Source organism: Molossus molossus, unplaced genomic scaffold, assembly GCF_014108415.1.
Source record: "Molossus molossus isolate mMolMol1 unplaced genomic scaffold, mMolMol1.p scaffold_m16_p_3, whole genome shotgun sequence".
Classification (NCBI taxonomy): domain Eukaryota; kingdom Metazoa; phylum Chordata; class Mammalia; order Chiroptera; family Molossidae; genus Molossus; species Molossus molossus.
This window is the reverse complement of record NW_023425366.1, coordinates 82,849,523-82,993,701: the sequence shown is the minus strand read 5'-3', so window position 1 is coordinate 82,993,701 and position 144,179 is coordinate 82,849,523. Positions and strand designations below refer to the sequence as shown.

At 40.3% G+C, this 144,179-nt stretch overlaps 1 protein-coding gene across 4 annotated transcripts; it reads left to right on the top strand.

Annotated features, from left to right (window-relative positions):
- The first annotated feature begins 25,472 nt into the window (after window positions 1-25,472).
- On the top strand, window positions 25,473-74,987 carry TRIM36 (tripartite motif containing 36). Of its 4 annotated transcripts, XM_036279544.1 has the most exons (12): window positions 33,969-34,058; window positions 36,188-36,422; window positions 41,585-41,614; window positions 45,396-45,416; window positions 46,239-46,564; window positions 49,427-49,573; window positions 55,223-55,318; window positions 64,901-65,154; window positions 65,386-65,510; window positions 69,114-69,404; window positions 72,009-72,306; window positions 73,695-74,306. In XM_036279544.1, the coding sequence occupies exons 1-12, from the start codon at window positions 34,032-34,034 to the stop codon at window positions 74,047-74,049; spliced, it is 2,205 nt and encodes a 734-aa protein (XP_036135437.1). In that variant the 5' UTR covers window positions 33,969-34,031; the 3' UTR covers window positions 74,050-74,306. The 4 variants fall into 4 exon arrangements, with proteins under 4 accessions (XP_036135435.1, XP_036135438.1, XP_036135437.1 ...); XM_036279542.1 differs by lacking the exons at window positions 33,969-34,058; window positions 41,585-41,614; window positions 45,396-45,416 and adding an exon at window positions 25,473-25,804 and having other exon boundaries at window positions 73,695-74,987; XM_036279543.1 differs by lacking the exons at window positions 41,585-41,614; window positions 45,396-45,416 and having other exon boundaries at window positions 73,695-74,987.
- Window positions 74,988-144,179: the final 69,192 nt, after the last annotated feature.

Genomic DNA, 144,179 nt, shown 5'->3' with positions numbered 1-144,179 from the left:
ACACACTTACATATAATGGAAACCCAAAGACCAATTGACTCAGCAGAAATTCAAATTTCATTCAGTTGACAGCCTGGCATTTTTCCTATTCTAGATATCTAGTACCAGTCATTAGGAAAAATGGCCAATTTAATAATCTTTGTTATTTTCAAGAAAGGACTAAGGAATGACTTAATAAAATAATGAATAAACCCATAAAAATAAACAATTATATCTGGAAGGTCACAGAACAAGATTCTTATTTTTTAATTCCACCATTCCTTAGTTGCCACTGCGTAATAGAAGCTTTTAACTTGGAGCCTGATAGCATTGGGCTGCTGCATAAACCACCACAGGCTGAGATGAACTAAGTCCCTGCAGAGGTGAATTGGAGCTGAGATTCCCATCTCCAAATGCTTGAGGAGAGAAAGCTCTAGGCCATACCAGCGTCCAACATCAGCTGCTTTGGGCAACTGGGACTATTTGTTGCAACACTGCCGCTTCTTAGTAGAAAGCAAGAAAGCACAGACCTGGCTGGTTGTACGGGCTTTGCTTCCTCACTCTCTTCATATCATAGAATATATGCAAAATATTGTTTATAGGGTACCTGCAGGAGGCAGGATGTAAACCCAGCAGACAGCTTATGAGCAGAAAGCCCACTATCCTGGAGGCTCTATTGGCCCAGGTTCTACCCCACCCTTCCTCTCAAAGGGCTGAAGGTATATCTTAACACACAGGGAATCCATTCCAGGAATTGGAATTTGTAATCATTTGCTACCTAAGTGAGGCCTGCAAACCACTTTATTATAGAAGCAGCATCACTTAGAACTTGTTAGAAAAGCTGACACTCAGACCCATCAAATCAATACAAGCTCCCCACGTAATTCTTGTGACCATTTAAGTTTGAGAAGCGTTGTTCTACAGGTAATGTCTACCTTTGTATGCTTATAAGACCCTTGGAGGGCAAAGCTCTGCCTACCTTTCCAGCCTCAGCTTAGGTCATTCCTCTCTCCTAACCTAATCATAATGAAGTAGCTTTAATACCTGAAGACACTCTGCTCTCTCTAGTCTATCCTTTACACTGGCTGGCTGTCAGCCTAGAATGCCCTTTGCGTCAATTTAAAAGTCAAGATTCACATTATAGGCCTACCTCAAGAAACAAGAAAAACCTCCAACAATCTAACCTTCCACTTAAAGGAAAAGGAAAAAGAACAACAAACAAAAGCCAAAATGAGTAGAAGAAAGGAAATTATTAATAAAGATCAGAGCAGAAATAAGTTAGTCTTAAAAAAAATAATAATAATGAAGCCAAGAGCTGGTTCTTTGAAAAGATAAATAAGATTGACGAACCTTTTACTAGACGCATCAAGGAAAAAAAGAGCAATTCTTCACCCTGGCCAGTTTGGCTCAGCGCTTAGAGCGTTGGCCTACGGTCCAGAGAGATGTGGGTTCGCTTCCAGCTAAGGGCACATACCTCGGTTGTGGTTTGTCCCGGCCCTGGTTGGGTTGTGCAGGTGGCAACCACTCGATATGTCCCTTTCACGTCGATGCTTCTCCCTCCCTCCCACTCTACCTGAACAAAAAAATGGAAAAATGTCCTCAGGTGAGGATGAAAAAAAAAAAAGAGCAATTCTGGAGTCCATTCTGGGGGTAGGAGAGGTGAAAAAAGAGAGGACCCAAATATATAAAATCAGAAATGAAAGAGGAGAAGTAACAATTGACATCACAGAAATACAAATGGACAACGTGGGAGAAATTGATAAATTCCTAGAAACATACAATCTCCCAAAACTGAATCAAGAAGAAATAGAAAATATAAACAGACTGATTACAACTAATTAAATTGAAGCAGTAATAAAAAACAAAACAAAACAAAACTTCCAACAAACAAAAGTCCTGGACTGGATGGCTTCACGGGTAAATTTTACCAAACATTCAAAAACAAAAATTAACACCTATCTTTCTTAAACTATTCCCAAAAATTCAAGAGGAGAGGATATCTCCAAGCTCATTGTATGAGGCCAGCATTATCATAATTCAAAACCAGATAAAGACACTACAAATAAATAAAAGTAAGGCCAATATCCCTGGTGAACATAGATGCAAAAATCCTCAAATAAAATATTAGCAAACTGAATTCAGCAATACATTAAAAAGATCATACACCACCATCAAGTGGCATTTATTCCAGGGATGCAAGATTAGCATAATATCAGCAAATCAATTAATGTGATATACCACATATACAAAATGTAGGGTAAAAATAATATGATCATATCAATAGATGCAGAAAAAGCTTTTGACTAAATCCAGCATCCATTTATAATAAAAACTCTAAGCAAAGTGGCAATTGCGGGAACATATCTCAACATAATAAAGGCCATGTATGACAAACTCACAGCTAACATCATATTCAATGGGCAAAAACTAAAAGCATTTCCCTTGAGATCAAGAACAAGCCAGGGATGTCCACTTTTACCACTCTTATTCAACATAATATCGGCAGTCTTAGCCACAGCAATCAGACAAGAAGAAATAAAAGGCACTCAAATTGGAAATGAAGAAGTAAAACTGTCATTATTTGCAGATGACATGATGCTGTATATAGAGAACCCTAAGGACTCCACCAACAAACTACTGGAACTGATAAATAAACTCAGTAAAATAGCAGGAACAAAATAAATATCCAGAAGTCAGTTGCAGTTTTATATACAAATAACAAAATTAAAAAGGGAATCTAAGAAAATAGTCCCATTTACAACTGCATTTAAAAAAAGGACATTTGAAGTGACGTCTGCCATGTCTGATGTGATTCCATTGTACATATACATGTATGTATGTATATATACATGTATATATGTAATGTTAGTTGCAATATATTTGTTTACTTAATAAAATATGTAAACAGCTAAGAAAAATATTTAGGAATAAATCTAACCAAAGAAATAAAAGAACTGTACTCAGAAAATTATAAGAGATTGAAGAAAGAAGTTGAAGAAGATACAAGTGAATGGAAGCATATACCATGTTCACGGATAGGAAGAATTAACATTGTTAAAAGGTTCATACTACCCAAAGTAATCTATAGATTCAATGTAATTCCTATCATAATGCCAAGCAAGATATATTTCACAGAATTAGAGTAAATAATCCAAAAATGTATATGAAATGACAAAGACCCTGAAAAGCCACAGCAATTTTGAGAAAGAACAAAGTTGGAGGAATTACACTTCTTGATATCAAACTATGCTATAAGGCATAGTAATCAAAACAGTGTGGTACTGGCATAAAAACAGACATATAGATCAATGGAACAGAATAGAGAGCCCCGAAATAAACCCACGACTTTATGGTCAATTAATATTTGACAAAGGAGGCAATAACATGCAGTGGAGTAAACACAGTCTATTTAATAAATGGTGCTGGGAAAATCAGGCAGATACAGACAAAACAATAAAACTAGGCCATCTTCTAACACCATATACAAGAATAAATTCAAAATGGATTAAAGATTTAAACATAGGACTCTATACTATAAAAATTCTAAAAAGGCAGTAAAAAATCTCAGGCATCTCTTTTAGTAATATTTTTTTCGATATATCTCCTAGGGCAAGGGAAATGAACAAAATAAACAAATGGGACTACATTAAACTAAAAAGGTTTGCACAGCAAAGGAAATCATCAACAAAATAAAAAGAACACACCACTGAATGGGAGAACATATTTGCCAATGAACTATCTGAGAAGGGGTTAATATCCAAAATTTATAAAGAATTCACACAACTCAACACCAAAAATAAAACAATCATTCCAGTTAAAAAATGGGCAGAGGACCTAAGTAGACACTTCTCCAAAGAGGACATACAGATGGCCAACAAACAAATGAAAAGATGCTCTTAGTCACTAATCATCAGAGAAACCCAAATTAGACCATAGTGAGACATCACCTCACACCTGCCAGAATGGCTGTCATCAATAAATCAACGAACAACAAGTGTTGGCCAGGATGTGGAAAAAAAGGAACCCTCGTGCACTTTTGGTGAGAATGCAGATTGGTGCAACCACTGGGGAAAAGAGTAAGGAGGGTCCTCAAAACCTTGAAAATGGAACTGCCTTATGACGTAGTGATTCTATTTCTTGCTATGTATCTGAAGAAACCCAAAACACGAATTCAAAAGAATATATGCACCCCTAGTTCACTGCAGCATTATTTACAATAGCCAAGATATGGAAGCAACCCAAGTGCCCATCAATAGACACGTAGATAAAAAAGCATTGGTACATATATACCATGGAATTATATATACTAAAGCATAAAAAAGAACAAAATATTACCATTTTCGGCAGCATGAATGGACCTAGAGGATATAATGCTGAGTGAAATAAGTCAATCAGAAAAAGACAAATACCATATGATTTCACTTATATGTGGACTCTAAAGAACAATATAAACAAACAAAACATAAATGGACTCATAGATACAGAGAACAGACCAATAGTTGCCAGAGGGAAGGAGGGTGGGTGAAAAGGCGAAGGATGGAGTACAGGTGGGTAGTTACAAAACAGTCATGGTGATGTAAAGTACAGCACAGGAAATATAGTCAACAATGTATGGTGCCAGCTGGGTGCTGGAGATATCAGGGAGAACACTTTGTACAGTATATGATTGTCCAACCACTATGCTGTACACCTGAAACTAATACAAAATAATGAATGTAAACTGTAATTGAAAAAGTATTTTTTAAAGTTTAAATAAAAGTCAAGCTTCACCTGCCTAGCTGATTAGGCTGGGCAGGACATTGGCCCATCTTCCATCTGCTTGCTCCTTGGTTCTGACGATGTGTCTTTGTTATAGTAATGATCACGTTGGACAGTAACGGTCTGTTTCCTGTCTTTTCTCAAGCAGACATGAACCCTTGGTGTCGGCAGCTTTGGTGTACTCATCTCTGAATTTCTAGCAGGTACATAGCACAGGGTAGGTTGCTTATTGGATAAACCAACCAGGGAATCTTGCTGGCCTTTTCTGACAGAAAGCTATTTTCTCTAAAGACAATAGTGTAAATAACATTTATAAATCATTTCAAAATAATTCTGTTTGTGTATCTCTGATTTGTGGCCAGTTTTATAAAATGCAGGATAGTATCTAAACCCATTTCTTATGCCTCAGGCCAGATGTAAAATTATGATCTATTTTTTTAGGATTTAATATATTTTAACTGTAATAAAGTTATTGCAAGGAGAAATTAAATCATATAAAAATAAATTATAGATGAAAAACATCTTCCAATATGACTATTGTCTACTAAATCACTGTCCAGTGCTTATTTTTTAAATGTAAGACTAATATTGATTACTCACTGTCTTTTCCTTACAGATACTAAAAAAATTATTATTTCTAGCTGGTCCGCATCTGCTTTAAACATCGGATTCTTATGTTGTATTCTTTTCTTCCTTAGCTAAGCATTGTAAACTTACTTCCACACATATCTTCATCTGGGCTTCTCTGTACATCACTTTTCCATCCTCATCTGGATGCTAGGGCCATTTCGCTGTGTTCGGGGGAGACTCATACAAGAGAGATGTTATAAAAGACGAATTTCTCTCTTATAGCTGAACAATTATTGGTGTAATTTACCAAGGAATTGTAGCCTGTGAGAACACACCCAGTGCTGAATAAACCAAGCAGACAGAGTTTCTTTCCTCTTCTGAGTATAGGAAAGGAAGGATGTCAGCCTTCGTAGGATCTGACATGGGCATCTGTCTCGGAGAAGAGGAACGTCTAGGACATGAGAAGGGGAGGTGGTGGTGACAGAGAAAGAAGAGGACCCAACGGTTGACTGCTCGTCATCCCTCAGAAAACGTAAAAACAGGGCAAGTAATTTAAAAAAACAGAGAATAAAACTTAGGCAGCACAGACAACTTAGTTGGAACCCCTCCAGTTTAGGAAATCACTTCTCTAATGCAGAGACACTCTATTTAAAAGAAAGAAAATATTACATTTGCAGTGTGGGCTTCGTACAGTGCCTCAAACCCAAGGCTTAGAGGCCTAAAGAGTTACTGTGGCTCCTTAAATCTCTCCCAGGGATGAAAGGGGCCCCAGGGGTGTCTTCCAAGCCTGGTTCACAGCCTAAAGAAGAAATGCCAAAGCCTTACTATCAGAGGGTATAAGAAAATAGCATTAATCTCCATTGTCCTGACTAGCTAGTCAGTCACTAAAAACATAAACGGGACATTCGGGGCTGTCACACTCTTCGAGGAGCGCCAACATATTTCACAGTCCAGAAAATCGTGCACCTATCTCCTTTCTCATTCATACCTCAAAGACACAGGAGTAAGCCAAGCTACTTGGAGCGTGACTTTACTATTCGTGTATACCAAACCCGTTTTGTGTTCTCTCAGAACTGAGCCACTGAAGGGAAGGTTCGTGCCCTGCCCCAAACGGGCTCTAGTGCAGTCCCTCTGGCTGCACCACCAATGGGCCCTTCAGAACACACCTCGGGGCTGAGCATCTACAGAACCAAGAAACAAAATTTTTCCTAACTCAATTCACCTGCACTTTAGGCTGAGATTTTTATTCAACAGCTAAATAAATAGCCACCTCTTGTCTAAAGGTGCCTTTCCTCCCAGGTTCCTTAATACTCTTTACACATCTGCCATGGCACTTGGCTTCTTGTATTAAATTACCTGTTGGTATATCTGTCTCTCCTCAGCAGCAACAGATAGCTCTTGAGCAGGGAACTAAATCTTACTCAGTTTGAGCTCTGGTCAGTTTGGCTCAGCGGTTAGAGCATCGACCCACGGACCAATGAGTTGTGGGTTTGATTCCAGTCAAGGGCACTGTACCTCAGTTGCTGTTTGGTCCCTGGCCCCGGTCGGGGTCAAGTGGGAGGAAATCACATCGATGTTTTTCTCTCTCTCTCTCCTTCCCTCCCTCCCACTCTATCTGAAGATAAATGGAAAAATATCCTCAGGTAAGGATTTAAAAATAAGTACATAAATAAGTACATAAATACATAAATAAATAAATCTCACTCAGTTTCAGATTCAATTCTTTCAGTGCTTACAATACAAAGTAGGTTAACATTAGTTGAATTAAGTTTCCTGCCCAGCCTACAATGGTACTGTCACTGGAAGAGGGTTGGGACCGAGGCAGGTCTGCCCTGGTGCGGTCTGTAATGTGTGGGTTCTTGATTTCATAGCTTGAATCCAGGTGATTTTGAGAGTATGCTTGTTAAAGCTGGGACAGTGAAAAAAAGTAAGGGCTTAAAGTAGAAGACGCAAGATCACAGTACAGGAGTGAGCCCAGGCAGAGCTGCCTTGGCCCCATGGAAACATGAGGAAGAGTAGAGCCTAGGCAAGGCTGCCTGGGCCCTGTTAGAAAGAAAGTCACGGAGGCAGAAGAAGTGAGCCAGCTGGGCTGCATGGGCTCAGGAAACAAGTTACAGAGGCAAAAGGAGGGCCCTTGGAGACAGGTTCATGGAATTAGCCCTGGACAAGCTGCCACTTCCTATTGTTCCATTGGTTGCAAGTATCATGGAGACCATTAAAGCTTAGGAGAAAGAGAGTAAAGATACATGCCCGAGGAAGGAAGAAGGGGAGGGTGCAGGCATGCTCAAGAGATAGCATGCATTGGGTCCTTTTTCTTTTCTTTTCTTTTCTTTTTTTAATTTTTGGTATGTGTCCCTTGTGGAAACCAAACCTGGGACTCTCTGGTCTGCAGGCCAATGCTTCAATCACTGAGCCAAACTGGCCAGGGCGGGTCCTTTTTCTTAAGGGCTTTTACCTGTTTTTTAAATAGTCGTTAGATTTCTAGGCGTGTCCTTCAATATGTTGATTCATCAAAATGAGCATATAGAGGGGTCAGAGTCATTCTCTGATCATTTTCACCTTCAAAGAATGTCACAGAAGAGGGACTGAGACCAAGGTGAGCCTGTCCCTATAGGGGTCTGGAATGTGTAAACCATTTGCTCCTAAGTATCCTGGTTAGGAACGATAAGACCATGTGGATTTATTATCTGGCTGTAAAGGAATTTTCCTGGCGTCTTACTATCCTGCCTCAGTACTGGGAAAGGTAAACTGAGAGGGCTCCCCATCCAACTAAGTCCCCATTCTGGTGACTTTTAGCAAACCATTCCCTATGCCAGATCTCATTACTGTATAACACGGGAATCATAAAATGTGCCACCTGGATCAGTAGAAATAGGAACAAGCGATGTGTTCATGTCTGTAAGATGCCCAAAGCTCTTCAGAGGAGAGGGGAGACTGTTGGGTTCAGAGTCTCTATAAGTGAGAGGACAGTATATCAGACAGCCCAGTAGAATCTCACAAATATGACAGGACTTTACTACATTGCTATGTTTGTGTGTTTTAAAATACACTTTTTATTTTACAGAATAATTGCAAAGATAGGACAGAGAGTTCCCAAATACTCAGCATCCAGTTTCCTCTATCATTAACATCTTGCATTAGTGTGGTACCTTGCTACCATTAACTATTATTAATGCATTATTAACTGTATTCAGATTTCCCTAGATTTTACCTGGTGTCCTGTTTCTGTTCCAGGATCCCATCCAGGACACCACATCACATTCAGTCATCATGTCTCCTCTTGGCTGTGACAGGTTCTCAGACTTTCCTTGTCCTTGATGACTGACAGTTTTGAAGAGTACTGACCAGGTACTTTGCAGAATGTCTCTCAATTGGGATTTGTCTGATATTTTTCTCACCATTAGACTGGGATTATGGGTTTTGGGGAGGAAGATGGAAGTAAAGTACCTTTCTACTTTTTAAAAATCCCATATCAATTCCTCCCTATCTCCCCCACCCCTTAAGCTGTTACTATATAGATAGTGCCTGTTAGGATCAAGGGAATGGGGCTTTATTCTGGTATGGATTACAAGAAGTCATTCATACCTGAATGGATATCACCAGTGGGAATGGACTCCTCAGGGAGAATTTCCCAGGAGTCGCCTTAGAGCCACGGACTTGATAGTGAGTGAGCTGAGAAGAGGGACTAACCAAAGGCAGCAAGCCCCACATAGAAAACAGAACAGTCCTGGAAAATGACCTGGGAGAAGACACTGCCTGAGGAGTTGTCCAATCCTTTGTGAGTAATGAAAGACTGGAATGTGGAATAACAGGTGATAAAAATATGGCAGCAATCAAAGGCACCTGGTCAAAGAAACGCCCAGGTCCTGTCCAGTGCAATAAAGGCAGAAAGGGGAGAGTTTATGAATATGTCAGGTATCAGGTGGTGACTAAGACTGAAATGGAGCTAATCCGGGAAGTATCCTGAAGCTAAAATCCTAAAGCTCAGAAGGTTTCTAAATAAGCTGGCTACAAAACAAATGTTCTGGAAAAGATCAGAAAATCTCTCTCTTAAAAAAAAAAAGGCTTAGTTACCATCCACATGCACCTGCTGGCAGGTGGGGAAGGCAGATGCTTAGAGTTTCTCAGGAGCATGTCTGAGTTATACTTCCTCATGTCTTCTCCATACAATTTAAACTTGGATCATGTTCAGAGGGCAATTAACCAGGGCCAGGTATGCTCACTGTCTAGGGCCATGAAATGAAACCAAGCCAACTGGCCCTTACTGAAACAGTGAACTTGGACTCTGGCCACTCAGCCAGCCAGCTAATGACCTGCTAACACAAACAAGCTTTAACATTCACCTTTGTTTTAGAACTCTGGTAAGGATTAGAGGAACTCAGTTGTCTAAATGCACTCAGTAATCTGTAAAGTGCTTTTAATTGAGAAGTATTATCAATGTTTTGTTAAGCTCTTTACCCAGGTTTGTCTCTGAAGAATATGGCAAGAAAGGAATGCAATGATTTCTCCTCTTCATATACCCTTTTCTTTCATATTTATACTCCAGGTATTATTGTATTATAGATGGTGCAAGTGAATAATAATAACAGAGAAGATTGGTTGAGCCCTCAGTGTGCTGATTACAATTCTAAGCTCTTATAGGTATTAATTCATTTAAACCTTATAGCTCTGTGATTGTGCCCATTATTACAGATGAGTAAACTGAGATACAGAGAAGTTAAATGAATGGCTAATGGTCAAATAACTATAATATGGCTATATTAGTTGGGGCTAGGTTTTGTTGTATAGCAGATAACTCAACATCGTTTAAACAAATTAGAATTTCATTTTATCTTGAATAACAGAAGATTGGAGGTAGGTAGCCAAAGGCTAGAAGGGCAGTCTCACCGTTCTAAGATTCTCAGGCTCATCTTTCTTTCTTCTCTAGACATGTTAGCACGTGACTTCTGTCCTCAGGTTCTCCCTAGTAGTCCAAGTGGATTGGAATGCCAGGCATCAGAACTGTTTCAGAAGGAAGGAAAGGGCCGAAGGGCTTTCCCAGAAGCCACACCTAACAACTTCCACTACCATCTCATCAGTTACCCCTAGCTGCAGAGAAAGCTGGGAAATGTATTTTGTCTTTTTTTTTTTTTTTTAAATTGGGCACATTTCTGAAGGTTCTGTAAAAGAAAAAAGAGACAACAAATTTTAGACTCATGCATCATAGAATACCGTTTCTCAAAATGGAATTGTGGTTTTTGTTGTCAGGTGAAGATAAGGCTGCATTACTGTTTCTATTTTCCACTTATTTGAAAAAATACAAACAAGGTGGTATATACATTTTTTTTAAAAAGTCTGAACTTTACTTAGATTTCCACTTTTCCCTTATCCACAATTTAGTTATCATTGATGAGATTCTGTAACTTCATAATATTCAAATGATTATTTTATTTTATTTTTTAATTTTATTTTTGTTACAGATGTTTCTCCTTTTTTACCCCATTGACACCTTCCTTCCCATCCCTCCCGCCCTGTCCCCGACCTTGTTGTCCATGTCCATTGGTTGTGCACACATGCATATAAGTTCTGTGGTTTATCTCTTCCCACCCCCACCACCCCCTCTTCTGAGGGTTGTCAGTCTGTACCCTACTTCCGTGTTTCTGGGTCTACCCTTTTCCTCAGACTGTTATATTCATTATATTCCATATATAAGTGAGATCATGTGGTATTTGTCTTTTTCTGTTTGGCTTGTATCGCTTAGGATGATACTTTCCAGGTCCTTCCATGTCGTCTCAAAGGATAAGAGATCTTTCTTTCTTACAGCTGCATAGTACTCCATTGTGTATATGTACCACAGCTTTTTTATCCATTCATCTACCGATGGACACTTGGGCTGTTTCCAGATCTTAGCTATTGTAAATAGTGCTGCTATGAACATGGGGGTACGTAATGTCTTGCAGAAAAAAAAACCTCCAGATAAAAATTTCAGAAGAAAAGTATTTAGTCTAAAACCACTTCTTCCTTTTGAGGGCACTCAAATGATTATTTTAGACTCTTACAATGAAGGAAAAAAGGAAGAAGTGGTTTTAGACTAAATACTTTCTTCTGAAATTTTTATCTGGAGGTTTTTTTTTCTGCAAGACATTACTTTCAGATTTCCCTTTCAAAGAGCAAATGTCCAATAGAAAAGCTTTCATTTGTCTTTTAAGGAAAAAAAGGAAAAGAATATTTGAATTAGATATTTAGAGAATTTCTTAGTTGGGTTATACTGTACTTGATTATGTCTAAAACCTTTCCTTTGATCTCAATTTCTCCAGTTATAAAATATAGTCATTAATTCATTTATTTGTTCATTCACTAAATAATGTGGCCTTAAAAGGTGTTGAGTGCTTTATATATGATAGTCATTTCTGTCTCACTGTTAACAAAATAATTGGGTAATGTGTAAAGCATTTTTTAAAGTTTGTAACTCAGTGAGTACTATCATAGTTAAACAGAAAGTATTTCTTTTTGTACAGTTAAGTCAAATTTGGTATATTGAAAAAAGAAACGGAAAACTTTTGGAATCATGAGATACAAATATTTCAACAATGTATACATTACATATAGAAAAACATATTATAAATCTTTACATATAAGAATACTAAAAAATAAATATTAACACTTTTCCTTTTTAAGAGTAAACAATATGTTGTGAAATGCCTTTATGAAATACAATGCTCTTCCCTAGAGCTGATACAGCTCTAAAATAAATATATTTGCAGAAAATATTCTTCTCATTTATATTAATGTAGCCATATTGCTTCTCTAAGAAAATATTTATAAATATGGCTACTGTGTTCCAGAAATGTTCTAGGAAGAAAATCATTGTAGATGAATCCTCTACATTGGAAAATATTATAATAACATTTCTCCTGATAGAATTCAGAATTGTGCATGTCACAGTAAACAAAAGGATATGAGTTCTGCATCAGAGCCTAAGGCTACCACTGGGGTGTCACAGTTTATTTTTTTCAGTTTGTTATTAGTACTGATTGCCTTCTGACACTAGACAAGCCATTCAAACTATTGAATTCTTTACTTTTTTTTTTTTTTTTGCCAACGATGGCTGTGGGTGGAACCTCACAGCTCCTAGGAGTTTCGGTACACCAGATGGATGGAGACCTGTCTAAATGTCTGGGTATTGGGGAGAAGGGCCACAAAAGTCACTTCAGTCCTTAAAATAATAAAGTATTTACTTTAAATGACAAAAGATACAGAACCCCCCCCCCCATTTCAATTATGGATTTGTATAAGCAAATGAAATACAGCAGAGTCAATGGGGAGAAGGGAAGCAGCAAGAATTGCAAGACTGTGAAGGAGGATTCTGCGCCAAGATAGTAAATATGGCAGTTACAAAAAGCAGAAAATAGGTTAGCAAGTAAAACTCTCAACATGCTTTTCCCATTGTGCCCTTGATCTCATTTAGAAAAAGATGATTAAAAAATTTTAAACATACACCATAGCTTTATTGTTTGCCTTGGCTGGCTAGATTATAGTTTGGGGACAGGTGATAATATGCCTCCCTCTTAGCCAAAATTTGCTTGTCCTTCCTGCTCCTCAAAGTCAGTGTTATTTTTATAATATGATGCTTATAGAATCCCTTTCTTAGCATTTTTTTTTCTACTCTGCAAATTTCTTTCCAGATACTTATCTCTTCTATAATAGAACAACAGTGCTGGAGTCCTAGCAAATACTTAATAAATCAGTAGCCTTTGTTGGTGGTGTGAACATTCGTAATTCCAAATTAATGGAGATTCGAGCTGTGCTGTTTGTTGAGGAACACTGACACTATAAGAAAGAGATTTTTTAAAGTATGTGTTGGTGGCAAAATAGAACAATAGACGCACTTGATCATTTTCGCCAGAGCCCGTCATCTCTTTGTCTGATAATCACACAACAGTCGATCTTACACTAATTACTACTTTGTAACATGCCCTATTCTTTTCACTCACTGCCATGAAAAACCATCTGAATCTGAGATCCTGTAAATTGTCCTTCCTCCCCATATCTTCCCTCCCCCAACACTCACAACACAAACAACCTTCTAAAATAAATAAGGAACAACAGGCTCTTAGAGTCAGCCCATTTATCTTATTACCAGCACTAATAAGTAACTCCCTTTCTCTCTGGTTTATAACATCTCAAAGCAACAGTGCACTCAAGGTCCTTCAGATGGTGAAACACGTGGATGCTTAGCCATATGTCAGGAGGAATAATACAAAGTGGGCCTTTGCCCCAAGATGATGATTGAGTACTGAGGGAAGTTTCTTCAGCCTTGCAAAGAGCATATTTTTATGGCAGAAACACAACCAGGCTTGATAAGAGAAGCAGATCAAAGAAACTAAAAACAGAGTATGTGGTTAAATTATTTATAATGATGCTGCAGCTGTATTGATCAGAGGGAGTTTCTCTCTTAACCCTACCTTCTCCATACCTTAAGAAGTTGTCATCCCCCAAAGAATTATGCCCCAGTGTGAAAGGGTGTGGGGTGGGTTACTGGTCAGGATCTTAGTTAAGAAAAGACTGGTTACCCAATATAGTTCTACCATATCTAATGACAAGCAAACTGATGATCTCTTTGCATATCTCATTTCCTAGGCGAGAAATGGTATATCATTTCACAGTGTACCCTGCAGGAGAACAAGGTCTGCTCTCCTACCAGGATCATATTACTTCAGCATAAGAAAACCTAATACAAAATTGAAGCTTTCAACCACAGCATCATATTAGGAGGACATTTATATTTTAAGAATCTTGTTTATTGCTGAATCTGCACTGCTGGAACACCACCAGGCCCAGAGTAGGTGGTCAGTCATACTGAATAAATGAGTGAATGTTCTTGGTATATTGGGGCTCAGTGAATGGATTTGGGATTCAGGCACTGAAGGCCATGTGCTCGGCATTGTGTTAGGGGGCTGCTGACATCTATGCTTGTCTGAGTGGGCCATTCTAGCCTTCCTCTTGGGTAGAGTCTCCCTTGCTAGAGAAATAACGTGTCCTGGGAGAGTAAAGATGAATATAGGATATGTGTACACAGTTCCAACTTTGTCATTGTGAAACTGTAAGACAAGGACTGATGCTTTGTCCTTAAACAATCCCAAAACAGTTTGCCACCCTCTTTAGGCCAAAGATTGTGTGTGATAAGCTTCTGAAGAAAAGAAACTGTTAGAAGATACAAGGTCCTTTTCACCTCAAGAGAAAGGGGACTTAAAAACAAAACACCATTTAACGCTACTGAGGGCACCAGCACTTCACTTGGGAAAAATAAAATCCTATTCTGATGTGGAGGAGAAAAAAAATATTGGCAGCCTACCAAGCTGGTTCATTCCAAAAAGAAATTCTAAACATTTGTTTCAAATGGGTGTTGACAAGCCATCTAGGAAAGGTATGTCATGATATATTCCCATTACAGACACCATGTGCTACCTTTCTTTCTAACCGTTAACATTTCAGGGAATTCATTCAAAAAGCACATTATTAAAAAAGAAGAAGATGTTAGGTAGATGTGCCCAGTGTTTGGTAATATTTGAACAAATCAGAGAGTACTAGAAATAATCAGTTTCCAGCAAGAACCTAAAAATGGCCTCAGTCTTGGATTTGGGATTAAAAGCAAGGTGGAGCCCATGCAAAGGCTCCTGTCCCTCTCATCCCAAATTTCTAGAAATGACAGATCAGATGTTTTACGCTTTTTTTTTTTTTTTTTTTAATAGCAGGTACTAGAATATAGAAATAGGGTAGGCCAGAAATTATTGTAAGGAATCCTGAAATATGCAAAGCAGATGGAATAATATTAACAGAGAAAGCTACTACCTAAAAATGGGAATAACTTCAAATGTGCTGCTGACTCAGAAAGGGCAGATTCAGGGAACAGGAGGAGGCCAAAGCCATCAGGAAGTACTGAGATGGGGCAAATGTGGACATTAGAGCAAAAATGCTGATGAACATGTTAGCACATCAGATTCAGTAATGTATTAATAGAATTACATGTTATAACTGAACAGGATTTATGCCATACAGGTTCAAAATTGGAAAAAAGTTAATGTAATTCACTCTTTTACTAGATTTAAAATGAAAAACCATACAATCATGTAAATAGATGCCTCAAAAGATATTTGATAAAATTCAGAATGTATATTTAATTTTTAAAATCTTAAGAAAAAAATTTTTTTGTGTTAATATTTACCCTAGGATATTTTTCCATTGATTTTTAGTTAGAGTGGAAGGGAATGAGGGAGAGAAAGAGAGAGAGAGAGAGAGAGAGAGAGAGAGAGAGAGAGAGAGAGAAAAATCAATGTGAGAGATATATCAACTGGTTGCCTCCTGCATGGTCTCAACTGGGGCCGGTGTTTGAAACTGCAACCCAGGAATCAAACCTGCAACCCTTTGGTCTGCAGGCTGACACTCTAACCACTGAGCCAAACTGGCCAGGGCTAAAAAAAATCTTTTTAGCATACCAGGAATAGAAAGAACCTTCTTAACCCCAATAAAGAATATTATTAACCCAAAGTCTTTATTCTCCAACATCCTCAGCTACAAAGGTGAACTATTAGGATGGTTTCCATTATAGTCTGAAATAAGACAGGAATGACTATCACTTGTGCTATCCACTATTATATAGGATATTCTAACAAATAAACATAAGACAAGAATAAAATAATCTCTAAATATTGGCAAGGTAGGGAAAATGGCCTGTATATAGTCAGATAGTATATTTGTCCTTTTTAAAAATTTCAGGAGTATCAACTAACAAAATATTAGAAATAATAAGAGAATCCAATACGGTGACCAGAAATAAGATCAATGGACAAAAGCAATAGCATTCAAACTTACTAGCAATATCCATGTAAAGGATATTACTATAGAATAAATGTGTCTCATGTGTCACAATTCATGTATTTTTGAATACGTGACCCCTGTGACATGTATTGTGAATCCTACCCACAATGGTATTAGAAGGCGGGGTGGGACCTTTGAGGGTTCTTAGATCATGAGAGAGGGGCCCTGAAGAATGACATTAGTGCCCTGTGAGAGAGACCCCGGGGAGCTCTCTCACATCTTACGCTGTGTGAGGAAACAGTGAGAAGACACTGCCACTGGCTTGTGTCTAGGTGTAAACTTCCTTGTGTTTATCTTTCTATGGTTTGTTGAGTTCTTGGATCTGTAGATTAATGTTTTCCATCAGACTTGGGAAGTTTTAGCCATTATTTCTCCCAATATTTTTTTTACGTTCATCTGTTTCTCCTCTTTCTCAGCGTGTGCGCGCGCGCGCACACACACACACACAAATTTGTATTCTATATGAAATCCAAAATATGGATATAGCTAATTATTCAAGCATTTTTATTAGTGAAAATTAACTTGCTTCCATTTTTTACCATTATAAACAATGTTGCAATGAACATATTTATATATGCCTCTTGAAGGCATCTATATATGCTTTTCTGAACAGATACTGAGAAGCAAAATTGCTGAGTCATTTAATCTTTTAGACACTGTTACCAAGTTGCCCTCCTAAACAGCTATATCAATACTCAAAACTAAAAGTTCTTAAAGGTACACATGTCCTTAAACTCTTAAAATATTTATATTACCAATTTCTTTTAACTGCTGATAACCTGATGAATGAATGATGGGGTCTCATTGTTTTCATTTCTGTTTCCCTTGTTACTATTGTGGTTGTGCATCTTTTCATTTATTATTCCCCATTTACAAAATTTTGTTTATATCCCTTATTTAAAAACCTATTGTTTTTTTCTTATGATTTATAAGAGGTTCTTTACGTATTCTTAAATATCCTCACTTGAGGACATTTTTAAAATATTTTGTTCAGATAGAGTGGGAGAAAGAGAGAGAGAGAGGGAAACATCAACGTGAAAGGGACACATGGAGTGGTTGCCACCCACACGACCCAACCAGGGCCGGGGACAAACTGCAACCGAGGTACGTGCCCTTAGTGGGAACCAAACCCGGGTCTCTCTGGACCACAGACCGACGCTTTAACCGCTGAGCCAAACCGGCCAGGGCTTAAATATCCTTTATCTGTTGTATATGTTGCAAATGTTTTTACCCAGTCTCACTTCTTTTAACATCGCTAACTTTTGATGTACAGAGGTTTTCTCATCACCATTTGACTGATCTTTGCTTTCACCACTGATTTGAAATGTCACCTTTTTTATTTAGTCAGTAAATATGAATCATGAGGTTTTTTTTCTAGATTTTCTGTTTTATTGATCTATTTGTCTATTCTTATTCCAGTTTTTCTAATTATTATAGCTTCATTTGGGCATTCATGTGTATTTCTCTTCTAAATTAGTTTTATTTATTTATGTATTTATTTTTAATAGAATTTATTGGAGTGACATTGGTTTACACAACTATATAGGTTTCAAGTGTACAACTCAACAAAACATCATCTGCACACTACAGTGTGCACCCATCACCCCAAGCAAAATCTCTTTCTGTCTCCATTTTCCTCCCTTTTACCCACTTCCACCTACCCCTATGCCCTTTCCCTCTGGCTATCACCCCACTGTTGTCTGTGTCTATGTGATATATATATATATATATATTTTTTTTTTGCTTAATCCCTTCACCTTCTTTCATTCAATCCCGAAACCCCTCTTCTTGAATTAATTTTAGGATTAACTTGATAAGTTCCTGGAAAATACTTGAGAGTTTTATTGAGATTATTTTGTATTTACAGATTAATTAAAAGATTGAAGAAATTAATTGTTAACAGATTGTCTCACAAGATATACTAAAGGAAGTCTTCAGAATAAAAGGAAATTACTATAGATAATAAGAAAGGATGAGCACCAGAAATGATAAACTTGTGAATAAATAAATAATATATAGCCCTGGCGAGTTTGGCTAAGTGGTTAGAGCGTCAGCCATGGACCAATGAGTTGCGGGTTTGATTCTGTCAAGCGCACGTACCTCGGTTGCTGTTCGTTTGTCCCCAGGGTCATGTGGGAGGCAGCCATTCGATGTGTCCCTCTCACATTGATGTTTCTCCCCACCCCAACTCTATCTGAAGAAAAATGAAAAAATATAAAATATCCTTGGGTGAGGATTTAAAATAAATAAATAAATACATACATACATACATACATACATACATAACATACATTTTTCTCTTAATTTCTTTAAAAACATAATCTTTTGTTAGATAGTGTACAGCAATTATTATAACAATGTATTGTTGAGTTTATAACATATGCTGATGTAATGTGTATGACAGTGGAGGGAGGAGAACCGGAACCATATTGTAAAGTTTCTCTATTTTACCAGAATTAAGCAGTATTAATCTAAAGTAGATTGTGATCAGTTAAGATTTATATTTTAGAACCTAGAGTAACTATTAAAAAATAACAATTTTGTTAAAAGTCAACAGAAGAATGAAATAGGTATACTAATAAAGATTTAACACAAAAAAGACCATAAAGGAGGAACAGGAGAAGCACAAAGACATAAGACATGGAAAACCAGCTTTACCTAACTGATATTCGTGGAACACTCCACCCAACAGCAGAATGCATGTTCTTTTTAGGCACCTAGGGACTCTTACCCCAAATAGATAATATTCTAAGCCAGGGTCAGTCAGCAAACTACAACCCAAGGGCCAGCCACCTAATTTTTTAAATCCTCATTGAAGAATATGTTTCTCTTGATTTTAAAGAGAAAAGGAAAGAAGGGAAGGAGGAAGGGAGTGAGGGAAGGAAGGAAGGGAAGAGGGAGACAGAGAGAGAGAGAAAGAAAGAAACATGGATGTGAGAGAGAAATATCAATCAGTTACCTTCATATGCCCCCTGAGCAGGAATTGAACCCAACATCTTCTTGGTGTATGGAACAATGCTCCAACCAACTGAGCCACCCAGCTGGAGCTCAGCCACCTAGCTTTTAGAAAACCTTTTAACCATTTTTAACTGTGCAATTTAGTGGCATTACTTACACAATGTTCTACAATCATTACCTATACCCCCAAATTTGTCATCATCTCCAGTATAAATTCTGTACCCATTAAACAATAAGTTCCTCTTCCTAATTCCCTCCAGCCCCTCAAATCTACTTTCTGTCCCTATTTCTAGATTTTGCCTATTCTAGATTTTTCATATAAGTAAAGTTATACAATATTTATTCTTGTGTGTCTGGCTTATTTCACTTAACATAATGTTTTCAAGTTCCATCCATACTGGAGCATATATAAGAAGTTAATTCCATTTTATAGCCTAATAATATTCCATTGTATGTATATAGCACATTTTATTTATCCATAGATTTATTGATCAACATTTGGGTTGTTTCTGTTTTTTGGTTATTGTGAAAAAACACATCACTGAACACACATGTACAAGTATCTGCGTTCCTGTTTTCAATTATTTTGGGATATACCTAGAAATAGAATTGCTGAGTCATATGGTAATTTTATGTTTAAATTTGAAGGACCACTAACCTGTTTTCTACAGTGGCTGCACCATTTTACATTCCTACCAACCATGTACAAAGGTTCTACATATTTTTGTTTTTTTGTTTAGTTATAGTCATTCTAATAGGTGTGTGAAGTGGTATCAATTGTAGTTTTGATTTGCATTTACCTAATGACTAATGATGTTGAGCATCTTTTCATGTGCTGCCTATTTTTGTAAATAAATGTTTATTGAAACACAGTCTCACCCATTTGTTTATCTGTTGTTGATGATTGCCTTTATCCCATACTCAGCAGAGATGAGTATTCAAAGGCTCACTGGGTCCGAGTTTGTTCATTTCCATGTTAGAGCATAAAAAAACCTCAATATTATTTTTAAAACATTGAAATCAAAGGATGGTCTCTGTTCAAAACAGAATTAGTGTAGAAATCAACACAAAGAAATATAGAAAATCTGAAATATTTAGAAATTTGGAATAATTTAGAAATTAAACAACATATTTCTAACTAATCCATGTATCAAAGAAATTACAAGGGGAATTTTGAAGCTATTCCTAACTGAATGAAAACAAAAGGACAGCATATCAAAATTTATGGAATGTAGTTAACCTAATACTTAATGGTTCAAGATTGAATGCTTCTCCCCCAATGACTGGGAATAAGGCAAGTATATCCACTCCTGTCACTTTTATTTAATCTAACTGGAGCAATATGGCAAGAAAAATAAATTAAAAGCATACAGATTGAAAAGGAAAATTAGAGCTTTAATTATAAACACAGATAGTCCCTGATTTATGCTTTTTTGACTTTACGATGGTGAGAAAGCTTTAGTAGAAACTGAACTTTGAATTTTTGAATTTTGAGCTCTGGCTAGGCTAGCAATGTGTGGTATGATTCTCTCTCGCGATGACGGGCAGTGACAGCAAGCCACAGCTCCCAGTCAGCCGCCTGGTCATGAGGATAAACAATCCATACTAACGCATCAGTATTAAATGCATTTTTAAATTTTTTTTCTTTTATTGGTTTTTTAGAGAGAGAGGAAGGGAGAGGTAGAAAGAAATAGAAACATCGATGAGAGAGAACATCAACTGGCCGCCTCCTGCACGCCCCTCACCGAGGATCTGGCCCACAACCTGGGCATGTGCCCTGACCAGGAATCGAACCGGCAGCCTCTTGGTGGGTGCATGGGTCAACTACTGAGCCACACCGTCTGGGCATTAAATGCATTTTCAACTTAAGATATTTTCAACTTACAATGGGTTTATCAGGACATAACCCCATTGTATGTTGAGGTGTATCTGTAATATAAAGAATCTACAAATAAAATCTATTAGAATAAATGAACTTTGCAATAGTGCAAGATGCAGCTCATTATGCAGTTATTAGTTGTATTTCTATATACAAGCAATGAACAACCCAAAAATGAGATTGAGAAATACATTTTATTCACAATAATAAAAAAACAATACACTTAAGAGACATTTTTAAAAATCTCAACAAATGGAGAGATATTCCAATATTTTAAAACTGGATTTTGAGATGATTGTACAACTCCATAATTTAATAAAAATCACTAAACTTGCCCTGGCCAGTTTGGCTCAGCAGTTAGAGCGTCGGCCCACAGACCAAAGGGTGGAGGGTTTGATTCCTAGTCAAGGGCGTGTACCTGGATTGCAGGTTCGATCCCTGCTCCTGGTCAGTGTTGTGCAGGAGGCAACCAATTGATGTCTCTCTCTCACATCGATGTTTCTCTCTCCCTCCTTTCTACTCTATCTGAAAAAATCAATGGAAAACTATTCTCTGGTGAGGATTAAAAAAAATCACTAAACTGTACACTTACAATTGGTGGGTTTTATGGAATGTAAATTATACCTCAATAATTTTAAATGTTAAAAAACATTAGTATTTTATTTTTTTTGTTAATCCTTACCAAGGATATTTTCCATTGATTTTTTTTTTTTTTTTGAGAGAGTAGAAGGGACAGGGGAGGAGAAGAGAGAATGAGAGAAGAGAGAGAGAGAAATATCAATGTGAGAGAGACACATCTATTGGTTGCCTCCTGTGCCTGGACTGAGGCTGAGGATTGAACCTGCAACCTCGGTACATGCCCTTGACCAGAAATTGAACCCGAGACCTTCTAGTGTGAGGGCTGATGCTCTGACTATTGAGTCATGCTGGCCAGGGCTAAACAACTTTGGTGTTTTAAATGACCATTCTGGGTTCAGGTGCTAGGATATAATTTGTCTTAGAAAGCTACATGTGCCCTGCTGGTGTGGCTCAGTGGATTGAGCGTAGTCCCATGGACTGAGAGGTTCTGGTTTGATTCCTGGTCAGGGCACATGTCCAGGTTGCTGGCTCAATCCTCAGTAACCAATCAATGCTTCTATCTCTCTCTCCCTTCCTCTCTCTCTCAAAATATCAATTTTAAAAAAAAAAAAAAGCTACTTACGTTTGTACTTTTGAAATAAAAACTATTGCAGTAATATGAGGGTTTATTAAAATCAAGATCTTTTTAGATTATTCTAGTCTCTAACTCTTAAACTGCTAAACATTAATCATGATAGATTTCAACTTTTAAACCTTCACAAATGCAATTATAATCTGTGTCTACAGTTTAAAAAAACATAGAATGTGTATTTTGTTAATGTTATTTGTTGAAACTATTATGTGTTATGTTGATTACCATTAGATGGAGAAAATAGAGTGCTGTGCATGAAAATAAGTCAAAAGCTGTCGCTCAGGTCACAGTAATTTCAACAACTGGCATGGCAATAGAAAATTATACTGAAAAGTTTTTTTCCTTTACATGGAAGTTGGAAATTAGCAGATTTCCCACAGCATGTGACCCTTTAATATTACTAGTCTTCTCATTGTGAAAAAGTCATACATCACATAATCCCTCTGTTAAATATCTTTCTCCTAGTTGGGAAGTTCCTTGTGAAGCAGCATCTGTCATGTTAATTTCATGATTTTTGAGAAATATGAATTAATTTTTAAATCTTTGTTTCCTTTGGAGAATGAAGTTTGGCATTGCTCTGTATGATATTAATCTTATTTTGGCCAGGCTAGTGTGGCTCATTGGTTGAGCATCCACCCATGCACCAAGAGGTTTCTGGTTTGATTCCTGGTCAGGGCACATGCCCAAGATGTGGGCCCAGTCTCCAGTGGGGGGCATATAGGAGGTGGCCAATTGAAGTTCTCTCATCATCAATGTTTCTCTCTCTCCCTTTCCCTTTCTCTCTCTCTAAATAAATAAAGAAAAAATATTTTTAAAACCTAATTTTGTTCTTAGAAGTAAGAGAAATAAAAAAGCAATTTTTGTTTGATACCTGTTAACTGTCTGATTCTGTGTCTTTGAAATCTGTGCATAGAATTTCAGGGGAAATTTTAATGTTGTCTTCATTTTGTATGCTTGTCATCTTTGAAAGGTCTTTATTGTTCCACAATGTTCTTTGCACACTAACAACAATCAAGAGTGGCAAATGCCATGGACCCTATCCGGGTTCTAACTGCTGGACACCTATCTGGACTCGGGTGGTTCTACTCTCTCCCACTGCAGCAGCTGATTCTAAGGTCCATACCCACACCCCATCTTGGTCTCTGGTAGGAATCCAAGCAACTTATAAGGATATTTTCCTGGAGTATTTCCTAGTAGCAAGTGATCAGGTGGGTAGACCTTTTATAATACAACTTTTTCAGGGAAAAGAGTGGCAGGTAGTGTTGCCAGATGGCAAAGGAATCTAGAGGTCTTAGCATTAAGAGCAGAAAGGATTAGATACCATTTTATTCAAAACCAGTAATTTCATAGAAGATAAAAATAAAACTCAAGAAATTGAATGGGCCTACCCCAGGAGTAGTAGAAACTATCAGTTTCCTACCTGATATGTCTCTCCCTTTCCTTATAAGAAATCCTTGATTTTGTTTAGAGTAGCAATCAATGTTCCCAGAGTAAAATAATCACCTTCTAGCCTTCCTTGCAGCTAGGGATGGACACATGACCCATTTCTCACAGGGAGACATACATGAAGGTCACTCGATGGGCTTTGGGGGAAAGTTTTTAGGGGAAAACATTTGGCTTGTATGCCCCTTTGTCTCTACTTTCCTCCTTCCTGCTTGTAAAGCAGACATAAGACTAGTTGTTTAGCTCTAACACTGTGATTTTTATCATGTGCCAGAAGCCATTCTGGGCATGAAAAACCTTCACTTTTAGCGCAATCTGTCAAGCATTGCTAATATTAGGGAGAAATCCATTCATAGCTACAGACCTTATCTGAATTATTTTATTTTGCCTTATGAAAGCAAAGATCATGTGCAAGGTTCTACAAAACTTTAGGACAAGCAGCGTTGAAACAAAAAGCCTTATGATTGTGTCTAATCTGCTAATGAGTCCTCCAAAATAAACACCTAGCACATTAATTTTTGCTTGCTCTAACAGGCTATTAGGACCAACACATTGAAGAAGAGGAGCAAGGTTCTGATAGAACAGTCGAGGAGCATTCATTGGATACTTACTAAGAAGAGGTGTGCAGGAAAAAATAGTTGTATACTTTTGGACTTCTGGGCCAGAGAGAAGAAATTTAAAAATGACCAAAAGAAGAGGCAAACAAGAAAAACCCCTGTCTCATCAAGCCTGCAAACTTCTATGCTCCTACAAATTAGGTCATTTTCACACTGCACCCTACCACTGATGCTGAGCCCAGCACAAACTCTGCCAACCTGATTAATGAAAATGGTTCACTCTTGTAGTAAATCTTATATGTATGTCTAATCTAATTATTGCTGGCAGATTTTTTAAAATTTATTTATTTTTTTGGTACAAAACCTCAGACCTTGTCACTTTCCACCTTTTTAAGAAAGGTAAGACTGCCTAGAGTGGAGTAATAGACCAGTACTAACTTTGTTCAGCCAAGTTTTCTTTTCAAGAGAAGCAAAGATTGTCAGGTATGAATGAAGCAGAGAGAGGACTGAGAGGCCATTTCAGCTGCAGCCTCCTAGGGGAGCTGCTATATAAAAAAGAAGTGTAAAATGTGAGAAACATGCACTGAATATTTAACTCAATCAATGAAACGAATAACTGCAGAGTTAGTGGTAAGTAAAGGGGACAGTGTTTGTCTAGGAACCTTCCTTGCTGGCAGAAATGCTTTTTTTCTCTTCTCTCTCTCTTTTTTTTTTTAATTAAGAGAAGGTTGAGTATCAAGAGGATATAGAGATACAATCGACCTTATACACTTAGAGTGTTTAAAATACAATCCTTGTATTTGTTCTCATCTCAAAAGCGCTGGGTTTGGTCTTTGTTACCTATTGGATTTCAGGAAGGCTGACTTGAGATGCGGCGTTGCCATTTCCTGAGCCCTCACTTATTATTATTTTTTTCCGGCTCTGGCAGCCAGATCCTTTGTTGTGCTTCCTCTGCATTCATTCTTTCTGCCCTCGCACCTCCAGACAGTGTGATGGGGTTTCCCTGGTCCTCTCGCTGGGAGCTCCGGACGGCCACTTCCCGGGGCAGCGGATAAAGCACCGCTTTAACCGCCCCGTGGGTGTCAGGGCTGGGTACGCGCCGCGCCCCGAGCGGCCCCGCTTTTGTGTTGGTGTTTGTCACGCCGGCGGTCGGACCCGGGCGAGAGGCGCCGGCCGCGACCCCCAGGAGGCGGGGCCTCGGCGCGGGCTCCGCCTGGTGTGTATTTCACCGCCGCTGCTGCCGCCGCCGCCGCCCTCGTTTGTTCCGTTACATCGCCGGGCATCTACCGCTTCACCCAGAGCCCAGCACACCAGCCGGGGCTGCCCAGGAGCCTTCTATGGCCTTCTTCCCACCCAACCCCGCTTTTCGCTTGTTTTCCCGCTTTCTCATTTCCGCCCTTTAACAGCATACTGGCGAGGCGCTGGGCAGAACAGACCGAAAAGCAGAGAGAGGGAGAAAGAGAGAGAGAGAGAAAGAACAAATTCGATGCACCTGCCTCTGTCCGCCAGAGTTTGTGAAGGGTCGTAACCATGTCGGAGTCGGGGGACATAAGTGAATTTGGCTACATCATGGAATTGATAGCCAGAGGCAAGGTAAGTGCGGGGCACGCGGCGCGGCGGCGTGGGCCCCCACTTCGGGCGAGCTGTGGACGGCCGGCTCCATTCCAGGGCGGGGGCTGGGATCCCGGGTCCGCGCTCTCAGCCCCGGCGTCCCAGCAGCTGCAGAATGCAAAGTAGCCGCCTTTTCTTTCTTACTCGGCATCTCTGAAATGAGCCAGCGAGGACTTCCCGGCGTGTTTGGGGCCAGCTGGGCGGCGGGAGAGGCTCCCGGGACCTCGAGGGGCGAGCGCTCAGCGTGCGTAGGTGGGGAGGAGGGCCGGGCTTTGGCCGGGACGCACCCAGGGCTGCCCAGGCCTGCTGACTTCGAGTGGGTGACCTCGCCTGTCCAGGCAGGAAGCGCGAGGGAGGCTCCAAACAGGTGAACAGGTTGGGAGGGCGGGATCGACTTGAGCCTGAAGTCCGACCGTGTGGCTGGTAAACAGGGCAGTAGCCTTGACTGCCCCGCCTAGTCGTTTCCAGCCTTTCTTCCAAATCCTTAGTCACTGTCCCAGGCCGGCATCCTTTGTAGGTGACTTATTTTGGTGGGGATAGGGGAGATAAAAGAGCCGCATTTCAGCCCGCCACCTGTCCCGGAGCCGCTTTTAAATCCAGACTGGCGCTGTCGGTGGGGATTCACGACCACGCCCTCGGCCCGGCCGGGTGGCGCCGCGCTGGGGCAGAAAGCCTTTCCAGAAGCCTGGCCCCTGCGCGGGGTACGAGACATTGACCTGAGAGGCTCTTAAGTGGTTTGCAGAAGGGAGGTGTCAGGAAATGCAAAGGCCACCTGGTGCGCGGTCCACAGGGATTCGCAATCGAGAAACCGGGTTTGCGTTTGCCCTCTGCTCCTGGAGTTTTGAGAATAGATGATCGCACAGAGGAAAAAGGACTCCCTGCGCACGGTCATCATAAAGAAGAAAGATAATTATGCAAGACTGGTGTGAGCACCTGAAACTTCAGTCTCATACCTCACCCCAACTCTGCAGATATAGAATATAGAATGGTTTTAGCGTTAGGCCTGACAGTCCTGCAGCTGGTTTTCCAGACTAAAGCGTCCCAGGTGAACCATGCTGCTCCCTGAACTCTCCTGTTCTGCAAACACGGAATTCACTCTTCCGAGGTAGAATACTTACTAACATTTTGAAGGTGGGGCCACCCTTAGCAATTACAGCCCTATATCAGAAGTTCAAATGGAAGACCCTTGTTCCACTTTTCTTCCTACCCCGGGCTTCATCCTGCACCTCGAGGGGTCTCCCACTCATGCGTGGGAACACCCTGGCCAGCACACCCAAGTGCTTTGTTGCCCCCAATAGCCTCCCATTGACCATCCCCCAGGTACTACAGCCAGCTCCACCTTCTGCAGGGAAGAGAAGTCCAGAAGGAAGTGCTGGTTCTGAGCGAGGAGGAAGCGCAGCCAGAGGGTCAGAACTGGGTTCAGACATTCTTCAAAGTAAGTCAGAATTGTATTAGCTGCCTAATACTTACCTTCAGCAGGCAACACTTTAATTCTGAGAGAATAGTTCAGGAGTGGGACCCAGGGATCTTCATGTTAACACACCAGGTGATTATAAGGCAGACAGGTAAACGTCCCATAATGAGAAAGTAGGACAGAACCATTAGTGAGCCCTTACAACTTCTTATAATAAAGTCAGGTAAACGAAAACACATCTCTCAAAATTAGCAATGTGTTTAACACAATATACCCACTGTAATGAAAAAGCAAAAACAAAAGAACCTTCTGGTTTCATTTCTTGAACTTCTCTGCCTCACTTTCTGTCAGGCTTCATCAGTGGGCCTGCGGCAAACACAGAGCATGCTCAGCTGAATTCCAAAGTTAGAGAGGCCTGGTGTCCTTGTGCAATCTGTAAGTTTGGGAAGCAGGTTTTCACAGTAAGAACTTTGGACAGTTCTTCCCTCTGACATCATTTTTCGTGGTGGTGGTGGTGGGTGTGTGTGTCAGGAGTAGCCTTCTAACCATTTGGACTAAAGCTTTTTCCCTGCCCACTCCTCACTGCCCTCGCCCATCAACTCCATTTAAAACGCTCACTTTATGTATGATTGTACAGGATTTGAACACTGAATACCCACCTCTCTGAGTATTAGCCATAGCATAGTAGTTTTGAGATTTGCTTGCTTTATTTTCCTCTGAGGAGTTAGGTTCCACTTTGTAGTTCAGGTCTGTAATGTAAAGAATAATGTGAAACTGGTCTAATTAGACCAAATTGGCTGAGTTAATGGTGAGCAGAGGACAGTTATCCTCTGGCCCTTTTCCTCTCCCTTCCTTCCTTTCAAAGTTGAGACCAGTGGGTTGACCATTATTATAATTTCTTTCACTTTTCTCTGATGGCTTTAACATTTTACAAAATTAATATGTGCTCGTTCAAAAATATTCAACCTTTTCAGGAAGTTTTACAGAGCAAAAGGTTGAATTTCATTCCCACTTCCAATCCACTGCCTCCTCCTGTGGCAGCCATTTGCCGTGTGTCTATTTTAAATTAAATCAGCTTATTGTTTGTTCTTTGAATGTGGGAGGTGAGCCTTTCATCTTAGGGTAACCTAAAACCCATATGACAAACTTGATCAGCTTATTTTACTTCACTGTGATGATTACTTTAATATTTAAAGCACACAGTGATCTCTACTAGTGTGGTCTTTCTGCTCAGCAAACAATACACTCTATGTATAGTTAATGCCTGTGATAATTCTTAAGAGGTTTAAAAATCAATGTAAATGGAATTCCTTATATTTCACCATCAGAGAAATTTGTGTTTCTGGAAGCTCCTTTCTGTTTCTTTTTTAACTTGTCTCTTTGGTTTAAAAGAGAGCTTTCCAATCTGTGGTTAATATCTATTGGTCTGTAGAATGATTTGCCATACTAATTTTTAAAAATTTTTTTTTATCATGTTCATACACCTCTTCCCTTCACATTATTATACACTCTTCTGGAATCATATAATGAAGATTTGATGACAAAGAACATTGAAGAATTTAAATTTGGTATACCTTTTTTATTTAGTATTTTACATAGTTATATTTATGTTAAATAGCCAGAAAGTATTTCTTGTTTCTTGTAGTTCAATAGTTACTGTTTTAGACACTTCCATAGAGTACAATAAAAGAAGCTTTGGAATGTTACATTTAATTTTGATAGAGAAACAGGCAATGATTCCATTACTTGGTGAATTATTACTTTTAACTTTGAACATCTTTTAGGCACAAAAAAATTCAAGAACTTTTATAAGTTTAAATTTATTTTAAAACAAGAACATACTTATACACTGAAAGAATAAGGCTCAATAGATAGTTGCTGACACAACTGAAATCTAAACTGGGTGATAATTCTAAGGTTATGTTCACTGCAAAGTAGTCTTTATATATTGAGCTTGGGTAAAATGTGTGTGTTAGGGGGTTACGGAAGGCAAACAGAAGATTTAGACTGATGCAATATCATTTGAAAATAGCTGTTTCATAAATATTGTTATAATTGTCCTCTGGTGTTTTTACTACCTAGTTCAAAAGATAATTTGGGGGAAAAAACATCTCTTAAACTACTTTGTAAAAGAAAGTTTAAATGAGATTTTTTATGAAATTGTAAATTTCATGTTTTATACTTAACCTGTGGGCATTGCAGCAGGGATGCTGGAGTGAGATTCAGATTTGAATCTGGCTCTTTGGTATCTAATCATGTGACCTTGAGAGTACTACTTAATCTGTAGGTAGGAGGTAGGGAGGAGTTGTGGTTGCTACATATTCCCTCTGAAGGGAATGTACCTATTTCACAGGGTTATTGGGTTATGGGAAGGCTTAAGTGAATATTTTCTGCAAAGTTCTTGATACTCTTATTGGCACATAGTAGGCCCTTAATAAATCAAAGCTCTTGCATCTAGCTACTACAACAACAGGGTTGGGTCTTGAGACACATTATATCCAAACTGATCATTAGCGAGTGGAAATAGAGTTGCCAGATAAAATATCTGGGACATACAATACCTGGGACAAACTTATACTTCATATGTATCTGAAAATCAAATTTAACAGGGTTTCTATGCTATTTTTATTTGCTAAACCTGGCCACTCTAAATGTAGGAATAATAACATACTGTCAAAAGGGACCTGCTAACAACTTCTAAATACCAGTAGTGATCACCTCAAGGTGCCCAAGAGACCTCTTTGCTTACCAGTCTTGCAGCCTATATACGCCTGCCATTAATGGAAAAATGCCTGCCAGAGCAGCACTGTGTTCCTCTTATTAAATTTCAAATTGTTGGTCTGGTGCTACCATTTAGCAGATAAATGCCTACTGGATTTTCTCTTAAAGCAAACAAAAGCTTAGCCCTGACTGGGTAGGTCAGTTGGTTGGAGTGTCAATCTGATATGCTAAGGTTGTGGGTTTGATCCCCAGTCAGGGCGCACATAAGAGTAAACCAGTAAATGCATAAATAAGGGGAATAACAGGTTGATGTTTCTCTTAAAAAAAAAAATTAAAGCTAGTTGGTGGGTTTACCAACAACAACAACAAAGTAAAAAACAAACGAAAGCTTAAATGAATGGGAAGATAAGGCTTATAAAACATCAAACATTAGTGTACAAAATGAGAGTATAGAGTCATATTAAAGTAAGTGGTAAGACTCGAAGTGCTAAAGGAGTTCAGAGTAAGGAGAGCTAATCAGTGAAAACTAGACTAATGAGGAAGGAGGCTGTAGATCTGCAGCTTGAAAGATGAGCAGGATTTGGCTCAGCAACGGAAATCTGAACTTCCTGGCTCACTGGACTCCTTCCCCTGAGGTTGTTCCCATAGAAACATGTTATGACAGGTGAGCTTGGCATGTCAGAGGCTTGGGTTAATAACTGATAAATGCCATTTATTGTCCCTTCACCTATAACCTTCTGATACCCATCAGCATAGACAATGCATGTGCCAATCGCTGTGAAACCCTGTGATTTACTACATTGCCAGCTTCCTTATTTCCCCTAAGTCCAGTGGTGCCTCACAGCACTTACTGAAATATGCACCATGCTCATTAGGATTTCGCCAGTAATTTAATCTCTTGTAGGGTATTAAGAGTCAGTATGGAAAAAGACGGGGTCAGTTTACTGACTAGAGTATAACCTAAAGGGTGACAAGTTTATGTTTTAATGTCAGGTAACAAATATTTATTGAGCCTCTGTTTTTACCAAACCTGAATGGTGTGTGTGTGTGTGTGTGTGTGTGTGTTTGTGTGTGTGTGGTGTATGTGCGTGGGGTGGAGTGCAGTGGGGAGTGGGGTTTTTGGCAGGAGAACTAGGATAAAATTAATGACATCCTTTCTTGACCTTTTGGACTTCATGAAGTAGATAGATTCGAGACAAGAGCAATTAGCCACACCAACAAGTATAAGATATCATAGTGTAGGCAAGAGTGCTGAAGGTCTGTGGACTTGGTGGTGGTGGTGGTGGTGGAGAGGGGTGGTGTTAGGTGTGGAATAATAAGCTTCCTTGTGTTGAATTTTAACCCATATTTTAAAGAAACTATTAGAAAAGGAGGTGTCAGCATACTCCAAACTAAAGAGGGCTGGGTAGGCATCAAGTGATAGCATCTGTAATGCAAATTAGAGGAATAATGATTTTTTAAAAAAGAACAATACAGGTATTTCCTGTCATTCCCATTTAAAAGCCTACAAACGCTTCCCAACATCTACAGAAAAGAAGCATGGTATCCCAGGCCCTCCATACCAGAGTGGACTCATTTTGTGTTACAAGTTTTGCTGTCTGCCCCCCCACCTCAAACATTCAAATCTGTTTACATGCACTGATGAGAAAGGATTCTAAAATAGAGTGATTTAAAATCATTTTAACTGCTGTATAATATTCCATGTTATGGATGTACATTATGGAGAATAGAAATTTAGTTTCTATAAATAAGGTCCCAATTAAGATCAATGTACACGTTTTTGTACACACATGTAAGTCTTTCAGTGGGAAAATTCTTATAATTGCTTCAACAAGGTACAATTTTTTTATAGGACTTGCAAAATTTCCCTTCAAATAAGCCGTACCAATTTGCAGGGTCACAAAAAACAAGTTTGAAAGTGTCTAGTTCCCCACGTTCTTGTCATGTGTATTAACATAAGGTGGAAAATGACATCTCATTGAAGTTTGGTTTGCATAATGAAAGGGCTTTCAAATTTATTTTCAGCCAAATATTGTCTACACAAGTTTTATCTTTAGTTCATGTTAATGAAGACTTCTAATCTCTTTTACTCTGTTAACTTTTAGTTTTGGGCCAAAGTGCTATTTTAGTGTGCTGATGTGAGATTACAGCCAGAGGGGAATTATTTGACCCAAAGGCCAGTATTAAAAACAAAAACTGATTTATAATGCTTTTTAATGGTTGAGCTTTTAAAACTGTATATGGGAACATGGTTTAGTACATGTTATATGTAACTAAATTTTGCAGGCACTCTTATTTTCCTCCTGAACCTGTGGGAAGAACGCAGCCTCAACTCCAGCATGTGGGGCCACGCAACAGACCTTAATGCGGGTCAGAAAAGTCCAGTCATTACTTGGCAAGGCGTTCATCCCCTCCACACCTCATTTGTATATTGAGGGTTTCCATTAAAGACAATTGCTTTGGTCCCTTGCTGTTCTTAATTCTACACTGCTACACTGTTATTTAATTGCCGGGCTGGAGAAAAGGCTACCGCTGCTGACAGTGCTGTGGGAAGACAGCAGAACTTTCCACAGCGAGAGTTCTCCCAAATATGAAATCAAGTGGGAAGCATTTCAAAACCTAACGGGGATGCCGCGCTGCAGCTCTGTGGTCTTCACCTAGCTGTTCAGAGACCCTGTTTTCTCAGTCTATACATAAAGATGGAATTAGTCAGCCGGGAAGGCGGTGGCGTGATCTAATAATACGGCTTCCAACATTCCCAGATTAAATTGTTTTCCATTTGCCTTAAAAACAACACAGAGGAAACGCGCTTGAGCCTTGGCAGGTGAATTTTACAGTCCTAATCCCGGATATGAAGCCGCGTCTTAACCCTCGGCTGGCGCCCACCACGTGGGCACACGAGTGCCGAGCAACTCTGGACCAGCTGTCCCGATCTCCCCGCGCCCTCTGTCCCCGGGGGTGGGGTGGGGGGACCGCAGAGCAGCTGCGAGGGCGGAGGCAGGGCACCGACACTAGGCGGGGCGGGCGCTCCCTAGCTGCTGTCTCTTGAATTCAGTCCCTGTCCAGCACCCAGGAGAGGGACCCCTACTAAGTGGTCTGTCCTCGCTCCACTTGGCAAGAACGCGTGCGTGTGGAAAAGCAGAAGCAAAAAGCGGAATATGAGTAGTTGGTGACCAGCCAGGGGCTGAAGTTCACCCTAGGAATATGGCCGGAAGGGAAGGAGAGCGGGGCGGGGACAGGGATCCACTAGGGGAACCCCCGGCGTGGGCACGGGTGGGGTGGCCGGGGTCTCGCCCTGATCGCCTCCGCAGCGCGGGGTTCTGCGGGGCTTGGTGCGACGGCACAGGCGCCCCCGCGCCTCGCCGCCCCGTTTAGTGAGGAAATGTGACTTGTCTGTGCCGGTTGGCGCCGCGCTTTACCAAAGACCTAGAAAAGCAAAGGGAAGCACAGGGGGCCGCCGGGGCCAGAGGCCAGGGCTGCAGTCGGCCGCGCCGCAGCACGCCGCCCCGGCCCGCCCCTGCGCTGCGCTCAGCTTCGGCTGCGCCCTCACTTCCGCCCCTCCCGGGCTTCATACCCCGCAGGTGCGCCGACCGAGCCCGGCTGGTGGTGAGGGGCCGAGGGGGCGAGACCCCGCCGCGAGCCACACCCCGGCCCTGCCGCTCCGCCGCCCTGTGGCCACGCCCCGCCCGCAGCCCCTCCTCCTTTGTGCGGTGGGCGCAGTTGCTCGGGTGATGGTGCCGCCCCCGCCTCGGCCTCGCCCCGCCCCTCCGAGACGCTCGCGCCCTGTCCCCGAGCGGCCGCCCGCCCAGCCGCAGTCCGCAGGAGCTGCCACAGCCGGCAGCGGCGCGAGTTTCCGGGGCCGTCGCAGGGAGTAAAGCTCCTCTCTGCGCCTGTGCTCTCGTGCGCCCTGGCCTCTGGTCACGTCGGTCCGCTGGCCGGGTCCGGCTCACCCGCTCGCCCTCCGGCTCGCAGCGAGGCTCCACGGCCAACGCAGGGACCCGCCCACCAGACCCTGCCTGGCGCTCGTCTGCCCATTTGGCCCCGGCCGTTGATGACACCTGGCAGAAGGCTAGCATGGAGGGGGATGGTTCAGACGCGCCGGTGAGTGGGGCACAGGTGCGGCCGCCCCGCGCCCGGATGGAGACGCGCCGGGGCCCCTGGGTCTCTTCCTTCTGCGCCCCGCTGGGAGGGAGCCACTTCTGCGGAGAAGCGAAGGCTGCCTTGTGGTGGCCCCGCTTCCTCTTCGCCTTCCCGGTCCTGGCTTCCGCAATCCGGCGCGCCCCCTTCTACCCCTCGGAGGGTCGGACTCCGGGTTACCTGGGCCCGGAAGAGGGCGCCGCTGGGGTGCGGTTATCCCTCCTCTGAGCACCTGGGGGAATCCGGGCGGGACTCTTTAATGGGGTTCAGGTTCTAGAATGAATTCACTTCAGGGAATCTGGTGCCTTTGGCGGCTCGGGGCGCGTGTCCCGCCGCCCTTTGTCTGGGAGCGCGGCGGGTCGGCGCTCGAGTTCCAGCAGGACCTCTGCGCTCGGCCCGGTCCGGCCGGCCTTGGCCGCGGAAAGGCTCCTCTCCGGCTCTGCCACCTGTCGGGGTCCAGTGGTTTTATTTGAAGGGGTTGGATAGGCTATTCTTAAAAACCTGTTAGCTTTCTGTCGAACCTCATTTGTTTTGAAACCGCTTAATTTTGGGAACCACCACATCACATTTCTCTTAATAAGATTGTTTCCATTCAATGAATGTAAAATGAACACGAATTTAACTTCTGGGTAAAAATTATATCTGTCGTGCTTAAAGAGCTTATGTACTACTTTATGTACAAGAAAAATGGAAATGAGTTTAGATCTTTTAGTGGGAGGTAAACCTCCCATAAAATGGGATGTGAAAACCTATTTTGGATATTCAGGACAATATTTTCCTTCTAATTAAGTGTCAGTTTTCGTGTGAAATGAGATAGCATGTAAATATTCTGTATTCTTTGATGTGAATTGTGAGGTGTGGCTGTCTTCCAAATTTACTCAAATTGTGACATAATGTGGGCTTTTATTAAATACAGGGTGGGGCAAAAGCAAGTTTGCAGTTGTTCGTATGGAAAATTATACAATAACTAATAAATTATAATAGAAGAATAAATTGTTTTATGTACTCTCAACAGTAAACCTACTTTTGGCCCACCCTGTATTTAGTGAGTGATGCAGCAAGAAACACCACAAAGACTCATTGAGCCAGTTGGCTGTAGTGCTATTGTCAGGGATTAAAGCACTTTGTGTCACTTTAGGGGGAGTAGAATGGCACACATTTTTATTTAATTAAAATAAGTGACTTAATTCAATTTTAATTTTCTGTGTATTTCTGGTAGTTGAAATGACGGTAAAAGGTTATGAGTACTTTAAAGTTGGACTATCACCAAAATTGTGGGGATTCATAGCCCTTGAAATTTGGTATACGTGGGGAAGAAAACCACCTTAGGGAAAAGATGGAAAAACTGGTATGAGGTTATCAAACCCTTTTAGTTGTGATAAGAGTCTGAATGTTTCTCATTGAAAATAACTCAAGCTTGTAGTATTGAAAGCACTTATAATGGTGCCTTCTAATCCTCTATACCCTTTTAATATTTATAAAGTGCTTTTAAGATAACTGCTTTGATATTTATGTAGCATGAGAACCTCAAGCATTTTACCTACATTACAGTTGTAGCATATGAAAAATGGTCACATTTAATGTAGAAAATTGCTGATAATTCAACTTGTCAATAGATTTCAAGTAGGGTTCCATGGATGTACTAGGTAACCTAGTTTTGACCAGCTCTTATTATTTGCTACTCACAAAGTTAATGTGCTGAATAGGAAAACAGCCTTATTCTTAGTGCTATAATAGTTTTTATTGAAGGAATCTGCTTTTAGAATTTTACTGAAGTCCTAAATTAGTAAATTAATGATGGTTTGAATAGCTTCATAATTGATGAAATATTATGGTCCCCTAATATTTTCTGCTAGTTTTTCTTAAATTTCTGTTTTTGCCATCTGATGTCATTTCAGTTCTAAGCTACTGGGTACTGAGAGGGAGGTTGATGGTGTAGTAATTATAGCCAAAAAGGAACTTCAGATTTTTAAAACTCTGTTTATTTTTGGAAAAGTAAACACATGTACTTCTATAAGAGGTATAAATATGTTAACATATTTACCCACTAAGAGCCTTTGATTCTGATTTCTTTTTTTTCCCCCCAATTTAAGGTTACCATTAAGAATATCGAAAGAGAGCTCATTTGCCCAGCATGCAAGGAGCTGTTTACCCACCCGTTGATTCTCCCTTGTCAACATAGTATTTGTCATAAGTGCGTGAAAGAACTCTTACTGACACTTGATGATTCATGCAATGACATGGGATCAGACAACTCCAATCCAAGCAGTCCTCGACTTTGGGTCCCCTCCCCTAGCATGGATAAAATTGACAGGATTAACAGACCAGGTATGTGGTAGAACCTTGGGGTTGGGGAATTTCACTGATGACAGTGGAAGGGGTATTATTTCTGTTGTTTTCAGGGTTAATCTTTCCAGGTGAATAAATTAAAACTGTACTTATACAAGAATCCCTCCCCCTTTTAAAATATCAAAATGAACTCTTGTCTTTTGGTATGCATTTAAAGTTGAATATTGAACAGCAATTTTGTGTTAAAACCTTTAACTGTGTCTTTTAGAAAGAGTGATATCCTTTACAAGAGGTATAAAGTAATGGACTACTGAAGTGTTTACTAGGAAAACATCTGTACATGGTAATTTGTAAATAAATATGCAGATTAAGTGATGAGACTACATGCTGGCTAGTCCTAAAGGACTTTTTTAAAGGAATTACTTCTTATCATTTTATTCCACCTGAGGATTTTATTTTCTTCAGCCATTTTTAATTTTAAAAATAAGGATTTTGAACATTCATTAAATAGTAGTGGAATTCTGTAGTAATGATAGAAGTAGATCTAATGAGAATAATAGCACATATACTGTACTTTTATTATATAGCTAATGTTTAAATTGCTTCCTGTTGGGATAGTGTTACTTATTTTGGACATCCATAGTAGGATTAATGTTGATCTAAATTAATTTGAAATTACTGGAAACAGGACCACTGAAAAATTAAAGGCCAAAGTCAGCAGTGAGGACTGAGGGGAGGCCTTGGTAGAAATACCACAGCATCGTGTTGGGCACCTTCTTTGTACCGAGAGAGTGTTTGAGTGGCCATAAGCACCAGACTTCAGGGCTTCAGCTCTGCCCAATTTGGGCTTCGAGGTTTTAAGTTTAATCCTTTTCTCCACTCTATCTATTTCTTCCTCTTATAGCATAGGAGTAACTTTTTTAATCTTATTTAAAAAAAAACCTTTTCTTATCAGAAAAGATTCTCTCCTTATTTACATTTTGGAGAATGTCATCTTTTTTTGGCCCATAGAGTGCTCCATCAGAGAGTGGATAAGAGTAGATTTGTTGTAAGACTAGTATTATGCTATTTAAAAAATATGTATTTTTCTTTAAATGGTAATCGCTGAGATATTTTACACATACAGAAATTATACATATACAGTCATGTGCCACCTAATGACGGGAATACATACTCAAAGCCCTCATCAGGCGATTTAGTGGCTGTGAACATCATAGAGTGTACTTACACAAGCCTACTACACATCTGGGCTGTATGGTAGAGCCTATTGCTCCTAGGCTGTAGGCCTGTACAGAATGTTACTGTGCAAAACAACATGAGATTGAATGAAGTACCAGAGATAATGATGCAATCGAGAGACACGGAAAACACGAGATGTATGAGGCTACTGCCGGAATAATATGGCATACTGTTTTACAGATAACTTTTTTATACGTAGAAAGACTATAGTACAATAAATACATAAACCAGTACCATGGTCATTTATTATCATTATTAAATATTATGTCCATTACATAATTGTGTGTACTAGACTTTTACATGACTGGCAGTAGGTTTGGTTACACCAGCAGCACCACAGATATGTAATGCATTGTGTTACAGCATTAGGGCAGCTATGATGTCACTAGGCGATAGAAATTTTTCAGTGTCATCATAATCTTATGAGACCACTGTCCTATATGTGGTCTGTCACTGACCAAAATGATGTTATGCAGCAAATGACTGTATACAAAAAAGGAGCATTATAGGTAACTGTGGGAGTGCAGGGAGTATGAGGTCAGAGAGGGTTATGCTCATTGTGAAGTCATCAATTTTGTTTCCCTCCCTGCTAGGTGTCCCAGTTACTGGTACACTGACAGTTACTGGGGAAGAAAGACAGTAACAGACTACCAGATAAAACTCAATATTCTAGATCCTCATTGGATAATAGGCATCCCTGCTAATATTTGGCACAGACCATTAAAAGGAATTTTAGTTGTGTACTAGTATTTCTGATTATAATTAGATTGAGCTCACATATGTATTGTATGAAATCCTGCATTTTATATAGGCTTCTAATCTTAAGATTTGTTTAGTTTTGTATGTGATTAATGTGAAATAGGAATGAAATATAGTGAACTGTTTCTGTTTTGGGGAACTTACCTACCACAGTATTCAGTAGATGTTTAATAAATATGTGTTGAGTGGTTGTTAAATGAAAAACCTCTGCTGCAAGATTTGTTCAAAACATGCTCTAATGCATATATTCAATAATAATGGCACCCCCCCCCCCCAGAATAGGAGAACTATTCCACCATACTTTACTGTCTAGATAAAAAATAGAATTACTGAGATATTCCTCCCTCTTGTTTAGGAAAAACTCTATTAAGTTGGGTTATGTGGTGAGGGAGAAATTAGGAAACTTTTCAGTGAAGAACAATTATACGAAGCAAGAATATTTAACTTGGAGAAGGGATGACTGCAGAAATGTTGGCTGTCTTGTGGAAGAGAACAGTATACAGTATATCTTCACGACAGAGGTTCCAGATCAAGGAATACATGAAATAGGAAGGCAGATTTCACTGTAACCTGAGAGAAAACAAATACCTAAGGCTGTCCAAAAATGAAATGGGCTTCCTAATTTTGTCAGATCACTGTCACTAGAAGTGTTTAAATTAGAGGTCAAATTTAGATGGCACCGGGGCCAAATAGGTATATTAATGAAGCAGGCTCCAGGAAAATGCATACAGGACCCTCTCTCATTTTACTTCTTTGATATAGGCATAGAGACAATAAATATTTTATTTTCTCATTAACTACAATAAGAAAACCAGCAGCTCAAGTGTCAGCAGCCAACTGACTCTAGGCTGACCCTGTTGGAGGTAGTGGGTGTGGTTTGGAACTGTGGAGACTAGAATGGATGCCTTGTCTAACAGAGCAGTAGCCATTTGGCACTACTAAATTATCATATGGGCTTGGGGCTTCAGATTGTCAGATTTACAGTTTTTTTTCCCCAACAAAAATCTGATAGTGGTTTTGATGCAAAGTCTGTTTTTTAAATGTTGGCAGTTAATTCAAATAATTTAAAAACACCATGCCAGCCCAACACAGGGTCAGGGTAGCCAAAACACATCTTTGACTCTGACCCATTCAGCTTTTGGGCCGTCAGTATTTAGATTCTTAGTTTTAATGGATGGGTGACCATCATTTGCAGATATTGTAGAGGAGAGTTCTGCCTTGGGTGGTTGGTCAAGTCAGTTATATCATCTTCCATGTATTCTCCACCCCTGAAATGTGCCTTTTTTTCTTAGTCCTCACCCGAGGACATTTTTTTTTTGATATTTTGTTCAGATAGAGTGGGAGGGAGAGAGAGAGAGAGAAACATCGACGTGAAAGGGACACATCGAGTGGTTGGCACCCACACGACCCAACCAGGGCCGGGAATAAACTGCAACCGAGGCACATGCCCTTAGCGGGAACCGAACCCGGGTCTCTCCGGACTGCAGGCCGACGCTCTAACCGCTGAGCCAAACTGGCCAGGGCTGAAATGTGCCTTTTTGAGTACCAGTTGCATTCATTCATTTGTAAAATATTTAAGTTACCTGCTAGTTATGAGACATGGTTAAATGCTGAAGAGTAATGGAAAAGATAGACCCATCCCTCTTTTATTTATTTTTAAATATTTTTTCTTTATTGATTTTAGAGAGAGAGGAAGGGAGAGGGAGACAGAAACGTCAATGAGAGAGAACATCGATTGGCCGCCTCCTGCATGCCCCCCCCTGGGGATTGGGCCCATAACCTGGGCATGTGCCCTGACCAGGAATTGAATTGGTGACCTCTTGGTGCATGAGTCAACGCTCAACCACTGAGCCATACCAGCCAGGATCCATCCCCCCCCCCCTTTTTTTTTTTTTAAAAAAGGAAGCATATAGGCTAACACTGTACAGAAAGCTTCATAAGAGATGCGATAATTAGAACATCAAGAACATATAAAGCAAGTTAACAGATATAGACAGCACTCAGGGTGAGAAGGCTCCAAGTATAGTAGTCAGTCCTGATGGTTTTTAGCAAATGAATGCAAATTTTAGGATTTCCTACCTCATGATCACCAGTTTTAAAATAGTTATCCTCCATGTATGGGGATTTTGCCTATAACTTTTCTTTGAATAAATTCAAACATAAATTCATGGTAAGTACTTTTCCCTTTTTTCCTGGCTGGGTTTTCTTTTTCTTTCTTTTTAATCATTTAGACATGCTTAAGAAGGAAACCAGAGACCCTATTCTGAGTAATTGGTGTGGGAGGAATAGAATTCTAAAAATTAGTTTTGCCATTGGTTTAAGAAAGGGGTTAGACTGGACTGTCTGGTACAGTAGCCACTAGCCACGTGTGGCTGTTGAGCACTGAAATGCTCTAGTCTGAATTGAGATGTGCTCTAAGTGTAAAATACACACTGGATTGTGAACTCCTAGAATGAAAAAAGAATATAAAATCTCTCTCTGATTTTTATATTGATTACGTTTTGAAGCGATAGTATTTTGGATATATTGGATTAAGTAACATGTTATTAAAATGAATTCCACCTGTTTCTTTTTTATTTGGCTACTGGGAAATTTAAAATGACACGTGGCTTAAACTTTTGGCTCACATATTCCTTAGAATAGGACTTCATTGGACACTTGACAGATTTTAAAAATAAAAGGTGCCTTGATAGGAGAGGAAGATTTGTGGATATAAAAATAGCATATTTAATTATGTAAAAATAAAAGAGCTATATTACTGTACAGTTTTGGTCATATATATGTAAACTTTCCCCCTATTTTGTATTCCCTTTTGTCAGAAAGATATAATTGATATTAGTAACGTTTATTTACAGTGTTATTTATATCAGTAAGAAAAACAAACAAATGCTTGATTTTACTTTGTATTTTCAATGGTTACCAGAAATATGGTTGTTTAAAAGTACAAATATAAGATAATGTGTAGGTCTCTTAAGTGCTGCACCAGTAATGATTAATTCTGAACTTTAAGATAAGCCGGATGGTGTTTTACAGTGATAACTTCATAAATACCATGTGTACCAGGAAAAACACATTTTCATTTTACTGTTAATTCAAAATTGTATTATGTGCAGAACAGTTACTGCTTTATCTTATGTTAACAAGTTGTGAACCTTCTCTTTTAAATTAAATTCTAAATCCAGCTTTCTGTTCATTGTTCACAGCATCACAACGGAGATCTTTGGGGTGGAGAGGTAGAAAATGCTTTATTGCTTGTGTGGCCGCAGGCAGTATAGTGTTAGATTTAAATAACGTGTATAGATAAGGTTTTAAACATCAGTGGTCAAGTCTTCAAAATTTTGTAGAAAGTGAACAAATTGGGCTGAATGACTTAAAGGTCAACAGGACTAAATTTCTAAGCAAATTCTGATGTTTTTAAAGGGAGCACTGATTATTAGTGCTTGCATCTTGTCCATATACAACAAGGTATTTTTTTTTTTTTTAATGACATACTCCTGTTAGCCTTTTATTTTCTTGATATTTTATTTATTTATTTATTTATTTATTTATTTATTTATTTATTTATTATTTTATTACAGATGGCCCTCATTCCCCAAATTCTTTACATTTCCTTAGTGGAACAAAACTATGTTAACAGCCATAGGGCTACAAATAAGCCAGTATTTTCTTCTCTATTTAAAAATTTACTTAAAAATGTTGATAATTTTTGTAGTTAAAAACATAGCCTTTGCTTGTTTTATGCTTATGGTGTCTTTTGTTAATGGCTTCAAGTATTTGAGTTGTAACGTAGAGGTCTTACCCTGGGTAAATAATGCACAGGGCTTTTTTAGCATTTCTGAAGTATTTGATTCTTTATGAAAGTTGGGCTAACCTATCTTATTTCAAAAAAGATTTTTTTTTACTCCAGTTGACCTTTAAAGTAAAATTGGCTACATTTTTGTGTGACATACTGGTGATACCTTACATCTTATTGGAGAAAATAAACATCTGAAATGTTATCCCTTTTCTGTCTTCCTCACCTTTCTCTAGATGCCTTGATTTTAAAATCTTATAATAGTCACTTCTAGAAGCCACATGTAACCATTTCTCTTACAGGCTTTAGTGAGTCCCTGAGAATTTTAAATATTGAGATTTAGCAATTAGGAGGAAAGGTAGGAGCAATTTGCTTTTTAAAAGTTCATTGCTTATTACCTGTTTATGATTAAGGCAGTAGTTGAGAAAAACAAGTTGAAAACACTAATAATACTCAAAAATTAAATATAACTGGTAGGAATCAGACAGTCAGACTGTGTGGAAAGAAACATTAAGGTGGTAGTATAATACATCAGTCCGTTGCCAAACACCGAGAAGCCCAACATGAATGTCCCGTGTGTGGGGAGGTAGTCCACTGACTGACAGGTGGTAACTGGGGAAATTGTTTTTCTCCAGAATGTGGAAGAGGATGCAGCTAGCAGAGTTTTTGAACCTGTTATGGTTTGACTTTCTTTGTTTTGAAATACTTTCTTTTGTCTTTGATATTTAAATGTTAAACATATGACTGAAAGCTGACTTGGTGGGGGAAGAGGAAGATTTATTATAAACCAATTTGAAGAACTTTTAGAGTCTTCATTTTTAAATTGTATTGATTTATACTTGATTAATTTGTTTTTGAAATAAAGGTGTATGGGTAGAAGAATTGATTTTTCAAGGTGACAGTATTCAAGTCATTTGCATATATTATTGGCCCCACAGATGCAGTTTGACATAAAAATGCATTGCTTGGCCTACATTGCTTCCTTCCTTTTCTAAGCCATTACTTTACTTTTTCATTATATCATGCTATTGAACAGTGTTGTCCAGTGGAACTTTCTGCAGTCATGGAAATGTTTGACCCTGCACCGTACAGTATAGTAGCCACTAGCCACATGTGGCTCTTGAGACTTTGAAATGAATTAAAATTTTGTTTGTTTGGTTAATCTTCACCCGAGGGTATTTTTTCCATTGAATTTTAGAGAGAGTGGAAGAGAAGGAGTGGGGGAGAGTGAGAGAGAGAGAGAGAAACATGGATATGAGAGAGACACATTGATTGGTTGCCTCCAACATGGGTCCTGACAAGAGCCAGGGATCAAATCTGCAACCCAGGTATGTGCCCCTGACCGGGAATCGAACTCTTGACCCTTTGGTGCTTGGGCCGACGCTGTCTACTAAGCCATACTACACTGGCCAGGGCTGAAATGAATTAAATTTAATTTCAATAGCCACATTTGGCTAATGGTTACTAACTATATTAGAAAGATCAGCTATAAGGAGTAAAAAATTGACTATTTTTAGTTCCAGATCTTGATTTTTTTTCGTTAGAATTACTTCCCAGAATATCCTTAGGTGTTCTCCTTATTGCCTGAACATATATTCTGTTATTTGTTCTTATGAAAACAATGGTAGAAGTATAAAGACAGATGAAATAAAATATATTAATTCTTTAGCATTTGTAAAAATATTTGAGAGCTTTTAAGATCTATTTAGAAAAATAGACAAGGTAATAATTGATTTACTATTTTGTCTGGTTTAAGAAGTTTAGTATGATGCTTTACACTTTATTTTTTATTATAAAAATTACTTATTTATTTATCCTCACCCGAGGACATTTTTCCATTTTTTGTTCAGGTAGAGTGGGAGGGAGAGAGAGGGAGAGAGAGAGAGAGAGAGAAACATCGACGTGAAAGGGACACATCGAGTGGCTGCCACCCACACGACCATCCAGGGCCAGGGACAAACTGCAACCGAGGTACATGCCCTTAGCGGGAACCGAACCCGGGTCTCTCTGGACCACAGGCCGACTCTCTAACCGCTGAGCCAAACTGGCCAGGGCTATAAAAATAATTTAAAAGAGGTTTATAGAAAAGGGATGAAACTCTTTTTTTGAAAGCCCAAATCTGGGTGTCACCAGTGTACTTGTTAAAGCATGATTTTATTGTCATGATTTAATTTTGTTTTATCCCATTACTTAATTGATCACAACCTTCAATTCATAAAACCAATAATAACCCATTTAAAAACAAAATAAAACATTGACTGTTCAGACTAGTTAACCATTTTAATTTCTATCATCTAGTTCATATGTGGAAGCATGCAATTAAATGTGAATTTCCATTTGCTTAAACTTGACCACTGCACTGTATCAATTCTAGAATTATTTGGCTTGTTTTTTCACTAAATGAAATTTTCATTGGCATGTGTTTTAAAAACAGCTTTGCTGCTTATTTCATTATATGCCTGCTGTGTTGTGAAACATCTTGGACTGTATTGCATGTTTTTAGAATTAGTACAAGAATATATTTCATATAGGATTTTCAGATTTTTGGGGGCATCTTTTTGTATGCTTTTTTGGTGTGTGTTTAAAAATGTTAAGGTTAAAATATCTTTAAATGGAGATATTAAAAATATTTTGCATATTTTTACATAAGTAGCTTTCAGGGCCCAGTGCCATCTAGCATGTTGTAAAGTTACTGTAAATGAATAATATTGTGAAATGATCGCCAAATTTTATCTGTACATACATATATCATGCCAAATATTTTTAAGACAGTCTTTTCAGTAATGATAGTAATGTGCCACACAAGGCAATATTAATATAACTGTTTAAAGACCTTTTCTAAATGTGGTATACTTAGTTTAACCATTTATTTTTGGTACTGGATGCATAGTAGTATGAAAGAAGACTGTAGCTTAAGAATTTTGTATTTTTAGGTAGTTATTTTGTGGGCAACCAAGGTTACATACTCTAAGAATAGATTTATAAATGAGAGGAGGGACTATGGTATGCATGCTCCTATGTTAAATGGACAAGCCCAGATTCTTGTGAACCTGTGGGTAAGGACTGTCGTGTCTTGGTTTCTTGATTTGTTAAAATGAGGGCATTACTGAACTAAAGTGTGACATTCAAGGTCATTGTGTATATACTGTAAAATTATTTGTAATACTTGGGTATCTTTTGGCTTATTGAATTAAGTAACTTTAATGATTCTTTTTTTTCAGGTCATAAGAAGATATTAAATGGTTGGTCCCTCTTAAAGTCACTAGATTCTAGGTCTATGAATGAACTTTTCACTCTTATAGATTGCACTCAATTAACAAATGATTTTTTGCTTACTGAATTTTATAGATTGCACTCAATTAACAAATGATTTTTTGCTTACTGAATTTTCCCAGAAAAAAAGCAATACTACAGTGGGAAACCCTCTGTTGCTGTGATTCTTAACAATTTGGTTAACATTCCTTTGAGAATCTAATAAAAGCTATGAATTATTTAACCAGAAAACATCCATAGGTATATAAATGCAAAATTTGCGTACAATTTCAAATAGCTTGCAAAACTATTTGGAGCTCTTTGGAGCCTATTCATAGAGCCCCAGTTTAAGGACTCCTGCTTTTTAATGTGTGAATCATTTTTTAATCATGCAGCCAGTGCTATGTTTGTTTAAATGCAAGTCAAATTCCTTTGGATATGATGTATAAAAATAACTATAAATGATAATTGTATAACTTCTGACCCTTTGTAGTATTGTATTATATATTTTGTCCATATATCTGTTTGAATTAAAATGGTTTTTATATGGGATTTACTAAAGAATATTTTCCTTTCCTCTTTGATTTTAATAACTGTTTAATAACTTGGGTCTGTCTTTTAGTTACCAAGGCAAAATATTTTTTCAAAAAGCATTTTCATAAGATGAATTGATGCAAAGGGAAGCCACTTTGAGTATTATAGTTTTGGAATATATTTATAGACATATATCTTTACAAAATATCACTCCTTTTTTCTTCATTCTATTCATTTTCCTACTGATGTAACTAAACAATGACTCACTAATTACACAGGCTGGAAGCGCAATTCATTGACCCCTAGGACTACTACTTTTCCTTGCCCTGGCTGTGAGCATGACGTGGATCTTGGAGAGCGAGGAATCAACGGTCTGTTTAGAAATTTCACTTTGGAAACTATTGTTGAAAGATACCGGCAAGCAGCCAGGGCAGCTACAGCCATTATGTGTGACCTTTGTAAACCACCACCTCAAGAATCCACAAAAAGTTGCATGGACTGTAGTGCAAGCTACTGCAATGAATGCTTCAAAATTTATCATCCTTGGGGTACTATAAAAGCTCAGCATGAGTACGTGGGCCCAACCACTAATTTCAGACCCAAGGTAAGTGAAGTTTTTATTCTTAGCATATCAAACTTAATATTATACAAGGAATTATTGCAAGTCTAGAATTTGACAGTAAGAAAGAAAAGAACTTTAAAAGCTGGTACAACAAATTAAGGCCTAGCAGTTGGAGTCATTTAGTATGTTACTAAATATCCCCATAGGTTAGAAGGGGGTGTTGTGGTTCACTCTATTATAGTACAGTGTAATACAACACAGTATATGAATATTCATAATGATAACTCCAAGTAATAGAAGGAAGGTGATCCCAGATGTATTTTTTTTTGTCTTTATCCTCACCTGAGGACATTTTTCTGTATTTTGTTCAGATAGAGTCGGGCGGGAGAGAGAGAGAGAGAGAGAGAGAAACATCAGTGTGAAAGGGACACATCGAGTGGTTGCCACCCGCATGACCCAACCAGGGCCAGGGACAAACTGCAGCTGAGGTACATGCCCTTAGCGGGAACCGAACCCAGGCCTCCCTGGACCGCAGGCTGAAGCTCTACCGCTAAGCCAAACCGGCCAGGGCCCAGATGTATTCTTTAAGATTAAAATGATTAGGCTCTTCCGTCAAGATGGCATTGTAGGTAAACATAATATTCACCGCCTGAAATCTGGCTGAATGGAAGTTCTACAACTAGGGAATTAAAGAAGAAGCCACACTGAGACTGCTAGGAGGGGTGGAGACTTGGAACAGGCTGGTCCCACACCATGTGTGGCAGATAAAACTGTCAACTAATTTCTCAACAGAAACTTTGCAGGCCAGAAGGGATTGGCAAGAAACATTTTAAGTGTTGGAAACCAAGGTACTACAGTCAAATTTACTCTACCCAGCAAAGCTATCATTTAGAATTGAAGGACAGATAGAGCTTTCTAGACAAGAAAAAGCTAAAGGAGCTCATCACCACCAAACCAGTATTATATGAAACATAAAAGGGTCTTCTTTAAGAAGAAGAAGAAAAAAATAAACAACAAAATTGCAACAAATACATATCTATCAGCAATTTAACCTAAAAAACAAAATGAATAAGCAGTGCAGAAACAGACTCATAGATATAGAAAACTTTTTGATGGTTGCCAGATGGGAGGGGACTTGGGGGGATGGGTGAAAAAGGTGAAGGGATTAAGAAGTATTGGTTGTTACAGAATAGTCATGGGGATGGATGTAAAGTACAGCATAGGGTATATGGCCAGTAATATTCTAATAACTATGTAAGGTGTCATATGGGTGTGGGATTTATCTGGATGATTATTAAGTAAGTTATATAATGTCTAATCAATGGGGCAAACACCTGAAACTAATACAATAAGGTATGTCAACTGTAATTTGAAAAAAAAAAAGATTAAAATGGTTAAAGTTGAAAATATTTTTTTGCTTTAATATAATAAACCCATAATTGTCTAAAAGATTTGATTAGAAAACATTTTCCTGACATTTTTAGTTAGCTAAAATTGTACTATGAATAAATAAGTATAATTACAGACTAATATTCTGAAGCTCATGATATACTATTTAGTATCTGAAGTAGAATTGACTTTCTTAAATATTCTGGGTAATTTCTATAATAACGCTGAAAAAAACTTTATGTATTGCTTGCCCTGCTCTGTGACTGTAAAGCAGAATGATTTTAGTATCCTCACTTACACTGCTTTCTGATTTATATAGATTAAAAAAACTAATTGATCCTCTTAAAGTTTTTATTCCTTCCAACTTAGTTACTGTGTGAGTATGAACATCTGTTTATGTTGTTGAGCCTTTTAATTTGTAGTAGAAAAATGGAAAAAAATCTTAAAAGTTAATCTTGAAACTATGACCTAAGTATTTACATTATATTAAGTGGTATGGTGTGCTGGTAGATTAAAACCAAATCTGTGCTTCCATGTTTTGAGTGCCTCTTTTTTAAAACTATGTCAGCATGGTAAGATTTATTAGGTAGTTTTAAATCCTCTGTTATGTTCCTGTATCATTAAAGCTCAAGGTCACAGATTTTAAAAGATTTATATCTCTACCTGATCATTCCTTATAGAAAGCCAAACTTTGTATTTTATTTTAAACGTAGTCTCTTTGTAGGAACTTGGACATGCTAAAAAATTTGAAATCTTTTTCAGTTGTTTTCCTCCAGGACCTGCACATTGGTATTAGGACTTTTCATATTGGACTTTTCTTTTTCTTTCAAAATTATCAGAGTAGTTATAGTTGCTTAAAATCCAAACTGTTGGAATCATGGATACCTTTTTGATTTCATCAACGTACTAGTCTAAAGGAATCTGCCCTTCAGAATGAAAATAGTTATTTTGTGTAAACCTTCAAATGTCCCTCTGATGGTAGTTTACTGAGTAAAAGATAGAAATTTAAATCAGAACACAATTTCTAAATTTGGTCAGTGTGTGTGCAGTTCATATGTAAAAGCAAACCTGTGGTATATCATAAAATGTTCCAAGACTCTCCTAGGAGCAGATTTCTTGTGAGGATTGTGAGTCTATGGGTTCTCATACGTTATTTATTATGGTACCTTATAAAAATATTGATTATGATCAAGAGCTGCCTAGTCAGGGTGGTCAGAACCTTTCTAGGTTGGTTAAACGTTCTACTTAAGTCTGATAGAAATGACATTTTTACCATCTTATCACCAAGTTTAGGTGAAATGACATCTACATATTTAATTGACTATTTGAAATTGAAAAATAGTAATATAGAGAATTTTCATATGCTGTACCAAATGCTTTTATTTCTTTTTATACTTTTATTCATTTAAATGGCTTTATTTAGTGATTTTCTAAAGTAGATCTTTTTATTTTGGGACTTTGAGTGCCCGCAAGCTATGATGACCCTTAATCATACTTTTATTCTTTACTCAATAGATTTTAATGTGCCCAGAACATGAAACAGAGAGAATAAACATGTACTGTGAATTATGTAGGAGGCCAGTTTGTCATCTCTGTAAGCTGGGTGGTAATCATTCCAATCACCGTGTAACCACTATGAGCAGTGCCTACAAAACATTAAAGGTAGGACTTCTTTTTGGTACTAAATTTTAATTCTTTATAACTTTATTTTACTTTATGCCTTTAACTTTTACTTTATAAAATCATGCTTGTTATGTGGTCTGTTTTACTGAAATGAGTTAACAGTGTGTAAATTGTTAATTAATGGTCTACTAATGTTAGGTTGTTAGGATTTCTGACAGGTAGTTCTTTGCCATACTGATGTGCCAGTTCTGAACTCTGAGGAAAAAGACACTTCATTATTATCCCCAAGTGAGCCCAATGCCTGTGACATTGTGTGTATGGGAATGTCACACTTTGAAGGACAGTAGCTATTTTAAAACACTTGATTCTTGTTGCTTGCTTATAGAATTATTATAAACTTTTTTTGTTTGTTTATTCTGGTGGGACTCTCACTAGCTATAACTGAGTTATTTCCTGTCTTTTAACCTTATACTATTTTTTTGTTTCGTTCTTTTTTATTTTTAACAGTATTTAAAAAGGAATTAATCCATGCATGAATCTACCACCCATTTAAATTTTTGTTTCTATCTTTAACAATATATCTATGCATTTTTGACCTGTATCGAATTTTTATTTATATATACTGGATTTTTTGTTTCTATTTTTTTAATCCTCACCTGAGGGTATGTTTTTATTGATTTTTTTAGAGAGAGAAGATGGCGGGGAGAGAAAAAGCGAAACATTGATGTGGGAGAGAAACATGGATCAGTTGCCTCTCGTACATGCCCTAACCAGGGGTCAAACCCATAATCTAGATATATGCCCTGACTGAGAATTGAACCCACAACCTTTTTTGGTGTATGCGACGTGCTCCAGCCAACTGAGCCACACCAGCAAGTGCCATCTATACAGTTTTATACTTTGCATTTTATATGTCTGTTGTGCTCAGTTTCCTTCTATATTGAGGATGTGGATTACAGGTATAATTGTTTTATTGTCATCTGCTGCTTCTGTCATTATATTTCTTTGTGATTTGTATTCCTCACTCCTTTGCATGCCTGGCAGTTTTTGGTTGGTTGCCAGGTACTGTTAATTTTTTTACCTAGTTGGGCACTGGATATTTTTGTATTCTATAGATGTTTTTGAGTTTTCTTCCAGTATGTGATTAAGTCATTTGGAAACAGTTGTTCCTCCTGAGCCTTGCTTTTAAACTTTCTTACGTGGGACAGAAGCAACATTTAGTTCTAGGGCTAATTTTAACTGGACTGTTGATGTAAAAAAAAACTTTCTTTCCTCTCCTCAATGCCGTATGAATTTAGTCTGGCGTGTAGGGGATAGACGCTGTTCCCCGTCTTGTGTGAGCTCCTGGAATTGTTCCCTCTGGGCCTGTTGGGTGGTTCTTTCCCTGGCCCTGGCAGTTCTCTCCCACATGTGAACTGAGCCATATTCTCCTAGACAAGGGGAACCCTTGTACATCTCTGGAGTTCCCTCTCTACCTACCTTTTCTTAGGAATTACACTTTACAAACTCGGGCCTTCCAGGACTCTCAGCTTCATCTTTTCAACTCTTCAGAAATCCTGGCCCGTTTGAGTCCTTTGCACCAGGCCTTGGGAACCTTCTCCCGGCAGTAAGCTGGGGGCAGCCATAGGCTCATCTTGTTTACCATCCCTCAGAGTTCTTTCTTTCTTGATGTCCAGTGTCTTGAGAGCTCCTTCATGTTTTCTGATGGATTTTTTAATATTTTTCAAATGGGAGAGAAAATCCAGTCGTCATTACTCAGTTCTGCCCTCCGGTGGTAGTATCACTGTTTATTAATTACATTTAACTTTGACACAATTTTTGTTCATTGCTTATTGGTTTGATGTTATACAAGTTGTTCAGAAATTTTATTCTTAACCTGGAGTTAAATCTTACACTTAAGATATTCTTTACATCTGTTGTTATTTCTGTCATATATATTTTAGACTTTTGTTGTTGTTAATTCTTACCTGAGGATATTTTCTCCCTTGATTTTTAGAAGGGATGGGGGAAGAGGACTTGGGGGGGGGGAGAGAGAAAAACATCGATGTGAGAGAGACACTTTGATTGGTTGCCTCTGGCAGGACCCCAGCTGGCGCTGGGGATCGAACCTGCAACCCAGGTACATGCCTTTGACCAGAAATGGAACCCGAGACCCTTTGGTCCGCTGGCCGATGCTCTAACTGCTGAGCAAAACCGGCCAGGGCTTGACCTGGCTTCTGATACAGGTAAACCATGTTGTAGTGTGTGGCCTCTCGGAATTATAACCAAGTTGTTTTGTGGATGGTGCCCTTGCAATTCTGGGAAGTACTATTACTTTTGGGTGAACTGGCCTAAATAGTTAATAACTGAGAGGAATGAGTCCTGCTTCTGGCAGTCTGTTAGATGACACCTGTATTTTTTTTTCTGCCATATAATCATATCTCCTATTAATCTCCAGACAGACAGAAATATGCACATGTACACACTCAAAATAGAGTGGCTCCATCTTATTTATAGCTTGCCTTTGTTTGTTGACTTGCTCTTCCAGAATAGGGACTGATATGGAGTCCTACCCCCTTCCCTCTGTTGGGAACCCCGCTTACCCTTTCCTCTGACCACCTTGCACTGCTAAGGCTTTGGAATTTGTTTACCCTGAAAAAGGGGCTGCACTTGAATATTCACCGTCTTTCCTCATCCTGGCCACCCCTAAAGACCAGGCCTCTCCAACTTTGTGTGTGTTAGTGTTTCTAGGATTTTTCAACTTCTCACATGGCTGTGCAGTTTCTCATTAAGGAGAGTTGGTTAGTAGCTCATCTTCAGTTTTCCACTCTACAATTATAGTTATAGTAATTAGTAATTACATTCTATTGAGGAATATTTCCTAAGGAATTATTCTTAGTTTTATTTTTCTTTATTTCTATAAATTTCTAGAAGGGAGTTAAGAATCTTGTTATGGCCCAGCCGGTATGGCTCAGTTGGTTGAGCATCGTCTTATGCACCAAGAGGTTGCCAGTTCAGTTCCTGGTCGGGGCACATGCCCGGGTTGTGGGCTTGATCCCCAGTGGAGGGTTGCAGGAAGCAGCTGATTAATCTCTAATCAAATGTTTGTATCTCTCCCTTTCTCCTTCTTTCTCTCTCTAAAATCAACAACAACAACAACAACAAAAAGAAGGTTGTTATGTATGTACTGTTATTTCTTCTAGAAGTATTGGGTTTATGATTTTAGACAAATGATTAGAAAGTGGGACCTAAGAAAGTACAAAATGTAAACATCCCTAGAAATAGTCCCCATTGAATGAGAAAGTAATATAGCTTCTGTATTTTAGGGTATGTGAAATTTGTTGTGAATAGTAGTATTTGCTGAAATAATTTGGCACTTGACTAAAATGTAACATTATATACCTTAACAGTTTATTCTGAACATTTCAGATATGTATAGCAAAGCTGATATCATCTTTGAAATTATATAACCCATGAGAGTAAAGGACAATACTGGTTATGTATTATTCTCCTAGCCTGCTCACATAAAAGGGTTTCAGGGAATCCATTGAATGAGTTTCTCTCTCTCTCTTCTCCTTTGTTTTATTAACTCTAGTGTTTCTTTGGGTACCTTTGATCGAGGACCTGATTAAAAGAGGGAGGCAGTGGTTCTCAAACTTTGGTGGGTATTAGAATCACCTGGAATACTTGATAAAACTACAGAAGTCAAGTCCTCTCCCACCTCAAGGAGCTTGGTCCCCTGTATTCTGTTTTCGCTGTCAGGAGATAGATACACACCAGCATTTGAGAACCACTGCTCTATGGGAGAGCTTTTGAGCAATTTTTGGGTCCTTGAGCAGTCAGCCTCTGGTCAGTTCCTAGAGAACTGGGGCCCTAATATAGCTAAAGGATCTAACACTGCTTCTCCCATAAATAAACTTCATGAAGGTAGGAGCATGGCTTTTGTTTTTCTTCTTCTTCATGTTTTACTTTCTCCTCAGTGCCTGGTGCTTATACTTTTTGGAGACCTATGAATAAATGATCACTGCTTCTTGGTTAAAACTGATCTAGTCTTAACAGACTGCCTGGGTCTGAGGGACAGAAGACTGGAGCTGTCCCAGATAAAGGCTATAATTGGCCAGAGACTGTCTAAGTGTTACAGCTCACTGGGAGTGACCCCTGGTGCTTTTAGACCTTACACCATATTTCTGAATTCCCATCTATTTTTCTGTAGCCTATCTTGTATTTCTAATTTAAGGTGTTTTAAAAGCAAGCCCTACTTCCATTTAAATGGCCAAATTCTTCTTGCTACTGTAGCTATAAAGAACGCCACCATCTGCACCCCCCACTCTGGTCCTAGCATGGACCTGACAGGGACATATTGGAGGAACTGCCATCTTGCAGCTTGGCACCAAGGAAGTACCTCTCAGCCTGTGGAATGGTGGTTCGTGTGCTGTGCAGGGAGGAGGTTCTCCCTCAGCTACTGACGACACAGTTTGTACTCAGTGAGCTTTGGTTTCTTCATCTGTAAAATGCTGGATTAAGACACACAAGATTTTCTGTCTATATCCTTTACATCCTACAGTTTCTTTCTTGATCTATTCTTACCTTTGGTCCTCAGAAATCTTGTTTCTTTGCCTGATGGAGGTTCTTCCTCTGTCTCTCCAGTGAGCCAATTAAGAAAACTCAGTGTCTGATTGCTGGGTGTTCCAAAGAATTAAAGACGACTCCTATCAGACCTGTCACTTGGATTTCTGCACATGTTTTCTTACCCTATTGCATGGTCTAAGTAAAAACAAATAGGAAGATGACATAGGTTGGAGGCTAACTTCTTAAATTCCTAACAGTTGGATCTCTGTCCCTTTTCTTTTCTAACCCCCGCTTTTCATTCAGGTCTTCAGCACTGACTTGGAAATGCTCAGAGCCTGTAAATGCTATAGCTTGGGAGGCGTTTTCTGGATGTTCTGATTCTTATTTAGATTGAATACATTGGTCTGTTATAACTCTGTACCATGGTGCTTCAGGGTTTTTTATGTTTAGTTTTTTAATACACTTAAGGAATGTTATGTTTTTCTTTCAGGGTTGGACTGGGGGATTGTACCAAAACCTATGATGTTATCTCTATGATAAACTACTAATTTCAAAATGGCTACTTTATAAACAAGTTATTCAGTAAGCTCTGGAAGCTTAATGAGTTCTACTTTTTATAAATCTATATTTGCATTATTGTGTATTATATAATTGTTTAATGAATATCTACACTGAGATGGGCTTTGAAGATTATTTTGGAACAGTCTTTGTTCCTATTTGTGTTGCGGGTGCGGATGGGGTGTGTGTATGAGAGTGAATTATAAAGTCTGATGGAAGGCCATACTATTTGAATTGCTACTTTTCCCTTTACTTAGGAGTCTTAGGAGGAAGAGTTCTGGGGGTGATATGAGCTATCAAAAATGTACTGCTTGTGTATTTAGGATCTTTGATTTGAGCATTAATTACTACCTTGTTCTTTATCTCAACCTGCTTTAATCTCTTATATATCATATCCTTGGACCTGTGTGCTCAAGTCCAGAAGGTATTTACCCTGGGTTAATAACTAATTGTCAGAGTTGGTTTTACAGTCTTTCCATCATAGGCTAAAGAAGAGAAGTACTGTATATTTAAAAAAAATTCTGCAAGGCCTGTGTTAAACTTCTACTTCTGCTTATTTGTGTTACTAATATGTTCCAACAGGAAAAGCTTTCAAAGGATATTGATTACCTTATTGGCAAGGAGAGCCAAGTGAAGAGTCAGATTTCTGAACTAAACTTGCTAATGAAGGAAACAGAGGTAAGTAATAACCTGGCTTGCATATTGATCTATATAACTATTTTTTCATTTATAAAAATTTGAGGGTAGTATATGAAGTGAGAGTACAAAGTAGTGTTAGATTTCACTTCTGCTTTTCTGGGACTAGGAAAACAAAGGTAAAATATAAATTACAATGCTGTGTGATCAGTGCTGTGATAGAGGTGAGTGATTAAATAACATTGGAGCACAGAGGAAAGTGACTCTTTATGTGACAGTTAAGGTCTCAAAAGTAGTAACGTGAGGGAAATATGATAGCTTTTGTAATTATCTATAGTTTACAAAATTAACAGATCACATTTGAAAAATGTACTATATATGGATAGAACTAGGTTTATTTAAAATTCCAGATATTCCTGCATATATACCTGGCACATATTCACCAAAAGAATTGTATTAGCATGTTCATAGCTGCATTATTTATAATATCCACAAAGCGGAAACTATCCAAATGTTTTTCAATAGTGGAATATAAATAGCAGTAAGAATGAGTATCTACAACTTTGTGCAACAATTTAGGTAAATTTTGCAATACTATTGAAAGATGCCAGATATAAAGGGCATACTTCGTGATTCTGTTCACAAAAAGTACCAAGAAAAGGTGAAAGTGATGATACTGTTAGAACTCAGGATAGGAGTTGTTGAAGACAAGGAGGATTAATGTCTGGGGAAGTTATAAGGGTGGCTTCTGGGATACTGGTAATGGTTTTTTATTTAATCTGGATGCTGGTAATATGGGCGTGTTTGCAAAGATTCATTGACCCTTTATACATATGTGCATTTTTCTGCTTGTGTATTATATTTCAATAAAAATTTAGAAAAATTTAAAGCATTTAGAAAATATAGTAAAAGAGGAAAAGATTGAGTTATTTTAAAATTTCAAATATTCATTTAATGCCTGTTTCTTTTTTCTCTTTGAAATAAATTGAAGAACCATTCATTACTCCTATGATTACTTTGAAAGTTATAGTTAAATATAAAAGTATCTTGACTAGTATGACACTGTTAACTTCCTGAAAAATTTTTTTCAAAGATGGGTTAAAATTGAGAAATTATGTGAATTAGCACTATATTACCAGTATTGCTTTTTAAAAAAAATATTCTTTTTCTGATATTCACTAATTCCATTCACTACCCTAAATTAGTTGTTTTTCCATGTAAGTTAAAAGTGAAATAAAAAAAAATTTTATTTATTTTTTATTTTTTTGTTATAGATGTTTCTCCTTTTCCCCCTATTGACACCCTCCTCCCAACCCCCCCCCCCCCAGCATTGTCATCTATGCCCATTGTTACGCATACATGCATATAAGTTCTGTGGTTTATCTCTTCCCTCCCCCACTCATGTCCCCCTCTTCTGAGGTTTGTCAGTCTGTGCCCTACTTCTATGTTTCTGGGTCTATTTTGTTCATTATATTCCACAAATAAGTGAGATCATGTGATATTTGTATTTCTCTGATTGACTTGTTTCACTTAGGATAATACTCTCCAGGTCCCTCCATGTCATATCAAAGGATAAGAGATCTTACTTTCTTATATCTGCATAGTATTCCATTGTGTATACGTACCACAACTTTTTTATCCACTTATCAATTGATGGACGCTTGGGCTGTTTCCAGATCTTAGCTATTGTAAATAGTGCCGCTATGAACATCAGGGTGCATATATTCTTTCTAATTGGTGTTTCAGGTTTCTTAGGGTAAATTCCTAGAAGTGGGATCACTGGGTCAAATGGCAATTCATTTTTTAACATTTTGAGGTAACGTCATATTGCTTTTCATAGTGGATCCATCAGTCTGCATTCCCACCAGCAGTGTACTAGAGTCCCCTTTTCTCCACAGCCTGGCCAGCACTTGTTTGATGATTTGTTGATGGCGGCCATTCTGACAGGTGTGAGGTGATACCTCATTGTTGTTTTAATTTGCATCTCTGTGATGATTAGTGATATTGAACTAATTTCTTCCTCTGTCTCTTGGCCATATGTATGTCCTGTTTGGAGAGGTGTCTTTTTAGGTCCTCTGCCCACTTTTTAATTGGATTCTTTGTCTTCCTTTTGTTGAGTCATATGAGTCTCTATATATTTGGAAATTAACCCCTTATCTGATGTATCATTGGCAGTTATGCTCTCCCATATAGTGGGTTCCCTTACCATTTTGATTGCTGTGCAGAAGTTTTTTAGTTTGATGCAGTCCCATGTGTTCATTTTTCCCTTTGTTTCTCTTGCCTTAGACATTGTATCAGTGAAAATTTTGCTGCGTGTGATGTCTGAAATTATGTTGCCTACATTTTCTTCTAGGATTTTTATGGATTCACAAGTCACATTTAAGTCTTTTATCCATTTTGAGTTTATTCTTGTGTATGGTATAAGTTGATGGTCTAGTTTCATTTTTTTGCATGTAGCTGTCCAATATTCCCAACACCATTTATTGAAGAGGGTATTTTTATGCTCTTGCCACCTTTGTCAAATATTAATTGAGCATAATGACTTGGGTTAGTTTCTGGGTTCTCTGTTCTGTTCCATTGATCTATATGCCTGTTCTTGTGCCAGTACCAGGCTGTTTTGATTACAATGGCTTTGTAGTATAACATGATATCCAGTATTGTGATTCCTCCTACTTTGTTCTTCTTTTTCAAGATTGCTGTGGCTACTTGTGGTCTTTTTTAGATCCATGTAAACGTTTAAAGTATTTGTTCTAGTTCTGTGAAATATGTCGTTGATATTTTGATAGGGTTTTCATTGAATCTATAAATTGCTTTGAGCACTATGGACATTTTAATTATGTTAATTCTTCCAATCTATGAACAAGGTATATGCTTCCACTTTTTTATATCTTCCTCTATTTCTTCTTTCAGTGACCTGTAGTTTTCTGTGAATAGGTCCTTTACAAAGTCTTTGGTTAAATTTATTCCTAGGTATCTTAATTTTTTTGCCGCAGTGGTAAATGGGATTGTTTTTTTAATTTTTCTTTCTGTGATTTTGTTGTTGGTGTATAAAAATGCCATCAATTTCTTGATGTTAATTTTGTATCTTGCTTCTTTGCCAGATGCATTTATTAAAACTAGTAGATTTTTGACTGAGTCTTTAGGGTGTTTTATGTACAATATCATATCATCTGCAAATAATGACAGTTTCACTTCTTCATTTCCAATTTGGATCCCTTTTATTTTTTCTTTATATCTAATTTCTGTGGCTAAGACTTCCAGTACTATGTTAAATGACAGTGGTGAAAGTGGGCTTCCCTGTCTTGTTCCTGTTCTTAAGGGAAATGCTTTTAGTTTTTACCCATTGAATATGATGTTGGCTGTAGGTTTTTCATATATGGCCTTTATTATGTCAAGATATGATCCCTCTATTCCCACATTGCTGAGCGTTTTTATAAGAAATGGGTGCTGGATTTTGTCAAATGCTTTTTCAGCATCTATTGATATGATCATACGGTTTTTATCTTTCATTTTGTTTATGTGGTGTATCACATTTATTGATTTGTGAGTATTGTACCATCCTTGCAGGATGAATCCCACTTGGTCATGATGAATAATTTTTTGATGTAATGCTGGATCCGATTTTGTTAAGGATTTCGGCATCTATGTTCATCAGGGATATTGGCCTGTAGTTTTTTTTCTTTGTAATGTCTTTATCTGGTTTTGGAATTAGGATTATGCTGGCCTCCCAAAATGAGTTTGGAAGTCTTCCTTCTTCTTGAATTTTTTGAAATAGTTTGAGGAGAATGGGTGTTAGTTCTTTTTTGAATGTTCAGTAAAACTCCCCCGTGTGGCTGTCCGGGTCTGGGCTTTTGTTTGCTGGAAGTTTCTTGACTACATCTTCAATTTCCTTAGTTGTTATTGGTCTGTTCAAGTTTTCTGTCTCTCCTGATTGAGTTTTGGGAGACTGTGTTTCTAGAAATTTGTCCATTTCGCCTTGATTGTCCAATTTGCTGGCATATAATTGTTTGTGGTAGGTTTTAATGATCTTTTGTATTTCTTTGCTGTCAGTTGTTTCTTGTCCTCTTTCGATTCTGATTTTGTTTATTTGGGTCCTCCTTTTTGTTTCTTGATGAGTCTGGCTGAGGGTCCATCAATCTTGTTTATCTTTTCAAAGAAACTGCTCTTTGTTTCAGTGATCTTTTGAATTGTTTTTTTTTAGTTTCTGTGTTATTTCTGCTCTGACTTTTACTATTTCTTTCCTTCTATTTGCTCTGTTTTGTTTGTTTGTTTTGTTTACTTACTAGTTCTTTAAGTTGTAGGGTTAGAAAGTCAATTAGGAATTTTTCTTGTTTCTTGAGGTAGGCCTGTAGTGCTATGAACTTCCCTCTCAGGACTGCTTTTACTGCATCCCATAGATTTTGTATTGTGTGTTCATTTTCATTGGTTTCTAGGAAGTTTTTAATTTCTTCATTGATCTCTTCGGTAACCCATTTGTTGTTTAATAACATGCTATTTAGCCTCCATGTGTTTGAATGTTTTTGTTGTAATTTATTTCTAGTTTCATGCCATTGTGATCTGAGAAAAGGCTTGATATGATTTCAATCTTCTTGAATTTGCAGAGATTTAGTTTGTGTCCTAACATGTGGTCTGTCTTTGAGAATGTCCCCTGTGCACTTGAGAATAATGTATATTCTGCAGCTTTGGAGTGAAAGTCTGTAAATATCAATTAAATCCCACTGATCTACTTGGTTATTTAAGAACTCTGTTTCCTAGTTAATTTTTTGTCTAGAAGATCCATCCAGTGGTTTCAGTGGGGTGTTAAAGTCACCCACTAAGATTGTGTTGCTATCGATCTCTCCCTTGAAGTCCTCCAGAAGTTTTTTAATATATTTTGGTGCTCCTGTATTTGGTGTATATCAAGGTTATATCCTCTTGTTGGATTGATCCATTTAATATTATGTAGTGACCTTCTTTTTCTCTTATGGCCCTTGTTTTTAAGTCTATTATCAGATATGAGTATTGCTACACCAGCTTTTTTTAAATTTCCATTTGCCTGGAAAAAAATTTTTTATTTCTTCACTTTTATTCTGCATGAGTCTTTTGTTGTGAGATGGGTCTCTTGTAGACAGCATATATATGGTTCCTGTCTTCTTATGCAATAAGGCATTATGTCTTTTTTTTTTTTTTTTTTAATCCTCATCTGAGGACATTTTTCCATTTTTTGTACAGACAGACTGGGAGGGAGAGAGAGGAAGAGAGAGAGAGGGAAACATCGATGTGAAAGGGACACATCGAGTGGCTGCCACCCGCACGACCAACCAGGGCCGGGGACAAACTGCAACCGAGGTACATGCCCTTAGCGGGAACCGAACCCAGGTCTCTCCGGACCGCAGGCGGACGCTCCAACCGCTGAGCCAAACCGGCCAGGGCGCATTATGTCTTTTGATTGAAGCATTTAAGCCATTTACATTTAAAGTTATTATTGATAGATACTTATTAGTTGCCATTTTTATTTTATGCCTGTGCTCTCTCTCTCTTTATTTCTTCTTCTTTTTTTTTATTTTTATTTTTTTTTAATCCTCACCCGAGGACATTTTCCCATTTTTTGTACAGATAGAGTGGGAGGGAGAGAGAGGAAGAGAGAGAGAGAGAGAGAGAGAGAGAGAGAAACATCGATGTGAAAGGGACACATCGAGTGGCTGCCACCCGCACGACCAACCAGGGCCGGGGACAAACTGCAACCGAAGTACGTGCCCCTAGCGGGAACTGAACCCGGGTCTCTCCAGACCACAGGCCGACGCTCTAACCGCTGAGCCAAACCGGCCAGGGCTATTTCTTCTTCTTATAGTAGTCCCTTTAGCATTTCTTGCAGTGCTGGTTTGGTGATGATAAATTCCCCCAGCTTTCTTTTTGTCTGTGAAGTTATTTATTTCACCTTCAATTTTGAATGATAGCCTTGCTGGATGGAGTAGTCTTGGATTCAGTCCCTTGACTTTCATTACTTTTGTATACTTCATGCCACTCCCTTCTGGCCTGCAATGTTTCTATTGAGAAATCAGCTGACAGTTTAATGGGAGCTCCAATTTTCTGTCTCTCTTTTGCCTCCTTTAAGATTCTTTCTTTGTCTTTAATGTTTGCCATTTTAATTATGATGTGTTTATCTGTGGGTGTTTTGGGGTTCATCTTGCTTGGGACTCTGTGTTTCCTGGACTAGTGTGACTTTTTCCTTCACCAAATTAGGGAAGTTTTCTGTCATTATTTCTTCAAACAGGTTCTCTATTCCTTTCTGTGATTCTTCTCTTTCTGGTACCCCTATGATGTGAATATGGTTACATTTTGTATTGTTCCAAAACTCCCTTAAACTCTCCTCCTGCTTTTTAATTTTTTTCCCCATTTGCTACTCTATTTGTTTTTTTTTTTTTACCTTGTCTTCTAACTCGCTGATTCAGTCTTCAGCTTCTTCTAATCTACTATTGAATCCTTCTAAGGTATTTTTCATATCAGGTATGTTCTTCTTTATTTCCTCTTGATTTTTATTCATAGCTTCTACCTCTTTTAAAACACTTTTTTTTTTCTTTATTAATTTTTAGAGAGAGAGGAAGGGAATGGGAGAGAGAGATAGAAACATTGATGAGAGAAAACATTGGTTGGCCGCCTCCTGCATGCTTCTCACTGGGGATTTGGCCCACAACGTGGGCCTGTGCCCTGAGTGGAAATTGAACTGGTGACCTCTTGGTGCATGGGTCCATGCTCAACCAGTGAGCCACACTGGCCAGGTCTACCTCTGTTTTTAAGCTGATGTAGTTTACACTGAGCTCTTCATAAATCTCATTAAGTTGCTTGTAGTTCTTAATAATTGTTTGAGCGCCCTTAGGATCATTGTTTTGAATTCTTTATCTGACAAATTGCTTTCTTCCGTTTTATGTAGTTCTTTTTCTTTCATTTGGGTGTTGTTTCTTTGTCTCACCATTTTAGCCATCTAGTAAGTTCTAGGCCTGGTGAGGGATTTTGGGATGCGTAGGCAGGTTGTGTTTATCAAATAAGGCTGCTGTACCTCCCAGACTGTTTTGGTGTGTGGCGCCTCTAGCCTGCTGTGGATCCTGGAGGATTGACAACTGGCGGCTGCTATTGGTTTGTCATGGTAGGCACTGCTGCAGCATATGGGTCCAGCCAGTGTGCTGCTGAGGTGCGTGTGTCCCACTGGTGTGCTGTTGGGGCACTTTGGTCTTGCCGGTTTACTGCTGGGGTGCGTGGATTATGCTGATGCCTTGCTGGGGTGCATGAGTCCTCCCGGTGTGCTTCTGGGGTGCATGGGTCCCACTGGCATTCTGCTGTTTAGAGTGGGGCTCCACTCCTGCCTAGTCACTGCTGCTGTGGGGGAAGATGCTGGGCTCCCAACTGGCCTTACTGCTGCTTGGGGTGGTTCTTGGCTCTGATCAGGTTGCTGCTGTAAAGGGATGGTGCTCGGCTCTGATCAGGCTGCTGCTGTGGGGGACGGTGCTTGACTCCTGGCCAGTTGTGGCTTCCATAGCAGGCACCTTGACAGTGCCGCTACCATGCGCTGGTCCGCAATGACACAGCGGGGTCCACTGGGCCGATGGTGCGAGGCACTCTGGTGGACTCAGGTCGCTTGGCCCTAGCTGCTACTGCTGCCTCCTCCCAGAGAAGACCAGGGATCTTCCAGAATGGTGTGCCTTCCAGTGGCGCAGGGAGAAGCGCCCTGACAAGCTGCTTACTGCAGTAGCCAGCTACTCCCTGTGCACAACACAGGAACCCTCTGCCCCACATTTCTGCACTGCTCAAGGTTGCTCGTCCACACTCATGTCCACTCACACTCTCACTCACACTCTCACACACTCACCCTCGCTCCAGTCCTGCCCACCGCCATCTTATAGACCCCGGAATTTTGTTTTTATATTTTTGTCTGATTGGTATTACCCCTAACCCATAACAAGTTATCCCATTTATTAGGTTGCTTTAGGGATCATGTCTTGGGTTATCTTAGGTTTGTTTTTCTCTGCTGGTTCTCAGTCATGCTGCTCTTCTGAAATAAGGGACACCCAATACACGCTCGGGAGTTTTTCAGTCACTACATTGAAAATCGAGGAACTCAGGCATCAGTTCTTCATGTGGTGTAGACACTGATTCCTTGGGATCTTAGAGAAATTATTTAGTTTATTTATTTATTTTTATCCTCACCTGAGGACATTTTTGCATTTATCTTCAGATAGAGCGGAGGGGGAGAGGGAGGAAGAGAGAGAGAGAGAAACATCAACTGGTTGCCACCCACACAACCCCAGTGAGGGCCAGGGACAAACTGCAACCTAGGTACGTGCCCCTATCGGGAACCGAACTCAGGTCTCTCTGGTCCATGGGCTGATGTTCTAACTGCTGAGCCAAACTAGCCAGGGCTATTTAGTTTATTTTTGTACCTTTGACCTAAGCAGCATTTGTAGTCTTATCAGTAAGAATTTTCTACAATAGAGAATTTATCTCTATTTTTTATTTTTACTCAGTGATAACTGTGATACCATCTTTTTATCTATAATAATATTTAGATGGGAAAAAAGCTCTTTCTTACATATATTGATATTTCTGAATTTAATGTCTTGATAGGTCATTGAAATACTACCCAAATGTCACCATCCTCTGTCTTCCCGCCTGATCCATTTTTAAATATTTGGTTGTTGGGGTTAGGAAACAGAAGGGAATCTGGAAACATTTTTCTCTCATTATAAATACTGGCCAGAAATCATTGGAAAATGCACAGTGCACTTCTATAATGTATTGTCAGCTTTTAAGAATGTTCTTGGAGCCTTTTTCTATTGGCTGCTGCTTAGGGTCTGTTATGATGAGTGCCCTGATGGCCTTATCTCTGATTTTATTAAAGTTAGAAATGTTTAATAAGCACTACAGTTAAGATCATTTCTTGACAAAGTAGGGGAATACTCGTGTTGTACAGTGAAAATGATGTTTATTAAGAGTATGTGACATTGCGGTGGGCATTTTATGTAAATAATCTTTTTCCATCTTCAAAAATACTCCAAACCTAAATGGTTTCTCTTATCTCCAGTTGTTAGAAGAGAAAAACTCAAGCATAAAGAATTTAAGTAATTTGCACAAAGTCACATAGGATTTATATAATTAAATTATATTATTTGAAGAGTTGCATTTTTATATCTTGGTAAAGGATGTCATTTTACTGAGTTTCATGGCTCTGCTTTACTTTTTTAAAAAACTGGAATAGGGTAGAAATAGTAAAAAAAAAAATCTTAATTAGAAATGGATGAAAAAGTCCAGAATTGTATTTTCATGTGTTTTTGGTTGAATCAGTTAATTTCTGCTTCAGTTTCCTGTGTATTCAAATTGAAGGTTATTTTCTTATTTAGTTAAATACCTCATTTATTGTTGGACTTTGGAGATTAAAAGTTTAAGGAAGGTACGATGCTATAAATTACAATGTATGTCTAAATAAAAGTTGTGAATCATTCCTTGCTGATCATTCCTTGATGTCAAATTTTAGAGTCAGACAGAATTTATTTTCTTTACAATATTTGGGTTTGTTTTGTTGAATTTTGGTTATTTTGTGAAAAGACATTGGGATTTAGCAGATGAGATAATGCTTTCCTTGTTTTATGATAGTGTAATGGAGAAAGGGCTAAAGAAGATGCTATTACACATTTTGAAAAGCTCTTTGACATTCTAGAAGAGAGAAAATCATCTGTTTTGAAAGCAATCGATGCTTCGAAGAAACTCAGATTAGACAAATTTCAGACTCAAATGGAAGAATATCAGGGACTTTTAGAGAATAATGGACTTGTGGGATATGCTCAAGAAGTGCTTAAGGAGACGGATCAGTCTTGCTTCGTACAGACAGCCAAACAACTCCACCTCAGGTATCTTACTTTTCACCTAGGATCTCCTTAGCAGTGTCATTCACTACTGCTGTTCATTCCACTTTAGCTCCAAGTGGTTCATTCATAATGCCGCTGTTATGTGAAGTGTCTTTTGCTTCATGCTTAACTTCAATGTTGAGTGAGGTTTTCCTTTGTTAATCATATTGCAGATACTAGTCTGATTTACCTTTTTTAACAAATCATTTTTATATAAATTATATCTGTCTGCAGAATACAGAAAGCTACAGAATCTTTGAAGAGCTTTAGACCTGCGGCCCAGACTTCTTTTGAAGACTATGTTGTTAATACATCTAAACAAACAGAACTTCTTGGAGAATTGTCCTTTTTCTCTAGTGGTAAGTTTTATTAATGGCAAAACCACATTCTTTTAGTCTGAATTTGAACTGTGTAGAAAAAGCACAAGTTCTCTTCAGTTGAACATTATGAAGCAGCATCTCAGTTGCCCAGAACCATGATAATTTAAATCATACTGTATCTGTGTTTTTGAAACCATGCTCGGCTGGTGTGGCTCAGTGGATTGAGTGTGTTATCCCATGGACTGAGAGGTCCATTCAATTTCCAGTCAGGGTACATGTCCGGGTTGTGCGCTCAATCCCCAATGGAGGGTGTGCAGAAGGCAACTGATAGATGTTTCTCTCTCACCTCAATGTTTCTATTTCTCTCTTCCTGTTTCTCAAAAAAAACCCCAAAAAACCAATAAATGCATATTTAAAAAAACGTGTTTTTACACACAAAGCTCTATTCTGTTGGTTTGTGTTTTTAAACATTGTGTAAATGGTATCAAATTAATTGTATATATTCTTTTTGTAAATTGCTTTTTTTAAAAATTAAGTTTAAGGTAGATATTTGTTAATACAGAAAGTTTTGGTTTAAAACTATATTTTAACTATTTATAGTATTTCATTATGTAAATCATTTCCCTACTGAGAGAAAATGGTTTCTATTTTTTCTTTTATTGTATAAAACAATGTTGTATTGAACATCTTCGTCAGTGGTGGTTGTGCACATGTGTGTGAGTTTCTCTAGGGTAGAAACCTAGATATCCTCAGGCTAAAATTGACTCTAAGATGATTGTTTATCTTGCTGTATTACTTTGCTAGGGCTGCTAAAATAATATATCTAGAGTGGGTGCCTTAAACAACTGAAATTTATTTTCTTACAATTATGGAGGCTGGAAGATCAAGGTGTTGGCAGGGTTGGTTTCTTCAGAGGCCTTTTTTTGTTGGGCTTGCAGATGGTCATCTTTCTGTGTCTCATGTGGTCTTCTGTCGATACATATCTGTTTCTAAATTTCTTATCAGAACACCAGTCATATTAGTCATATTGGATTACGGCCCACTCTAATGACCTTATTTTAACTTATCCTTTTTAAAGACCTATTTCCAATAAAGTCACATTCTGAGGTGCTGGGGATCAGAACTTCACATGAATTTTGGGGAGACTCAATTCAGCCAATAAGACTGCTTATGTTTGTGTTTCGCTGCTCCCCAGAAGGGCGTTCTACCTTTCCTCTTTATTTTCTCACCTTTGCATTCCCCTCAGATGTTTCGTCTAGTGATGGTGAACAATTACATGCCTTAGAAAGGTATACTTATAGTCTAATTATTATATAGGTATACATATATGGATTTGTACATTCAATCAAAGAAAATTTGTCTTGTTAAAAGTTAAAAACTCTGAAGAAGCCCTGGCCGGTTTGGCTCAGTGGTTAGAACATCAGCCTGCGGTCCAGAGAGACCTGGGTTCGGTTCCTGCTAAGGGTACGTACCTCGGTTGTAGTTTGTCCCTGGCCCAAGTGTGGGAGGCAGCCATTCGATGTGTCCCTTACACATTGATGTTTCTCTCTTTCTTTCTCTTCCTCTCTCTCTCTCCCACTCAATCTGAACAAAAAATGGAAAAATGTCCTCGAGTGAGCATAAACAAAAACAAAACTCTGAAGAATTATTACTGTGACTTTCTTTTCAAAATTATACCTGAATTTCCTTTCAGATATATGCTCATCTTGTTTATTATGACAGTCTTGTTTTTCAAGTATTATATTTGTTACTCTTTCAAATGCTGATTCTACTTCACTTTACTATACTCCCCTTTTTTCCAAAAGGTATACTTGAATTGTTTTTCAGATAGCTAGTTTACTTAGGAGTACAAGGGCCTCCCTCCCCTGGGGATCCCAAAATAGTCTTTGGAAAGATAAGTTGGGAGTGGGTAATCTTGGGTTATCCCAGTGTATAACAGTGGAAAGTAGGCACCCAACTTCTGGCTGATGGATGATGTTCTTCTCTCTTTTCTTTTTCTGAATGCACATTTTTAAAATAAGCTATGTTTCAAAAAAAGAGAGGGATGTGGGGTGGGCCATACTAGTCTTGTTATTTTCGATTTAGTGTTTTTTTTTTTTTTCACTCTAAAATATATTTTGGATATAGATCTCATTATGATTGCATAAATGTACCATACCCAAACATGCTTATTCATTGATACATATAACTAGGGGATAAGAAGAGGGAGACTTCTGCTTTCCATTTCATATACATCTCTGTGATTTGATAAAAATGTGTTAGTTTATGTACGTGTGTGTGTGTGTGTGTGTGTGTGTGTGTGTGCGCATGCATGTATAACTTTTATAGGCTATTCTAAACCATATGACCCAAATAGTTAAATTTACTGGGATTGTTTTATGGAAAGCATTATGGATATGCACAAGGATTTAGTTGTAATATTTTAACCATTGTATATTTAGTGGAAAATTAGAAGCATATTTTTAAAAATAGTTAAATGTTGATTATCCCTACAGTGGAATGTCACTGGGAGAAAAATACTGGTAGTAGCTGCACAAAATTATTGTAGTGATTATCTTTGAGTTACTTAAAAATTTTTTATGCATGTTTTATGTAGTTTCTAATTTTTTTTACAAAAATCATGTTTATGCTAAGAAAAATATATTTAAATTTGTTTGCAACTCTATGGAAAACATATGAAAGAAATATTTATTAAAATCATTGTTCTAGCCCTGGCTGATTTTGCTCAGTGGTTAGAGTGTTGGTCCATGGACCAGAGAGTCCCGGGTTCGGTTCCTGCTAAGGGCATATACGTCAGTTGCAGCTTGTCCTCGGCCCCATGGAATTGTGTAGGTGGCAACCAGTCGATGTGTCTCTCTCTCATCGATGTTTCTCTCTTTCTTCCTCCCTCTCTCCTTTCTACTCTATCTGAAGATAAATGCAAAAATGTCCTCAAGTGAGGATTAAAAAAAAATTGTTTCTAGGAGGACACAAATTAACATTTTAAAGTTGAGGGTTGTTATTCAGTAGGTGAAAATTGAAGGCATATAGTTAAATTTTTTATTTATACTGTTGCAGAATCAATGTAATATCTAAAGCTAAAATTGAGTCTTTCAATATTTGTCTTAATTTTCATTCTTCTTTCCCTTTTTAGTTAAAAATGCAAATATACCTTTTTGAAATCTCTGTTTTATTGTTTTTTGTAACAAACTTCCATGAGACTTTATCCTTTTAGCAGATTTTAAGTGTGCATACAGTAGTTGACTAGGTCCAGTGTGTACTGCAGATCTCTAGAGCTTATTCATCTTGCTTAACTGGAACTTTATGCCTGTCGATTAATAACTGCCCATTTCTCCCTCCCCCAGCCCTGGTAACCACCATTCCAGTCTTTGATTTTATGATTTGACTGTTTTAGATGACTCTATCATGCTGCAATGTTTAACTTTCTGTGCCTGGCTTATTTCACTTAGCATGTCTGAAGTGTCCATCCATGTTGTTGCATACACAGGAATTATTCTTTTTCTTATACATTGAATTACAAATTCAGAAAATGGAACAGTACAGAAGTCATTTAAGTATTGTCAGGACAGTTTTATTGAGGTAGAACATAGGTCCTTTAATAACAGTATTTTAACATTGTTTTCTATTTCATAATTCTTTCAGGCATAGATGTGCCAGAGATCAATGAGGAAGAGAGCAAAGTTTATAACAATGCTTTGATAAGTTGGCACCATCCAGAAAAGGATAAAGCTGATAGCTATGTCCTCGAATATCGGAAGATTAATAGAGATGAAGAGATGTTGTCTTGGAATGAGATAGAAGTTTGTGGCACAAATAAAGTTATTTCAGAACTTGAGAGTAACTGTAACTACGCTTTCAGAGTACGAGCCTACAAGGGTTCAATCTGTAGTCCTTGCAGCAGAGAACTGATTCTTCATACTCCTCCAGCTCCAGGTATTGTAACCACTGGGAATAAAAAGAGCATAGCATTGGAAGAGACCTTGGTAAAAATAGTCAGTGTCTCGATGTAGACCTACAGTGAAAGCAGCTCTCATTTGTCAAACATTCTAGAAAAGTAGATACCATACCCAGATAGGATTTACATATAGACTGATTACATGAACATCACCATGTAGGCTGATGTTTTACTGATATCAAGTAGATAAAAACATTAAAGGTGGATATTTGAGAGATCAAGTTTATTAATTTGGGATTAAAATAGCATAAATGCTACCTTACAAGTTTTAAATAGTATAATTTATATTTTTTATCATTTTATAGAACTCTCTAGAACATAGGATCTAGACAGATATTTTTAAAATGTATGGGTATAATATGAAATATAATTAGCCTAACTTAGATTTGTCTGGATTTTCTAACACAGTGATTCCCAGCACATGGGGATATATTGGAACCACATGGATAGCTTTCTCCCCATATTAAAACTTCCCCTGCCCAGCCACCTTGCTCCCCCTTTCAAGTTAAACCCACTGATACTACTTGCAGGTTGTCTTTAGATTTTTGTAGCATGGGAATGATTCACAGGGTAGTTGATGCTCACTACAATGTCTACCTGGATAAGGGATGCTGAGACCAAGGCTGTGCCTATGGTGGTTCACAGGCAGACATTTCGCCCTGTTGGTCTCTGCCTTAGAGGCTCTGTCAGTTGGTCTCTGGACCCCATTGGCCCTGCCCATTTTTAGTCGCTTATGTATCCTTATTTTGTGCAGTCTGTCGTCCTTCCTTCCCTTTTTGTTCAAAGTATACTTATCCACTATTTGTTTTTGATACACACTGTGGCTAATTTTTTTTAATCCTCACCCACGGACATTTTTTGATATTTTGTTCAGATAGAGTGGGAGGGGGAGAGAGAGAGAGAAACATTGACGTGAAAGGGACATATTGAGTGGTTGCCACCTGCACCACCCAACAAGGGCCAGGGACAAACTGCAACCGAGGTCCGCGCCCCTACGGGAACTGAACCCGGGTCTCTCTGGACCGCAGGCCGACGCTCTAACCGCTGAGCCAAACCGGCCAGGGCACTGTGGCTAATTTTTAAAAAATTAGGATACAAATAAATGGGATTGGCTGAAATTATTTTTCTTGAATCATAATAAAATCCAATAGAGAGTTTTAGAATGGATTTGCAGTTGCTAAGTAAGTATTTTGTAGTTTATGCAGTCTTGGCTTTCTTTTCGTCTCTGACCGAAAGTGGGAGCCTGACAGGAGCTACTGTTTTCAGTCCATGGAGGAGGGGGACGGAAGAAAGGAAGTGTTAAAGGTTGTCTTCCTTTCCTCAGAGAAGCTATATGAACAGGGCGACCACTTAAATTTATTTCGCATACTGGGAGACTTTTGAGATCAAAAGGAAGCATGAATGACTTACCACATTGGCACAATAGGCATTACCAGGAAGAAGGGATGGTCAGTTATATATGGAGAATGGTTTTAGCTTGCCAGTAGGCAATTTGGAAAATTGTGGTATAATATAGTTAAAATTTACCATTTTAACCATTTTTAAGTGTACAGGTCAGTAGCACTAAGTACACTAACAATGTTGTGCGAACCACCACCACTCACATCTCTAGAATTTTTCATTCTTTTCAAACTGAAACTCTGTGCCCGTTAAATAGTGACTCCCCAGTCTCCCTCCCTGCAGAGCCTGGTAACCTCTGTTCTTTCTCCTCTATGAATCTGCCTATTCTAGTTACCTCATAGAAATAGATTCAGTTTTTTTGTGACTGGCAGATTTCAAGGTTCATCCATGTAGCACAGCTATCAGAATTTTCTTCCTTGTTTAGTCTGAGTAATATTCCAGAGAGAGAGAGAGAGAGAGAGAGCGAGCGAGGAGAGAGAGAGAATAAACCACATTTTCTTTATCCATTCATCTGCTAATGGACATTTGGATTGTCCCCAATTTCTGGACTGGCAGCTAATGTTACACTTAATGGATGTGAGTTGATACTTACGAGAAGTGATGTTCTCTCCATTTTCTAGCTGAGGACATGAAAGTTTAGGTTAAACTCTAGTTAAATGCTTGAGCAGGCATTCAAACCCGTATCTCTCTGAACACAGAGCCTGTGCTTGCTTTTTTTACACTGTACACTTTTTCCATGTCTGCTATGATGAATAAAGAAAAGGTGTTATTAAAATTGCTGTTATTTTTCAAATTTATAATATTTGGGGTAAATATTTAAGAAACTATATAGATAATTATGAAAATATACAATCCTTTATTTTAGGGGTAAAAGATCCACTAGTGTGAAATACTTAGGATAGATTTGCTATACCTATTCCAAGGAACCACATTCATAAGGTTTCTCATATTTAAAATATTTTCTTCTGCCTTTGAGGTTACTAAAGATTTTCAGGTATAGAGGATTTACTGGAAGTTATCTCTAAGTTGGGGTTTTGGTTCGTCATAGTTTGGTATAGGGTAGTATGATACTTCTTGTCTCTTTTCAGTGCTTTCTATTTGAAAAACTTATCATATTTAACTGTAAATTATAGAAATGCTTAAAACATATTTCTTAGACCAATTTTAAACTTTATTTACAGTTTTCAATTTTCTCTTTGATGAAAAATGTGGCTATAATAATGAACACCTCTTGCTGAACTTGAAGAGAGACCGTGTAGAGAGTAGAGCTGGATTTAACCTTCTGCTCGCTGCGGAACGTATCCAAGTGGGTTGTTACACAAGCTTAGACTACATCATTGGAGATGTTGGAATTACAAAAGGGAAACACTTTTGGGCCTTCCGTGTGGAACCGTATTCTTACCTGGTGAAAGCGGGAGTTGCCTCCAGTGATAAACTGCAAGAGTGGCTTCGTTCTCCCCGGGATGCAGTTAGTCCAAGGTACATTAGTTTTTACTGATCTGGAACTTGATCATTTTTAAAAATGTAAAGATGCTTGTTTAGCAAGATAAGCTTGAAAATAGACCTGGGTTTTCTTATTATATTTCCAGTATACTTCTTAGATTCAGGAGTTTTGGCCATGCTTATGTGGTTGGCTAAGAAAAGGAGTCAGGTTTCTTTATTCACACAGGAAATAAGGAGAATTAGCAATTAATTTATGATGCCATGAGTAAATACGTCTGTTTTGGAGACCTCTTAATTAGGATATAGCTTTGCAGTTTTAAATTTTGAAAGTCACATCAGTTGCCTTAATTATGTGATAAAAACTATGTATACAGTGAAATGCATCTAATTGCCATACTGCACAATTGATATTAGGTTGTTGTTTTGTTTTGGGATGAAGTTTTCTTTAAATGTACCATAAATACTTTACAGAATTGGGTCTTGCTCAGCATGTTTCCACAGCAAAGAATTTCAGTTTCTTAAGAGATTGACTAGTGGAGATAATGCAGTTTAATTTTTTTAGATGGTGTAAGGTAAATTAGCCCAGACAAAAAAATTTTCACCACTTACATGAAGAATCCCAGGTTAACCATCTGAGTAATAGGAAACATTTTTGCACAAAGATTAGAAATTGACATACAATGAAAATTGTATTAGAGAAATGGTTAATTAAACATAGTGGCATGTCCACTTGATAGATTATTAGTATTAATCTTATTTAAAAAGTGTATAACATGAGGAATGTTAGAAGTTAAAAAAACTTATTAAAATGGTTGATGTCGTATGATCACAAATATATGAAAAGCAAACTGAGCATAGGAAAAAAATGGAAGGAACTTTTTATCAAAGTTTCTATAAGCTTCTACTGTTTTATACCACAAGGACAAAAACCTTCCTAATATTTGCTACATCGTAGGTCTGTATAGACTTCCCAGTTGGGAACTAGAGTTCTTTGGAGGAGAATGAAACATGCTTTTTCCTCCTGCATTATCATGCACTGCCTGTATATTTACTTTGTAATTCCTTGGATTGGGGCACACATCTTGGTTTTATATTTTCTTACTTATGGTTGTGTGCTGTAAATATTTTAATCTTTGACAAGTCCTTTAGTCCTTGTCCCCTGCTTTATTTTTGATAGGCCAAAGTTATTTTTTAGATTCTCATCTGTGTATATATCTAGGTAAAAGTGAATGATATTTTAAGACAGAATTTGGGGTGAATGTGTTGGTGTCATTCTGAATGGCAATGTGTAATGTTTTTGTTTTAATAAGTTTTTGATACATCATTTATTTTAATGTTAAATCAGTGTATGTTGTCTTGTAAAATGTTTCACAGATACTTGAAGGCCTATGGATAATGATGTAAGATTCTGCTTTGTGTTTCAGATATGAGCAAGACAGTGGACATGACAGCGGAAGTGAAGATGCCTGTTTTGATTCTTCACAACGCTTTACATTAGTTACTATAGGCATGAAGAAATTTTTTATACCCAAGTCACCTACTTCTTCTAATGAACCTGAAAATAGAGTTCTTCCCATGCCAACAAGCATAGGGATTTTCCTTGACTATGATAAAGGCAAAGTGGGTTTCTACGACATGGATCACATGAAATGCCTTTATGAGCGCCAAGTGGACTGTTCGCACACGATGTATCCAGCATTTGCATTAATGGGCAGTGGAGGAATTCAGCTGGAAGAATCCATCACCGCAAAATATTTAGAATATCAAGAGGACCTGTAATTTAAGCATCTGATGTGATTTAGAAGGAAACATGTAGGCAGAATAATGCCTTGGTATTAACCTTCATAACTAATTACATGTCATCCAAGTATTCTGTCGCCACACTTGTTTTTTGTGTATGCTTCTTCTTAAAACACAGAAAACCTAAACAGCCTTTCCTCTTCCATGTCGCTCTTCTGCCTTTCAAAAACAACAGGAAAAAGGCGCTCTTTCCTACTTAACACTGAAATGGTTAACTGGGTTGTCTTTCTTTCTTTATGAACAGGGAATCTTATTTATGTTAGCTGGTGTTGCTGATACATTCCTTTTGGGGGGGAGGTCCATACAAATGTATTTATTATACCTCTTTTGTGTTTGTTTTTCATTTCTATATTATGTTTATGTCCTAAGAGAAGATGTTTTTTAAATGCCTTATGGATAGAAATTAGTAGTACTAAGCATTGTGTCTTGCATTTGTTTTTAAAAGGTATAGATACGGAAAAAGAAAAAAAGCCTGGAGAAATGGCAATATATTTAAATGGAAAATTATGTATTTTGAGGTGTGTAAATAATATTGCCTGGAAAATGAATATTGCTGGGGTTTTTTAAAAGACCATAAACTGTATTCTTAAGGACATTTAAAAGATTTTCTTAGCTGTAATGCTCATACGTGCATGTATAAGTAAACATGGTTTCTTGCAGGAAACACAAAGTTAGTGGTAACACATGAAGCTCTTCATTTTATATAGTTTTTTTTTTTCAGAAAAATGTGTCCAGTTTTTCTTATTGCTCTTATGAAAATATTTGCACATTATGTTAAATAATTATTTTTCATAAATATCAGAGAAGATAGATTGATAATTGGTCATATTTGTTTTTTTAATCCCCTCTTGTGTCTTGTGATTTTTATTTTTTGGCATAAATATTACATATCAGATTGTCCTGGTTTATGTTTACATTTTTTTTTTTTAATCCTCATCTGAGGATACTTTTCCATTTATCTTCAGATAGAGTGGGAGGGAGAGAGACAGACAGACAGACAAACATCGATGTGAGAGAGACACATCGATTGGTTGCCTCCTACACGACCCCAACCAGGGCTGGGGACCGAACTGCAACAGAGGTATGTGCCCTTGATTCGAATCGAACCCATGACTCTTTGGTCTGCGGGCCGACCCTTACCGCTGAGCCAAACTGGCCAGGGTTGTTTACATTTTTTAAAAGTTCATGATCTATTTTTAGTCTTATTAGATATAAAATGTGGAATAATTTTATGGCAATTATTGTGGCTCATTGTTGGGTAATGAGAATTGGTAATAATAAGAAGCAAGTAAAAATACAGATTTAATTGTTTAGGAGTAATAATGAGAATCATGATTGTATCCTTTCAAAATTTATCTTAAATTTTATGTTTACTTTTGAAGAGTCTTTCCTTAGGTTGTTTTATTTAAACTGGTTGGTTTTTTGAAGTTAAAATGTTAGAAACTAGACTTGTGCATTAGCACTCATCATTATGAAATGCTTGTGACATATTTTAATAGACTAACAAAAACTTTTAGGCCTTTTAATTATATATATAATGGAAATGTGTTAATTCAGGCTCATAGCATAAATTATTTCCCCCTCACAACCCAAATATGGAGAATTTCATTGTTCAGGCGGCTTTGTTTCTTTCCCACCAATGAGTAGCACTTTATGACATAGGCTCAACTAAACAAATATGTGGTGTTATGTGGATCACTGTGCAATAGAACTGCTGACGTCACCTGGGTGGTAAAGTTTGATAATCGAAAGCCTGTGTAAGCACATATCATGTAGACATTTTAAATATAAAGCTTTAATAGGTATGGGAAAGCTGTTTCAAACATTGTATAGTTGTATATAAATTGTTCTGGATTTCTTTCATTTTTAATAAAAATTAAAAGTAAGTCAAGTGTAATTATTGAAAATGTTATTCCAGGAATTCTCAGTATGTTTATATGGAATATGGAAGCAAATATTTATGAAAAGATGTTTGGCTGAATATATTAACTTAGCTAAAATTTTATGTAAAGTTATTTCGGGCATTTATTAGCTTTAATTCTTGTGGAAGTCGTGATTATTAGAAAAGTGTAATGTGAAACTAATTTGCTTCAATTAATTCATCAATTTCTCTAATTTTTCTGACTCATAATGGATCAGATTTAGATCTGATGAGTGGCCCTTCACATTTCTACTCTGGATATGGGGCTCTGGTAGTTGTGGTTCATTGTGGGTCACAGTGAGCTATTCCTATGATACTGTATAATAACTTCTCATATTTACAGTTGCTTTGCTTGGAAGTTGTAAGAGCCAGAGCTATCTCCTGGGGATTGAAAACAATCTGGTCCTGTTAAATCTTTTGCCATAGCCCATTGTCTGATTAGGCCCTGAGAGTTGTTCCATGTGGGAATATAATCCATTGTTGTATTGCTACAGAAAACAATTGAGCACCAGTGTTATGGGCAAGAATACTCTTAAATTGTGTTCTACCAGATAAATGTGCATTCATTTTAAAGGTGTTTATGGGATTAACATCCTGAGACTTGGAGGGTTTTCTTGGAACTATTTTGCTTTAAAAAATAAATCTGAAAGAATTTCAGTTTTTTAAATTCAGTTTGGAAGGACTTCATTTCACAAAAAGTTTTTAACTCTTGCTCTGTATGAGACACTGTGCTGTGAACTGGATATACAGTGAACAGGGCAGTCTAGCTAGGTTCCTGTTTTTAGGAGCTCCATTTCTAGGAAGGAGAAATGATAAAAATGGAAGGGACCAAAGAGCGTTTGAGGTGGGAGCTAATATTAGATACGGTGATCATGGAACCCTACTCAGGAAGTGATACACGTTTCACACCTGATTGCTAACGAGCTGGCCATACAAAGAGGTAAGTGAAGAGCTAAGAGCCGGCTAGGTAGATGAAACACAAAATGCACAAAGGCTTTAAGATAATGAATTGGTCAGGTTTCTGGTAGGAAAGAGAATTCACCTTGGATGGTTCAACTGAAAAGAAATTAATGCAAGGATTGCTTAGCGAAAAGGGCAACCTTAAAGGAAGAAAGAAGCAGTGGTGAGCCATGGAAAAACTAGCCACAGCCTGAAACCAGTACCGCATTTAGAGCTCACGGGGAAAGCGGGACTAGATCTCAAGGAGAGGGAGAACAGGAACAAAGGGTTACTTGGTGGGAGCTGGGGGTTGCCACGGGAGGTGCCAAAACAGTGAAGGATCAGGAAGAAATAGCCTCCACCTGATCTGATCTGCCGGTGCAGCCTGCTGACCAAACCCCACCGGAAGCCAGCCAGTAAGGGCTTTCTTCTAGAGATGCATGCGGCAGGGGTCGCCGTCCTGGGGCAGAGGGGGAAAGCAGGCACCTGGTGGTGGTTGTGGGGCAGCATAAATGACATTAACAAGTGGGAAGGGGTTTGGTGTATTTGAGGGGGAAGGGAGGCTGTTGGCCTTTGTGCTTGCTGACTGCTTACATAAGGGTATTTATACTATTCTGAGATGTTAAAACACACTCAGAAAGAAGACTTAGGGAGCTATGCCCCTTTTTCCTTTCAGCTTTCTGGTGTTTCTCTTCCCTGCCGACCATTCTATGCAGTGATGATCTGGGGCTGGTGGCGTTGCTTCTTTTCTGAGTTTGCCATCTCTTTGGAATAGAAAAGAATAAGTGCTGTGGTTAAGAAAAAAGTGGCCCTAAAGTTCTGACTAGACTGATGCCCGCATGTAGAAGTAAGATTGTAGAATACTGTCCAAAAGAAAAGAAATGGAAGTGTGCTGTGCATGAATCAGGCAACCATCTGACTGCCTGTGGATAATTACAAAATACTTTTCCATAACATTCTTTCGTTTCCCCTAGATTTCTTTGTTTAACCTATCTGAACTCGATGGTTTGTTTTTTAAATGCCACCACTGCTTGCTTTTAGAAGACCTAAAAAGAGTTCCTTGGTGTTTATGTTGGCGCGTGATTCAAGTGTCGTCTGAGTCTGCTGACCAGCCCGGCTACATGACTGCCTCTGGAGGTCTGCTCTCTCTTCTTGTGAGGCTTGGTCTCCTGAGAAGAGTCTTTTAAGAGACAAAAGTCTTTTAAGAGAGAGCTGATATTCTTTGAAATAGTAAGCCTGTTGTGTAATCTTAAGACTATTGGAGCAATCTGATTTTCTAACTTTCCTAGGTTAGGTGGTAAGGACTGTTAGCTTCTGTAAAAATATTTTATATATTTTCAAAATAATATCTATATTATGTATGTATATTTTCAAAATATCTGTATAACACCTCTTATTTGTTTTCCCCACTTGGATTCTTTGTACCCTAGAAGGTCCCTCCATTTATTTAAGTAAAGCACCTCTGATAATATGGAAATAATTGTAGTTCAGAAATTATTTTCCTGATAAAATTTCACAGGTTAACTGTTGTGCTGATAACTTTGAAATGCAAGCATTTGAATTATTTCTTGGAGCGTATCTAATATGCCTTAAGTTTTTTGCGTGATAGGGAATTCTAAAAACATTTTTAAAATGTAAAGTTTGGTACATGTTGATACATGTTGGTACAGGGTGATCTAACAGGTTTATAGGTTTGGGGGGCAGGAGAGGACTCCATGAGCAAATGAGTCTGGGTGATGCTCTGTTAAGCAACATCAAACATTTTATTTTGCAGAAATTCTCTCGGCATTTGGTGCCCATTGACTGAAGCTCACAGGGAGAGCGCGTTCCAGGGAATATACGGACGGACAGAGTAGTTGTGGTTAGTGGGATTTTTGGTTTGGATTTATATCTAAGGTTCGTCATTTAATAGATGTGTGATCTTAGACTAGTTGTTTACCTGTGAGCTCCATCTTATCTGTAAAATAGTTCTAGTGGTATGAACTTCAGGGAAATTAGATAAAGTATATGAAGGACTTAACACAGTGTCTGGTGTGTTAAATTACTCTATGGTGGCTTCACATATACATTACCAGCATTTCCAAAAGTAGTATTTAACCTCCTAAGAGACCTTTTACAAATGATGAGAATGTATTTGAATACAGAGTTGTACTAGGGTAGTCATAAGTCATACTATATATTTGACTGCTGTTATTTGCTTATAATGCCCAAAAACAAACTGGAGAGATATATGAATAATTAACTTGAAGTATAATTTAACCAGTCAGATAAAAATTAAATCCAGTTTTTTTGTTTTGTGTGGAATCAAGGTAATATAATCCAGGTGTATTTCTTATTACATAACAATTAGCAAGAGCTCATAAAAGTTGCAAGAAAAAGACTTAGGTGGCCTGTGTCAAGTGTCAGAGTCTCAGGTAAACTTAGTTCCTGATAGATTTCCCCTTGGCTCCTGGAACCTGCTCGTGGTCTTGTTATTGAGAAGCAGCAGGCATGTGGAGCAGAGCTTCTAACCTGTCATCATGTAACGTCCATAGGAGTTCCCTGGGAATCTTGTTGAAATGCAGAATTTAATTCAGTAGGGCTGAGGTGGGGCAGGAGAGTCTGCATTGCTAACCAGCTCCAGGTGAAGCTAATGCTGCGAATCCCAGATCACAGGAGGAGTAGCCCGGCTTCAGAGGGCCAAAGGGTTCCTCCCTGCTGTGTGTCGGGAGCCTGGAGAGGAGGTACCAGAGCATAAACTACATTTTCGTGAAAATTTAGCCAGTGGAAGTGGAATGGGAACTGTCATCTGAAGTAGGCCTCGTGATATTTACAGGTAAGGCCAGAATTATCTCTCAAGCTTTGAATCAGCTTGGGTGCTTGGGCAAACATTTAATAATTGAAACTCCCCCAAATGCTGTGTCACACAGTAAGACATATTACAGAGATATTGTGGGGTTGTTTCCAGACCCCCATAGTAAAGTGAGTATTGCAATAAAGCAAGCCATAATCTTCTGGCTGGTGGAGGGGGTCTTGCCTTCAATATGTAAAAAATGCATCTGTGAAGCACAATGCAGTGGAATGCAACAAAATGAGGTCTGCCTGTGTACCAGAGAGAGCTTGCATCCCCAAATTCAGTGCAGGGGTGTTAGGGTACCTCCACCACTTAAACCAACATGGTTTGTTTTACATCTCAGCATGTATCTTCCAGACTGTGTCTTGAATAGAATTTGCTTAATCCCGAGCCTTAGTCCTTGATAACACTATAGTGAGTTCACTGTAAAATATATCCACAATGAGCTAAAAGGTTTGTTAGATAGGATTTATCATTTCAAAAGTTTACCATTTGTTGATTGCTGTTTTTCCAGGCACTATGGTAATTGCTTTCTTATTTTAATTCTCAGCATTTTGAAGAAGATTTTACCCCTTTTGTAGGTGAGGAAACTGAGCAATGACAAGATTAAATAACCTTCATGGATCTCAAAGCTTATTAGTGGCAGGGCTGGGATTTGAACTCAAAACTCATCCCAAAGTCTAAATGTTGAACTATTAACCAACCTTCCTATGAAATCCATTTAAATATTGCAGAAATATTTCTAAATAAAATGACAACGATAATTGAAGTATTGTTTCTATCATTCTTAAAAAACAAGTTTTTAATGTCTACATAGAATTTCATTGTTGGACAGTTAGATTTTCTAGCCTTTGCTCTTATCAATAATGCTTCAAAGAATGTTCTGGGTAAGGGGTTTAAAAGTGGCTACTCCATGTTTTGCTTCCTCATCTGTAATTGTGAAAAATACCTATCTTGTAAAAAAAACAAAAAACAAACAAAACTTGACCACCTTTCTGCCTTTGGGCGGGGCATGCACTCTGCCTTTTCCGTGGCTTTGTGTTGTTACTTGGAGGCCTCTGAGTTTTTCAAGGCTCCCATAGCGTTTTGAAGAGATGTATATAGTTAACTGGGAAGACAAATTCTCCATCTTTTCCATATCTTTACTACACTCGGCTTTTAAATGTTTTCAAAGGCCACTAGAACTGTGAAGTTGGCAATACCAATGGTTTGACAAGAATTCTGGTGGGATGTTTTGTAGGCAGTCTTCAGACTTAGATCTATTCTAAAATGGATGGGGTTACAGATTTCAGTTAGGGACAGTCCATTATCTACAAAGTGTAGAACTATTCTAGGAAGCACCTTGTCTAGTCATTAGTATTGATGTGTGCACTTTGGCGACTGTGCCCCAAATCTGACCTTGTTCATAGTCTATAGTACTTTTCACCTTTTTCCTTTTCCCTAAAATATAAATTGTTTCAGAAGAGATTTTAATTTAATATGTGAAGTCCCATTTGAGTTTCATTTGCGATAATTTCTCTAACGCCACCAAAGATTTTTGGCTTCAACAGTTTTAATTCAACCAGGAGTCACAGTAACCTCTCTCATTTTTCAACCTGTCTACAGTTTATTTGTATGTAGCTAGATAACTGAGATTATTTTATACTTTAAAAGATTATTGATGGAACTGAAAAGGTTTTCAGTCTGTATTGACCTCCTCGCCATAGCTCCGCATTCCGCTAATATAGTTTGATTTAGAGGCAAGAGAAATGAAAGGGGCATTGACTGAAAAGAAAGTACATTGAACTTGGAACAAAATATTTTGATGGAGATAAATGAATCAAAATTTAATTATTTGAATTAATTATGTCTGCTCCTAATTAATGTAGGAATGTAACTGACTCACCTAGCCTTAGTTTATGTACTTTAATATCTTTAGGTTATGGCAACCCATGAGTTTGACCACTTTTTTCCCCAATTGACCATTTTTCTAAGGCTATTTCTAAGTTTTCCAATCTAGATACCCTATGAATAAGGACATCAGACAACCTTTGGCAGCTAGATGCTTTGTTGGTTTGGATCTGGACTTCTGAGGAATCCACGTTCCCATTATCAGAAGAGATGAGAGCAGTATGACAAACTGATGACTCAGACTCAAGGATCACATTCTTATGTGCACTGTTGAAATAGTAACCAAATTTAGACTGGCCATCCTGGTCTTCTTTACTAAGAGATTGGATTGCAAACATGAGGAAATTAGAGTTGGATCTCTTAAAACAAATTAGCGAAGTCTTTAGTGGAAGATTGGAGAATGTAGATCATTGCATTTTCCCCCTACTGACATTCTGGGAGAGGATTTTGAATAATTTTAGACCATCTGTATTTGCTTTTGGGGTTTTAGGAGAGTGTCACTCCGGTCTGTCAACTGACTTACACTACCAACCACGCGGAGCTTCCTTTTACAAGATCCTAATTGTTACATTGTCCTAACCCATTAGACACTTGTATCTTTGCACCCGACTTCAGTCCCCACCTATTTGCCAGTGGTCCCCATGGCTAATTATCTCCAGCCTAGACCTCTTCTCTGAGTCCACTCAGCATGCTGCAATGTTGGCAATGTTGAGATTCATAATAAGGACATATTTGGTCTTGGTCTCTATTCCTGACACAGGGCTCCTAAAATTCTTGTAATTTCTAGGTGTAATAAAGGTTTCTTTTGTGATATTAATGAGGTTACTTTTGGAAAGCCCCGAGGTCACCTAAGGGTAGGCGCTAGTTGCTAGTGGAACCAACCCTGTGATTTGAGAATGGGAACTTTCAGTCTCCAACCCTACCTCCAGGAAGGGGAGAGTGGCTGGAGGTTGAATCAATCCTCAATGGCCAGTGAGTAGTCAGTCATGCCTATGTCATGAAGCCTCCATAAAAACCCAAAGGGAGTGAGTCTGGAGAACTTCTGGGCTGGTGAACATGTGGGCATTTGGGGAGAGTGGGCTTGGAAGCTCCTCGCCCTTACTTCATACCTTGTCCTTTGCATCTCTTCCATCTAGCTGTTCTTGAGTTATATCCTTTTTTTAGGAAACTGGTGACCTAGTAAGTAAACTATTTCTCTGAGTTCTGTGAGGCTCTCTAACAAATGAATCAAAACCAAGGAGGGGGCTGTGGAAACCTTTGTTTTATAGCCAGTGGGTCAGAAGCACAGGTGACAACCTGGACTTTCAGTTGGCCTCTGAAATGGGGTTGGGTCATGGGCAGTCTTGTAGGACTGCACCCTTAAAGTGGAGAATCTGCCGTCTCCAGGTATAGATAGCATCAGTGTACACACACACACACACACACACACACACACACACACACACACACACAGTTAAAAATCTCATAAAGGAATAGTGGGTCAGAGAGATAAATGGGAGGAACCTTTTGGTAAGCTCAGTCACTCATCAAAGTGCACCAGAAAATCATCGGCAATTTGCCATACCATTTCTAAAAGCAGTGTAAGTCATTAAGAGGGAATAATGGCCACTATGGCAAGTTCTCCCCACCTCCCTAATGCCTGTCAGTGTCACTTGAATTCTGGCTGTGTTGCTCTCTTGGATTTTGCCAGGAAGTTTTCATTTGTCATGTGTTTTTGAATCCATTGCCTAGAGATTGTGATGCAATGTCAAGAACATTTGAGTGTGTAGACTTGAATTCAAGTCACAGATCTGCTACTTATTAGGGAATAAGCTTGGCAAAGTTAATTCCCTAACCTTTCACAAATTGGGAACAAACTTCACCAAGTCCCAGTTTTTCTAGAAGCCCTTGGGTTTCTTTGCAATTCTTTTACCCAATGGAATTTACTTGTTGATTCATTTCAGTTACATGAGCATTTCTTTTGATTATATTAGACTGAGGAAATAAAACTTTTTCCCCCTGGTAATTTAACAATTTTATTTTTTGAGTTAGATCAATATCTTGGATTAGATGTAAAAAGTTGCCCTTAGATTTTTATATTGCTTCTATTAGCAGTTACCTTGGAATCACCTTTGGAGGTGACTTTATTCTGTAGCTTGCTTGGCATAGGTGTCTGGCATATAGTAGTGAGTACTCAGCAAATTCCAGACCTGACCAACCTGTGGTATAATTGTCATAAGTTCAACATTAACATCTAAACTATAATGACTCTTTAACCTATACACTGAGAGTCCTCAAAAGTCTCAGATATATATATTCATGATTAGGTTTGCTCATGCGCTTCTATGACTTCCAACGTCTCTGCTGTCAGTGAGCAAAAATCTTGAAACTGTCACATCACCAAAGAGGAAATCTAAAAGACCAATACATGTTTGGAGATATGCAAAGTGAGGTCACATTGAGATACTGCTAATGCATCAAATTGGCAAATATTTTAAAGTCTAACAATACCAAGTGTTTGTGAGGCTATGGACCAATAATAACTCATACATAGCTTATGGGAGAATAGAATGGTACAACTATTTTTAGATAATAATTTATCATCTGGCAATTTAAAGAGTCACATACCCAATGACCTAACAATTCTACTCATAGGTGTATGTTTTAGAGATTTCATGGTCATGTCCATCTGGATTACATACAAAAAAGCTCATAGTTCCAACCTGGAAACCAGATGTCCATCAATAATAGAATGAAGAAATAAATTATAAAACATTCTACAATGGGCTACTATAGAGAACAATGAAAATGAATTACAACTACGTACAACATAGTGAATGAATCTCACAATATACAGAATAAATGCTGTGCTATATATTTGTATGACAGTATATTAAGTTCAAAAACACACAAATTTGTTAGAGCATGAGCCCCGTGAGAGGAAGCATCTTTATTATCATTTCAAGCGTCTAGAACAGAGCTTGGCATATATTAGATGTTTAATTAATAGTTGTTGAGTGACCTTAACTGTATTGTTTAGGGGTGTATATGTGGGTGTCAAAATATAGAGACAAACCATTATCATAAAAGTCAGAAGAGTGTTACCTCCAGGGTTGAGAGAAGAAGGAATAACCGGGAAGGAGCTAATGGAGAGGTGTCTTCTGAAGTACTGGTAATTTCTTGACCTGGGTGGTGATCACAGGAGTGGAATCACTTTATTTCTTGAACTACACTTATATGCTTCTATGAAATATTCCACAATGAAATAAGAATGCACCACCCTTCTAGTTTATTTCATGTACTCATTTTGGAACAGAGCTGGAGAGATTTGGAAAGGTCGCAGGCCTACTGTTCTCTCTGGGGCTGTGTGTGAGTGCAGTGGTGGGGTCAGATCCACTTGGTGGCCATAGATCATCTGCACCTGGACGTCTTGGCTGTCATGGTGTAGGAACTAGAGGCCTAGGTTCGATTCCTGCTTTACCACTTACTGGCTGTGAAATGGGCACGATAGAAGCCACCTCATAGGGTTCTAGTAATTAAATGAGGATTAAACAGGATAAACTGTGTGAGGCATTTTCAACACCAAGGCTCAACTAGGCCCATATGGTGCTTTTGTGTGAATTAGAAAATGCACCCTCCTCTTGGCTTGGCGGGAGGTACGCAGCTTGGTGAGCAGATGATGCCTTTGTGTGAATTAGACAAAGGCACTCCTTCTGGGCAGAGGCAGAGGCTGAACTGTGCCCCCCACCCCCAGCTGAGTGCTGCTGTTCAGTAAATAAACTGTAGCCTTGGCAGCGCTTGGCATATAGTTAATGTTTAATGTAACTGCCATGATATAGATGCAAATTTCTATCCACTCAAAATATGAGCTGCGTACCAGGAGTCAGCTGCGCTTTTATGGAAATAGAGCCTCAATTCTTCCTGTTGGTTTTTTTTTTTATACCACCTGTGAGGAATCATTTTCTGTTTATTCTATTGTGCTTTTAAACACAACTTCACTGGAAAGAATGCCATGTTTGGGGAAGTAGACCCGTCTCTGGTGTCAGCTGGACCTGCAAGATCTCAATAGTAACTAAGTTCCAGTTTTCTCATCTTCAGAATGGGAGTTGAACTGAGCTGGGGTTCATGGACCTTGCGGGTGGAAAGCAGGGCTGGTTAGCAGAACAAGGTGTGATGAGGGCAGGGCTCAGCTGAATGGCTAAGGCCAGAGTCCCCCCTCCCTCACCCCGCCTAAATAAAGCCATTGCTTGCCAATATTTTTTAAAATTTGAAATTCTGCATAAGAATTCATTTGAAGACACAGTTTCACTGAATTGGATGATCCTCTAAAGTCCCTCTTACTCAAACATTCTCTGACTCCTGAGACTTGGGGACGGCAGCATGGTAAGTGGCCAGCGTGAGTTGGGAGTCCGGCTCCACTCTCTCCTCTCCAGCTGAAGGACCTTGAGCAAGTTCCTACCTCCTGGAATTTAGGCTTGCTGTGAAGGTAAAATGAATATGTGTAGCAGAAAAAAGAAATGCTCAAAAAAGGTCAACAGTCTCAATTCAGAATTAAATAGACCCCTGTAGCATAAATTTTGACTGTTTCATAAACTTCATGATTACTCCCCCAAGATAGCTTTCCTAAACAGCAATCTGGCCTTGTTCAGTGGTGTGAGGGGTGACCTGTATTTTATGCAATTTTAGACATGGAGGAGGGCCTGCTACCCTGGAAAAATGAGAGTATGTTCTGTAGGAAGACTGTTTTCCTGTGGTTCCTGCAAGGAAGCTTAATTAAGAGCCCCCCACCCCATTCTCCCCTCTCCCCTACTACAGCATGATTCTGTTTAACCAAGTCCTGATGTATCAGGGAGAAATGTCATTTAACTGTAACTTTCCCCTTTTAAATTCAGTGTCTGAGTGAAATTCACTCTTGAAAAACATTGGAGTTTTGTCTTGATGGCTGGTCGATAGGCAAAGAACAGCAGAGGCTGATCAAGGCTTTGGGTTTTGCTTACAGTCATTCACAAGGGAACCGCAAGTTCTAATCGCTCAAGTGAAAATCAGACTATTCTTGGGATTTTCAGAATAATTGGAGAGCAAGTCTTTCAGTCCCCAAGTGAACTATGGCATTTATTTTCTTTTATGCACCCTTTGATTCTTCCCTCTAACTGGACAAATTCCCTAATTAGGAGGAATAAAGCAACAATAAAAATTTGTTAGGGGTGTGCCAGTAGTGAGTAGATTCTAAATGAGGATACTGCCCCCTAGTGCTGAAATATGGCCCAGCCAGGAGCACCCAGACCTCAAACCACAGCGGAACACTTGAAGCTTTTAGCGTTTGCTGGAAGGACCTAGATTATTGCTCTGATTTTGATTTATTTGTGGATGCTTAAAAAAAAAAAAAAAAGTAATTACACAGTGTAAAAGAACTCTTGCCCTCTTGGGTACTGCTTGGAAAACAAGTGTGGACACTTCCAGGGACTGTGATCTCTTATGTAAGTATAAGGGAGAGAGAGGTAGATGCACCTTTAGAAGTAGCAGCACATTTCAGTGACGATTTTTGTCTTACAAGGTTTGCTTTCACATTTGTGGTAAGTGGTTGCTTACTTTATTGTATGGCTCTTGCCACTAGGGTATGGAACCTGTTGCCCTTCATGAAAGATGATCTTATACCTTTTATGTACCTTGTATTCAATGTTGCTGGTATTAAATTCTGTATACTATGTCAGGATATTGGTTTCAGTTTTTAAATTCGGCAAACAAGTGATGCAAAAGACTTATCTGAGTTTTGTTAGCAGGGAGAGCAAGGGAGTTAAAACGACTCCTTCCTCTGATCACCTGTATCTATCAGTGTCCAACCAGGAGACAAAAATCACAGGGTAGTTTGAAAAGAAAAATTTAAGCATAAATAATGACTATTATTGGGGATTGGAGTGATAGGGAACTGGCTGGTAAGGAGGAAAAAGAACGTTAAAGATTACAAGTTAGCAGCCATAGGGACCGGCACTGCACCGAGGAGAAAACCTACAAGCCCCTCCCCCCACACCTGTTGGCAAGTCTTCTGGGTGCTAGGGGAGGTACCATGCCCTGGGGCAAGGGTGTGAGTAAAAGCAGACCGGGAGCTGCTGGCTGGCTGGCCTACCACCACCTCCTGCAGAGCCAAGGGTCTCCAAGCTGTGTATAGGCCTGGAGATTGCAGAGGACGACATTGGAACCAGGAAAAAACCCTCTTCTTCCTCCAGTGTTCTTCCCCACACCTTCTACTGGTGAAGCTTAACCCTGTGCTAGCCACCAAAGGGAAAATACAGGTTCTTTCTGTCTTATGGAGCACGCGTGGGAGGGTGGATATTTGGACCCTGAGAGTCAATAACTTGATAACTGACATGCTGCATTTTCTCTATTTCTCAGTATTAGACAGCATTCTGAGGGGTCTGCTGGGCTTGTAATAGAACCACTCTTCCCCTCCCCATTGCCCAGCTAAGCCACTGGTGTAGAGCACAGGATACAACATGAATAAAACATTCTCCGACTTCAATCTTACAGGTTGGTGGAGAGAAGAGCCCTCTCAATGAGTAACTTTGGCTTCAGGGACCCCACTGGCAGAGAATGGGGTCTGGGGAACCCTGGGAAGTGGGAGTTACACAGGAAGGCCAGGGAGGCAGGCTGGCTGGAGAATGGTGGGTGGTTCACTAGGCTGGAAGGCATGATGCATGGAGGGGATTGCTACAGACTGAATGCTTGGTTCCCCTCTCCCATTCATATGTTGAGATTTTAATGCCATGTAAGGGTATTAGCAGGTGGGGGCATTTGGGAGGTGATTACTTACCATTCATGAATGAGAGTAGTACCCTTATAAAAGAGACCCCAGGGAACTCTCTCACCCCTTCCCCCACATGAGGATATAGCAAGAAGACAGCTGTCAATGAACCAAGGAGCTGGTTCTCACCAGACACCAAATCTGACAGCTCCTTGATCTGCATGTTTTAATCTCTGTAGATATTGAATATGCCTACAGGATGTCCATTGAACAGGCTCTTCTACATAAACAAAATTTAACAGTGGTTAAAAAGCCATTAAAACATATGCCCTGCCAAACCTCCGTTTTTCTCTGGTGCTCACTCAAGCTCAGTGTGTAAGGCTGGCCCGGGACAGACTCTGAAGACCCAGGCTCTTCTGAGATGCTCAGCTGTGTTTACTCTGTTCCAAGATCCCAACTCCCTTATTGTCCACCACCAAAATCTCCAGAAGACGTGGGATCTCCAGATAACCCAGGTGAAACATTCGGCGGTATCATTTCCCATTCACTTCTCCTTTGATTTAACTTTTCTTAAACCCTCCCTCCCCCACCCTCCTGGAATGCATCACTGAGGAGCTTCTGTATTTGCTCTCTTCACTTTTTTCCTTCCCACTATTTCTTGAAAATATTGCATCAGGGATTGATGCAGTTTTCGTGGACCGAAGCTTATACAGTTCACTGGGTGGGGGAAGCCTCTGTAAGAAAAAGAACTAGTCCTGAAAATAAATATGTGGCGTGAGGAAATGTCACAATAAAGTACACATTTTAAGAAGCTAGTAAGTGTACCATAAACATTACAAAATCCAGGAAAATAATATTTTTATTAAGTGTCCGACAAACTATTACGTAAGTTTCCCCTACTTTCTTGTTTTCACATGCTCTTCGTCTCCTCATAGAATGAAATTGTGTATTATATTCTGTAGGGAGCAAATAATATACTGCTTCTTCTAGCATAGTTGATCAACATTTGTTTCTTATTATTGGTAATTGGGCTACATAAAACATGCAACTTTACATACAGGTACACATTGTTTGTATTAACTGCTACAGGTTGGTACCCAATAAGCATAGGAACTCTAATAAATTCTATTTCATATGATTTCAAATAGCATATATTAATAACTGCATTGATAACATTATCAAGTATATTTTTCACAGGAGAGAACTTCCGTTTTGACAGTGTGTTGATGAGAAAGAATATTCTGCTGATAATGATGAGTTTTGCATGGACTAGTTTCTTGCATCATATTTCAAACTTCATTTCCCTTCAGCTACCAGGTTACTACCAAAGCCAGTGGCCCCTGACCAGTCCTGCTCTTCCTCTTTCTCTTGGTTCCCACACCTTCTGTGCTCCTGGGTTTCTCCTTTAGAAATAGGCCTTTCCCTCTGCGCCTGCTGTGTGTGTGGCAGGGCGCAGTACCCGGGCTGCTGTGTGTGTGCTCACTGTCTAGTGACCACGTCCAGCCCTGTCAGTGTATGTACAGGTTATGAAATGATGCCTCCCAAAGTACACCTCTGGCCGGGACCTCCCCCAAAGCTTGAGACGTGTAAATTGTTCACTACCCTGCTTGGATATCTCATGAGCATCACGAAAATATTTACTATATCCCAAATCCTCCTTGCTCGTTTTAGCCAGTGCCTCCACCATTTTACCCAGGAGGTCAGTCTAAAACCCAGGAGTCATCGTTTATCTCCCTCGTTTATCTGCCTCTCATACTCATCGGTCCATGGGCAAGTGCTTCATCCCACCTTCAAAACATTCTGAATCTGACCATGTTACTGCTCCCCCAGCCACCCTAGTTCAAGACCCTCACTCCTCCTTCCTGGGCTGTCATTGCTCCCCAGCCAGTTCCCTGTTTCCATCCTTGCTTCTAGTAGTTTTCTTCTATCCCTTGCTCAGAACCCCCCAGTGGCTTCCTGTCACATTTAGATTATAATTCAAAGTCAGTGGTTCTCGAAGTGTGGTCCCCAGGCCAGCAGCATCAGCACCATCTAGGAACTTGGTAGAAATGCATATTTTTTCAGGTTCTGTCCCCTGGGAGTGGCCGGTTCCCTGTGCTCTCAGGTGCTCAGGGTGATTCTGGGGCCGGCTCCGTGGCCTGGCTCATGGCTGCATCTCAGAGGCCATCTGCTAGCGTTGCCCCTGGCACATCTCATTCCTGTCTCACGGGCCTGGCTGCTCCTGGAACAGGACAGTCCTCTGAGCTTTGCCACTTGTGAGTCCCGAGCCCACCCGCTCTTCCCAGCCACGTGGACGCCTCACCACACTCAGGCAGGTGCACCTGCGCAGAAGGCGCTGCTGGCCACCCGGTCCCAAATCACTCATTGTCACTTATTTTTCTTCATAGTCCTTGCTGTCACCTGTCTTAATATATTTTATGTGTTTATTATGTCTCTCCCTTAGGAAAATATAAGCTCTGTGAGATTAGGGATTTTGTCCAGCCTCACGCAGGCTATCCCGAGCACCTAGAGCGTTCTTGAGCACATGGTGGAACATTCTTTAGGAACTCGGTAAGTACTTGTCCGATGAATGAATGTAGTGATGATACTGAATTGGTGGAGAAGCCACTTCTCACTTCTCTCTCTCCCCCTTGCGAGGACCTCATAACTATACCTAGTTCCCCTATTAAAGTGACTTTTGTGGATGTTAGTCCAGCTTGGGTGCATTTTGCACACCCACGAACCTGAGAGCAGAGTGATGAAGCGGAAGAAGGCCGGCTTTAGAGTCGTTTAGCTCTTCCCTCCCGTGTGGCTCTGCCCACGTGCTGACCTTGGGCAGGCTGGGAGCTCTGGGGGCCCCAGTTCCGTCTTTCATGAAACAGAGGCAATTACACCCACACCCCAAATGGAGGTGAATGGAGGATTAAATGCTTGTAAGTCACCTTTCACAGTGCCTGACACCAGCAGTTGGTAGGGTGTAGTGTTCTTGGTTTCTGAACAGTGGAGACATCCTCCGCAGGCAGTGCACGCGGCCTGACCGTCCCCGGGCTGGCGAGAGGTGGTTTAGTCGGGGGGGAGGTTCTCACCTGCTCAGAAGGCTCAGTTGAAAGCAGTACAAAGCGGTTCTTCTGAGCTGTTCAGCATCTGGAGGCGTTCCAGCTTTCTGTTCCTTTCCTCCGAAAATTTTCTTGCTTTTCCTGAGGTGCTCACTCATTTGTGACCAACTGTTTTCACTGTAAACCCAGCAAGGGAGGCCGGTGAGGAGAAGGGTGTGCAGTGCTCTGGGGAAGTTGGAACCCACCCCTGGGGCAGGCCACTCATCTGCGAGAAGCTTCCTTAGAAGGGCGGGTTTGTGGCATTCTGGAGAGGCACCGCAGGCCAGTGGGGGAGTTCTGTGTCTGTCCATGATGTGGCTTAGCTGGGCCTCCTCAGGTGGCCTTAATCCAAGCCAGCTTGTCACACGCTAGCAGTCAGGTCACCCTGAACCTGGAGAAGTTGTCATTCTCGCTGTGTGCTTTTCCAGCGCACGCCTAGGAGGAAGGCTTTCGGCACAAGGGGATCCACAGAAAGGGTATGTGCCCCTCCCAGGCCTTCACTCTGAGGCTCGCACCTCACTCTCCAGGCTCAGCTCTTCCCTTGGGGCCTGAAGCGAAATTGAGAAACACCCTGGAAGTGACTTTAGATTCATCGCTTTATCGCTTTATCGCTATTTGCATGGAAACCAAAGGCCTTTGAGATCTCAGTGAATTCCACTTGAAAGGCTGACTCTCAGTGGAGGAAGCAGGGACATCTCTGGAACCTTCCTGGGGGCCTCAGTTACAGAGCTGGTAATCTGTGTCTGTGTGGTCCTCAGTCCCTGGGGAGGGCAAGGCACTGCTGTCCTTTGTTCTTTGTGAACTCTTGGGTTTTGCTGTTGTTTGTTTGTTTATTTTATTTTTTCTGTATTGATTTTAGAGAGAGAGGAAGGGAGAGGTAGAGAGAAATAGAAACATCGATGAGAGAGCACATCGATTGGCCGCCTCCTGCATGCTTTCCACTGGGGATCGGGCCCACAACCTGGGCATGTGCCCTGACCAGGAATCGAACTGGCAACCTCTTGGTGCATGGGTCGACGCTCAACCAGTGAACCACACTGGCTGGACACTGTTGTTTTTATTTCTATCAAAATAATTACATCATATTTTATTTTGTCATTATTTTATTTGTGATTATTTCAAAGCTTGCCAAAACAAATAAATCTGCAGAACTGTCAAAACATTAGCAGATTCAAAACAGAGCTACTATCGACTGATTTCCCTGTTATGTGTTTTTCCCATAGATTGCTCGGGCTAACTTTTTGGAAGCCCTGTTACATGTTGTTCTATGGTTTACATACGGCGATTCAGCCACAGTGTAACACTTCTCTTTCCTGATTTTGGTTGGTGTAAAACCATGGCAAATGAGCCCAGGCATTTCGTGTATTCTTCCACAATTTCAAGTGGATCCACTGCCATTGATAAAATGCTGATTTCTTTCTACCATTAAAGCATTAAAATGTTCTCTTAAGTCAGCATAGAATTGCACGTAGCTGCTGAGGACTGACAGTCTTTCAGGGCAAATGTGTTGGTGAAGCTTATGAATAAAGATTACTCACCATCTGTCTCCCGTTTTTATTTACTAAGGATATTAAGCCTTTGCCATATATATTACATGTTTTTTTTTTTCCAGTTTATTATTTAGCTTTTGACTTTCTTTGTAAAGTATACTTTGTTTCCCAAATTTTTAATGTTTTTATGTAGTAAATTTTTTTTTAAATTATTTTTTTGTTAATCCTCACCTGGGGATATTTTTCCATTAATTTTCAGATAGAGTGGAAGGGGGGGGGGAGGCATCTACGTGAGAGAGACACATTGATTGGTTGCCTCCTGCACGACCCCAACCAGGGCCAGGGGTTGAACCTACAACCCAGGTACATGCTCTTGACCAGGAATTGAACCTGTGACTCCTTGGTCTGCAGGCTGATGCTCTAACCGCTGAGCCAAGCAAGCCAGGGCTTTTGTGGTAAATCTTTTTTATTTATGGTTTGGTCTATGACACGTGCTAATCTGTTTTCTCTTAGTAAAAAGGATAATTTTCAACAACAGAGGCCCTGATGAGGTCATTCCGGTGGACTGGACACCTTCAGTCCGCTTAGACTCAGAGAGTAGGTCAGGCTTTCTTGGGGGCCCTTGGGGTAATTAGTTTTGCTATTGTCTATCCCAACATTAAGTCCGGCTTTTCCTTCAAACTGGGTGGGTTTATGAGGGTTGTACATTGATAGTCTGGCTTTTCCCTGCTAGGCTTTCTACAGCTACCGTAGAATCAGCCGAGCTTTGCCAGCCTTCTCTGTGAGCAAACGAGCAACTCTGGGGAAAGGGACTGGCATTACCCAGGGGGGCAGTGGTTTCCACTAAGTCTGTGATCTAGGATCGCTTAGAACTTTGAGAGTAACGCTGCACACAGGTCAGAACATACCGTGGGTACATGTCAGCCTTTATCTACCAGAACCCACAGCACTTCAACACGTTGTTCCCTCAGCTCCAACAAAGCAATGACCAATCTTATAGACTCCCTTTATAAGCATATGGTTTCATTTGCTTGTGGTTGTGATCAGAATAGACACATAATATTCTTTCCATTAACGTTGTAATGCATGTGTCTTTCCATGTTCCCATATACTTATTTTCATTGACCTTATATTATTCTATTAGTTGGATATATCAAAATTTCCTTCATTTTTTTTTTTTTTTTGTCTTTGTCTGGATTTGCCTTAAAGTAGAACTCAATCACAGATTCGAGTGTAAGAAATTGATTTGGGAGGCGATCCCAGGAAGCACTGGGAGGGAGTGGGGACATGAAACTGGAAAAGGAAGAAAATGGTTCGGGCTACATTAATAATGAGTTTCTTTCTGGGGCTCAGTTGTATTGAGAGTCCTCTAAGAAACAAGATGAAAAACAACTCAGAATTTTCTCACCTAGTGGTGAGAAAGCTGGATTCGTGATCAACTTTTTTTTTTTTAAGTGGCTTTAAAAATTTTTTTAAATTAATTAACTTTTTAATATTTATATTTATTTTTAGAGAGAGAGGAAAGAAGAGGGAGAAAGAGATAGAAACGTGGGTGAGAGAGATCATCAATTGGCCGCCTCCTGCATGCCCTCCACTGGGCCTCAGGCCCACAACCTGAGCTTGTGCCCTAACCGGAAATAGGAACGGCGACCTCTTGGTGCATGGGAGGATGCTCAACTGAGCCACACCTGCCAGGTGTGATCAACTTCTTTATCAACTTCCCTCACTAGTTGAGAGTTACTCCCTGGTATTTCTGGCTGGTTCCACAGGTGAGAGCCAAGCACACACCCAGGTTACAGAGCTGCCCTCAGGCAGAGAGATGCAGGAGGCCACTGATCTTGAGTGGGGGGTTGGGGGGTCTTCAGATGACCTCTAGGGTGTGTCAGGGGGATATGGGAGGGCATGGACGCGTCTTCTAGAGTGCATGCTTTTATTATTGTTGAATATACTTGACATATAACATTATGCAAATATAAAGTGCACAATGCATCACTATGATATTTTTATAGATTATATTATTGCTGTTGCAGCAATGTTTATCATATTAAATAATTATATTGTTGTCTATTTTCATTATGCTGTACATTAGACAATACATTCTTCATATTGCTCATCTCTGTGCCCCAGATTAAATTTACTTAGGCACTGATTCTTTTTCAAGATGGTCTGTTGTCTTATCCCTAGTAAGAACTCGGCAACAGGAGGGCAGCTGTTCCCCAGGTGTTAATTCGTCCTCTCCCTCATAGGCTGCTCCTTCTGGACTCCCCTTGCCTTTGGTTAACATTCTGCTGCAGAGTGCCTGCCTGAGGGAATGGCCCAGACCCCCTTGCCCGGCGAGGCTGACTCCCTGATGACTTTTCCCTTGTAAGGCTGTGGAAGCATTAAGAAACACTCTGTGAATCACCCAGCTTCTCAGATCGATTTCTCTCTGCCCTCATTAGGTAGCGAGGACCTCACCTCCTTATCAGCATTGTGATCAGTACCCCTGCTATATATCAACTTCTAGAGAGGAGCCCCAAATGATCAGGCCACAGGGGTAACTTTAGCTTCAGAGGAACTCTGTGTGTGTGTGTGTGTGTGTGTGTGTGTGTTTATTTAGTTAGTTTTTTATTACAGGTGTTTCTCCTTTTTCCCCCCAGACACCCTTCTCCTGTTCCTGCCCCCCTACTCCCCAGCATTGTTGTCTATGTCCATTGGTTTATCTCCCCTCCCACCCTCTCCTCTGAAGTTTGTCAGTCTGAACCCTACTTCTATGTCTCTGGGTCTGTTTTGTTCATCACCTTATTTGTCTTTCTCTGACTGGCTTATGTTGCTCAGCATAATGCTCTCCAGGTTGCTCCATGTCGTCAGAGGAACTCTTCATGGTGTCCCCTCGTATATGTATCCACTCCCACGGACTGTAACTTCTAATCCTGTACAACCCGAGGTTGCAAGAACAGGAAGACTAAACTACACAGGTGCACTGGAAATGATGGCGTTACTCATACTTACACCCTTAGTTCCCAGTCTCGTGTATTCCAACAATTGGGGATTCTGACCACATACCAGTTATTGATTCAATACTTACACCTCATCTTGAAGAGCCACACCCCAACTTTGTGAGGTTAGTCCAAAGTTGGTACCTTAGCCGTGTCTTTAAGAGGTGATTCCAATGTTGCATTGCTGTGAAGTGGGTCCCTTGGTCCAAGGAGATGTTAGAGGGAATCCCATGCTGGTAAGTCAGATATTCTGTGAACTCCAATTAAGTGATATTGGTACAGGCAGTGTAAGCAAAGAAGGCAAACCCTGTACTTGGAATTCAACCCCAGGAAGAACGAATTACTATCCTCTCTAGCATAGAAGAGACCCAATAAAATCATTTTGCCACCAAGTGACTTGTTCAAATCCTTGAGGAATGACTATATTGAGGGCTCAGTAGTAGTTTCTACTGCTGATGGTCAGCAGTGGGAGTAACAAGATTTGGTTCAATAAGGTGCCCATGCTATGGGCCTATGTATGGCCCCAATCCCTGCCCTCGTGAAAACTCCATTTGTGGACCTATTTTGCAAACACTGGTGTGCCTGAGGTCAGAGGCTCGCTGGCATCCATGGGGTGAGCCTTCCTGTATAACTCCTCATGGTAGATGGTCTGGTAGGCACTGACCTGAACCTCAAAGATCCACATTTTGTGCCCATTCCCATAGATCCATCCATGTGCTTCTTCTCTAAACCTCTGTCTCTGTCTTCAAATATTGTCTCTTGTTCCTTCCAGGCCCCTGAACAACCAACCCAGCCACTTACCACTATGTAGAAATTCTTGAATCTTCTTACCTTCAACCACTTCTTCCCTGCATGAAGTTAATGACTATGTGAGCTTCTTGGAGCTCTCCCCACTTGGAGGATTTCCTGAGCTGCACTGTGGTATGGTTGCAGTCCATTTTCATGGTCCATCCACGAACCAGGAATTCCCCCACTCCATCAGCTGGTTTCAGAGAATCCCGCACAAGGCCATAGAAGAACTGAGTGAGAGAGTTGGGCAACTTAGGGTCTAGGTCATCTTTTCATGTACCTTTGTAGTAAGTCTTCAACCTACAACAGTTTTGTTGGGCTCAATCCTAGATGTAGCATCTCTTTTTCAGGCGTGTATGTTGTACCTACCTGACCTTAGACTTCATGGATCTGGCCATACCCAGCCCCTGAATTTGAAAAATACACAAACTTTTAAGAACATCTTGATTTGAAAGCAGCTTCTAAGCTGTTGTTAGACCTCACTACTAGGGACCACATGAGAAATTGTTTGGCACATAGCTCTGAATTGTCCCACTGGGTCAGCAAGCTAAGATATTTATCCACCAACTCTCCTCCTTCACTGGGATATTAACTGCTTGGGCTTTGGCCTATCTAGAACATGCAGGCTGACACGTTCCCCTGGCGAGATGCCACCAGGCATAGAGATGTCAGAAGCCAGCAGTGGGAAGAGGAGCCACCTATGGGTGCCCTCCACAGGGGTCAGAGGTCATCAGCACAGGACACCTGTTACATCTGCTTTATGTTTCTCTATTTCTACCAACTTCTACTGCCTTTTCGCAATGAATAAAACATTGTCTCTTCTCAAAAGGGGCTCACAGTTCCATAGCAAACTAAAAAGGGCACAAGTAACACTACAGTAGAAATGTAACAGAATCAAGGTGTTCATGGGATCCCCACCATAGAGAAACTAAACTAAATTTTCAACCATTCCCAAGAATACCGGAAACGGTGAGACTTTCTTAGGCTGGATGACTGGGAAGTAAGCACTCTCAAAGTAAAATCCCCTTGTAAGGAGCCCTACCAGGTGATTTGTTCAGTCTTAATGGTAATGTACTGGCTCTAGCATTTTGCTAGAAAGCATGATCTTGGTGTGTGGGACATGGGGGCACAGCAAAATAAAAACCGAGGGCTTGCCTCATGGTGGTGGAAACATGAATATAAGATGAGCCCAAAGCTGGCAGGAGAAAGAGGACAATGCCAAGTACATGCCTCACCTCTAAGCTCCCAAGGTTCTTTATGAATGGTCTTGTTTGCTTCTGCTGGGTGGTTGGAAAACCTGGGCAATTTTCTTAGGTGAGCGCTTTTTTTTTGCTTTGTCTAAACCAGGGAAAGGTGAGTGAAGTTGAAGGGTAATTGCTTCTGGGTGGTAGGACCAAGATAGTTAGCAAATATGAGGCCATTGATCAACCTGTTTCCTCCTCCTCGAACGGTCAGCCCCTTCCTTCAGGGTATCAGGTTGTCAGGGAAAGTATTGCTTTGCCCTATACAATCATTTGGTGTTGACTTTATTTCAAAGCCTTTATTGCTAAGTGGCTGCAGCTTCTAATGGCAGCCTCACCAAGTCTTTTCTGTGTGGTGTGCTGGACTGCCTGGACCTCGGGAGAGCACACTGGTTCTGCCCAGAATGCTCTTTCAACCCCTGTGCAAAAGGCATCTCCTACATGAAACTGAAATCATGTGGTATTGTCTTTCTCTATCTGACTTACCTCCCTGAGTGGAATGCCTTCTGGGTCCATCCATGCTGTCACAAATGGTAAGATTTCCTTCATTTTATGATTGTAAAGTACAGTGTAGGGAATAGAGTTAATAATAACTGTAACAACTTTGTATGGGGTCAGATGGGTGAAAAAGTTGAAGGGATTAAGAAATACAAATTATCCATTATAAAAAGTCATGGGGATGTAAAGTACAGAATAAGGAATATAGTCCACAATATTATAATAATTGTGTATGTCAGATGGGTCCTAGATTTATTGGGGTGATTGCTTCATATGGTATAAAAATTTCTAACCACTATGTTGTACACCTGAAACAAATATAATATTGTATGCCAACTGTAAATGAAAAATACATTTTAAAGTATCTTGAGAGATACCAAAATGGTGGCAGAGTGAACGGAAGCTACACAGACCATCTCCCAGAACCAAACTAAAATTACAACTATAACACAGACAAATCAAAGGGAAAAAGCAACAGAAAAGCAGCTTGCAAGGACCATATAACCAGGGACACTGACTTGATCCTGGTAGGATTGCGAAGGCGCGAGACGGGGGCTGGGAGCCCACAGACAGCAGCAGCCTTAGCTGGGAGCAGCGCCCTTGGGTTACGCTCCCAGGCGGCTCCACAGCGTAGAGCTGGGACAGAGGCTAAAACAGCCACAGCCACTCACCTTGGACTCTGGCAGAGGGAAGGCAGACTGGACTGGAACTGTGTGGGGACACTCAGGATTTGGAGGGCGCTCAGAGCTTTTGCTGAGTTGCTGCCACACAGGACAGTGGCCATCTTGCTCCTTCCCAGGGCTCTGGAGAGAGGCAGCAGCCCCTCCCTTGGAGATCCAACCCCACCCTGTGGGCCAATGAAATGTTAATTGAGGCTCACTAACAACCAGCATCTGCCCCACCCTCGGGAAATCCCCTTGAGCTGAGCACCTGAGGGAGTTTTTCAACCAACTGACAACCCAAAACTCTTCAAGTAACTTTGACTGCTAGCTTCTAGGCAAAAAGCTAGAGGATAACAGTACCTTTCCTGGGCTAGCAACTTTAACCAGGAAAGTAAGACTTGACAGTGGTGTTTAATGTGGGTCCTCTCTCACTCATCTAAACCCAGGAGAGGGAGCCACAAACATGCACAGGGAAAACTTGACAGGCTCCAAAGCCCACTGTGATAGCCAAAATGGTGAAACACAGAAACAGAAGCCAAATGAAAGAACAAGAGACCTCCACCGAAGATGAGATCAATATGGAGCAGTTAGGCAAGTTAACAGAGCTAGAATTCAGAGCAATTATCTTGAGGAAGGTCAACAGCATGAGTAAGGACATAGAGATGCTGAAAATAAACCAATTGAAAATTAAAAACCACCAAGAAGAGATAAAAAATGACATATCAGAAATGAAAAACACATTGGAAGGTCTAAAAAGCAGAGTAAAGGAAGCTGAGTACTGGATCAGTGAATTAGAAGACAGGGTAGAAAAAATCAACCAATCAGAAAACCAAAAGGAAAAAATGATTAAAAACAGAAAGACAGCTTAAGAGAACTGTGGGACAACTGGAAACGTAATAATATTCGTGTCATAGGAGTCCCTGAAGAAGAAGAAAATGAGCAAGGGTTAAAGAATATATTTGAAGAAATAGTGACAGAAAACTTCTCTAATTTGGTGAAGGAAGAAGGCATTAAAGTTCAAGAAGCACAGAGAGTCCCAAATAAGAAGAACTCAAACAGGCCCACACCAAGACACATAGTAATCAAAGTGCCAAAAATTAAAGACAAAGCAAGAATCCTAAAAGCAGCAAGAGATAAGCAACAGGTTACCTACAAAGAAAACCCAATAAAGCTCTCAGCTGACTTCTCATAAGAAACACTACAGGCCAGAAGGGAATGGTATAAAGTAATCAAGATCATGAAAAACAAGGATCTGAATCCAAGACTACTCTACCCAGCAAGGCTATCATTCAAATAGAAGGTCAAATAAAGAGCTTCCCAGACAAAAAAAAAAGGCTAAGGAAATACATTAGCACCAAACCAGCACTGCAAAAATGTTAAAAGGACTACTGTAATTAGTAGAAGAAATAGGAAGAAAAATATAACTACACTAAACAAAAATGGCAATAAGCAAATACATATCAATAATCACCTTAAATGTAAATGGACTAAATGCTCCTATAAAAAGACACAGAGTGGCTGATTGCATAAGAAAGCATGACTCATCTATATGTTGTTTAGAAGAGACCCACCTCACAACAAAAGACTCACATAGGTTGAAAGTGAAGGGATGGAAAAAAATTTTCCAAGCAAATGGAAAGCAAAAAAAAAACCACAAAAACAAAAAGCTGGGGTAGCAATACTCATATCTGATAATATAGATTTCAAAATGAAGGCCATAACTAGAGACAAAGAAGGCCACTACATAATATTAAAAATATCTATCCAACAGGAAGATATAACCTTTGTAAACATGTATGCACCCAATATAGGAGCACCAAAATATATTAAAAATCTTCTGGAGAAATTTAAAGGAGAAATTGACAGCAATACAATCATAGCAGGGGACTTCAACACCCCGTTGATACCACTGGATAGATACTCTAGACAAAAAATTAGCAAGGAAACAGAGACTCTAAATGAAGCACTAGACCAAATGGATTTAATAGATTTCTACAGAGAATTACACCCCAAAACTACAGAATTCACATTTTTCTCAAGTGCACATTCTCAAAGATAGACCACATGATAGGACACAAACTAAATCTCTACAAGTTCAAGAAGATTGAAATTATATCAAGCATCTTCTCAGATCATAATGGCATGAAACTAGAAATCAATTGCAACAAAAACATGCAAAGACATGTCAACACATGGAGGTTAAATAGCATGTTATTAAACAATGAATGAGTTACCGAGGAAATCAAGGAAGAAATTAAAAACTTCCTGGAATCCAATGAAAATAAACACACAACAACACAAAATCTATGGAATGCAGCAAAAGCAGTTCTGAGAGGAAAGTTCATAGCAATACAGGCCTACCGCAGGAAACAAGAAAAATTTCTAATTGACTATCTAACCTCACAACTAAAGAATTAGAAAGCAAACAAAAAGAAAACCCCAGAGCAAGTAGAAGGAAGGAAATAGTAAAGATCAGAGCAGAAATAAATGACATAGAGACCAAAAAATCAATTCAAAGGATCAATGAAACAAAGAGCTGGTTTTTCGAAAAGATAAAGAAGATTGATGGATTCGTAGCTAGACTCACCAAGGAACAAAGAGAGAGAACCCAAATACACAAAATCAGAAACGAAAGAGGAGAAGTAACAACTGACACCACAGAAATACAAAAGATCATTAACAGCTACTATGAACAACTATAAGGCAAGAAATTCGACAATCTAAGTGAAATGGACATATTTCTAGAAACACACAGTCTCCCAAAACTGGACCGGGAAGAGGTAGAAAACTTGAACAGACCAATAACAACTAAGGAAATTGAATAGGTAATCAAGACACTCCCAGCAAACAAAAGCTCAGGCCCAGATGGCTTCATGGGGGAGTTTTACCGAACATTCAAAAAAGAACTAACACCCATTTTTCTCAAACTATTTAAAAAAATTCAAGAAGAAGGAAGACTTCCTATCTTGTTCTATGAGGCCAGCATAATTCTAATTCCCAAACCAGAAAAAGACACTACAAAGAAAGAAAACTACAGGCCAATATCCCTGATGAACATAGACACCAAAATCCTGAACAAAATACTAGCAAATCGGATCCAGCAATACATCAAAATATTATTCACCATGACCAAGTGGGATTCATCCCAGGGATGCAAGGCTGGTACAATATTCGCAAATCAATAAATATGATACATCACATAAACAAAATGAAAAATAAAAACCACACGATGATATCAATAGACACTGAAAAAGCATTAGACAAAATCCAGCATCCATTTCTGATAAAAACACTCATAAATGTGGGAATAGAGGGATCATATCTCCACACAATAAAGGCCATATATGAAAGACCTACAGCCAACATCATACTCAATGGGCAGAAACTAAAATCATTTCTATTAAGAACAGGAACAAGATAGGGATGTCCACTTTTGCCAATCTTATTTAACATAGTACTGGAAATCTTAGCCACAGCAATCAGACATGAAGAAAAAATAAAAGGAATCCAAATTGGAAAGGAGGAAGTGAAACTGTCATTATTTGCAGATGACATGATGTTATACATAGAAAACCCTAAAGACTCCATCAAAAGTCTACTAGACTTATTAAACGCTTTTGGCCAATTAGAAGGATACAAAATTAACGTCAATACATCGACGTTATTCGTATATACCAATGATAAACTCACAGAAAGTGAAACTGAAAAAACAATCCCATTTACCATCGTGGCAAAAAAATTAAGATACCTGGGAATAAATTTAACCAAAGAAGTAATGGACCTATTTGCAGAAAACTACAAGATATTGAAAATAGAAATAGAGGAAGATATAAAAAAGTGGAAGCACATACCTTGTTTATGGATCGGAAGAATTAACATCATTAAAATATCCATACTACCCAAAGCAATCTATAGATTCAATGCAATCCCCATCAAAATATCAACGACATATTTCACAGAACTAGAACAAATACTTCAAAAGTTCATATGGAACCAAAAAAGACCCCAAATAGCCACAGCAATTTTGAAAAAGAAGGACAAAGTATGTGGGATCACAATACCAGATATCAGGTTATACTACAAAGCGACTGTAATCAAAACAGCCTGATACTGGCACAAGAACAGGCATATACACCAGTGGAACAGAACTGAGAACTCAGAAATGGACCCAAGGCAATATGCTCAATTAATATTTGACAAAGGTGGCAAGAGCATACAGTGGAATAAAGACAGCCTCTTTAATAAATGGTGTTGGGAAAATTGGACAGCTACATGCAAAAAAATGAAACTAGACCATCAACTTACACCATGCACAAAAATAAACTCAAAAATGAATAAAAGACCTAAATGTGACCCATGAATCCACAAAAATTCTAGAAGAAAACGTAGGCATCAAAATTTCGGACATCATACGGAGCAGAATTTTCACTGATACATCACCCAAGGCAACAGAAACAAAGAAAAAATGAACACATGGGACTACATCAAACTCAAAAGCTTCTGCACAGCAAAAGAAACAATCATCAAAATGGAAAGGCAACCCACTGTATGCGAGAACATCATTGCCAATGATACATCAAATAAGGGGTTAATTTCCAAAATATATAGAGTATTCATTCAACTCAACAAAAGGAAGACAAAGAACCCAAATTAAAAAATGGGCAGAGGAGCTGAATAGACACCTCTCCAAACAGGACATACAAATGGCTAAGAGACATATGAAGAAATCTCAACATCACTAATCATCAGAGAGATGCAAATTAAAACAACAATGAGGTATCACCTCACACCTGTCAGAATGGCCGCCATCAACAAATCATCAAACAACAGGTGTTGGCGAGGGTGTGGAGAAAAGGGGACTCTGGTACACTGCTGGTGGGAATGCAGACTGGTGCAGCCACTATGGAAAACAATATGGTGTTACCTCAAAAATTTAAAAATCAATCTTCCATTTGATCCAGTGATAACGCTTGTAGGAATATACCCTAAGAAGCCTGAAACACCAATCAGGAAGAATATATGTACCCCCATGTTCATAGCATCACTATTTACAATATCTAAGATCTAGAAACAGCTCAAATGTCCATCAGTAGATGAATGGATAAAAAAGCAGTAGTACATATACACAGTGGAGTACTATGCAACTGTAAGAAAGAAAGATCTCTTATCCTTTAAGATGACATGGAGGGAACTGGAAATAAGTTATCCTAAGTGAAATAAGCCAAGCAGAAAAAGACAAATACCACATAATCTCACTTATATACGGAATGTAATGAACCAATGAACAGTCTGAGGAATACGGTAGACCCAGAAACATGGAAGTAGGGCACATACTGACATCTCTCAGAAGAGGTGGTGGTGGGGGTGGGAAGAGATAAACTACAGAACTTATATTCATATATGCATAACCAATGGATATGGAGAACAAAGCCGGGGACAGGGCGGGGGGGGGGAGGGGAAGGGAGTGCCAATGGGGTAAAAAAGGAGAAACATCTGTAACAACAACAAAAAAATTAAAAAAAAAAAGTATTTTGAACTCCCCTCCCAAAGACTAAAGTTCTTAAGAAATTAAAACAAAACAAAGGAAAACAAAAAAATGAAACGCACCTCCTCTGGGAAATCTTTCCTGGTACTTTGGGTAGAATTAAGTTTTAGAGATCTTTGCTATCATCAACACCATAGCAGTTGTTTGTTTCTTTGTTTCCTTTTTAAAAGGACTGACAAGCACTCATGGAGTGGTTGATACACGGCACCATCCCTGAGTTTTCACATACTACCTCTTAGATTCTTACATCGAAATTGTTGCTATCTCATATCCCTCCAAGTCTAAAGTCTTTGACGTGAAAATTCACATTCTGTTGTTCTTATTATCTTTAGTTTTGTGTCTGTCATACCATTTGTAACTTCTTGAGTGAAATTAACAAATACCCTGGACCAACTAGCTTGACCTTAAACTCTTTAAGTTTATGTATGTAAGAAAATACATTTTGCCTTGCCACATATTGTAGATGAAAGTAAAGGTTGACCAGTCATTCCTGATTTAATTACCAAATGGTATTTTAATTAAAATATATTTACTTTGGTAAACATGCATAACATAAAATTTACCTTTTTAACCATTTTTTTTTAAGTGGTTCAATGACATTAAGTACACTCTTGTTATGCAGCTCCAGAAACTTTCATCTCCAGAACCTTTTCATCTTCCCAAAGTGCAACTCCTTAGCTATATTAATTTGGAAATACTTATTAAAGTAACTCATGCATATAATTTAAAAATAACCCAGTACAAGTCTTATAAAGAAAAAAGACCAGTTCTCCACTCCTCCCCATTTCCTTGACTCATCCTAGAGGCAATTACTTTCTATTCTTTTTTGTTGTTGTTAATCCTCACCCAAGGATATTTTTTTCATTGATTTTTAGATAGAATTGAAGGGAGGGAGGAAGAGAGAGAGAGAGAAACACCGAGAGAGACACATTGGTTGGTTGCCTCTTACCAGGGCCCAGAATCGAACCTGCAACCCAGGTACGTACTGTTGATCAGGAATTGAACCTGCGACCCTTCAGTTTGCGGCTCTACGCTCTAACCCCTAAGCCAAATCAGCCAGAGCTACTTTTTATTCTTTTAATTATTTCTTTTGATGCTTATCTGTATATTTATAAATATTAAGTTTTGAATGCTATTTTAGAATGTATTACTTTTACATAATCTATAGATTTCTTTGACAGTAGTTTTGGCTTCAACTCTCTTCTCCCAACCACCTTCACTTTCCCAATTCTCCCAACAGTCATTCCACAGGGTTTGGTCAAATTAGTAATGATTGTGACATAATTTTGGTTAAGTGAAAAACTAGTGTTTACACCGTGTGAGTCCACAGTGGCCTATAAACCAGGCTGCCATCTTTCAGGGTACAGGTGAAGGAGGGGGGCTGAGTTCACTCTGAAGTCCTATTTAACCTGTATTTTTGGGGGGACCCATGCCCCATTGGGGCCCTTGGCTATACTTGGATTCTCAGAATTTTGACCTCTCAGGCTTGATTTCTCCAAAGAATAAATTTCAGTGTCCAGGGTGGGCGGGGCAGGGAACATGATGGTGGGTGAGGAAGGGAACCCCCTGGCTCTGTGGGAATGGGTAGGGGAGGGTGTCTGGCTTCCAACTATGTGCAGATGTTCAACCAAGTCCTTTCTCTCTACGCCCTTGCTTTACCCTGCCTTTGATTCCAGGTGCCTCTAGATACACCAGCCCCCAGTGCTCCTGCTGGCCGAGTCCTGCGCTTCTCGGCAGCACTGTTCTCGGACCAGTTAGGTGGAAAGACCACTACCCTGGAATGTCCCCATTCCTCAGTTGTCCACAGGTGCTGATATCTCTGTCTGCTCTGTCTCCTCTCTCTCTCTTTGTTCTGGAGGGTAATAGCACTTTTATTTTGTCATTGTCATTTCAGCGGAGTGTGGGGAGGGAAAGGAAATGAATACCTGTGGTCAATCTGTCATGATTAACCTGAAATTCACTTGCACTTTAAATAGAGAAAAGACCCTGACATTTAAAATTTATTCAAAGCCCATTAGGCCAATTTCTGACAAGTGAGAGCAGAGGGTAATGAGAGGACTGATACACAGGTCTTCTTTATTCTCATTTTTTCCCCTCAGGATGTGGAGAAAATTAGGGTACAAAATTAAAGCTTGCAAAAAGAAAGTCATTTTTGGAAGGTCTTACTGTCAGTGAGAGGTTCATGATGTTGTAAGGGTTTTGAGTTGGAAAAAGATCTTGAAATTTTGCACGATATGCTTTAATATGTTTATTATATTTAGAAATTTATAATTTTATATGAGTTTGGTAAGGATACTATTATTTTTTCAGAGAATCTTTCTATTTGAAGGTCAGTAAAAGTGTTAACATTAGGGTAGGCTTTAGTTTTGGGCTCTAACATCACTGGTGTTTGTCAAGTTGGGGCTCACAAATTCATGTTTCCGGGAAGAGCAGTGGACTGCTTCCTCTGTGCTTTGTCCACTGGGTCGTGGAGATGCCTGCTGACTGTGGCTGTGAAACTCTTCCTGGGAAGTCTTCCGGAGCTTTCTCTGGGAAGTTCCAATTTGCCCCTTGTCTGATGCTTTTCCTTATGGTGCAGTTTGTTAATGGAAGGAAATGTTCTGCAAGGGACCATTAGCTTGTTCATGCTGTTTCTCTAGGGAGACAGGGATGTCGTCAGCAGCTAAGGAGTGAGAACCGGCCTCGCCCCCAGCCTTTCTGTGGTTGTCCTGCAGATCTGGGCGTTGGAAGGTCTAAGGACGCTAGTACTTGGCAGAGGGCAGCTGTCTTGTTCAGGTCCTTGCATTCTCTTTCAGGGTCCTTGCTCCTGGGTTGTTGCTCCTGCTTCTTGCCAGTAGGTGGCAAGCTAAGCCTGGGAAAACCAGCAAGAACCGGAGGTTGTGAGAATCCCTCTGATCTTGCAGGGCTACCTTCCCAGACATGCGGTGCTGTGAAGAAGTCTTTGAAGGAAGCAAAAGAATTCCTAGGAGATGTCTCCTCAGGCTAGACAGACAGAGGGTCATCATTTTAGTATTAGCTGCTTTTAAAAAATTCATACTGTGTCTGTATCTATGTCTGTCTGTCTCTGTCTCTCTCTCTCTCTCTCTCTCTCTCACACACACACACCACCTTTAATAGGAAAACTTCATTAGCTCCCGCACACTGATTGTTTCCAGCATCTAGCTTATGAGGTGGGGTTCCAGACTGACCGACATAATTACCATAGATTAGAGGTGAGGATTTGAGATAAAGCAGACCAACCGAAAATAGGAGCTGTAGTTGGAAGCAAAAAGATTGGAGTCAGTTTACTACCAAGACAAAAACAGGACTGGGGTCAGTGAGGGCGGCTAGCCACGTGGCAAAGAGGAGGCAGAGAGAAATCTGGCTGGCCATGACCAGGCAGGAGGTGCTGGGGTGCTCCTCACAGTCCCTGAGATCCACTTAGCCCTGGACATGCCAGGCTGCCTCTTGGCAGGTGTGTCTAGTGAGGTGGTAAAAACTTAGGCAAAGAGACTTGAGTTCGAATTCCATCTCTGGCAGTTGCTAGGATTGGGAGTTGGGGCATCTTCTACACCTTCTCTGAGCCTTTGACGGTTCGTCTTCCAGATATGGTGGTTGGTCAAGTGAAATGAAATGGACTTACTACTGTTCCTGGAATCAAATAGGTGCTTTATAAATGGTATCCTTTAGTATGATTATTCATTTATTAAAGCATAAAGAAAGGACAAATGAAAAAGAGCGGCATCTCATAAATCATCGTGGGTCACAAGGGGAAGTAAACGTGGGAAAAGAGCTCTCAGGGCACCTGGGAAGCGGTCACCTCTCCCTAGAGATGAGCAGTGTGTTTCCCTTGTGGCGGCGGGAACGTCTCAGTGGTACGGCTCGAAGGGGGCAATCAAAACACTGTTTACTTTGTAAGGAGGCACATCCCTTGGTATTCACTATTAATTGCTGTCTTATTTTTATTTGGATAGTTACAATACAATATTTCCTAGTCCAGACACATTTAGTCTCATTTAGGAAGTATGTTCAGAGCATTCCTGTATATATATTTAATTTTGTGGTCCTAAGTATCTTTTTCTCAGTGGTTTAGTTTGGCTTTGTCTATCTTTTACAAAGCCCAGATATTTTTAAAAATAAAATAAGGAAGCCACCTAGTGGAGGGCAGATGCAGGGAGAGGGACATTACTTCCCTCCTCCTTGGCACCCCACCCAATTCCTCTCTTCTGGGGTGAACAGCCTCCGGCCGCAGACCCACAAGGCAGCCTATGCTGTGGAGAGGTGTGGATATCTCCATGGATGGAATTTCTTTTTGTGCAAGTGTATTGAGTGTCATAATCAGCTCTTAAACCACTGGCTTGGGATATAGACATTCTGGTTTTTTAATTCCATACCTCACATTTTATTGTGCTACAGCTTGTCGGTGCTCTCCAGTTAGGAGTGGATAATGATGCTCAACCTTTCAGCTGTATTTAGGGGAAACCTGTGGTCTTTGACTTCCAAGTCTTGTGTTGAAGCTCTGCAGGGCACAACAGGGAGCGTCAATGAGATGGACGTGGAAACTTTCACCCCTGTCGCTAGCTGGTGATGCCCCACAGATGTGAGCTCCCCTCCACGGCCACAGGGTCCTCCTGCATGCCGACACCAGAGGACCGTGATCCTAGAGAGGCATGAGATAAAACACGGGAGGAGAACCCAGGCCTCACTGAACAGGGACCGTTAGAACCACCATCCCATTCACGAAGTTGTGTGGTCTATTTACACCGAGGCCGGCACCCTCAATTAAAATATATATTTTTGCATTTCCTATTTACTGTTCGAATGTGATTTTATTGAACCATTTCTTCAAAAGTATCACTTTACAACTATGTATGGTTTGAAAAGAAGGCAATTGTTAGTCTGATGTAAGAGGAGCTTGGGGAGCATTTCTGAGAGTGGCATTTCCTTTGTTCTTTGGATCAAAAACGCAAATGGAAAGTTTCTGATAGACCAGAACATTCCCAGGTCACTGTCTGCCCAGCAGTAGTGTTCAGTTTCCTGCAGCAGAGAAGAGCTCGGTCTGAAGGAGTGGTTCCTAAGTTTTCTATCACTAATGACCTTTTTATTACTAGTGCCTCAGTGGTGAGCTTTTATTTTTATAAAAGCATTTCTCATCTCCTTTTTCATTAAATCATTCAGTATACTTATCTAATATGCTGGCTACATTTTAGCATCTTTGTGGCTGTGTAGTTGGTAAGATGTCTGTTAAGACTTTAGGTATACAAAAAGACTGCTGTCATTAGTATCTAAGGGATTCAGAAAACTTGGTTTGGGAACCGCCATGTCCAACAGATCCTGCATTCTCTTTTAAAATATGTTTTATTGATTTTTTTTGAGAGAGAGAGAGAGAGAGAGAGAGAGAGAGAGAGAGAGAAAGAGAAACATTGATGTGAGAGAGACACATCGATCAGCTGCCTCCTGCAGGCCCCCTACTAGGGATCAAGCCCGAAACCTGGGCATGTGCCCTGACTGGGAATCAAACCAAGACCTCTCAGTCCATGGGATGACACTCAGTCCACTGAGCCACACCAGCCAGGCAACACTGCGTTCTCTTAATTTCTCCTTCCTTCCATCTTTCATTGGAAATAACCTACAATTATCTACTAATTAGCACCCTAGTTACTAAAACAACACTTTGGATGTATGACCATGGGATAATCGTTTTGAAATTGAGATTGTCCTGGAAATTCGGAGACACATGATCTTGTTAACCAACCTCATGATTTTCATGACAATATCAAGATTTATAGAATCTTAACTATAATTCTTATAATCAATTTATTTATAAAAATAACTATAATTATTGCTGGTGTTATTGAGAATTTATTATGCACCAGACACTGGGCTAGGTTCTTTATAGACATTAATCTTACATCTCATCATAATGCCATGAAGTAGATAACAGCTTAATTTGCCTGAAGAGGAAACAGAGGCTTTGGTCCTACTACTAGGAAGAGGAAGAAACGGAATCCAGTTACCTCTGACCACGGAGGTCATGCTCTCAGCCACCTCGTGGTATTGTTTCTCCATAAATGGAACCTGAGAAATCTCAGGTTCTGATGGGGACGTTGGTTTACTTATGAGCTTATCTTTTTCCAGAAAGACAAAGAAGGGAAAGAATCATTTGTAATAGGTTTTCTTCGTAACTCTTGGAACGGCTTTTTCCAAGATGCAATCTGCCACAACAGTGTTGTGAAGATAACAAAAGCCGGTGGACGGTGATTTGGGTTGCTGCAACCTCCTGTGAGCTTTCTTGTGTGGTTGTCGGATTTTCCATCTGATAATATTTGAGAAGAAAAATATTTTTCCATGAAAACCTCTGGGAAACAGCTCAGTGTTATTTGGTTTGGCTTCAAGTGTTCTCCACCTGATAACATTTGAGAAGAAAAATATTTTTCCATGAAAACCTCTGGGAAGCAGCTCGGTGTTATTTAGGTTTGGCTTCATATGTTCCCCTTTTCTTGTGTACAAATGTGCAGTATTGTTTTTCAGTTCTCTACTGACGTCCTAGGAATGATGAAATGCCTAAACCTATACCTATATATCTAAATCTAGATCAATCTAGATACCTAGATAGACTGACTTATCTCTCGATGTATCTATATACATCTAGCTGTCTTTATCTTGATCTAGCTATCCATATGTAGTATCTTTATATATCCATATATATATGTTAAACATTAGCACTTTCTCACTCGGAAAGTATAACTGTCTCTTTTCTCCCAGAGAGGATAAATGTGATTTCACTTCCCTATACAGAATGTATTTGCTTCGCAGAAAGAACGCCGAAAAGGCAACACTGAACCCTGGATGATTCTGAACCGTCATGAATGACTCTTACTCACACTGGCTTTCCCTTTCCAGCTGCATTTACTCTGTGCCGCCCATGTGGAAGTTACGGGATGAGGTGAGGGCATCTCACCACCTGAAGCACCGAGCTGTAGCTGTCTACTTTCACATGACCCACGGTATTCTCCCTCTTTGTGAACATCCACTCTGTCCTCAGAGAGCCTGGGTCCTTTGCGCATGGGGATGTCACACTGCAGGAGCAGGGAGGGAATGGTGGGAGGAAAGGGAAGGCAGAGAGTAGGACCTTATTGAAGAGCAGTAGAGAAATGAATGAATATTTCTCGTAACCCATCACGTTTTTATTACCTGAGCCAACTCAGCTTATTTTTTAAAACAGGGAGTGGAAGAGTTTCAAATGACCTTGACTTTGTGAGAGCTGAATGCTTTCTTTTACCAAACCAATGAACTCATGTTTGGTCCAGGGGTCAGTCTGGGTTCTGGAAGAATGAATTTGCCAAAAAGTACCCCCAAATCCAATCTACTCAGCATTGTTCCCAACCAAAGAGAAATGGTGAAAAGAACAGACTCCAACTGTAGGGTGATTATTTTTTAACTGATTTTTGTTATTTTTCTCTGTCATTTCGTTTATGGAGCCCAGCTATTAAAGTTAGGGACAGATGATGGGTGTAGTCAGTGGCCTTAAAATCATATTACAAATTTCAGTATCAGGCCAGATACGAGCACACTAATTGGGATAGAACAGTCAGGATAGTATTCTACTTCCAGCATCAAGTGTTATTTAGGTCTTAGAAAGAGGACCAAGAGTCCATTTTATGTCCTCTGCAAGGTCATTTCTACCTGGGGTTTAGTGTGTCCTCTGATCCACTTCCCGATCCCACCCCCTGCCAAGACTTTAAACCAGAAAGTCTTGTTTGAAAAGAAGCAGAAAAAGGTTATGAAGCAATAAGAAGGCTCCAGTGGCAGGAACTGGAGTCTGTGGCTTAATTTGTTTGAATAGATTCAGAAATGAAACCTCATGTTTTTTGAGCATGAAAACAGGCAGCAAGTTGAAGATCTATAAACTATCTCTGATCTTCTTGCATTTTCTGTACTCAAGCTAATTGCCAGGCTTTCTCATCGTTGCCTATGGGCAGCTTACAGTGGAATCAAATGCACCATCGGTTGTCTGAGAACATCCCAGTAATATTTTATGAGAGTCAAGTGGGCTTTTCACCCATCCTGAACACAGTCCATACTTCGTTTTTCTAGCCACAGTGATAGCTTTGTAGAAATCCACCCACACTCTTGTTCTCTCTGCCTCTTGACCAGTGATTCACAAGGACAAGCTGTGAACAGGACAGTGGGTACAGTGTGCCCTCACAGAGCAGCGTGAAGACCGGTGACTCCAAAGTGACTGACCTTTGACTTAGACTCCAACTAGGCTCTGCAATTCAGGCAACTTATCATAAACGATTCACCAACTTAAAACATCATTGGAAAATATTTGTAGTGAAGGAGAAAATATAGTGGAACATCTGCATTTTAGAGGTCTAGGAAAATTGATGAAAGAATTCAAATATCAGACTCAGAATTTATGATGTCAAATCTAGTAACAAATATGTCTTACTGGAACTCCCATCACCTAAAGGCTTATGAATTGCTTTACAAATTTTTTATGTTATCTCTTATGAATTGCTTTTGAGGGCAGGTGGTATATAAATAGTAAAAAATTGTGTCTCCATGATGCCCAGTCTTCAGCATGAAAAGTAAAACAGAGTAGATGGGCAAGAAATGTTTAGTCTGTTTCGGGATAGATAACGGCCTTTTCACTTTTGTAATTTTCTTATCTTTGGTAGCTGGCCAGCTGCTGAGTTCATTGTTCTTTAGGGAATGCTGAAAGTGGTGTTGATTGGAATTGACTGGGTCTGAATAAATTTTATTTGTCTTTTCCTAGCGGGAAGGAGAGGATAAAGGGTGAGGTAAGAGGTGGATAAGGTTATCAGTAGAAGGTTTCGAATTTTATAATAAAACAAAACAATATGCGACTTCACTGGGAAAATGCAGAAACCATTCTGTGAGTATACACAGGCTATCTGTCCCTTGGGTTTCTTCCAGGTTGGGAGACCCGGAGAGGAGCATCCTTAATGGAGATGCCAAGGTCCAGGATGAGTAACTAAACTTGAGAAGAACACGGGTTTCAGTTGCATCAAGTCTTAAGGCTTGAGGGGAATCTCAGAGGTAAAGTGACTTGCTAAAGGTCATAAAACTCACCAGCAAGCCCAAGAAAGCTGGTTTAGCACCTTATTTTCTCTACCTGGAGGGGAACTGCCCCACATAGATAAGGAGCGACATCATGGTCCACGAGAGATACTTTCCTGCAAGTCTGCAGTGTGGGAAGCACTTGCTGGGCACTAGAGATTTAGGGAAGAATTCAGCATGGTCTCTGATGTAAGGGAGTTATAATTTAGTGTAGACAAGGGATAATAATAACAACAAGATAATCACAAGAAAGTGTCAGATGAAAGTTACAGACAAAAGCAATGTTGGTGTCTCACAGATAGTAGGTATTCAATACATCTTTGATGAATGAATGAATGAATGAATGAATGAATGAATGAATGAATGAATTCTGAATTTAGGTCATCAGTGAAGTGCAACCCCATCATAGGTTAGGCCCATTGGGAAGAAAGGTCTCACATAGGAGGTTTTAAAAGAATAGTAAGACTTGACTGAAGGCTGAATGAAGGAATCCCGTGGCAGGAAATAGGAAATATACACATATATATGATCTGACTGTTAAGCATAGTTTAAATATGGGAGAATTCAGGCCATTTCCACTAAGGAATACTCATCATGGGGCAATGAAGAACAACTTATTGCCTGTAAGTAGAATTTTGAAAAGCTATGATGCTGGTGTGGATGATGCTACTTGCTCTGCTCTAGGTAAAAATTCAGATGTCAGGAATACAGCAAGCAAACTTGGAAATCAGAAATAGAAAATATTTTTGTAGTGAGTGACCAGGCAAGGCCAGTGCTAATTAAAAAGCTGAGTACCATTAATAATTCACGATAGAAATAGTAATGAAACTGACTCACACTTACAGAGCATTGCCTGTGTGCAGATGCCACGTTTCCTCATTTTATACTCATAGCGACCCTGAGAATGAGCTTTCGTTGTTCCCTTATTGTGTAGTCAAGACCCAGTGAGTGTAAATTACTCACCCAAGGACATACTCATGGAAGCAGGAGTTGAACCCGTCCAAGTTAGTCTGTTTCCAAAGCCCATATTCTCTTTCAGCTTCCTGCAGGCCAGTCAGTGGAAATCAAGAGTAGAGGTCACTATCTACCACTTGTCAGGGCCTGGAGAATGTAACCTTCTGCAAGCCAGGACGGGATCAAGACCTTCTCTAGTTATTTACTCAAAGGATACACTTCTCCTAATTTCAGGTCCAAAGTTTCTAAGAAGGCCCAGTCTCTAAAAATATAACCAGGTCTCAAGTGAACTTATTCTTTTACGTTTATTTGCATTTCAAACAAGCCTTCTCTATTAGCACATTTATTAGCATGTTTGATGCGAGGGAACAAGCCTTGAGATTCTGCTGTGCTGGTGGTTTTATTCAAAATCATCTGGCTTTTGAAAATAATTGCTAAGTGGCCCATTGAAATTTAATCTCTTCTTCTCTCAAAGATGATTTTCCCATTGTATTTAATTTTAATTTTTTTTTTTTTAAACCTGAAACCACAAAGCATCATTTGAGCCTGGAAATGGCTTTCAAAATTGTCACACTGGTGTGTCTCTCATGTCAGAAAGGCTGTTGCAAGAGACCAGACTTGTCTGCTCTTAAAAGGACCTTCTTATGAAAAATGCACATGCCCAGGCCCCTGGAGACTCCGATTCAGTAAATGTCGAGGGAGGTCCAGGAATCTGTGTTTTAAAAACAAGTGGCCCAAGTGGCCTGTGCTTAGGCAAGTGTGGAAACCCTGTGGGGCGGACAGGCTGTGGTGGGGGCTCAAAGGATGGGATTCTTACCACGTTTCTTTCACTGACCTGTGTGAGCTCAGGAAAGACACCTTTGTTTCCCATCCTCGCACTTTCCTGAAAATGCTTCCATTATCTAGACTCTGTAGAAACATGACCCCAAATGCCTGCTATTGGCCAAAAGAACGTCAATAATCAACCTCATAAGATGTTTTGGGGCAGACTCATCCAGGTCCCAGGTCTGGTTTGCTCCTTTTCACACCTTCGCCCTTTGCGCTCGTGCTAGGCTGGGGCTGCCACGGCTGTGTCTCCCTCCACCCGCAGAGCCCGCTCTGGGCCCCCAGCCCTCTGCATCCACCAGGAGCTGCGACAGTAAGTGGCGGCAGCCGGAGTTGTGTCCTCCTGCGGTCTGTCCCTTATTACTTCAGCAGCTCTCTTGGCTGAGTTAACGCCAACCCTACAGTGGAAGGGGTTAAGTCTCCTCATAGAGGGATTCTCATTTCTCCCGTGAGAGTGTCAGAACTTCTGCCTTGACCCCCAGGAGCGCCTCTTTCCTGGGATGTGAAGCTGGCCCCACACTGGGAGTCTGTCTGTTCCACCAAGAGTCTGGGGGCCACTTGGTCTACCCACTCTTGCCCTCCCCTCCCCTCTCTATTGCACAAGCCAGCAGGTGGACTTACAGCTTCCCTGGGCTTTGAGGCGATCCAGGTTGTGTGCCATTTCGGGGCAGTGCTGTCATCTGACATTCTGCTGCAAGGGCCTGATGACAGAGATAAACAAGACGTGGCCCTTGTTTGGGGTGAGGCATCTCTGGGTGTGAATGTCTGCTCTTTCTAGCTGTGTGTCCTGGGTGATTTATTGAACTTCCTGAGGCCCTGTTTCCTTCCAGTTGTGACATAGAAGAAATGAAAGCACCAACCTTGTGGGGTTGTGGTGAGAATTCAATGATAGCATGCAGATAAAGCATTTTAAACCTATATGTATGCCTGGCAAACAGGTGGGACTCAGTAAATAGGGATTAGTGGTATCGATAGGGTACTCCAGAGACTGGCCCTCAGTGCCTTCGTGTGATCTCGACAAGGTCAAGTTGGAGCTCAGAAACTTTGCTCAGGTGAAGCTGGGTTGTTTTCCCTTGTATCTTCTCCTCAAATTTTATTTGAAAACCTTGGCCCATGGAGTTTGCACTGTGTCGCTCGGCGGCTGCTCCTTTACTTCTGTTTGTCTTCTACAGGTTTCCCCGTTGTCAGGTCAAGAAAGCACAAGCTTCCTCCTAAGTGTATTTCCTCAGGCAGCACCGAGCCCGAGAGCCCACGGGGCAGGGGGGCACCCACGTGTCTGACCCCGGCCACCATGCAGCACCTGTTCATTTCAGTGACCGGCCCCGGAATCCCACCCTCCCAGGTGGTCCTGAGTGTCTGTGAGCGGGAGGGAAAGTGCCCGCCGGCGAGCGAACAGGTGCCCCCCAGAGGTACCCGCGTGGTCCTGGACTAGCTCCTTGGGCTTGATTACAGTGAGGAATCTAAGGGGGGCGGGCAGGTCCAGGGCTGAGATGGGCTGCGCAGGGCTGCCCATGTGGTGGGGGGGCTGTGGGGAGCCTGCGGGCGGGGCCCCTGAAACGCTCTGTGAGAGGAATATGTCAGGTTCCTTTCCTCGATCAGCCTATTTTCCCCCTGAAGTAGAAAGGAGCAACTTGGGTTTGAAATAAAAGTTAAGCATTATGAACCTAAAGTGAATCTCTACCGTCTCTTTTGAGGGAATTGAAAAAGGCTTCCCTTTAATTTTATAACTTCTAATCGATTTGACAAAGTGGTATCTCCATACAGTTTTGGTTTTTTCTTCTTTTTCTCTACCTCTTAAACAGACGTGTGTGTGTGTGTGAAACAGAAGACTTCAGTGATCTGACCGCCCCCTCTCACCAGGGACCTGAGCAGGAGAACTGTGTGAGGTCGGCTCGGGACAGCCCTGCACAGAGGGCTGCCTGGGTTCCGGGCGGTGTTTTTGTAACTTGCTTCTCTGGATTCACGAGTGTCCCTGTCCCTGAAACAACGTGAGGGGTTTAAACGGACTGCAATGAAGAGATAACGGCAGCTTTCAAGCCCTGCATCCCAAGGCCCTTTCCTGGACCCCCTTTCATCTCCCAAGGCCTGCAGCTGAGGTGCTTTCCTTGAACTTTCTTCCTCACCGCAGACGTCACTCACTGGAAGGACAAAGTCCTTCGCATTTATTTTGGTTTTGTTAGCAAAGCTTCATTTTTTTTAAGCATTCATGCGGAATGCCCCTCATGACATTAAAAAAAAATTAAGTGCTCGGAAGTCTCTTGATAAGTGGTGTTCTGATCTGGGTTCACTAGCTAAGCGGAAGAAGAGTCTTTCGGGGGGAGCATTTCGGTGGTTCACTGCAGGAAAGGAGAGGGCATGACTTCCAGCTTCTCCATGCAGACCCCTAGCTCCTGTCGCTGGAGGAGGGTGGTCTACAGTGTGACTCCTACTTGTTAAGCTAGAATCCTCGACCCTCGCAGTGTATGACTGTACTTCGGCCGTCAGAGCACCGCCCGCCTGCTCGGGGCCAGCTCTCAGTGGAAGGCTGTGCCAGGAACTGAACGTGGCTGAAACCAGGAGGGACCCAGGGAGGGAGAGCCAGGTTTCAGACCTCCTAGGTCTGAACATCATTTAGGATACAATTCCCAACATTCCTATGAACTCCCTGTGAAACTTGTTAATTTAAAAGTTTTACAGATGGAGGAGCCAAGGCAAAGAAAGATGAAAGGGTGAGAACATCTATTTGTCAAATTTCAAATGGGATGATACCTAAAAAGAGTGCTCTGATCCCAGGTCTTCCTTATCCACTAGTCGTGGTGGTGAAGGAGCAGCACCCTGAACCTGGAGGCTCTAAGCTGGCCTTTGGACAGGCTGTCAGTCTTCCTCCTAGGATCTTCCCGGGGCCATGCTCCCTAGAAGCAGACCCTGAGATGGGGGTCCATGTGCAGGAGATTCATTGAGGAAATGATCCCGGGAGAAACCAGTGAAGTGGGGAAGGGAAAGAGCCGAGCAAGCATGACATTTCCGGCAAGGTTTCACCCTCGACTTGATCCCACCAGGAAACTCAGAGTTCGCTCCCATGCAGGACAAGGAAACTGGGCTCTCACACCCTGTACCGTCATCCTGCGCCCTAGCATATGCGTGTGTCCTAAGAGAGGGGCACACGCAGGCCCTCCGAGGGCAGAGAACAAGGAGCCAGGGCCGGGCACTCAGAAAAGTGAAAGGAACCTGAGGGGATCTGAGAGGAGGACTGACAATGTTCATTACGAGATCGTAACCGAAACGGAAAAGAGATCCTGCTAAAGTGTTATAGCAGACCCCACATGCAAGCATGTTTTCCCATCAAATTAATTCTAGTAATAGACACCATTTATTGAAGCCTACTCTAGGCCAAAGAGTGTGTAAGTGCTTTACACATATCACACATACTATCTCATTTAATTCTTACAATATCCCTATAATAGTGTTATTATAATTATTCTTGATGAGGAAACTGCGGTTGAAAAGAATATAAATGGCTTGGCCAAATTCCCACAGATGGAAATAGCAGAGGCAGTATTCAGACCCAGGTTTGTATGACTCTAAACTGCACTTTTTTTTTTTTTTTTAAAAGCAATACCGTAGCAGTCATTTCTTACCCAAGCAAATTCAGGAGAACATGAATGGACAGAAGTGTCCCTACTAAGGCTCTGCTTTAATAGGGTATCTTGCTACTCTGATGGCTTCACATGACCATCTAGCTGTCCTTTTACTGAGGGTCTGGTTGCAGATAAATAGGAAGAGCAGGACGGTGGAGGATTTGGGGGAGATTAGCTGGATCAGAGAGCTCTCCCAAGGCCTCCTGGTGGCCTCCCCCTCCCTCCCGCCTCCCTCCCTCCCTCGCTCCCTCCCTCCCTCCCTCCCTCCACCCCTCCACGGCCATCCTGGTGGATCCTTCTGGTGGCTTCTGTCAGCTGGGGCTGAGAGTCACTCTTCACCTCCCAAGTGGAAAGAAGATGTAGCTTTTTATAACACTCATGCGCTAGGCAATAATCCAGATTAGCCAAGAGAACTGCAGAAATACTGGGAACATTTTCTCTGGAAGGAACAGCTTGTGTGGAGAGCAGCCTCTCCGGCATGGTGGTCTTTATATATAAAGTCTCTGAAGTTCTCAGGTTTTTTCTCACGTGTGACAATGGTTCTTGTCCGAGTTAAATATGATGATGTAACAAAGGGCCACGGGCCAACCCTGGCACAGGGCAGGTGCCAGCTATTATTTTTGGATGTGATTTAAGAATTTTGTTTAGGGGGGGATGCTTGCTAGGGCTGCTGTGATAAGGCATTATAGGCTGGGTGACTTAGATAGCAGAACTTTATTGTCTCACAGTTATGGAGGGTGGAAGTTAGAGATCAAGGTGTCAGCAGGGCCTCTGTCTTTGGCTGGTAGAAGGCCATCCTCCTCCTGTGTCTTCACATGGTCTCCCCTCTGTGTGTGTCTAATCTCTTCTTCTTATAAAGACATCCATTATATTGAATTTACCTTAATTACCTCTTTAAAGATCCCATTCCTAAATACAGTCTCATTCTGAGATCTGGTTCTAACACATGGATGGGGATGGGGTACAATTCAGCCCATAGCCGGGGAGCAAGCCCAGAAGGCGGGGCCGTTCTAAGCTGTGCACACCAGGGGCTCTGCACCTCAGTGGTATGTCAAGAGACATACCATTTTGTGTTTCTTACTTGGTGTTTCTTATTTGGTGTTTCTTATTTTGTCAAGAGAAGATAATCAGGGCACTTGAGTCAAATAGAAAAGGGGGTGCCTCCATTTTCTAAACTTTCTGGATCATTGCTTGGTCCTGGCAGGCAGAATTCTGCCCTGAACGAACTGTGGAGTAGCCCTGTCCTCTCAGGGAGCTTGAGGGGCAAGCCAGAATAAAGTGGGAGGAAGATGAAGGGGAAAGAGGCTATCTCTTTTTCACCAATGTGTCTGGGTTTAAAAATTGGTATGAGAGTTCCTGAAAGGGAGACATGCTTCTTCTGATCGTGGGTCAGGAGGCAGAACCAGACAGGCCCTTCCTGACCACCAGCAGACCAGGAACTAAGCCTGGGGAGCACCTGGCGTGGGTACAGGTGGATGCACTTCTTACCCACACCTGTCCTCCTCCACTGTGGAGGTGGTGATGGGAGGGGCAGGCGCTGGGCCAAATAAATGGCTAGTTTGTTTTTCCATTGCCCCCATGGTCCTAAAAATAATTTAGGGTTTCCTTTTCAGAATATCATGAGCCCAACAGTTAGCCACACCCCAGATATGTAGGAGCTTCACAAATGAAATCGAGGAAACAGGAAGGTCACGTAACAGGCGCAGTTCTCTGACTCACCACAAACTTGATATTCTCCCAGAACCTAATAACACTTCTCTGTACACCTGGGGTGGGGGGAAAGACTCAGAATCGGTTTCCTTCTTTAGCAAAAGGGCAAACTGAGGCTGGGGAAGGTGGTGAGGACAGCAGAGAGGAAAGTGGGTCTCATGTCTGAGTCCGGCACTCCCTTGACAAGAATTCACAGAGGAGAACGTGGAATTCATTTGCTCCCAGTGCTGATGCACAGGCTGTGCTGCCCACTGAGGGCTGGAGATGGACGGTGCCGGACAACCTTGTTCCCCCCCCTTCTCTCCTCCTCCCCCCACCAGGACTGTGCTAGCAGTGGGATGTACCGCTAAGCAAAACCAGATGCACAGATGTCCTTGTGGAACCCTTGTCTCATTTGGGAGAGGAACATACATCAAATACTCATCCAGATAAAATTGCACCTCTGAGAAGCCCTGGGAGGAGGGCACATGGTGGTCTGCTGCCTGTAATGTGGGGTTTGACCTGGTTAGAGTGGTCAGGGAGATGTCTTCGAGAAAGTGACAGAGGAGGAGATGTTTACTAGGTGAAGGGTGAGGGAGAAGGGCTCCAAACAGAGAGGAAGGTATGTGCGAGGCTCTGTGGTAGGAGGGTGAAGGAGCAGAGTAGAGGGACGGGAAAGCATGAACGAAGGCCAGCCTGGTTAGAGCAAGCGAGTGGGAGCCCGACTTCAGACAAGGCTGGAGAGGGAGGCGGGGCCAGGCCATGTTCAACAAGGAGGCAGTGGTGACAGAGTAGTATCTGCTCTAAAAAGGTGACTGTGGTTGTATTAGGGACAATGTGTGTGTGTGTCTGTCTGCAGGGGCATGTGGACTAAATGCCCAGAATTCCAGGAGAATGGGGTGGGAGCAGAGTAAATGCAGGTAGAACTGTTGGGAGGACCCTGCGATGGTCCAGGTAGAGGTGGCTTGGCCTCAGGTGGGGGTGGAGATGGGGTGCAGAAGGGGGACAGCACATTCTAGAGCCATCCAGCCTGCTTTGAGGAAGTGGAGTCAGCAGGGCTTGGTTGTGGATTTAATGCAGGGGTTGAAGAAGAAACATGTCAAGGAGAATTTTTTGATTTTTGGGTTGTAGTGCCATTTGTGGGGATCAGAAATATTGCCAAAGGACTGACTTGTGGGGAAAGATCATGAGGTAGGTTTGAACATGCTGAGTTTGAGGTGCCTTTGAGACATCCAAAAGAAGACACTGAACTTGTTGATAGGGTTATAGATGAGAAAATGGAAGACTTAAGTTGCTAAATATCTTAATGAAATTATATCATTGTCAATGGAAAAATCTGCTTTTAGATTTCAGATCTCCTCATTCCTACTCCAGTGCTCATTTCCCTGACCAATGTCCTTTCTCTTGAATAATTTCTAAGGATAAAGGACGGTACACATGTTCCCCTGGGATTCAGAGCATTCAATCCACATCCGTCGGCTAGAAACACCACATTTATTTGAAGTTGTCTGTTTATTTTGAAAATCCATCTGATTTCTTGTTCTGCTGTATTTGTTATTTCTATATAGTAATGTTATTAAAAACCACTGATCTGAAAACTACCTATCCTGGACAGATTCCAGCTGTCCCACCCTTCCTAGGCTCCACCCAAAACACTAGAATGTGAGCATCTTCCTCTTTTCTATACAGACTGTCCATCGGAGCTCATTTCAAAGATGTCCTTTTCCAGCCCGCCAGCTTCCCCACTGAAGTGAGCTCAGGCTCATCAGGCTTGAAGTGCACACCCGTTTCCTGAACTGGTTTCTCCTCGCAGGCAGGTGTCTTGGTGTCTGAGACAAGGCTGCCACCTGCAATTGCTTGTGTATGAAGTCCGTGGAAAGGGGAACAGAAATGTCAAATCTTTGACACCTTGCTGTTCTTAATAATAAGCTGTCACTGCCAAAGACAGAAGCTTCACATCCTCCCATCTCCTCCCCTTGCCCAGACCAGGAATTGGGCTTTGATGGTTTTGTAGGAAATTCAAATACTCACTTTTTTGGGTGCTTGCTATTATGTAACCTCAGGTGGCAGCATCCTTCCTGCAGAATCCTTCTGCTAAAGCAGTGAAGAAGTCCAATAGCCCTTGGGCTGGCAGTCAGTTCTTATCAACCGTATCAGTCATCTCTTCTGCCCCCAGAGCCTGGCGGCTGTGTCATTCCTAAAAGAGGGGACTCCTGGAGTCTGTGCGTATTTTGGAAAGCCCACATGAATTCAATTTTGGATGTGTTCAATTTGAGGTGCCAATGACACAGCCAGCTACAGAGGACCAGTGAACACTGGGCTAATTGTTTTTTCTACGTGTTTGGCATGGTGTACTTGGGATTATCATATATTATTCTTTGGCTGTAATATTTTACCGGGCGACTCCTTGTGGGTCTCTGGCTGCATAAAATAGGAAAGTTTAACTGAGGTGGGAAGAAATGCAGGTTATTTGCTATTCAGTTGAGGAGGAAATTTTATGATGAGCCACTGCCTTTGGATTGATAACAACGGTTTGGGACTTGTACCATAGGATACGAGTTTTTGAAGGCAGCAGGCAGAACGAGATGAACAGTCACTGGGATCTAACATTGTATTTCGTGGTGAAGGCACAGTGAAGAGAGCACAGCTGTCTGTGGAGAAGGGAGAGGTTTGCATTAGTCTGGACGGCCAGTCTCGAGAAGGCCAGCTTCCTCTGTGCAGGGGTCACCATGCAGGGCGAGGCAAGGCAATGGCTCAGTCTGTCAGGCCGTCCGCTCCTCTTGCTCCTTTGAGCCTTTCTAGACTGGCACACGCCCGGATTTCACTATCCTGAGCGCTGGAGACTGTGATCTTCCAGGGCTGCAGCAAATGCCTTCACTCCTCCTAACAGCAGCCCAGCACGGGGCAGCAGCAGATCCTCACCCTTGTGGCCAGTTCATTTTCCCAGTCACTTCGGGCCTGGGCCTGGGACTGGGACGGGTGCTGGGGCCATGGACGGCGCTGTGGCAGTCCCTTCGTGACCACACTGTCCACGCACAGGACTCACCCTTCATGCTCACAGAGCAGGCCCGCCTCTGACATTTAGACGGCAGCAATCACCTTGCTGCTAGAGCCCAGCACGGGCCTCCTTCAAAGGCGATTCATTAGCTGGTGCTCCACGTCATCTTAGTCTAGTTAGTGTGATATCTGTTTCTCTGACAGATAATCCAAGACAGAGAAACCTTGAAATAAATATTAATTTCTGAGTACAAAAGCACTGTGTGCTCATTATAAAAACCCAACTATCCCAGACATCCGCAATAGAGAAAAACGAAAGTTCCTTACGAAAGCCCCAACTCCACCCCCAGGAGTGCTGGTTGTTACCAGTTTGGTGAGGGAGCCCCCAGTGGTCCCCTGCCGGCCCTCGCCCTGGCTCCCCAGTGCTGTGTGAAATGCTAGTGGGACACACACCAGAGGATTTGAGGTGGTGGAGAAATGGACATACTCACTTTTCCTATTCTGCATTTAATTTTCAGGTGTACCAGTAAAACACTCACCTATTGAACTCAAGATTTCATGGATAGAATCACTTTTCTCTTACAATGCTTTCCTTTATCTATATAAAAACATTGGTTGATTTTTAAGAAACAAGTAAATAATAGTACAGACAGTATAGCATATGGAAACAATTTTGAAGGTAGCACCCTAATACTACCCTGAAATTGAAATTTTTTTACAACTAATTATCATTATTTTAAGTGAAATCATTTTATAATATTCTGTGATAATCATGTAATAGTATTATTCTGTAATTGTTTTTTACATAACTATATTGGGCATGTTCCTCAGAAAAATAATTAATTTTGGTTGTTTTAATGGTTATGTAGAATTCTATTCAGAGATGCACCAAGTTATTTAACTAGCAACATGTGCTGGTCATATAATTATTTTCAGTACTGTTGAGAACATGTATTTTGTGCATTCATATAAGTGTTTCTACAGGATTAGTTCCTAGCAATGAGAATGAGAAGTTAAAGAATACGAACATTTATTATTTTTTTGATATTGTCACTTTTCTTCCTAAGGTGCTATATGAGTATATATTCCTACCAACAGTCCCCGAGAACACTTCGATCAGTCTTTCTAATTCGTGTAAGATTATAATCCCTGGACTGCTTATGTGGACAGTTCTGTTTACTTCATAAATTGCTGGTTTACATGCTTTATCTGTTTTGCTTTTAGGTAGTTCAAGTGTTCTTTTATATCCCTCAGTAGGGTTTTATAGTTTTCTTCATAAAACTCCAGTTGTTATATTTGGTCCCAAAGAACTACTTTAAATGTCTCTAAGCACCCTGTAGATTATTGTAAATTCAGTGGAACTAGAGAAGGCATCTATAGAAACCAGATGGTTCTCCCTGGATGAATTTTCCTGCATGTGGTTAACACATTTCAAAAGATGGGTCTAAGAATTCCTGCATGTTTTGAAGTCCAGAAGCATGAGTTTATCAGTATACAAAAAGGTGTCAGGTCTCTAGAACTGCTTTATCCAAACTTCATTCACAAGACGACTGCATACACCGGAGCATCAAATACAAAAAACAACTATAATAAAAAATAAGCATGGATACATATATAATACATAAGATATAAATGCAAACAAACATTTACTGAGCACCTACTATATGCTAGGCTCTGTGTTGAGTACAGAAGTTGCAAAGGTGACTAAGAAGTGGTGCTCCTTTCAAAGAGCTAATACCCCAGGAGGATGAGATACACATTTATACACGTACGTGCAGCAAAACACTATAGGTGTTAGGCTCTGACAGTATGATGTGATGGGGATAGAGCACAGGGAGAAGTTCTTTCCACCTCCAGTGATATGAAAGAAGAGGTGTGTCTGAGGGGGAGTCCCGGGTGGGAAGGAGACCTCTGAACAAAGGCCGGGCTGTGTGAAATGACATGGGTTCCAGTAGGACTGGGGAATGGTTGAGCTCAGGGGGGACAAGCTAGGGACAGACTGTGGAGAGTCTTTTATGCCACCAATGGGTTTGGAATACTTTCTGCAGCAATGCGGAGCCACTGGGAGCATGAAGCAGGGGAGAAATGTGGGAGGATATTTGGGTTTAAGGGGCTGCTCTGACTTCAGGTGGAGAACGGAAGGCTGTCAGGATGTCGCATCAATGGAATGTGGCGATTTGGGGGTGAGAGAGGGAGCAGAGCCCAGGGTCTGTGTCTGCCTGGGTGATCATCGTTAACCTGTTTAAGGAAGTGAGGAAGAGAGAAAATTTGGGGGAAAAGATAGTAAGTTTCGCTTTATAGACTCAATGTGCTGGGCCTCTGGGAAGCCTGGGTGGAGAAATCCAAAAGTTGGCTATGTGTGTCCAGCTATCACAGTCACTCATTAGTTTAGTGAATATTTATGGAGTGTGGCCACGTGTCTGTCCTGTATCTTAGATTAAATGAGGTGCTTGCGAAACCCCTCAGCCACCTAGACCATTTCGGAGGTGGCTAATATCCTTTACATTTTTCATTTTTCCAAATTATATTTACAACCTTGTATGATCACTGGGCTCTTTCCATGAACTGACCACATAGTTGCAGAAGGGACAGAAGAGTACATTTATTTATTAAATAATATTTTTGCATCAGAATCTTATATTTTTGTGTTTCAGAAATATTGTCTGAAATAAGCATGTGCATTTTCACTTACAGGCTTTCATCCCAGACTATTACCAACTCCACTACAAATTTTCAGAATGAACCTGTGTTAGGAGGTATTATAAAAAGCACACGTTTACCTAAATATCTAGGGAAACTCATGGATAATTTTTATTATAAAAAGTAATGATGACAAAACCTACCATTTATTGTATACCTCTTATGTACCTGCTCTATCAGGGGTGTTATGTTTGGTTGACATGCATACATTATCTAATTCACCCAACAACCCTGTGGATATATATTATTATTTGCATTTTAATGGAGGAAATGTTTCCTCTTTATACCTTTTCAGAAGCTTTTTGACAAGATCTTTCGAGGGCTTGTCTTCTGCACATCCCTATGTACTGATGTTTCCCGGGTCACCCTTCTTTTCTCTCTGTATACACCTCTGAGCAGTTTCATCTGCTCTATGCCTTTACTTACCACCCCTATGCCAGTGACTCCTATACCCATAAGTCCTGCCCAGGTCTCTGTTCTGAGCTCCAGACAAGTTAGCCCAATATCCATTGGTGCTCTGCAGTTGGCGGTGTCCTGGGCGCCCCAAATTGAACACATCCAAATTGAACTCTTTGCGCTTTCCAAAATATGCACTGGCCCCAGGAGTCTCTTTCCGGAGTGACAGAAACCTGGAAGTTCCTCTTCCTTTCCTCCTCTTAACTCCTCCCATTCAACCAGTCTCAGGTTCCACTGACTCTGGTTCCTAACTCTCTTATGCACAGCTGTTCGTTCCTCCTTCTCCTCTGCCAGGGCCTTCGTCTCGGTCCTTAACATTTACAATCTCGATTATGGCGACAGCCTCCCCACTGACCTCTTTCCCTGAGTCTCCTTTGCCCTCCATTTTTTTTCCTCTTCAAACCTTTGAGATCGAGCCTTCTCAATTCAAAACTCGGATTCTGTTCCTTTTCTCTTGTCCCCTCGATCTAAAAGTAATCCATGACCCTCCAGTTCATTCCAGACACATTAGGATAATAAGTCAGGCCTTGTTCCCACCTCATTTTCTGCTAGTCTCTTTCCTCCCTACTACTTTTACATCACCTGGAGCTACCTGCATTTCCCCATCTTGCTCTGCAACCTCATTCTTGGGGTCTGTGTGCATTCTCCCCCCCATGTCTGGGACATTCTGCTGTTCCTAATGGCTGCCTGGCTCCCTCTGCTTTCGTGCTCCACCAAGCAGCGTGTCTGCTGGGAAGCCTCCTTCTTAAAGTTACATGAAGTGCCCCTCTGTGCTCTCAGAGCTCCTCCTGCCCCCCACCATCGAAGCACCCACTGGCTCGTGTGAAATGATAAGTCCTGCCACGCTCTGAATGCCAGGAAGGCACAGAGGGAGCAGATCTTGCTCACCATGGCCCCAGCACCCACCTGATGTCCTGGCGTATAGAAGGTGTTCGGTAATTACCGAGTAAGTGTATTCATGAATGACTGAGTGAACCCAGTAGCTCAGGTTAGAGCCAGGTCAGCCTGCCTTTGAAGTCCACATTCTTTCTGTTCCCTGCTTGGCTTTTTTAGGATCTTCCACTGTAGAGTCTTGCTGTGGACATAGTAACAGCAGGGGGTGGGTGGGATGGGATGGTGTTACATTGAGAATGTGGCAATATACTCTTGACCCAGTTTTAGATGATGTCTCTTTCCACTTGGTAACGAAGAATTGGATATAGCCCTAAACCCAGATGCAAATCTTTCACATCTGTATATAGAGTGATTTAAGTACTCTCAGGACAATTATAGAAGGACCTGGAAATAAAAGGTAATACCTGAAGCCCATTTCATAAAGTAAAAGGGAAGAATACATATCAGAAAGTGAAAGTCACACGAGCAGCCCTGGAGATGGACGAGGAATTAGTGTTGCAGCTGCATTTTGAACCAATTATGAGCTAGAAATAGAAAGCAGAGGGGGAGCTGCGGAGAGACTATCACAATAAGCCAAGCATGAGCCACCCAGAGCAGGGAACTGCTTTTTCAGAGGGAAGAGTAGCTGTTTCTGACTTCAGGACACTGGCTGATGCTCACCTTCTCATTTGCCATGTTCTAGGAGCAGCTGGCACCAACACACAATCCCTGGTTTTCTCCACCCTCACCAGAGACCCTTCACTTTATTTGGTCTCTTCTTGTTCCTTTTCTTCTCCTCTCAGGCAACACACTTTATACAGACGGCTTCAGGCACTGATATTTGTTTCGTCTTCTCTGGCCATGTAGTGCTTCTGCATTTTTGCAGCAGAGCAGAGTTGGCCTTAGACACACTCATTCGGTGGACAGTAAGCTGCTTATATGTAGACCCCGTTTTTATTTGTCTCAGTGTATTCTCAGTGCCTAGCCCAGTGTTAAATGGAACTGAAGCAACATGTAAATCCAGATAGTTTGATTAAAAATAAAAGGTTAAGCTGACAAGTTAGGATGAAATGAGTAATTTAGTCACAATATTTGGAATTTGTGCACACGGGCAAAACATAAACAATTTTTGGGTAAATCCAAACATGGTAAGACACAAATTATATAATAAACAGTTTGGAGGATCTTGAAGGTTGTGTCTAAATATTGCCCCAGAATACAGAGAAATCAATGAGAGAAGGTATGTGATGAGACAAGTCTGTGACAAAGTGTCGAGTGAATTACGCAGACACCAGTTACTCCAAGTTCAGGGGAGAGAGCACTGTGGAGTGCATTATGGAAAGCACTTCAGGTGGGTCAGGAAGAGGGGCTGGAGGTTGGAATGGAGTAAGGAATAGAGGTTGGTGACCAAAATGTATCTGAGATAAAGAGTGAGGACAAAGATCATTGCCATGGATAGAAATGGGCCACGTGATCTTTGAAGGGCTAAGGAAAAATAGGAAAAATGTAGTAAAATTTGATGGGCTTTTAAACTTTTCAAACACAGAAGATGATGTGAAAACTGGACAGAATGTTCCAACACAATGTATCAGACAGTAATACATTCCCAGGACCCCCCCCCACCCCCCGCTTTTCCTCTGTTTAGTCATTTACTCTCTGTAGAGAGCTAAGTGCATCAATACAGATGACTTTCTGTTCTTTGACTCTTGACATAAGAAACTCCAAATTTTACGCTTTATGTGTTTATTATTTATCGTCTTCATTGTACCATTAAAAATCTTTCTGGAAATAGCTTACTTAGTAGAGAAAAACCAGTGGGTTTTTGCAGTAAAAGAATGAATCAGAATCAGATTTAGTGGGTCAGGGCCTGGTTCTCTTGCCAGTCAGGGTTGAAACCACAGGGGGGCGCTCTCTTTGAGCTGTTGAGGTTCAGCCTGTGTGCTGCAGACTACCCCAAGAAATGTTTCATCTCTCTCCTTTCTTGGCCCTATGTTTCCGCTCCACACAGCTCCTGTCAACTTAGTAAAAAAAAAAACAAAAAAACAAACAAAACAAAACCAAAAACAAAACACAAGAATTTCTCAGTGTCTTTTCAAAAGGGGACACAAACAGAACTAAACCAAATCAGCAGTCTGTGCTGGTGCTTTGGGGGCCTTTTCTTTTCATCCTTGTTATTTCACTTCGACAGCATCACCCACTGCTGTTTTTAAAGCCTCCTCTTCTGAAACAAGAACCGCCACTCATCCTTCCTCAGGAATGAGAGGTTAGTGAGCTGCCCACCATTCTAGAGACTGTTCACCTCCTCGCTAGAATACATAGTATCTTTCCTTAAGTCTAGACTGCGGAGAACTCCCCCAATTCTCTCATCACATAGCCTTAACAACAGGCATTCTGCCCTTGGTTACAGAATTGTTCTGAGACGTGCTGCTTAAACATCCCAAGTCACATTCACAGTGTTTGGTTCTATGATAGGAGGACCTACTAGTTTCGCATTAAATTTATTTCAGTAGCTCTCAAACTTTAGAGCTTCAGAATCCCATGGAGGGAGGCCATGTTAAAACACGAACGGCTGGGCCCATCTCCTGAGTTTCTAACTCAGTAGGTCTGGGGCAGGGCCAGAGAATTTGCATTTTTAACAAATTCCTGAATGCTGCTGCTGCTTTTACTCTGAGAATCAGTGACCTGATACTCAGATTTTTGCTTGTCATTGAGACAAATTCACTGTGGATCAGACTTTGAGAATCAGTGATCTGATACTCAGATTTCTGCTTGCCATAGAGACATGTTTACAGTGGTGTACAGTGATGTTTCACTAAATGTAAGACCTGATGGCCTCTAGGAATGTATTTTGATATTGTCTTCAAGTTTGAAAGATTTTATGTAATACTGTGTGGGCTCCCATGGATAAAGACCATGCCCGTGACCCAGCTGAAATATTTTGGACAGCTGTAGAAATTCTTCGCAGTTCTTATGAGTGTCTCCCAGGAGGAGGCACCAACAGAAATATGTTCCCTGCTAGCCTCAAATCAGAAGATGGAGTCTGTATTGGAATGGTTCATTAGTAATATAAGTAAGCAAAGCCATTTTAAAAAATGTTAAAACGTGGAAACAAGTAAACAAGAGCTTTGAAAATTTAGGAAAACTGCCGTCCAAATGTCTGTGGGCTTGATTTCTAGGTAGGGGCTGATACTAGCTTTAGGCTCACCAGCTCCAACCCACTGATCGACTATTGTTTATGAATTTGAGATTTGATCAAGCTGACTTGGTAATGGCAGCCAACAAGATGGGACTGCTCTAAGCCTACATATGACTCTTCATGGCAATTGAAATGACCAACGCTATTCACCAGAAATAGGTACTGGGGTCACTTTGTTTAATGACCAAGGAGCAATTGCAGCTGAGCAATTATCTCAGCTAAAGTGGGATTGGAAAAGAAATTTGATTTAAGACAAAATAAAAAAAATTAACAGAACCTAGAGAACTGTAAAACAGATCATTAGCTATTTATATTGGAGTGCAGGGTGGTGCAAAATAGGTTTACAGTTGTATCTACTTTCAAATATGGTAATAAATAAATAACAATACAAGAAGAAACTCTCCGGTCTTAGGAGTAACTTCCTGGGAAGACTTTCCCTTCTTGTGGTGAGGGGCAGTACACTGCCCCCTGGAGGCTTTGTGAGGTACTCAGGTAGAGGCCAGATGACCACCTGTCAGGGATTGTGGTCATGGGTTTACCTTGACTTATCATTATTGACAAAATAGTGTTAACGAGATGTAAAATGTTACCTGCCTTTGTACCTGTCTTCTTGGCCTGCCTGCTGTCTCAATGGAAGAGGTTTTCTGCTTCAGTCACAAGTGAATCCTTTGACTTTTGCTGTAGATCCCATCCCCTTGTCCCCTCTCACCTTCCAGGCTTTTGTGACTTCAGTTATCCCCTCGGTCTTCTGCCAGCTTGCTGCCCAACTTCTCCGCTTCCCTCCAGAGCCAAACGTTTCAACAGAAATGTCTACTTCCTCTGTGTTCTCATCTTTCATCCCGACATTGACCCATTTTTAATCTGGCTTCCACCCCACCACTCCTTGTTGAATCTTTGCAACATCGACATAATTTACCGCTCCTGCCTTCCTGTGGCCTCCCTGTGTTTGTTATCTTCTGCTGTACAGTTACCCCACTGAGTGGCTTAAAATTAAAAATTTATCACCCCACACAGTTTCTAAGGATCAGGAATCCACGAGTGGCTTAGCTGGGGAATTTTGGCTTAGGGTGTCTCATGAAGTAGGGGCAGCAGTTATCTGAAGGGTTGCCTGGGGACAGAAGATTCACTTCTAAGATGGCTCATTCACATGCCTGTTGATTGGAGGCCTCAGCTTTTTGCCATGTGGGTCCCTCCACAGGACTACCTGGCTACATTCAAGAGAAGGCAGCTGGCTTCCCTTGGAGCAGTCTGAGAGATATGTCATGACTTAGTCTCCAAAGTCTTACAGTATCACTTTAAAAAAAAATAAAATTCTCACCTGAGGGTATGTTTTCATTGATTTTTTTTTTCTTTGAGAGAGGAAGGGGCAAAGAGAGAGAGAAAGAAACATTGATGTGACAGAGAAACATCGATCAGTTGCCTCCTATACATGCCCTGACTGGGGATTGAACCCACAACTTAGGTATATGCCCTGACCGGGAATCGAACCTGCATCCTTTTGGTGTATGGGATGCTCCAACCCAATGAGCCACCTGGCCAGGGCTCATAGTATTGTGTTTGCTTTATGTTATTCATTAGAAGTGAATCACTTAGTCCAGCCCACGATCAAGAGTAAGAGAAGAATATCAAAGAATTTGTAGACATATATATACATATATTTTTTAGTCCTCACCTGAGGACATTTTTGCATTTTTATCTTCAGATAGAGCAGGAGCAAGAAAGGGAGGAAGAAAGAGAGAGAAACATCGATGTGAGAGAGACATATTGAGTGGTTGCCACCCACATGACCCCAACTGGGGCAGGGGACAAACTGCAACCGAGGTACGTGCCCTTAGCGGGAACCGAACCCAGGCCTCTCTGGTCTGGGGGTCAGTGCTCTAACCGCTGAGCCAAACTGGCCAGGGCTGTAGGCATATTTTTAAAATCACTCAATTCTTGTTTTTTGATTTTGCTTATGTCACTCTCTTTTAGTTTTCTCCTGACTTTACTGTCTGCTTTTCTTCTGTTGTGCTAGCCCCTGCTTCTGTCTCTGCCCTGTCCTCATAATGTTTATCAAGATTCAGTCCCAGGCTCTTGTCTTCTTCCCTTTTCCCACACCTTATGCTCTCTACTTCTCCTAGTAACTCCAAATACTATCTATTTGACATTATGCCTGAGTGTCCACCTTCAGTCCTGGCCTCCCTTTATATATTTAGACTTACATATCTGTTTACCTTTGTAGTTGGAGAAATTTTACATTTCCAAATCTTAACTTTTGATCTTCAAAATATGCTTCTCCTTTACTTCCCCCATCTCTATAAGCACCTCAGTGCATTATTGCCGATGCCAGAAATTTGAGTGCCATTTTTATCCCTCTCCTTTCCTTACCACGCTGCTTATCTGTGTTCCATCTGGACATTCCTCTGGGACATTCCTCCTTCGCCCCTCGCCCCCCCCCCCCACTTTCCCTTTATCCTTCTCTTCCTCAAACAACAAAGAAAATTTAAGAAATATTTTTATGACCCAAACAAATTACTTTTACATTCCTTTTCAGTTTTTATCTTGTATGCATCACTTTATGAATTTCTTTGTCACGGTTTACACCTAATTTATTATCTCACGTGGTTAAAAAGTCCAAGGAAAATACCTGACTGCAGGGCTCTAGGATGGGTTTCTTTCTCTCTGTCTCTCATCTCTGCTTTTCTTCTGTTGATTTCAATCTTGGGCAGGCTCTTTCCATGTATGTGTGGCTCCCTGAAGCTCTGGGCTTAACCTTCCCAGCTGTGTGAAAAGCAGCTTGCTCTTAACACATGATGGTCGTTCTGGGTTCCGTTACATTAAAAAATAATTTTTAGTGAGATTCTATTGGTGATAAACTTGCTCAATTTTAGTTGATCTAAAAATGTCTTTATAATTAGTTGAGTCAATTATTGATTGGCAGTTTTGGAACATTATTCCACTGGATTCTACCTTCTATTGTTGCTGTCTAGAAGTCAGCTGTTAGACTAATTGTCATTTCTTTTAGGTGAATATGTCTTTTCTCTCTGACTGCCTTTAGGATCTTTGTCTTTGTTTTCCTGCATTTCCACTGTGATGAGAGATGAGGATGGAAAGACAGGGGTGAGCCAATCAGTAGGTATAGGCTCAGGTTAGATGAAGTACCAAAGTCAGGGAGAAATTTATTCCAGGATGAATCATGCATATAAATCTTTGACCTTGAGGGAGCTTAAATTTTCTGAGCTGATGAAATGAACTACTGGAGGTGATCAAAATAGAAATTTAGCTTGATTGAGGACTAGTAATGAATTTTTAAGGTCATGTTTGTCATTTTTTGGACATAATTAAAAATGTTTTCTTTTACTTGTTTTGCCTAAATTTGTGTTGTTTCTTACTCGACTCTAATTTGCATTATTTATGCAAGGGGTGTACCTTTTTAAATTCTTGGGATCCTTATAAGTAGACTTTGATATTGAAAATACCCTTGAAGTGTTACTATATTATTTATCCTAAAAATACGTTACATTGGCTCTGGCCAGGTAACTCAGTTGATTAGGATGTTGTCACATATGCCAAGGTTGTGGGTTCGATGCCTGGTCAGGGCACATACAAGAATCAACCAATGAATGCACAAATAAGTGGAATAACAAAATGATGTTTCTTTCCCTTCTCCTCTCTCTCTAAGATCAATAATAATAATAAAAACCTCCCACAAAACACCTTATATTTCAGACAGTATTAGAAACTCATTTCATCCATTCTTTCCCCCTTAAAGTTCAAGGTATCGCTAGAGGATTCCTTTTTCACATATCTGTAAAAACATTATTCCTGTTTTTCCATGCCTTTCAATAGATCACAGATCTTACTGAGTTTCCTTAAGAGCTAACTTAATTTTTTCTGCTATGTGTCATCTTTTAAACTGTTATCAGTAAAAATAATCATATTCATGTCACTCTTATATTAGCCTTTTATCTATTTAAAGCAAATTACTAAGTTTCCCTTGAGCCTTTTCTTTTCTAGGTTAACTAAGCCCCATTTTAAAATATTTTCCTTAGGGTGAAATGTTTTCTAATCATTTTCATTGTTCTCTCCTGGACCTCTTCCAAATTTTTAGTATCACACTTCAGTCACTGAGCCAATAACTGGGCAGTTAATTAAAGCCTGATCCACACTGAGTGGGAAGGGAGGCTGGCTGACCCACGGTTCTTACCTACTTGGCTAATGGTAGACCCTGCGCTGTCAGGCAAGGCCTGTTCCCAACGAGGGTTATTTAGTTCCGAGCATCGAAAATATTTTCTTTCTTTCTTCAGAGTCTTAGAAAGACCACTACTGTATCAGCTCAACAATTCAGCACTAAAACAATGACTATTTCTTTCAAGAAGGCTAAGAGATTTTGCTGATGAAAACTAGCACCTGATTTTAGGTTGATTTCCTGGGTTATTCCTGAAGCATTGCGTTGCTTTACCTGACATTTATCTAAGATGTTTAGGTGTGCCTTTGTTTACTTATCTTAGCTCCTCTCTCTTTTGTTTTTGTTTTGTCTGAAGTCAAATAAAGACCGGAGGTTACGGCCCCTTGTCTATACCTGTTTGTTCAGGAACCCCTAGTCTCAATAATGCACTGGGAGCTTTGCAGAGGTGTCATTTTATTTTTCACTTGAACACTGGGCTCTGGACAACCTAGAGAGTGGGACACTTCACAGCACCCTTTCCTCAGAAGAGCGCCCTGAGAGGGCTGGGCTCATTCTGTGTCCTCCACACTCAGCGTGTTCTCATGGAGCATCAGTCGCTTCGGCTCCTCAAGGGTGCTGAGGACTGGATGTGCAGAGGAGATGAGTAGCCCTGACTAACCAGGCTCAGTGGTTGAACGTCAACCCATGTACCAAGAGGTCGCCAGTTTGATTCTGGGTCAGGGCACGTGCCCAGGTTGTGGGCCAAATGCAGGAGGCGGCCAGTCGATGTTCTCTCTCATCGATGTTTCTATCTCTCTCTCCCTCTCCCCTCCTCTCTCTCTAAAAATCAGTAAAGAAAAAAGAAAGATACTATACAAACACTGGTTACTACATTAATTGGGAAAACATATTGGCCCTGTTAGTTCAAGTTTAAAACTGAACTATATCCAACTGTGGCACAGTCCTCCATATTCTCTAGGAGTTAAATTCTTTGATTTAAACTCAGCTCTGAATTACTGCTGTTTTAGCATCTTTGTATTTCTGGAGCTCCATGTCTGACACTGCTGGTGAGATTATCTGCAAACAGCTGGTAAAAAAACATCTGCTTCATAATTGGAATGACTTTTTTTTGTGATGAGCTCAAGTTCCTTATGTCAGATAAAAAGTGTTGTTGCTCTTTGGAATAATTTTTTTTTTTTTTAGCAGAAGCTCATTGTTGTTGAGCAAGTAGTGAGAGACAGTGTGTATACATTATAATAGAATTTAATTTCTTTATCATTTTTTAAAAATAGACTATTTTTTTAATCCTCCCCTGAGGACATTTTTGCACTTATCTTCAGATAGAGCAGGAGAGAGAGAGGGAGGAAGAGAGAGAGAGAAAAACATCGATGTGAGAGAGACACATCGACTGGTTGCCACCCACATGATCCCAACCAGGGCCAGGGCCAAACTGCAACCGAGGTAAGTGCCCTTAGCGGGAACCGAACCCAGGTTTCTCTGGTCCATGGGCACATGCTCCAACCGCTGAGCCAAACTGGCCAGGGCAGAAATAGACTATTTTTTAAGGGTAGTTTTAAGTTCACAGCAAAATTGAGTAGTAGGCACAGCGATTTTCCTTAGATCCCAGCCCCCACACGTATACAACCTCCCCGACTGTCAACATCCACCACCAGAGTGTACCTTTGCTGTAATTGATAAACTTACATTGATACATCATTATCACCCAAAGTCCATAGTTTAAATAATTCTCTCTTGGTGTTGTACATTCTGTGGGCTTGGACAAAGTTATGATGACATATTTCCTCCATTATAGTGTCATGCTGAGTATTGTACTGCCCTAGAAATCCACTGTGCTCCGCCTAGTCATCCCTCCTTTCTTCCTAATTCTTATATATATATTTTTAAAACTGTCTCCTTGGTTTTGCTTTTTTCAGATTATCATATAATTGGAATTATACAGTATGAAGCCTTTTCAGATTGGCTTTTATTTTTTTACTTAGTAATATGCATTTAAATTTCCTCTATGCCTTTTCTCTTCATAGCATGGTAGTTCATGTTTATTTATCCATTCACCTACTGAAGGACAATTTGGTTGCTTTCAAGTTTTGGCAATAATAAGAAAAGCTGCTATAAACATCCATGTGCAGGTTTTTGTGTGGATATAAGTTTCCAGCTCATCTCAGTAAATACCAAGGAGTATGACTGTTGGATTGCTGTATCCTTGGTACATCGTTTGTCTCAGGGCAGAGAGCTAGCGTATGTTGAGGACCTATTAAGCGTCATTTCAATAGATTATGTCATTTTCCTCTCAATACTACCTTGCATAGTATTTTTTAACATATACAGACATTTATACTTAGAGAAGTTAAACAATTTGCTCAAGGAGATATTTAAACAAATTGAAGATTTAAACCAAGAAACAGCCAGTATCAATGTTCTTTTATTTGCTCTGAAATAAGTTAGCCCTTAAAGGGACCTGAGAGAGGTATGCTCGGAGCAGGCACACTGCTAACATTTTAGGGCCTAGGGCAAGAGTACAAAGGAGGCCTGTACATACTAGTTGTCCAAATATTTAATAGCCAGAAACCAAACAAATTGTAAGATGTTCTGTCTTCCTTCACAACAACCTAAAAGGCCGAATTTGAATCTGGAAATCTCCAACTGCTGAGTTCAATGCCAGAATGTGGTGGAATGGGAGAAACTGCCACGTACCCCTCTCCCCTCATCATCCCTTTTGGCCCTTAGTCCTGCCCTGCAAGGGGTCTTGCATGAACATTTGCGAATTCACCAACCCACATGTACAAATTTCATCCACACTGATTGCTAACAGCTGTCTCTTCACTGCCCTTCAGGCCTGGGATGTAAATGATGGGGTGTGTCCCTCCATTGGAAGGATGGACCCAGGTAAGGGGTCTACACTGGCCCTGGAAGCAGCATTATGGTCATTTGGGTAGAACATTTGAAGGTCCTAGGTGTGCAGAATGGGAAGAGCAAGTGCAGAATGTGGGCTTCAAGTTTACTTGACCTCATGGTCTCTCCACCCCACTGGAGATAGGAGATGGGTGATGGGAGGGTGTAGCCAAGGAGATGCAGAATTGGGCCCAGGGCAAGGCCACTCTTGTCCCAGTTTAAGGTGAAACTGGAACCCAGTGCCCCAGTTCATAAAAGGAAGCCAGAGAGGAGGTGAGTTTCTTAAAGTTTCTTAAAGTCATATGGCTAGTTAGTGGTGGCACAAGGATGTACTGATTTCCAGCGCTTTTCATAAGGCTAGCCTTATGAGGCTGGCTGTTCTCTACTTATATTTATAAAAACTTATCTCAGGAATTAGTTTACAGTCTTTTTCACCAATCCTGAGAACATTCATAATTTCTGCTTATAGTCACAACTAGGTGCTCTTGAATGAACAAACAACCATTTAGGTGACATTACAAAGCAATCAATACCTCAGATTTGTAAAGGCTAATCAGAAACTTTTGGGGCCATCAATCACAGAACAGTTCCCAAATAATTTCCAAATTACTTCCTATAGAAGTTTATTGACGTAATAGTATGAGTTTAACTGGCTCACCAAGGAAACACAATAGAAATGTGATCAACATAAACTGGGTTGAAGCAATTGGCAGATATTTTCAGTGACTTGCATATAAATTAGTCACCAGCTTTAGAAATCATGCTTACTAATGGCTGAGATTATTTTATACATTTTCCCTTTTGTTGGTGTTGAAGGAAGCCTGTGTCCTATTTATTAAAAGATCATAAGTGTCTTCTATCATTTAGATTTTTACTTATCATACTTAATTCCTGCTATTATTTATTTACTTATATTTAACATTTTCTTTTTTTAACTTTTTTTCTTTATTGATTTTTAGAGAGAGGGAGGAAGGGACAGGGAGAGAGATAGAAACATTGATGAGAGAGAACATTGATTGGTCACCTCCTGCATGCCCCCCACTGGGGATCTGGCTCAAAATCTGGGAATGTGTCCTGACCAGGAATCGAACTGGTGACCACTTGGTGCATGGGTTGACGCTCAACCACTGAACCACACCGGCCGGGCAATTCCTGATATTATTTGCTCACAAATTTATAAACATCTCTATAGATACCTTAACATTTAAACAGCACTTTATTTTTTATTGTACCTTCCATGTGCTATCTACTTTGATTCTTACCAATGCCTCGTGTGATAACTTGGGCAAAGATGTTACCAGTTCAATATTTTTCAGATGGAGAAACCAAGGAGCTGAGAGGTGGTTCAGACAGTTGCTGAGTGCAGAGCTGGAGTTTGATTCCAAATCCCACTTGATCTCCATTATGCCACATTGCTTCTTACCAGTGAAGAGCCCTCAGCTTGCTGTAAGCCTGAGTGCCTTTGCTTTCTGGCCATTGTTGTGAATGCCCTCTGAGCCAGCTGGATGCAGAGTCTTATGCTGCACTGGGAAGGCTCCCCATCACAGCTCTCCATCTGGAACATACTCTTGTACAGTTACAAAAGCCAAATGGATTCCAGAACCTTTTAAAAAATCATGTCATTCAATAATTGAATAAAACACGTAATGCATACTAGTATTTATTTTGAATTAAAATGATAAGTGTTTATTATTATGCATTTTATCTTTCACGATATAATCAATGCATCAAATTTTTATTGGTTGCTTTTTTCTTCCAAAGTTGGTACAGAACTCTCTGAACTTATTTATGCTGGATATGAGTCTGGCTCTTTTCAACAGTGATTTAATCAACCTTGTCGCAAAACTAGTGACAAGAAGCAGAGGGGCAGGGGGGTAGACCAACTCTGTTGGAACTATAAAGGGCGACCTTATCATTTTAGTTATTCATTACCTCTCCCTTGTAACACATCAAGTTGTTAACACTACATGATATCATTACACTGTAAACACAATAAAGAGAGGAAGGGACAATTTAAAGAGAGCCCATGTTGAAGATGTGGTCTCTTATAGGAAACATTTTCTGACGCACATTTAGTGAAGTACTAGGTTAAAAAATTTAATGGTTTCTATCAAGCATCAGCAAATATTTTTCTGTGTAGGGCCCAACTGTCAATCTTTTAGGTCTTGTGGGCCCACAGTCTCTGTTGTAGTGCTGAAGCAGGCAGAGACAGCACGTAATCAAACAAGAATGGCTGTGTTCTAATAAAACCTTATTTATGGAAATAGGCAGAAGGCTAAATTTGGCTCATGGAGTATTGTTTACCACACCCTAGTTTTATAGGTGAACCTACTTCTTTAGCCTGTTTGTAACAATCATGCTTTTCCAATGGTAAAGTTTTAGGTCCTAAATCCCTACTGGTTATCTCTACTGTCCTAGGCATAAACCCGTCTGACTTCACATACCTCAGCTGTCACTCTCTTTATCTGTCCACCACCTCAAGCCCTGCCCTCCTACTTCCTTTTCTCTTAATAGTCATTGTGTCAGTTATCCACAGCACATAGTCACAAAACCTTAGTGGCACCCAATACTGAGTTTATTGCTCCTATGGGGTCGGGGCTGGGCAGGTGGCTCTGCTGATTTTGGCTGGGTTCACTTACCCACCTGAGCTTTGCTGGCAGAGGTGATGGATGGCTGGGCTCCAGCAGACCCGTCGGGTATGTTTTTATGACAAAGGCAAAGGTACAGAGCATGAGCAGAAACATGCAAAGCTTCTCAAGTCTGGGCTCAAACTGACACCCTCTGCCTTCTGCCTTCTTTAATCACTTTTTTTTTTTTCCCCTCATCTGAAGTCTTTGTTCAATTTCTGTTTCTTTTCAAGATGCTCCTTTGATCTGTGTCTGTTGGTTGAGATTGTACCCCTCCTTTTAGATGGGGCTCAGATGACTCTTCCTTTGGGAACTTGGCTTAGGTCCCCATCTCCACCGACTGGCTCTCTGCCCTGAGAAGTCATGAGTCTACTAATTTTTATCAGCATTTGGTACATTTTACCTTGAGTTACAGTGTATTTATTTGGATAATGACTTAGCACATCCAACAAATTTAAATTCCTTCAGATATATTTGTGGCTATTTGACATCTCCATGTCCCTGTCATAGTACCCGTCATAGACATTCAAAAGAGGTCTGTTGAAATAATTAATGTTTGAATAAATGTGACTAAGAAAGAGGGTGCCTCAGCCTCCAAGGCAATCTTTGAGGTTCTAGAATTGCTGCTTCAGTCTTTTCAGGTTCTAATGGAAAGGAACAAATCCCCTTCCTTTATAAAGTTAAAGTTAGCAAATAGCTGAAGTTGGCTTGTGAAAGAGCTTTCTTTTCTTTTTCAACCAAAGCCCTTGTTTTTGTTGCCTTGTTAATGTATTTTTTTTTTTTTTTCTAAAAGAACCCCTGGCCCTGGGTGAGAAGGATATGACTCCTAGTGGCTCACTGTAGTGTGATGGATAATTTTCATCCCCATGGGCTTGTGGTGCAGAACAATGGTTGGAATTAAACACAAACCTTCTCCCTTCACCTTTACTTCCACGGACCTCCTTAGGTTAGATGATGTTCTTCAGGGATCCTTCTCTCCACCCACTCTTGTGGCTAGCGGTCTTCCTCTGTTCTGACTCTTCCTATCCCACAGGTAGACGTGTACTTCACCTCTTCAGAATATACACCTCTATGGGCCTTCAGATTGGGTTTACTGTTTCTTCTTGGAAAACTTTTTACTAAGTGAATCTAGTAAAATGGGTAAATAGGCTGTTTTTATCAGATTATTCTCCTTGAGCCCTGCACCGTCTACCTGTGTCACTCTGTGTGTCAATTTCTCTGTGTGCGGGATCATGTGGGCCCGGGCCCTGTGCTCTCAGCATCATTCTCCGGTTTGTTCCATTTCTTCAGTAGGTCTAGGTTACACGTGTTTATAGATGATTGGTCTTTGGTCCATTTTTTTTTTGTCATGTAAACACTAACCAAAAGAAATTTATTGTTTTATGTTAATAAGATTTCAATTTTTAAGAATTTATTGAGGCTATTTTGTGAGCAAACATATGATCTAGCCTGAAGAATGTTCCATATATACTTGAAAAGAATGTGTATTCTGCTTTTCATGTGTGTTTTCTTTTATTTAAAAAAAAATTATTTGTTGTTGTTACAGATGTCCTTTCTTTCCCCCCCATTGATACCTCCCCTCCCTACTCCTGTCCTACCCCCACCTTCACAGTATTATTGTCTGTGTCCATTAGTTATGCATGTATGCATATATGTTTGGTTTATCTCTTCCCACCATCCCATCTCCCCCTCCCTCTGAGGTTTGTCAGCCTTTTCCCTACTTCCATGTCTCTGGATCAATTTTGCTCATCAGCTTATTTTGTTCATTATATTCTATAAATAAGTGAGGTCATATGATATTTGTCTTTCTCTGACTGGCTTATTTTGCTTAGCATAATATTCTCCAGGTCCCTCCATGTCATCTCAAAGGATAAGAGATCTTTCTTTCTTACAGATGCACAGTATTCCATTGTGTATATGTATCACAGCTTTTTTTTTTATCCTCACCCGAGGACATTTTTCCATTTTTTTGTTCAGATAGAGTGAGAAGGAGAGAGAGGAAGTGAGAAAAACATTGACGTGAAAGGGACACACAAGTGGCTGCCTCCCGCATGACCCAACCAGGGCCGGGGACAAACCACAACCGAGGCATGTGCCCTTAGGAGGAACCGAACCTGGGTCTCTCTGGACCGCAGTCTGGTGCTCTAACCTTTGAGCCAAACCAGCCAGGGCTGTACCACAGCTTTTTTTATCCACTTGTCTCCTGGTGGACATGTGGGTTGTTTCCAGATCTTAGCTATTGTAGATAGCACTGCTATAAACATATGGTTGCATATATTTTCTGATTGGTGTTTCAGGCTTCTTAGGATATATTCCTAGAAGTGGACACTGGGTCAAATGGCAGATCAATTTTTAATTTTTTGAGGTAACACCATATTGTTTTCCACAGTGGCTGCACCAGCCTGCATTCCCACCAGCAGTGCACTAGAGTCCCCCTTTCTCCACACCCTCACCAGCACTTGTTGTTTAATGATTTGTGGATGGCAGTCATTCTGGCAGGTGTAAAGTGATACCTTACAGTCATTTTAATTTGCATCTCTTGGATGATTAGTGACGTTGAGCATTTTCTTTCATATGTCTCTTGGTTTCTGGCCCATTTTTATTTATTCTTGACTTTGAACCTTTGGGCTAATGTTTGTTTTATGGTTAATTTGTCTTTTCATTGAAAATGTGAATGCCTTCCAAGACCTGCTATTTCTAATTTGAGCTTATGGCTTATTTTTCCAGTAATTTTTTTCAAGAATTATTTTAATTGGAATCAGCTGGAATTTATTGCAGTGATTTTCTATCTAGTCATCTCATTTTCTGCTGTGCAAGAGATGAGACCCTCTTAGAGGTAGTCATGTCTGTTTTGGGGAAACTTCTGAAATTACATTATTCTTTTAAATTTCTCTTATGTGCTAAACTAGAAGAGGCTCTCAGTATTCTTTTTTTTTTTTTGAGGCATGAGGTAAGCCTCTGTTTGTCAGTCAATGAATAGATTTTGAATGGCCACTGGGAATGGTGGCCTAGAATTATAGAGTAAAAACTAGATTTGCTTCCTGGCTAATTTCTTTTAGGTTCTTGCATGACTAGACATGTAAGAAGACGAGACATTTATTTCCCCCAACAACGTCCTCTTCTCCTTACCAAAAATATAAGGCAGTGTACTATAGAGTTAGCAGTGTGGGATCTGGGATCTGAGTCCCTCAGTTCAAATCCAAGTGTCACTCTTTACTAAGAGGTACTTGGAAACTATATCAAAACCTGTGACTAACTTTTCTCATTTCTTAAATAGGTGAATCCAGTGTGGTAAGATGCATCAAGCTGTTGACATAACTTATAGATATATTAAAATAATACAAATGCTATTCTTATTAATGACAATAATGTTTTGATCGTTGCTCCAATTTCATCCAGTTTTTCACTTGAGCAAAAATTGTAGCTGGAATCTTGGTTATGTAACAAAATGTGCAAATGAAAGGTAGAGTTGAC

Coding starts and splice junctions, on each gene's coding strand:
- TRIM36 (XM_036279544.1), top strand. CDS start 34,032: ATGGAGGGGGATGGTTCAGACGCGCCG. Junction 41,615..45,395: donor GAGATCTTTGGGGTGGAGAG/GTAGAAAATGCT, acceptor CTTTTTTTTCAG/GTCATAAGAAGATATTAAAT. Junction 49,574..55,222: donor GTGCCTACAAAACATTAAAG/GTAGGACTTCTT, acceptor ATGTTCCAACAG/GAAAAGCTTTCAAAGGATAT.